Genomic DNA, 122,784 nt, shown 5'->3' with positions numbered 1-122,784 from the left:
TTTTTTTTTTTTTTTTTTTTTTTTAAATGATTGTCTGGCATAGATGTAAATTTGAACTGTGGTTCTGAATGTCTTCCAGAGAATTACATGCTGCCTTCTTGTAATTCACTGTTTCATACTGGCTGTTTTTTCTGCTGAACAAAACTATTGTATCATCTTTCCTGAGAGAGTGAGCTTTGCTTAAGTAAAGCTGATGTGCTATGAAGTGGATGGTATTCACTTATCAGCTGTCTCATGGGACTGAGACATTCTAGTTTGGAATGCAGTAGAGTACAGAAACTATATTTCAGCAGAAAAAGTCCCTTTTTTCTCTCTAGCAGGGGCTGCTTCCACAGTTTTGTGAACGCTGGGGATTGAGCGTAATAGCCTCAATATTGATCCATGCAATTTGCCAGTTCCCCCGCTGTTCATGAGCAGAGTGGTGTGGGCAAACCAGCCCCCAGAATTCAGGAGCCAAATAACACACTGAACGAGTTGGGAGAAGCATCCAGGCAAGGGATGCTGTATCCTGCTGTGCAGACATATCGGGAGGATGTCTGAGCCCATGTCAGCCAGTTAAATTGGATGGTCAGAACTTGGGTTCAGTTTTCATGGTCTGAGCATTCCTGCGGTGAAGCTGGACCCTTTTTTGTCCTGATTTTATTCTGAAGTTTGCAAATTTAGTCTGGAGGCAGGCTTCACGATTCTTTGTGCAGATACGCTGTAGTTTTTCTGCTGAGGAACCTGTCAGTCTTTGCAGAGGAATAATGAAAAGGCATTACAAGGCTATCAGCACTCAAGTGTTTTTGCCTGAATATGCCTTGAGACACAGGTGGATTGAAACTGAGACTATAACTGAGCTCAGGTCTAGCCCTCTCTGCCAACACTCAGTCTGTACTTAAAGCACTTTGCTGCCAGGCTGGATGGCTTTCTGAGTTTAGAAAGAAAAGAAAAAGAGAGAGAGAGGGTTTTGGTTAAACCTTGCGTAAGAGCTTGGCTTGACTGTGCAGTATGGATGCTGCCACAGTGGATGCATTTTGTTTCATGCTTTGGAGGAAGAGGAGGAAATTTGGAGCCCTTGAACCTGCCTTCTTCCAGGCCTTTTTGCAGAGGTCTTGTGCTGCTCTTGAGCACAGGCATTACTTGGTTATGGCCAGCCCTGTGCAAAAAAGTTGTTTCACAGCCACTCCAAAACCAGTGCTGAGCATCCCTTTTTGAGCGCATTTGAGAGCACTTCTGACTTCTAAAAACTGCTGTTGGAAAGTTCATCTTGTGCCAGAATTTTATTTGATGGTTCTTTTGTAAGGACTAAATTTCAAGCTGAAAATCATCCCTCAGACTTGCAAGTCACCTTCAGTAATGCATAGCCTGCTGCGATCCAGCTTCTTTGCCAATGGGTTGACATTTGAATACTGTTGTCCTAATAACCTTGGCAAGTGGCAGCACATGTTAGCCAGCAAGAGCACAGTCTGACAATCACACATTGGAGAAGGGTATGAGACGTGTTTGCAGAAAGCATCTGGGATGTGTGGTTGTCTTGCTCCATGCTGAACTGAGACAGACCCTGAAGATGTGCTAATTATGCCATGTAGAGAAAGCCAGCAGGGACTATGTGTTTGCTGTTAAAACCAACATTAAAACTGGTGGGTCTGATTTTTCACAATAAGACAGCTAAAAATCAAGCCCCTTAGAGCTTTTGAGGAAAGCTGTGAAGGACTTTTTCTCTGTTGCCCTGCAGACTGTACTGTCATTGGTGGCTATGCAGCAGAAATGTATACTGCTGTCACTTCAAAATGTTGCATAAAAAAATTGTCATGAATATGTTTCTATCAGTGATATTAAATTGACTAAATTTTTTAAAAATAAACCTGCATAAATAAGGCTGAATTTATCTAGGCACTTCTTACATTGCTGCAATCTATAAGACAGAAAAAAGGGTGCTGGATAATGATGAAAGAGAAGGGAATTCATATATGGCTTCAAAGTAAAAATTCTCCCCAAATGCTGTTTTTCTTTTTAACTAAAATAGGAAAAATTCTAATATTTATTCAGAAGAACAGAAGGAGGAGTCTGGGAAAGTCACTGAAATGCATCATGATAAGTTTTATTTCAAAATGTTTTTTATATGTTGAGAAATAGTCTCCAAGCATGAATTTTACTGGTTTTAAAATTGCATGGACTGAAATGAAAGATGATTTCATGTTGAGCTATGCTGAATATATATCTGTGTTTAGATCACAAAGCATTGTAGTAGTCAGAAATGTACGTCCAGGGCCAGAGTTCAGCTGTTCCACCTGAGTTACTATGCAATATGGGACAAGTCATTTAACCTCTTGGAGACTCAGCTTTTCCCCACTGTGATTTGAGGGCATGAATTCTTCTACAGGATACTTTGGGATTTCCCTTCATATCTTTTCAGTTTTCCAAAGAATGACCAGGTTGCTTGTTCTTACTAAGCATATGGCAGTAGGACTGTGGTTCACTAGAAAATCAGCCACTGTCTATTGTGATTTACTGGTTGATTTGTCCCCGCCAGGCTTTGTATGGGCACACTCAGACAGTGACCTGCCTTGCTGCGTCTGTGACCTACAGCATCATTGTGAGTGGATCTGATGACAAAACATGCATCATTTGGGACCTGAACCAGCTGACATACATAACCCAGCTTCCTGCCCATGGGGCAAGTCTCTCTGCAGTTGCCATCAATGATTCAATGGTAAGATCTTCATTTATCATCTTTCTTCTGATGCATCCATGAACATTTCATGATAATTTAATGGGTGCTCTTCCCAACATAAAAACATCCTGAGAGGCTGATGCATTGATTTTTTTTTTTCTTTCTACAGAGATTGCTAATAGTGTTCTTAATGATGAGAGGGGGAGCACTAAAAGCAGCATCTTAGACTGAGTAGCTAAGTAGAAGCATTTTCGGATAGGTAGATAGCAGGATTAAACCTCTTTATTTAATTTAAGAATCATGAAGTATTGCTCTGGTAGCTCCTGGATTTGGCTTACCCATAACCTTATTGTTTCCATTAACTTCTCCTGACATTCATGCAGCAGAGCCATGTCAGCTGAGATGTGTTAGACCTCAGTCTGCCACCTCAGCTGGCAACTTGCTTGTACCCTTGCAGTGTCAATGCTGTTGTTTTGCTTTCTCTTCTAATCTCAGCTGAGAGGGGGCTCTTAATAGCAGTGTTTGGGGCTTCATTTACCAACAGTGGAAATGAAAAATCTGTTGTGGTCTGTCCTGGCCGTAATGGCATTCATATTGATAGGAAAATACCCTGTATTAGATTTAACTGTAAACACTCTGGTTATGAATTTTCCCAACCTTCTGTCTCCTGAGAATGTTGCTCATACATTCGTATCTTCTGTCTCTTGTTTATACACAAGACCTGGATTCTAGCTTTTCGCACAGTTTGAGGCTGGATCCACTACTGGAGCTGAGAGAGGCAATACTGAGTTCATAGCAGTAAGAAACCAGGCAGACGTTCTGTACTTAGTATGTGCCAAAATAGCTGTCTCGTACAGGAGTTTTACAACCATATGGCCTGATCTCTAGTAACTGGGAGTGGGAATTCAATGGTCTGTTCAGTGCCAGCTCATCATGCGGTTGCAGGGATCCTGGTTAGTGTAAAATGGCCAATGACTTCAGCAGGCCATTGCAGACTGCCCCAATGGTCCTTTAGAAAGTCAGCTGAGGCAGTGCCAAGCATTCAGAAATGAATGAGAGGGCTGATGCAGAGTGTGGGCACCAGAGCCCAAGAGGATGGAGTCCTCTCCTTTTTACACACCAGCCCACCTTTGTCAGTAGCCTGTTCAGCTGGTTGCTCTTCTTCTGGGACTGTCCAAAAATGAGATGGTCTGTGCCAAGAACAGGCTGTTGATTGATCCATGAGCAATCTTGCATTTTACTGGATTGCAGATGCTTGAAGTGATTGGACAGTATTCTACTAAAAGGTTCATTTAAAAAAAAAAATCCATGGGAAAGTATGATTGAAACTTTCCTTTTCAAGGAAAAAAAGAGGAAGGGTCCATATGTTGTGGGTGAAAAAAATGTTTTTGACCTTAGCAGAATAGGATGTTTCAGAGTTTCATAGTGAAATGTATTTTTGTTTAATATATACATTATAACATTAAGATAGAAACAAAATGGTTCCATTGTGCTTAGTTAAATATTTTGATTGACACACAATGACATTTTTGGCAACATGTTTTGTTTTCCCGGAAAATTCAGAATGTTTGGACTTTGTTTTGGATTAAAGCAAAGTTTTTGAAGGAAATGAATTTCTGAACCATGTACTTTCTGGGGAAATAAGAGTCTTATGCAGCTCTTTGCTATGTGATTATTGGTTTTTATATTTGCTTTAGCATCTAGAAGCTCCATTTATAGATCCCAACCTCATGGGGTTTGTATCATATAGACACAGATTAAAAATACTATCCCAAAGAGTTTACAAGCTAAGTGGGATTGTAAAAGCTTGCTGTAACTAATGATTTCAGTTACTTTTATATCCCTGATCTAAATCTGAAAAACAATGTAGACTCTTACCAAATGCCTGGGCATCATGTGCTCTCATGCGGATAAGGTAGCTGAAGCTTTGTCTCTTTAATTATTGGCAACTGTGTTTCAAATGTGCTGTCCTTGTTTATCTTCGGAATTCTGCCCCTTGGTGTGAAGAGCGCTCACCCCAAATCAGGCAGGGGTGAAGTGTAGTGATAGTTAGCTTAAACCAGATGCACATGGCTGATTTAAGGGCACAGTGGCCTTTGCCAGAAGCAGATGACTGCTGATGCTCTTCTATTTGCCTGTTTTTTAGTTTGCAACAAGGGTGGAAAGTTTGGATGGAATTTCAGTTAGGAACTTGATCAAAGTGCATTTTTGATAAGATCACTTAAAACTACAGTGTCAGCTCTTGGTTCTGAGATCTGTGCGTTCCCTGCCCCCAAGGATTGCCTGTGTAGCTGCTCCTTATGTGCAATCCCTAGTAAGACTGTGCACCTGCACTGAAGGGAGAGGGAAGATTCAGTTGCAAAGGATGTTTTCTTCTTCGGGAGCACAGCTCATGTTGAATGGAGAGCTGATCATTGGACAGTGCAAAACACTATCTAAAAATGCGATGACATTAAGCTCCCTGTGAGGGGCAGAGGAGGATTGTGAATTCACCAAAGGTTTAGCATCAAAGCAGGTGAACACCATGTCGTGATTTAAGAGAATGTTTATTTGTATGTCAGCAAGACTTGCAAATGCTGGGCCTGGCTCAGAACCTGTGCCGGGTGTTGATTCTGCACAGTCCCTATTCTTAACAGTACCTCGGGGTCGGAGTTGTTTTGACGCTCCCCTTTCTCCTGGTAAATCAGTAGGTGTTCTCCCGGGGTATGCACTGACTGAAAGCTAAGGGCAAAGCAGAACAGTTAACCTTTCTGTCCTCATTTCTGTGTTTGCATTTTCTCTGTGCCTCTTCTTTGAATCCTTTGCTGTGCTTAAGGATTGGCTTGCTTGGAGGGCAAAAATGGGAGTTTTTTTGATTGCTTGTCTTAAATTCACTGAAGCTAACAGCTTGTTACATCAGGATGCAGCCTAGTATGTTGTGATCCTGGTCTCTCTACAGGCTGCCTGGCTGTAGTGTGTGCCTAGGACTGCAGAACAAGATTGAGAGCCTCCCTTGGTCCCCCCCTTCATCAGCTGTAGAAAATGGATGTCAAGGCTGTATTTGCAGTTGGCATGAGTCAGGATGTTGGTTTTGCCCATCTTTCAACACAGCTGCAGGCTGCCTGCATCTGACCTGTCTCCAGATTGTTCCTACCAGTTCAAATCAGTCTTGTTTTGGCAGGGCTAGAGCACATAAACCAAAAGCAGGTGTTGAGGCTCACTTCCTTGCAAGCAGGTGGAGTAAAGAGGTGCTGGGATATTTTGAACAAAATATATTAAGAAAAGTAATTAGATGCCAGCAAGACCAGCAAGACTGCTGGGGGAAGGGTGGGCATGAAAGCACAATGTTCTGCCGATGTTTGTAGACCTGAAGTATTTAGCAAGAGAAAGTGTCTTTTAAAATGTCATCCTGCTTCTTTTGTTTTATGAATGGTCACTATCTAGTGAGATTTACTGAGTAATTTCAACAAAATGCATGAAATCCTCCACATACTGGACCAAAAGTTCTCTTGCTGATTTGGCTCCATTACAAAACTCCATTATCTCTCCTCATCTTTCTTCCCTTGCTTCCATTGTCCACTTCCATGTCAGTGTTGGGTGTTTTCATAGAGTTGAAGACAAAAGGGTATGCTGGGATCAGGGTACGCTGGGATCACCTAATTTGGTTGGTCTGCCCTCCTGTATGACAAAGCTTTGGTAGTTAACACTAAAGCACCTTTGCTGAGTGTGTACTTCCTATATCCATCCTGAGAAGATCCCTTTAAGAAAAAGCATCTTCCTGGGGATATTGGGAAACTAGATTTCATGTGAGAAGCCAGGGTATCACCTTTCTGGCTCCCTTCAGAAACTGCCTCCTGGTACTGGAAAAAAGCACAGAGTAGTCCTGGTATGTAGATGCTTCTACCACTGTACTAAAGCGGACACGTCTGCGGTTTGATCTGATAGAATTGGATGAACATAGACAGAACTTGTTCAGCCAGATTTGGATTTCTTTTCCCTGCTGAGGCATTGCTTAGCTCTTCTTTGGTAAGTCAGTTATAAAATGAAAAAAAATATAAAAGTAAAATTCAGGCAATCAACTTGTATTGATTGTGGGATCTAAATATTGGAATCTGTTGCTGGCGTGCGTATATGTTTGAATGGTCATACCTTGTTGTACTTAAATAATTGATATTTTACGAAGTTTGAAAATAGGATTTAATTTTGAAGTCAGTGAGCTAAACAATTGTCACCCAAAACCAAGATCATTATCTTTCCAAGATGGAAACCTTATCTATTGCCTAAGCAGTACCTGACAGCCTTAGGTTTCTGATCAGATACTGGGGTGTTTTTTAATTATAATTCTTATTATTTGACTTGCCCTGATGCATAAAGTTTTTCTGTATGTGTTAGTCCATCTCATTTAAGACTCTCAAGAGCAGAATACAATAAAAGAGCAGATTGAATACAAAAATTCCTTGGATGTTTCAAATACTTTAATTCAATTATTTTTAATGAATTTTTTTACAACCACTTTTTACATGACCTATTTACCACAACATTTCTGGGGTTTGTTAAATGAAAAAAAAAATTAAATAATATCATAAAAAGTCTTTGAAAGCTGCTCTGGATTTTTTTGAAAATGGAAAGAAAACATTGAAATAAATATTTTCACTAACAAACGGCACAGAAAGCTTTGTAGAAACCCAAAACAACTGTCTCAGATTTAGCAAAATAATGCAGTAACAATGTCAAAATGTCAGAATTCCTCATGAGAAAAAAATGTCATTTTTTTTTACCATCTCTGGCATTAATTTTCTGCTGAGAAGCAAAACAAAGGTAAGAATTTAAGCCTAGGCAACACTGTAATTTACAATCAGTGCAGGAGGGTAAGTGCAGGATCTTGAAATATTACCTTCTCCTGTGTTACAGGGTGATATTGTCTCTTGTGCTGGATCCTCCTTATGCCTGTGGACAGTCAATGGCCAGCCTCTTGTAAGCATTAACACTGCCTGCAACCCCGAAAGCCGGATTGTTTGCTGCTGCTTTGCTGAAGTGATGGACTGGGACACACGCAGCATCATCATCACAGGAAGCACAGATGGAGTGGTGAGGGTAGGTGTTTTTCATGGAGGGGAGAGAGGGAAGGGAATCCTTTTTCCGAATTCAGTGTAGACCAGAGGCAGAACTTTGCGTACTGAGTGGAGTGGAAAGTGCTTTTAGTAGCACCATCCCTTTCTCAACAAGGCAGCACAGAGCAAAAGCTGAAAACTGGAGGAAAAGGTTTTGTTTCCTACCAACTTTCATCTTCCTGAATGGAGGAGTTTTAAGCAGTCATCTCTGCCACTCAGGACCAGTTTTGAAAATACGCTTTTCATTCTGCTCTATTTTGAAAGCAAAAATTGTGTTGCCCATCAGAAATATGTTTAAGCTCCCGTGAGGAACAATTTAATGTGGGAAAAGGAGCATCTGGCTGTTTTGTACCACTTCTAGTTAGTGGACCTCAGTGCATTGCCTAAAGAATTCGGTGTCCATTACCTCTGCTTTATAAATGGAGACACTGAGGTGGTAGTGGTGAGGAAGCCACTTACATAGATTCACTTTTGCATAGATTGGTAGCAGAACCCTGCAGAATCCATGACTCTGTTTATTAAGCTGTACTTTCTCAGGAGCTGGAATTCACTCCTGGTTCTGCCCTCAGTCTGGCAGGAGAGCTTGCTGAGCTCCTGATTAACACATCACTGCTTTGTCAGCCCAAGACCCCACCAGCTCCCTGCATACAGGTCTCCAGCGTGACACCCTGTGGCACAGCGGCGCAGGGAGAGCAAAACTGCCAGGTCCTGCTCTGACAATGCAACATCCAATTTCCAACCCTTTTTGGGTAGCAGACAGCCAGGTCTCTCTCATGCTGCTGTGTTATAATCCATGCTTTTTACCCATTTTGCCTCCTTGCTGGCACAGCTGTGGAAGACTCAATACACCAATGCTCCAGGCCAGGCTGCTGGACTGAAATCACAGAGAGGCACGATGGAAGCACCAGGCAGCACAGGTATGGCCACGGGGCGGGCAGTGAACTGAAGTGTGGCTATGTGGTGCAGACCTTGTTCTTTTGTGAGGCAGAGGGTGTGTGAGCACAGTGATATGAAGGGGAGATGGTACAGCATGACTGGTACAGTATTACTGTAACAGCTGGAGTAACATGGTAGCCACCACTCTACCTTGGAGACAAGGAGCTGCTCGAGCCACTGGTCTTCAGGGTACATCCTGCCTGGATGAAGCTGAAAGCTTCTTTACAGGCTCTGTCAAGCTTGATAGACCACCATGCTGCATAAACCTGTGAAACAAATGAACTATTCTGGTTCCAGAAAGCTTTTCCCTTAGCACCTCTGCTGGTGGCCTGTAATAAAGTATCTTGGCCTGATATCGGAGTGGGCAGTACCAGATCCTATCCTGGGTGGGGACAGGGAATTTTGTTGTCTTTGCCACCTTGAATGAGATTGGAGGCCTTCCGCACTGGTGGGAGTGCAGCAGCAGGCCCTGTTGCATGGAGTTGTTCATTGGAAGCTGTGCAGAGCTGAAGCTGATGCCCTGGAGTTCTTGCAGAGCTGAGGTGGACAAGATGATGTGGCTACAGGGCTGACTGGTAGTAAAACAACTTGAGCTCACTTCTCTGATCTAACAAATAAGCAGCTGAAACCTGCCAGGGAGCTTTAAAGGCATGTCCTAATAACACAGCTTGCTTCTGTTCACAGCACATTTTATAAAAGAAAGGAATTATGTTGTTAGTATGTATAATTTATACCACTTATTTGTTGTGATCCTCATTACAAACATTGTCTATTGCTTCAATTTTAGGCACACGATTTGCATAAAGATAGAGCTATAGATGTAACATCTGCATAAAAAGATATTATACAATAATTGGGCATAACCAGTGAGATCTTCAGAAGTGCTGTTCATGGAACTTGGCATCTACGTTGCTTAGATTGTTATGTGAAAATATTTATATGTACAGAGGCATATTGGAAATGCCAGACCAGATGCCCATCCTACCCTCTGTCATAGAGCCGACTGCTTCTAGGGAAGGTGCAAGAATATCATAGATGCCAGATGTGAGACAATCTAGCAGTGGTAACTACATACTTAGTTTCATTCTGGTCTCTTAATCAGTGATTGCTCTAAGCCCAAGATTGGGCATTTCTTCCAAAATCATGTAGCATTGTGTAGTCATTTTGTAGATTCTTTTTACATGTACAAATGTCCAATTTGTTTAAGAGTTTTCCTGAATTTCTGTCCTTAACAACTTCCTGTGGCAAAGATTTCCATGTCCTAACTACCTGCATATAATTGTGTAGCAATGTCTTTGAGCAAATGGAGATTTTAGCTATTTTTAAAAATTAAGTCTTCCTAAACAGTTTCCCAAACTAGGGCTTAAAAGCTGACCATGGGAGTACAGCTGAATAAAACTCCTGTTTGTGCTTTTTTCAGAGAAGGTCATAAAGGAAGACATGTATTGACCATGTATCCATTGATGTATACAAACACATACATCTGTTCTTGCACAGGAGCATAAGGATGCATGTTCTCACAGACAGATACAGGGCAATATCATTTTTTCTTAAAAAGAAGAGAGGTGTAATCATCAGAGCAGTGACCTGCTCTCCTAAACTGCTCAGATGACTTCAGAATTATTTTCAATGGCCAGATATTCCCACATCTCATTCTACATATTAAAGAAAATAAAATTAATACAAAACACAGTCATTAAAAAGACTGAAGTGACTATGATTGGGTTATGTTATTAGGGGGGTGTGTGTGTGCACTTGTGTATGTATGTGAAATGTTCTCACCATTTAATTATTGGTTCTGTTATGAGCAGATTTAGATAAGTTGATAATACCAGGGCTTTATGTAATTTCTTTTTACTAGGCAATTATGGGCTGTATTATATCCTGGCAGCAAGGTATTGTGGGGCATCTTATTAAGCGTAGAGCCAGTGAAAACTGATGAACAATTTTGCTGAACTAGGCATGCAATTTAGAAAGCAATAATACACAAATCCAATTTAGCACACAATTGATACAGCCGCACGTCAGCACATGTAACTATCATAGCCACAAATTAAATTGGGATGGGCCTATTTTGCAACAGCACAGGCTGAGATTAAATATATTTGTTCTCAACTTAACAACTTGCTGACCGTAAATAATAACAATCCCTTCTATGCTGCCCCCAGACACTTTCTAAATATTTATTTTTAAACCACACAACAGGTAACAAGTGTGGAAAACATCTTGTTCTCTGTCGGGAACTGAATCCCAGCCTTGCCTTGACTGGAAAACCAAGTAAGAACAGCCCAGCAGTAACAGCGCTTGCTGTATCCAGGTACTGTCCTTTCCTTTGCATTGTAGCCTATGTCCAGCAGAGGGCACCAGATCAGCCTCAGTGTCTCCATGGGTCTGTTCTAAATCATCAGATTATTTTTTTTTATTCTGAAGTTTATATTTCTATTGTTTCTTAAAATCTCACTGGAATTGCTATGTCTTAGCCAAATGCAGCCACTCTGGAACCTGGCCTGGCCAGCTATATTAAGTGAAGGGTTTGGGCATAGTCAGCAGTTGGATAGGAGACACTGCAAGAGAAATAACAGCTTTGGGGGGGAATAGTTTCAGAAATGAGTAGCTACTACCCTGTTTCTGCATCATAGTAAAACCACTATCCTAGGAGTTGCTGGAGATGCCAGCTCCTTAATGAAATGTAAACAAGATGTTTTTGGTCAAAAGAGGACTTTGCTGTTAAGCTGCTTTCGGTTTGCACAGCCAGCAACATTTTAGTTTACTAAATCCCACTCCAGAAGTTTCATCTGGCTGTCGTAGTTGTCTTCATCTTCTACCCCCAGGGCACTGTGCTGTTAAACAGTTACTGTCTTGCTCTTCAGAAGTGTTGGCATTTTGATAGTTGCTAAAATGATTCCCATGTTCTGCATGCTCGGATTTAGAGCACTTGCAGATGCTTATATGCATGGAGAGTGAAAGTTTGAGGGGTTTAGTTTCACTGTGTTGATGGCATTGCATGCAACAGAGATTTAGGTGTCTGAAGCCCTGAGATTTTGTCAACAAGTCTGAATTCTGAATCTGGACAGCAGATTTAATTAACACGGTAGATGCTCAGTGTCAGTGAAGGGTCAGAGCTCCAGATCTGGCAAGGTTGTCCACAGCTGACCTGTTGAACTCTGGGAAAGTTTGGATCTGATTCCAAGTTCAGACTTTGCAGTATGAATCCTTGTCTGGTCGAGACCATTCTTCTTCAGAATTAACTCTAAAGATAACCTGCTCCCTTGATTGTTGTGTCATCCTAATTCCTGCACAGGCAAGAGAAAGCCCTGATCATATTTACATCTTAAACATTGTTCTCTTTTTTTTTTTTTTTTTTTCCCCCTTTTCTGCCTTTCTTTCTCAAGAAATTCCTCCAAGCTCCTAGTTGGTGATGACTGGGGAAGAATCTGCTGTTGGTCTGTGGATGGGTAGGAAGAAATAATCGGGAACTCTTGTTCTCAGCCTTTTGAATGGAGAGAAAATTGCCCTTCAGAACACACAAGATTCAGAGGGACCTGGAAGCTTATGGAGAGGAATGAATCTCAAAGGAGTTGTTGGACTGACCCTGCAATCAGATCTGACTGAAATCAGAGAATGGACTCCAAAGTTATGGGAAGATACTGACAGACAATGCACACATACTATAAGAATTTGCAGTATTTGTCCTGAGAAAACTTTTATATTTTAAAGATTATTTTAAATACTGAATTTGGCATAACATTTTGTGTTTCACATCGCAGTTAAAACTGGCAAATAAAACTGTCTTGATGATGCGAAGGAGCAACATAGCTTAATAAATTTAACATATTCTAGTTTTAGAGATCAGAAAATACTGAGGCTTCAAACTGATATGAAGTGCATTTGTTGCAGTGTTTTTGTTCTTGCTAGCATACAAGTATGTTAGTATCTTCGCTCTTGCCCCTCTTCTTTCCCTGAACCTGGGATATTGCGTGAAAAACTTATGTGTTCCTTTAGAAAAGTTATTTAGATCACAAAGTGAGGGTAGGAGATACTCAATCACAGGTTGATGGTGGTGCCTTCATCCAGCTGCATTGTGAACATCTGTTACAGCACAGTCTTAGGTTACTTAATCTCTGACTTGTTTTTTTCACAGTGAGCAAGGCAGGCAAGATGCATGGAAGGGGTGAGGATGAGGCTCTGGCACAGCTGGTAAACGTATTCTTTTATTCTCCTCCTACACTGCCTTCTTTTCTAGCCTTGCCCTGATGCTCTCTGGAATATCAGCATATCACATGTGCTTCAGGATATACCTTCACAATTACCCTGCATGGTCAAAGTGGGGAATATGAAGTATATGAAAGCTGAGACCATAGTCTAACAAATTTGTGTGTCATTTGGGTCCCCAACTGAGATGCAGCTGATGTGGAAAAATCAAGCTCCTCTACATTTTCTGAGAATTTGAAAGAACTATCCTGATGATAACTTAACTCCTCCCTTGACCTGGTAAGGAAATAAAGTATCTTATCTTACAAACAGAAGGTCTGAGAAGCCACTGCACCATCAGCTTTCTTCTTCCTATAGGGCCCCGTTTTGCTCATGACTCTTCTTTTGAATTATGTTGCTGAATGAACAAGGCTTCCTATGGCAAACAGCTTCCTTCTTTACAGAGTGCTGAGACATGCCCCTCCTCAAGCTCAGTCTAACCACCACAGTGAATGCAGTAATTGCCTCTGGAAAATGTAGTGGTTAGAGGCGATCTTATGATACAGAAGTACAAGGAGGCTGCATTGTGTCTACACAGATGACCTGGTTGGTTATCCTTCCTAACCGATGCAGTTGGCATTACAGCATCGCTCCTCACACTCAGAGGAGCCCCTCCCCACCCAGTGTGTGAACTGCTGTGTGGGGCAGTCCTGGGGTCATCTGTCTGCACCAGCCCCCATTCCGATATTGTCCAGAACATTCCCTTGTCTGAAGAATCACTTGTCTCTGCAAGCATAAAGATTGCAAGCGATGCTCATAGATTGCACAGCCTGGTAATAGTTGGCAGAGGCATGTTCGGAGTCCATCTACTTTGACTGACCCCAGTGGACCCAGCAAATGTAACTGTGGCCTCAGAAGTATGAAGGAAAATAGCACCTGGGCATGTTCTGCTGTGCTGCTCCACCCTACAGACATTTAGTCTTTGCTGAAAAACTCTGAATTTTAAAGCATTTGGTCAGGACCATAATCTCGCAAGGCTGTTGGAGTCTTCCAGTTTATTGAGGAACTCTTGGTTTATTCTTTTTCTTTGAGTCATAAGTTATGGGAAGAAGCACATACAGTGAGTATTGAAAGTACCACTCCTTGCTTGGCAGAGTTAAGGCACAAATGTAAGCATGTCACAGTCATAAGATTTTGCAGACCAGATGTAGCCAGTGTATGTGATCTGGTGCAGTGGAGAGAGGAGATCCTGGGGGACAATGGTAGAATACCACCTCATCATCATCTTGCAGGCAAGTGCCTGTGACATGAAGTAATTGCTAGAAGTTTCTAAAATATGGTTGAACAATTAGGAGCAGACCAACCTTCTTGCAAGCACCTACTTTTATATTTTTGCTGATCTCTTGTGTATTTGGTAACGGATGAACGTCAGTGAAATTCTGTCAGCTCTAGATGTGGAGGCAGCTTCTGCTGAGACATTCAGGGCCTGGTGCTAGCCAGCTGCCAGGCTTCAGGAGCAGTAATGGTGCCTACTCAGTGAGCATCCTGATGTGATACTGATTCTCTAATGGCCACATGGAACACAGGGATGGCAGATCTAGAATATGCTCAAAAATTAAGCAAGCAGAGCAATTCCACAGCAATACAGTAAAGATGGAGTTATGCTGAAAGTAAGTGGCTCAGTAAAAATATCACCAGAGTGTTATAATTATCTCAGAAACCACTTTTGCAAGGGGTAAGTAGCTCAGGGTGAGAATTACCATTAAATTCAATCGCATTAGGATAAGAAATGCAGAATTAAGGCACAGTCTTTAACTCTGCCCTGTAGGGAACCAAGAGGAGAAATACGGAACAGCACAACCTTTATGTGACTTTAAATATCAGTTTAATCGGGGACCGTAAACCCTAAAATGCCTTAATCACACTTATTTGGTTATTGCACAGACCATCTTGCTTCCTTGTTTGGCAGTAGGGCTCTTGTAAATGTTACAGTGAACATTAAATACTGTCTCATTTCTGTAGTTTTCTATTGGCTAATAAAGGCTAGTGAAGCAATATTTGCAGAGCTGCCTGTGCACTGCAGGGCCATTGTATCCTCATTAAAAAAGAATTTGCTCAAGCCTTCTTTGAAAAATCCATGCAAACAGATCTGTAACTCCCACAGGAAAGTTCCCTTGTGATTGTTACTATGACTGCTCCTAAGCCCTTTTTGTACATGGATCTCAAAGCTTGTTACAAGGAGGAATTGGTAACCAGATCATCTCATTCAGGATTTTAAGTTGCTGTCATGAGGGAAGTATCCGAAGGCCTTGTCAGCTAAAACCATTAGCAGGGATGTGCTCCCTTCTGCATGAAAATGCAGCCTGTCTTACCTGTCTCTCATTTCTGGTGAGGGATGCCCCAAGAGAGTTCAGAAAGAAGCCCAGAAAAGCTATGGACTTGATCCTGGCCCTCTTGTCTCCTCTTGCTTGGTAGTTAGTCACAGGAAGAGCCAGGTTTTCAGGAGTGTTGATCCAGTCTGCTCTTCACAAACTGACTTTGCTATTTAGGCTCTTCAGAGGGGACTTGAGAAACTGGTGAAACACAGGGACCTTGAGGACCTCAAAGAAATAGGTAGTGTCATTCTAATCCCAACCTCTTGGAGCTGTCTGGCAGCAGGAAGATCATCCAGGGCATGGTGGGGAGAAATGGACAGTGCTACAAAGTCCTGGCTGTCTCCCTGATCCTGCAAGATATTCTTTGCCTTTTGGGTCAGTTGCTTATACAAGCTCATTCCTTTTGGAAAACAATGAGGTAGGAAAGCCTAGAACCTTATCTCCAGTCTTGGGCATTTTTTTGTCTGGAAGCTCTGAATGCCATCACTGAGAAGGTTACAAGTGTTGGATGGTGGGTGGCACCTGTACCAACCATAGCTGTTGCTCAGTGCTCTTGGGAGACAGGGCTGCCACAGCTCTCTCATCCGCCTGAAAGCAGCCCTGAGCCAGATAACTGGAGTGATTTGTTTGCATACACTCAGACACACATCATGCAGGGCTCAGACTAATTGCTGCCTTATCATTGTCAGTCTTCAGGCGTGTGCGCACCATAATTACTGTCATTGAAGTCAGCCAGGCTGATGGGGAGGTGTGAAAGGGGACAGGGCTGATGGAGGACTGACAACTTTCCCTGTGCTTTTTGCCTTAAATGACAGGTCATCAGAGCTCTTCCCAAGCTTCAGGATGCTCCTAGAAATTTGCTACATTAAGTTTTTAAAAAGGAACCTCCTCATACCCTACACCATACTTAAATGCTTTGGAACCAGGCAGGCTTCAGCAATACGTCAGGGTCTTGGGGACTATGAGTAATACTTGCTGCAATGAACACTGAGTTCAAGTGTGGGCCTCGTGATGGGGAAAGCTGGGCCTGTGTTCAGTGGTCACTCAGTATGTTTCATATCTAAACATCACGCTGGCCCTCTGCATGTGGAGGATTGTTGGTGAAGGGTAGTCATTTGAGGGGCCAAGGGTGAGCTGTGTGCTGGCTGGATGGGTGGAGCTGAGGATGCCAGATGAGTCTCTGCTGTGAGGAGAACATCGTGAGCTCCTAACTGTGGTGTACAAAGTGGAAGAGAAGCAGTCTCTGTGTGGGTGACTGCCAGAGGGGCATGGGAACTTTCCCTGTTCCAGGTCAGAAGTTGTCTCCTTGTTTCGTTTGTTTGGGCAGGAGGCTCTAAGGACTGCACTTCTCCCTCATGCATTTGTCCCATGAGCGGAAGGAACAAGGAGGAGTCATGCACCCTCAGCAAGTTTGCCAATGATACAAAACTGGGAGGAGTGGCCAATACACCAGAGGGCTGTGCTGCCATTCAGAGAGACCTGGACAGGCTGGAGAGGTGGGCGGAGAGGAACCTCATGAAGTTCAACAAAGGCAAGTGCAGGGTCCTGCACCTGGGGAGGAATAACCCCATGCAGCAGTAGAGGTTGGGGGTTGACCTGCTGGAAAGCAGCTCTGYDGAGAAGGMCCTGGGAGTGCTGGTGGACACCAAGTTRAGCATGAGGCAGCARTGTGSCCTTGTGGCCAAGAAGGCCAATGGTATCCTGGGSTGCATCAGGAAGAGTGTTGCCAGCAGGTCGAGGGAGGTGATYCTCCCCCTCTACTCAGCCCTGGTGAGGCCACATCTGGAGTACTGCGTCCAGTTCTGGGCTCCCCAGGACAAGAGGGATGTGGCACTACTGGAGCAAGTCCAGCGAAGGGCTACAAAGATGATTAGGGGACTGGAGCATCTCTCTTATGAGGAACGACTGAGAGAGCTGGGCCTGTTTAGCCTAGAGAAGAGAAGGCTGAGAGGAGATCTTATCAACGTGTACAAGTATCTGAAGGGAGGGTGTCAAGAGGATGGGACCAGACTCTTTTCAGTGGTGCCCAGCAACAGGACGCAAGGCAACAGGCACAAACTGAAACACAGACAGTTCTATCTGAACATGAGGAAAAACTTTTTCACTGTGAGGGTGACAGAGTCCTGGAACAGGTTGCCCAGAGAGGTAGTGGAGTCTTCTTCTCTGGAGATATTCAAAACCCGCCTGGACACGATCCTGTGCAACGTACTCTAGGTGTCCCTGCTTGAGCAGGGGGCTTGGACTAGATGATCTCCAGAGGTCCCTTCCAACCTCAACCATTCTGTGATTCTGTGATACCATAGTTACTTCAGTTTTGTTGGGATGCTCAGACCCTGTGGTGGAGCATGTGCGTTAAGGTGCTGGCAGTCACCATGTCTAGTATCTCCTACGTGAAATGACTGGGAGAAAAATGATGCAGTAGAAAATGGTTTCCCTCTCTCCCATACCTGCAGTTCAGCCCTCTCCTGCTCCTTAGGGCACAGGCAGTACTATTTGGTGGAGAGGGAAAGCTGCAGGATCAGCTACCCTCTCCTGTCCCCCCGTGTACAAATCCCCTTTGCCCACAAGCAGGGAAGAGAATTTGGGGCCTTCTGCAGAGGCCCTTTCAAAACAGCTATGGGGATTCAGCTGGCTTGCTAAGGAAAGCTGAAAAAACAGATCCAACCCAGTCATCCTAGTGAGGCAGGGGTTTGCACTGCTGGGAAGCTTCCGCATTTCAGCTCCGATGGTGGGAAAGCTCATCAAAACCTTCTGGTATGAGCACCATGTACATGCCTTGCAGACACTGTTCTGCTATCTTTGTCCATGCTGAGTGCTATGGAAAGTGCTTGCACCAAAACCCTGAGAGCCCTGGGAAAACATCAAACCACAGCTGTGTCCAACTTGGCAACATCAGCATAGGTCATCCCTGAACCACAGCCACATCAGTGAGGACAGTAATATATCGTGCCTTGCCAGGGGGCAGGACTGGGATTTTCCAGCATTTTGGGGGTAGTCAGGAGTGCCTACCACTACAAATAATTTGGCTATTACAAATACCCTGGTACTAAAGAACTTTCAGTCTTTCAAATATAAAACAGAAGAGAAGCTAGTGGGAACTGAAGCTAGACAAACTCCATCTGGAAATAAAGCAGAACTCTCTGGCGGGGAGGATAAGCAATCATTCCAGCAGCTTATACAGAGCCAACTTGGATCTCTGTCTTTGGCATTTGTGAGTTCAGATATGGGCCTTTCTGGAAGGGGTGCTCTAGTTCACTGGAAGTGATGGGATCAGTGCAGGAAAACTTTCCTGGCTTTTGTTAGTCCAGAGTGAATGACCAGAACAGTCCCCTCTGGGCTGTAGACCTGTATTATCTCTCAAATACTCTGAGGGGGAAATGGATGCATTCTCTGTCACTGCTGTAGCAAGGCACCATTTAGCATGGAAAAGTGACTCTGAAAAATGGCAGTTCAGGTGTCTTGGCTTTTGTCTGATCTGTGTTCACATTGCAGCAAAAAGCTTTCCTTTCATCAGGTGCCTGCCCAGCAAACTCATTCTGGACACTAAAGGCCAGACTGGGCTATTTCTTTTTCCTCCACCCACCAGCAGTGAAGGCTCTAAGGACTGTTTGGACCAGTCTTGCCGATGTACAAGCAGGAAGATGCACTCTCAGGGCATGCACAGATGATTGCAACAGCAGCAATAGCTAAAAAATAGTCCTGTAATGGAGCTTACAGTTGCCTCCCTTCTTCCTTCACCCCAAAAAGCCACTGAAACAAATAGTGAGAGTGCTCCTTGGCCACTCGTGTGCACAGTCCATTCCCCAGGGTCTCCTGGACATGACATCTCCAGTGGAGGGATGGTAATGGGTTAAATCTCCTCAGCCAGTTCCTAGGTCTTTATACCCCCCCCTTATTTTACTAGCACTGACAGACTAACTGAAATAAAATGCAGTCCAGATGTAGGTATTGAAGTTGCCAGCTTTGAGTATCACACTCACAGAGCAGCAGATCTGGTATGTAAGGAACAGTCATGTCTTTATTGTGACATTGGGCCTGTGTCACGTTACAAGGGATTTCAGTGGTGCTATTGAAATCACCAGAGTTGCTACCCAGGCCGCGGGTAATTTAGTGGGGAAGGTGAAATCCTGATTTGCTCCAGAGCTTTTGTCAGCACTGTTTGTCTGCTTAGCACACTGGCCTGTGCCCATAACCTGGTATTTGCTGACCTGAGTGGTTTAAGGACTCAGTTGCAGCCTTGCTGGATGTAACAGTGTGGTGTTTATTGTGGGTGTCTGATTGAAGCTCTGGGTAGCTCTCAGATCTCCAGTGCCCGATTACGAGCAGAATATATACTCCATATTTGGGCTGTATATTTACAGGCCCTTCTCTGAGGCAGTGCTGGGACTGTGATAAGTGGGAGGAGGCCCGCTAGAAATCTGCTCAAGCAGGTCTAATTGTACCAAATGGAACGGCTCAGTAGAGTGGAAAATAGTCCTCATATATCTACCCGAAGAAGATAATGACCTTTTAAATAACAGAAGCAATTTTATTTCAATACCCCAATTACTCTGAACTCTCAAATGTCAAAGTGCCGGGCACTTTCAAAATAACTTAATTTAGACATTTATAGCACTTAGACACTGCTAGTTTCTTATCTAACCTAATTATGGGTTGTACAGGAAATTGCAAAGCATCCCAATTAATGTTATTTTTTATAGTGATACATAGAAGTGGCCTTTGCCATTTGCTGTCATCGTGTGCACAGTGATTTACTCATTCTGGCTTTTGAGTTAGTTCCCTGACAGAACAGAGCTCTTCTATTCTCTGACTGCTCTTAGAGAGTAAGCAAGGAAGAACTGGAGGTAGAGGTGAGTGTAGCTATATCCGTGTGAGGGATTTGAAGAACACGTGTTGCAGTGAGAGCAGAGCCCTACTGCAAAGGCAAGACCGTTTGTGTCATAAAGGTGCCATATAGGATAAGCATGGTTGACTGTCAGCCCTGTTGATCATCTCTCATCCAAGAACTTAGTCCAGGATTCTCTAGTCGCCTCTCTCTCCCAGGACTAGTGCGGTGGATAAGGGTTGTAAAGCTGCTTAGCTGACTGGGTAAAAACTCCTTTCACAGATGGTGCTGTACGATATCCCTTCTAGTTCCTATTCATAGCAGGAAGAACTGGAGCTGGGGGAAGTGGTGTAGAACCACTGAACAGCATCCAGCAGCATCCTCGTCTGCTTGTATGGCATGGGGAGGATGTGTGTCTGATTGCCTTGTTGGAATATGACAACCCTTGCCAATCCCCACGTTTGCTTGCCCTGTATATTTATGTGATGCCCTGTTCTGTGCTGTGTCTCCCCACTGGTATCAGAAGAGACGTGTTAGCAGCCATAGAAGTTACTGGAGGCCTCCTCTTTCCTGCGGATAACTCAATAGGATCAATAGCTAATTTCTCAAGGGAAAATGTAAGGCTGTTATGTGATACTGTAGGTACCTAGCTACTGTACCTGCTCTGAGTTGTGCCCAAGACCATGCTGGCCCAGAAGAGAAAGGCAAAAGCCTCCAAAGGTGGTCCTGTCCTGCAGGATTCTCAGTGTACGGAACCATAAAGCATTGTTGGGTTCTTAGCTCTCATTCCCTTACTTAGGGTAAAATATTTCTGTAGACAAGATAGATAGGATTTTAACTTGTTTTAACTGAAGTCCAAGAGGGAGGGTCCAAGTTTCACTTAACTGCTTGTGTTCAAGAAGGGCACAGGGAACAGAAGCACAGAGAGATATGAAGTGACTTTACCAAAGCTTTTCCTTAGCCAGGAGCAGAAACCATGTGAGCTTACCTAATGCTCTCTCTGCACAACTGCCTGCTTCCCTTTTGTTAGGAGCAGGAGAGTCCCAGGTTCTGCACAACAAGGAGAACTGTGGTTGCAGTGACTAGTTGTGTTATATATTAAAAGGAAAGCCTGAGCAGGGCTAAGCTGAAAACTTGACAAGGGCTTCCAGAGCATTTCTGACTGAGGCGGTCAAAGACTGAAAAGTCTCTTAGGGGTTCAAACAACCCAGCAATGCTAGTGAGGAACAGGAGGGACTTAAGATAATATTGTGGCAGGACAGACAGGATTCTTGGCCAGTCTATTGCTTTGCAGTCATTATAGCCCATTGCTTCAGCATTTAGCTGCTGAGCAGAAATGTTGGAATACACAACAGCTGCCAGATTGGCTGACAGAGCTGGGGCAGACAGGGAGGAGATGTTTGAGAGCCAGAAGTTGGAGCCATAACATGTTTTGTGCAGGTGTTTCAGTAGAATTTTCCCCCTGTGGATTGGGCTCCAGATGGGATCTGGGAAACCATCTACCACCCTTCCCATTCTCTGAATTCCCATGGTCCAGTGTGTAGGGATCCATTTTCTGTGGATTAACTTGTAAATCTTTCCCAAGGAAGTATTTTCAGCAATTGTTTGATCTTTACAAGAGGAAAGACTGACAGAATTGAGGTTAATTCTCTCTTCAACCTTCCCCTCACTAGATTTAACAGTTTTCAGATATGGAAAAGGCTGTTAAGAGGAAAGGGAAATGTCCTTTGACATTTTGAATAATGAGGTCTGTGGAAATAGATCATGGGGAGAGTATGGAACCCTATCACTGCAGGTTTCTAAGAACAGGTTAGACCAATCTCTGCCAGACTGAGTCATGTTAAGTCAGGCTGAGTCAGTCCAACCTTGAGATGGGGTGATGGACTAGCTAACATCTCAGAATCCCTTCCATCTCCATTTTTATTTTTTCTGAGAGGAGTAATACAAACTGCAAGTCTTCTATTGACATGCAGTCATCACTCTAGCTCCCAACCAAGCTGATGAAATGGAATTGTAGAAGGTGGTGAAACAAAACACACCAGGTGAGTATGCTTCAGGTTAGTGCAAGAAACACAGGAGAACGATTGTTATGATGTCACTCACTGGAAGTGTTTCAGAGGAGTCCTCAAGAAAGCAGAATTTGACCTACAAATCGTACATCAAATGAGACCTCATCTGGTCTGAGTCCTGCTATGCCAGAACTTGGCCAAACGCTAGCTAAAAACACAAGTTGTTTGAACTTCTTAATGAAGAGAACCCCACAATTATGTTACAGTTATCCTAAAACAAATAATCTGCTTGTAAGTACAGAGATAATGACATTCCAACCACACCTACAATTAGAAAGTTGTAATAAAGAGTAATAAAACACCCCTTCCTTGGGCTGCAGAATCAACCCCCGCACAGCTCACAACACTAATGTGATTTACTCCTATTTGCTGATGGAGAATTCTGGTAATAAAATTTAATGTGCAGGAACAAGGTGCATCTAACCAAAGCTGTAAACATCTCTAACTCTATTTAAAGCTATAGAGTGTAGTATATTAACATTTAACAATCTGACACTAAATTGGTGTGAAGCTAATAGGGCTGTATTTGTTAAAGTTTCAGCACTAGGCCATGATTTACCAATGACAACAGGAGGAGTAACCAAAATAACATGACTCTGCAGACTCCAAGTGCTGCTTAATAACATACTAAGAGTCTTCATGGGAGCTTCTGTCATATAAGAGAACAGCGGGCCATGTTCAGCTCTGTTGCTCTTCTGCTGAAGCCAGAGGGAGTTAGGACAGAGATGAATTTGGTGTTTCCTATTAAAAGGCATTAAACCCAAAATATTCTGCCTTCTCCCATCAAAGCACATTATATTCAATGAAATTTTCTTCTCTGTAGTCTTTCCAGTGAGTTGCTTTGGTATTTAAAGATGTACAGTTCATTGAAAAGGAAAGCATGGTGTTTTTCTTCCTCCAGTAATACGATCTGAAATTATTAAATCTGGGTGGACACTGCATGAGAAAAGGCTCAGGAAATATCTGCTCAGGAAGATGTAGTGTTCTTCTAAGTAGTAGTTCTGGCCTCCTTTCACTCGGCTGGTCTCTTGCCTTTCAGGATTATGCTGTTGCCTGAGGTCAATCACAAATGGAAAACATTTTAAAATCGTGAAATTTTCTGCAGAATGGAAAACTCAGTTCCCACCTATTTGGATTGTTTAAGTGCTTAGTATGAGATTAACACATATCCTCATATAATTCTCTAGCAAGCAATAAATCCTGCACAGACTGAGAGGACTTTTCTCACCAAAAAGGTAATTTATTTAGCTCTATTAACTATTATTTTGGGGAATTAGATATCAAACATAAACAAGAATACATAGTCTATTAATACACAAAGAAGGGTATTCATTAAAATGCTGGGCATAAACATACAGTAGAGGATTTTTCTAAATGATGGACACTGCCCAATTATATGTAAGAGGAATGATTATATACCAAACTTCAGAAAGTTCTCACAACTAAGTGACCAGTTCAATGTAGTAGTGACCTACTTAATGTATTAGGGTTGTATTTTTGTTTTGGAAGAATTAACTATTATATTTTATACCTTTCCACGTCCTTCATTACAGCTGTCTGCATAAGAGGGGATGTTGTCTTCTCTGTGAATATTCAAACTCTGGCTGTTCCAAAACTGATCCCTGAATGTTTGACAACTCTCATCAGCAGTTTCTTTTTGGTCAAAGAATTGATTGCTCTTACAGTTGAAAGCCATCACCTCATCAGAAAACAAGGAAAAATATCATGACATTTCGATGGATGATTAAACTCCTGGGATAATGAGAACGTGAAACAAACTTTCTTGATAGCTCACAAATCCAAGCATTATTAATGCAAATAATTTCTAGCAACAAGCCTGTTGATAGAAACTGGGCCCAGTTTGAAAACAATTACTTTGAAGAGGGACAGCAGTAGGAATTAGTATTGTACACAACAGTCAGCCTGCCAAACTTTTCTTAAATTCTTTTTTTTATACAACAATGGAACTTTATACAAGCATGGAAATAGGCAGCTGCATTTTACATTTACACAACATGGTTACAAGATAACGGTTTATGTATGCTAGGTAATCTCTACCCCCATTCAAGAAAAAGTAAAAGGTGAGTTTGTACAAACTAACACATTCCAGTGAAACCCTCAAAAGGGCAGTGGTGTGCTCTCTCCCTTTGTGGCTTGTCTTTGTGCTGTCGCCACTGCCCTTCTCTCCTCCACTGTCATTCAGTACTGGGGATAAGGACACTAGGTATTCCTGTGACGGTTCCCAGCTGTGAACTGAGCCCTGCCACCCTTTTGCCATATCCCTAAAACATTCCAACCATCCAAGGAGGAAGCAACTTGGGTCACCTTCGTTCAGACTTTCAAAGCCCCAGGCCTACAAGCGCTACTCCAAAATCCACATTAACTCCTGCCCAGTGACTGACCTGACTTCTAAATAGATTGAATTGCCCAGGGGCTCCGTCCAAAACCAAAAAAATGACCTGGAGAGGACTTGGCACTTGCCAAACATCAGGGCCTGATAGTGAACTAAAGAGCCTATGCTTTTACGTCCCCATCAGCGATGTAGTCACTCAAGGCCTAAAGCTTTCCAAGGGCTGAAAGGAGTCAGGTGCCCAACTCTCCCTGACCCTTCGTGGGCTTGGACATTGGAAGTTTTGGAGCTTGGAAGCACCAGTCCAGCTGTCCTTCCCAAGGGACATGAGCAGGACACCAGAGAAAAGCCCATTTTCACAAACTTGTCACAGGAAAAGGAAGAATCCCTTCTCGAAGATCAAGAGGGGAAGAAAGAGGAAGGAGTATTTTCTGCTTTCACAGTAGGCTCAGTTCTCTGTCTCCCAAGCCCTGGTCTTTCCAAAGAAATAACTCCAAAGCAAGAGAGCAGGACGTTATGGAGGAGGAAGCTTTTGCAGGTTTGGGAGCCCCAATCTCGAGCAAGGCCAAAACCAGTGTCTTTGTTCTGTGGAAGTTTTTTACTCACTATCAATTTTTTCCTATTCCTAATCAGATTTTTTTTTTTTTAAATCAAATGCTGGAAAATGTTCCAAAGCTTTAAATATTGTTCCTGCAATCCATTTGGTTTAACTTGGAATGTTTCCTTTGGATTATTTTAAAATGTTTGATTTCAAGCACTTAAAAGCAGTTTTATTAAAAGTAACTTAAGTTTTTAAATATATAATTTAGAAAGGGAAGTTTGGAATGAAAATATGAAAACCAAACTTTGATAACTATTTCTGAAAAAAAATGCAGAAAAAGTAATTTTAGTTTCTCCTTTGCTGTGAAAAATTCTCAGCTTTACTGAATTAATATTTTCTGATAGGGAAAACAACAGTAATTTGATCAGTCCTGGCCAGGTGGAACTTCAGTCCCTTAAGAAGGGAGACCAAACACTACAGAGGATGTCTCTGGGATGTCACTTGTAGACCAGTTGCTTTTTCTATGATTACTTTCAATGGCATTTTGTTTAAAAGTCTCATAAAAATATAGAAGCGCATGAGTGGAAGTAAAAAAATAAGGACATTTGTATGATTTTTATAAATAAACAGCACAGAAAGAATTAAATAGAACACTGACAAAGGACATTTATACAGGCATGAACTATTACAGCTTGTTCTCCTCGAAGAGTATCTGTGCATAGACTGTTGTACTGGGAATGCCTTTGGCTTCCTGAATTGGCTTCATAAGTTCAAGTTCAGCATATGTTAAGTTCTCCTCTGCAATTTTCGGCTAGGAAACAGAACCAACAAATTACAGTTATAAAGTTGTTATGGCTGAATGTAAAAGACACCTTACATATTCTATAGAATAGGCTTTATTTTTTCTCTCATACATAATAATTCTACTCTGGTATTAATCAGTTTATTCTGTATTAGAGTTGGTTCATAGAAGATGAAAGAAAAAAAGAAAAACAATAGTAGGATTTTTAGCTTCACTTCCAATTTTTCTCTGTTTTTCAAAATTATGCATTGAAAGTTTTAATTTGACAATTCACATATTACAATTTTGAAAGAAGTATATTAGCAAAATGTTCAGTTCCTCTAATTTAATCCTAAATTTCCCAATTTAATTTTAGTTATTGCAGATCTCACAATTTCAAACATTTATGACAGATTTGCTTCTCAGATGTAAACCTTGGAAAAGTTACATCTTTAATCACACCCACTCACAGTACCTCCCTTTATGTTTCTTAGCAGCATCAAAAAGTGTGTTAAGGGTCTGCAGAACAAGGCAGAAACGGGAGGAGTTGAGTTACTATCACCTCAATGGGATTTCATCACTTTTGCTACAATGTAGATCAGTTGAGTTCAGAACAAGGGCCATACCATCAGCACCATCTGATGTATTACACTGGTTGAGTTTTAGAATGAAAACTATACCTAACTAACAGAGACATTACCAAGAGGTTTTACTGAAGAAATTTCATGTGGGTCAGGGAACAGGTGCCAAGTGTTGCAAGCTACTGCTATTTGGGACCTCATCCAGACTCAGACTAGTGGCTTAGAGGAGGAGAGTCCTGTCTTAAGTTTCTCTGTGGGTGCTGGCTTATCAGCTGGAGTCAGTTGTTAGTGTCAAACCCACCTCAGAAAACCTAGCAACAGAGTTGCTTTGGGATTGTATGTGGGGCCCTAGTACTTGAAATGGATTTCCGTTCATCTGCAGAAGGTTAAACTCTGTGCTCCCTGGAGAAGGGTGAAGTAATAAGGCTCTGTGCAGGTGAAGAACTGGGAAATTTGTTCTCTTATCTTCTTGGGTGCCATGTTCTACCTGAATATAACTTGTGTCCTCAGATTTAAGCCTAAAAAGGACACACTTAAAAAAAAAGATTTCAGCCATATAATTTGTTGCAGTCAAAAGACTATACCTTACCAAAAAGGTTGTGTTTCTGACACCAAGCTCTTAATGCTCGAGAAAGACTTTGCCAATCATGAATTGAAAACTGACTCAAAGTTTGTAAACATCAAAGATTTCTATAAGGTACTTAAGTGTTATAATGAAGAAAATGACAATATTTTCTAACACCAAGAGTTTTCTTTATGTAATTTTGTTTTATTTACTGCTATTTATTCCTTTCTGATTTAACATAAATGATTCCTGTTTCCTTGAAATGTGTTTGAATAATTATTACATTGTCTTCTGGCTAAAAACATAAACATCTAATATCGTCTGAAATCGGTCCCTGGCCCCTGCTTCCTGTCTTTTGCACTGTTCTGGAATCCCTTCATTTTGCCTTCACAGTTGCTCATAGTCTGCATTTCAGATTGTTTCCCTCTGGGTGGATCAGTTTACACTTTTCAAGCATGAATTTAATCGTATTTCTCCTCTGTAGATCTGATCCTGAAAGACTTTTTGCAGCTGCTGATGCAAGTGGTATTGATGAAGTCACTAGATCTGTACATGTGAGTAAAGGCCATTTTCAGGGCTAGGTGTCTGCAAAATTGTAATCTTTGGTTTTGATCATTCACATGCTCTTCCCCCCTTGCATGGGTAAGCCCATTTGATTTCAGCTTCTGGTCCTCATTCACTATCAAATTCTCCAATGTTGACTAGACAAAAATTTTCCTGTTTTCAAGGAATTCTCTGGCCTTATGATGTAAAAGAACTTGCTGTGGATCACACAACCTGATCTCATCTGTAACACAGAAAGAAGATCACACGTATTTCTTTTCTTTGTATGTTCAGATTGAACTAAAATACAATGTTCAGAAAGACATCTGTCCCATCTCAGCTTTGGATTAAGGAGTTAGAAAAAACTCTTGGTTAACTGCTCTGATGCTTAATTAAGCTTTCCCCTCTTCTTTCTAGCCTGAACGTGTCTACCCTCAGTTTCTAGGCTTTTAACTTGTTTTGCCTTTTTTGATTTGTTAAAGACTCCTTTTGAGATTTCATAACTATCTGTGCCCATCTATCTAGTAGGTAGTACAAAGCGTAAATAGAGGAGCTAAGCTGAGGCTGAACACAATAATACCTGAAAAAATTCAGGATTTTATTCATAATATATAATAGCAAATCTATTCTCTATTTGAAGCTATTGGGAATTTTGCTGGTAACTTCAGTGGGAGTCAACTCAGACCCTGAAAACAGAATGATATATGTGAAAAGCCTACTAAGAACAAATCTTATGAAACTTTACAAACAAGCTGTTGGTCACTACCAGAGTAAAACTCTACATTTCCTAAAACTAGGCCAGTACATCTTTTGAAGTGGAAATATTTTCATTGCTTTGTAGAAATCAGTTGCTCAGGGCAAACTAAATCTGTGTATGCTTTCCCCTTTGCTGTTTAATTGCATTTTGTGTTATGTTTCCATTTAGAAAATGCTGCATGTCCTAAAATAGCCGCCCCAACGCCCAGCTCATGTAAATTTTAGAACTAAGATTTATGAAATCATATTGTCCAGGTGTTTTATTATATTATCTCAAAATTGCATTGTTTTCCAGTGTAGATTATCTCTTTATTCTTACTTTATTCTATTATGTTTGGATATGAAAAATAACACTAGATTCCCCAAAACAGGTCATTGGGCAGTAGTGGCTGATGTGTTGCTTTCATACATTTTTATGATGTTCCTATAGTAAACATAATTTAATAAAGCCAAAACACACTAAATAAATAATTGCATCTAGAAAAGCAATAAAACCAAATAAAATTAGTACTTTCATAAGTGGAAAAGGTACTTCAATTACTGCTACAAGCAACAGCACACCATAAAATGTGTAGAATAATTTCCCTTATGCATATTTCTAGTATGTAATAATTTGATTGAAAATATGAGGAAACACACAGGAGGTTCAAAATTGTGAAGGGTATACGGTTTTCAGCAAAGGATGTGTAATAACAGTGCATGGAAGCCAACACTACTTTAAAGTACCTATGGTAGCCAGGTTTTTTTTCCAGCTGCTCTTCTGTACTTCATTTATCAGCCATATGTTTAATTTAATTTTGATAGTTTGTTTGTCCAAAAACAATTTTTTGAACAGGCAGGGAAAGAAAACTAATTCCGCGATTTCATTTCTCATTTGGTTTGGATAGCATTTTGGCAATGTAAACCTGGAATCCTGCCACCACCTCCTTTTTGGAACAATAGCATGACTTTAATAACTAATGTTATAGGTGGGACAGATACTAGGACTAGGACAGCGAGTGACTGGCTGTTCACCTCTCTCTTCCCATCCTGACTATCCACCTAGGAGTTCATTCCGATTCCTATGGCTACAACATCCTTTTTGAAAAATTAGATCATTGTCCCAAAATGGTATTGAATGATTTCTTCAAATACAGTTCTGACACTTCTAGATGCACTCTTTGTCTTGTACATCTATTTTCTTCTTGTTTTGGGATCATATACTTTGCAGAAACATAAATTAGGAAGAATCATCATTTTCCAGTGTGTCTCCTGGCCATTAAAAACATCATTCATCTTCCAGGTCTCCTCCAGTTTAATTTTACTTTGTTCCAGTGACAGGGCTTCCCATGGGCAACTATTCGAAAGAGTTCACTAATAGCAACATTTTCTCAATAAACAGTCTGCAAAATCTATCATATGAATATTAAAAAGAAACTGTGTTATACATAGTTTTGTTTTAATTGGCTTTGTCTCATATATAAGTGCTAGAAAAGACCTGTAAGGGTTGTATTTTAATGAAAATGACTCTGATCTTTGTGTCAAAATTACCAGGAATGTCAATTATGCTCTTCCCAGTATTAGCTGGGTAATTTCTAGGAGGCCTTAAGGATGTTTACTATGAGCACTGCCAGACTGAAAGTTCATAAAGTTTTAACTAAGGCCACTTTTATCCAAATTCATAATTTGGATTATAATAATAAACTAAAAAGGCAAATAATAACCTCAGAATTTCAACTTGTCTGGAAAAGTACCTGATGCCAACTTTCACTTATGGATTGTTGCACACTCACTGTTTCATGATCTCATCAGTTATCATAAAGATGACAAAATGAATGTGAATTTTTAAATTTAGGGGAAAAAAAAGTATTTTCCCCCTGATTCTAGTTTACCAAGAAAAAGAAGGTCAATTCTCAGTTCAGTTTAATCTCAATGTTTTAGCAACTCTTGCTGCGGACATTTGCCATGAAATTCAGCATATACATGATCACATGTGAGAGAAGTTGCTTGGGATATGATGCAGAATGAATTTAACAAGGGACCAAGGCTAGAAAATTTTTTATAGACCAAATTGCATTGTCACCTCTGAATTTTCTGGATTTAAGAGATACATGTTCCAAGAAAGTTCCAGTCAGAGCTTTATAATATTTTTATTAACTCATATTTCCTGCAGAAGCACTTAAAAACTGAAACTGTACCCTCACTGGCAGGCACATGCTTGTGGGTGAATGTATTAGATCAGCAAGAGTAAAACTGTGCCTATTATGCATATATTTCCTGGCCTGATTGCCAATACATGGGGTTTGGTCACCTATAGGAGGACCACACTGTGCTGCTGGGTGCAAACTGTGGAGCCAGGGGGATGCTCTAGGAAATGCTAATTGGAAAGGTACAGAGACAAGAGGTGGTGGTGATATTTGTTTGGTCCAGCCACTAGGAATTGCACTTCTCTCCAGGTTATTCCACAGCACAAAGCACGCAACCATGACTCAATGCCACAAGGTAGCTCTCTTTGGCAGGCGCTTGCCAGAACTATCACTTTTTCTCTCCCTTTCTCTTGCACAGGCCAAACAGATCTTGGGCCTTTTCCACTTCATATTTGAGAAACATCCTGTTTTGTACTCACGCTCTGTAAAGAGCTCCACAGGAAAAGTGCCGATACTGTCCAGATGGCATGGCTCAGGAGCATCCTATGTCACTGCCTGAGCACTCACAGAAGCAAAAAGTGTCTAGACAGGACTCTCCAGGCCAACTGGATGGGCTTTGGCCAAAGGGACAGACCATTGCTTCCCTCTGCATGAATGCACAGATGGGAATAAACTGCATAGTGTGTGCAGTCCAAGGGAAAGGGGCTATCTCATCTTTTCCTCTGCATATCTCTTTTCACAAGCATCATTTTTTGGAATCTGCGGGAGGGGGCAGAGTCAGAGGCTTCCAGCTTGGCCGACGCTGGGGGGTCAGCTACAGAGATGAAGGCAAGAGTGTATTGAAATGAAGGCTCAGCATATTTGGTGCACGGGCTGCAACAGATTCACCTTCCTGCCAGCAAGGCCTGGAGAAGGGACATGTGTCCAGGAACCCAATGTTGTTAGCTCATGCCTCAGCTCCTGCTCACCTGTGGCACTGCAATTACAGGAGCACCTGTATCTTTGAAAGGACGTCAATAGGGAAAGGATACTTGACAGGCCTTTCTGTACCGGTAGCGGGAAATAAGGAGCTGCACTGAGTCCCTCAGGATGGGATAGCTGGAGGGAAGTGGTGCAGCCACTCTTGGTCTCCTGCTGGATGCCCTTCCCAAGGAAGGGGCAGGAGCATGATCTAATGAGATCTCAGCTCTCGACCAGCCCTGTGGTGAGCATAGCCACCCTTGAGAGAAATGCTTGGCTGACCTTTGCCCTGGTCTAAAGCTTTATATAGCAGGTGGGAAGCATTGGGGAACAGAGAACATTTTGATGGTGTCCGGATGGTGAGAAACGTCTGGTGCTGCTTGGTGCCCACCTGGTTCCCAAACACCTGGGCCCAATACAGAAACCTATATGACAAAACAAAAGCACTTTTCTCCATCTGTGGCTCCTGCCTTGTCTCTGGAACTCATTTTAGATAATTATATGGGCTTAAATCAGCCCTAGGGAGTCTAACGTGAGTACCGGGAAGTCTGTTTATTGACCTTTATGTTTGCCAAGTAGGATCAAAGGATTTGCTTTCTTCTCTAATAGAGGTCAATGGTGACATGTCAGAGGTGTTGCCCAAAAGCATGGTGGGCAGGCAGGGGTCTGTAAGATCAAAGACTGGAGGAGACTGTACCATTTCCCCCTCACCTGTGCAAGCCACAGAACAACTTGCCATGTGGAAGGACAGCTAACGAGGCAGAAAGTTGGAGATTCCCCTGCAAGAGAGGGACTTCAAAAGTGACTTCTGCAGACCTTCATGAAAAAATGAAGCTAGATTGTGCAAGATGAATTAGCCCTTAGAAATGAAGAGCAAAATGCAACTCCTGGCCAGTGAGAGCTCTGAAATATCAAGGGAGCCATTGTGTTCTGTCTGCCAAGGCTGAGAAATATGACATTGGAAAATTCTTGGAGTAGGAAGTGCGATTGTTGGTGGCACTATCAATAAAAAAGGCCAGTTTCTTTCCACTAAGATGTCTATTTTTTACTCTATAGGAAAGCCTTCATCACTGGGAACAATGTCTATAATGATTTATAAAGCCTCTCTCAGGCTAAATTTTGCTATGGAATCCCATGGAAGTTATGACAATGAGGTCAGGGGCAAAGATGATTCACTGAGTCCCATTGAATCATTTTGTTTTAAAGAAAGAAACTGAATCCCAGAAATAATAGGGCTGGTAGTGACTATAAAGAGTGATCTAATACATCTTTCTTCATTAACAGAATTAAATATAGCTGGCAGATGTTTGTCCAGCCTGCTTTGACAGCTTTTGGGGAAAAATATCCTCACCTTTTCTACTGCTTTATTCCTCCTACAGTTGGAGAGTTATTTCTAGATTCTAAACTAAACCAACATTGCTGGAAATCAGGCTGATTTCTTTGTATCCTTCAAAAAAGGCCCAAGGAAGCAAACAAAGTTTTTCAGTTTTCTGGTGACACTTCTGTTACTCCAAACGTGACATTACACATAAATCATCTGCTGTGCATTTTTGTAAATACACAAGTCTCAGCACAATTCCAGCAAGAGACTCTCTGTGTTTACACAAACTATTCCTCCTTGGGGGTAAAGATTGTGATCTGTGATCTGAATGTGAAAGCAGACAGAACTCAGCAGGAGTTTAATGTGTTGTGTTCTGAGTTTCAACCTGAATGTGGAAATGATATTCATAAAGAAGTATTCCTATGGACATCTCACATCCTAAGAAAAGACTGCAAAAAAGGATTATTTGTCTGGGCAGAGAGATAATTTGTGTGGACTGGATGGAAATAGTCAGAAATCACAGGGAGTCCAGGAAAAAATGTTCAATTCTTATTTGTATATCATACGTACAATGTTACTTGAAGTTTGTGGAGATCAATAATGCCTCGAGAAATTGGGAACTTAAATCACAGATTGTTACATATTTTGGAGGAAACAGGTCTTTTAACAGAGACTGGCATAGCTTTTAATTTAATATCATCCATGAGGAAGGGAGACCTGAGTGTTCCTGGACCCAGAACCCACAAATTACTAGATGGATGTATTTTGCTTTCTTTCTCTTTTTTAAGGAAAGGGCTAGTGTCCCCTACATGTTCAGAATAATCGGAAATTCTACTAATCATGCATAAAACTGACTGGCCTACCTTTTCTAGCTAGGTTAGTGATGAGTATGATATAAGACTGTCTTGAATGATATAGTGCTTAATTATAAGACTAAAAAAGAGGACAGGAAAAAAATCACCTCAGAAGTACGATCTTGCAATGGGTAAATTTGCTCCCATGTTCATGTGAGGCTGAATATACAGGACAACAGGCAAGGCCATAGTTTAGAACGCACAAACTCCCCAGCAAACAAAAATCAATAGCAGCTCCTTTGCATTTCACAACTCTCTGAAGCAGTAATCGGACTGCAGATAATTCACTCACACTTCTAAACTCTCTTCCCAAAAGGACTCCAAGGTCACTGGTTCTGTCATGCAGTGGATCTGGTTGGCTTATTGAATGATAGGAAGTGCGCTCCTGAAAGCTAAAAGTTGGAAGAATTTTTCAAGTGAGGGAAACCTAAGCTCCTGGGAAGATTTAGGAGCTTCTGCCTTCATTACTTTGTTCAGGAATATGAATTCAGGACTATTCTGCTCATGTAGGATATTGAGCTAAATGTGTAATGCTTAAAGCTTAATTTTGCTGAAATACATGTAGAAAATAATGAGACCTTCTCAGATACTTCCACAGGTGTCAAACACATGTTAGGTGCCTGCTCAAAGCAACACACTTCTGCCTTGCAAACATGGCAGGAGCAGGTAGGCTGTCCTTTGAATGAATGGTTGCAAACTGCAGACTTTCAGACACGTTATTCATTACAGAACATGCACTTTCAGTGCAGGGACTGTGTTGACAGGCACTGTCTGGCACTCGGCACATTAGCAGCACTTAGCCCATAATGATAGTTAAGGATGGGATTTTCAAAGCTGTAAAAGAAGTTTGGGCTTCCCATTTCCGTTACGTCTGTGAGAACTAGGAAACCAGATCTCTGAGCCGGCTTTGCAAATCTCAGCCTAAAATATGTAAGTGGGGCCTGAAAGAGGCATGCAGGCAGAATGAGCCTGAAAGATCATGAACTCACTCAAACTTTGCCAAAAAGGCTTCCAAAAATTTTCCTCAGTCTTGGATAGCTGTAAGCCCTTCCTCTTTCTCAAGCAGCTTTTATATCATTAGCATCATCAAAGGAAAATCTCTGGAATTATGTGGCTCCAGGCCCAGTGATCCATGTGGAGATGAACACTGCTGTCTATGCTGTGTGAGGTGTAGGGAGTGGGATGTTCCTCATAAATAGACCAGCTATGGTCACTGAAACCACGCTGCTTCAGAAATCACACAGGTCTAGTAAGTATTCTGCAATGGGTAACAAGAGAAGCCTTGAAAAGACACTGAAACCTTTTTATTTAGAAGATGTTCTAAGGCTGAAACTCTTGGGCCACCCCAGCTAATCTGTAGGAGGCAATGAAAGGCTTACCAGAAAATTTGCTTGAGGAAGTATAAGTTTTGTTTCTACCAGCTAAACTAAGCACTTATGACTGTAGCAGAACAGCCCTTAGAGAGCAGAATTTGTGGGCCCCTAGAATTTTTGTCTTCTTAATGACTCTTTGTGCTTCTTGTATGCCATAAAAAACATCCCTTTTTGCATTTCAGCATCTCTATTTCCTTTGATCTGTACACATTTTTCATTGATGCTAATAGAGAATGACACTGATGGGGAATATTTTTGCAACAAGGGGAGCATAGAATTGTTATTCTGGCTAAAGCAAAAGCAATATGACTTGAGCAGAGTTTTTAAAAGGCTTTACTCAAAGCTGCGGATTTGAACATGATATTAGGCTTTCTCTCTCTTTTTTTTTTTAATTTTCATTGAGATTGTGTCCATATTTTATCCAGGTTATTGTATTCTTGTAAAATTATACTGCAACCCACTCCAGCACGTTAACAACAAAAGAAATTCTCTAGCTTATTATAAACATCTTTCAAGAAACCAGAAGCACATGTCCTCTGGAAATAATTTTGCTGGTATTTAGGTTATTACAAAAATTTTCCCCAAACACCCAAATTATTTTGTAATGTTCCCTTAAACTCTAGTTTGTTTGCTTAGGTCTTCTAGAATATTCTCCTTGTGCCATGGTGTGGTACCATCCTTGGGTTGCCCTTGGGTGGTAGACTGTGTTCAGAAACTCAACAATCCAAGTCTGTCTCTCCAGTGACTACTATCTAGTAACTATGCACCACCAGTGAAAAAAAGACCAGCTGTATAATAATCACAGTTGGAAGGAATAAGTTCTTTTTATCCTGCAGAAATTTGGCAGGATGATGTTACATGTATTTCCTCCAAACAGACTGAAAATTTAAAACCTGAGAAATTTTTGACCGTTAAAAAAATGGGGAGGCAAGTTTACTTAAAATCAATTGAATGTTTCATTTAGATGAATTTGATAAGTCTTTTTTTCTGTAGTTGTTACCATTTTGTATCACTGCTGAAACTTCTTTTACTTCAGCTAGTTTAGGTTCTCACTGAAAGGTCATTTAAAAGCAGAGAAATGGGATTTTTTTCTGAGAATGGCTAGAAGAACACAAATGACAAACAGCTCTGGGAATTGTCCTGCCCGGCTCCTGAATGTGCCTTACTGACTGCTTTGGGTTTAGTTTACTTTGTCCTTTTAAGTACTGCTAGGCGAGTCTGGGGAAAATCCTTTGGATCATATTTGATGGGTGATTTTCTGACTAAAAACTAACACACATCTGTAGATAATGTGTTTTCTGCAGGCTACGATGTCTCTTCAGGTGCACTCTGAGGTGAAACATGAAAGGGAAAAGAGTGAGCTAGGGAAACAGCTGCCAGACTAGAGTCCAACAGCAAGGCATTAAAACTGAGTCTGTTGTCTGCACACAACGTGGGGATTATCGTTGCATTAGGAAACAAAGCAGATTTCATTGTTTCAAAAGGCTTTTTTCCTGCTCCCCTCCAAAGAGTTTGAACCCTGCCTGAGGTTGCATAGCAGGAAGGGAAAAGCAAATAGCTATTTGTGGCCACATCCCTGGATTTACTCCAGAGAGAAAAAAGCATCTGGAAACAAATTTGTTTCAAGTTCAGCATGTGTTGATGTGCTTTACTAACCTGCAGGCAGAGTCTGAATGCTTTAACTGATGAGAGGGCTGAAGACTAAATGATTTCTAGTGTAGCAACATGCCTGGGCATGGCACTTAATGCTGTGTACACCCAGCAAAGGGTGACTGTCACCTCCTGACTGTGAGTGCTCTAATCTCAGCATAGCTGTTGTCTGACACAGTTACCTATGTGGATATAGGTTCTTTTCATGGACTTTTAATACTTTGCCTCTTTCTCTAGTGAGACCTGACCTATGTGAGGAGAGACTGGCCAAGGCGCAATCCCTGCATGACCAGGGGAGGAGAGGTGAGCTCTGTACCCACGCAGCCGTATTGCATAAGATTTTAAGCTGAGCTGTTCCCAAGTCACCTGGCATTGTGCCTGGGTATCCTGGTTTATACCCTGGCCATACTTAAAAGGGCAGAGAATATTTATGGACTATTGGTGGGCAGGTTCCCAATTCTAATCCTCATCTGCAATGAAGCCATCACAGAGGCACGTGGGGTATTCACACAGCCTAACTTTAGGCACCCACCTTCACTCAGGTGCCTAAGTTAGGAAGTTAGTCAGCCTGGGCTCTCTCTGTGCCAGTGAGGGGAAAAGGGGTCCCCAAAGGCAATTTAGAGCTTTTGCTCTGGCTCCTGCTCTGACTCACCTCTCTCTCTATTGGCTATATAGGGAGCTTAGCAGCCCATCCTCTTTATATAGGTAGCTAAAGTTAGTTGGTATGAAACTGTCTCTATTCCCCCTGGATGTCTTGGCCAAGTGCTGATTTGTTACTAAGGCATAAAAAGGTCTGTCCATTTATTTGATTTGTCCGGCAAAAATCCCAAGATTTCTTCAAACAGAAACTCATATCCAACAGAAACTGTCGTACCAGTTCTTCTTTTCCTTATATGAGCTATACACATGCCTATTTTGCCTGCAGCTTCAGTTATTGTTGACTTACACCACCGTAGGGCAGAATCAGGTCCCATAGTTCTGGCTTGAAAAATCTCAAAAGGAGTGTGACCAATACAGTTGTGATTCTGTCAGTAACTGATACTTTTCCCAAAGCACCACATCCCAGAAGCATGTGAGAATCAGTGGCAGGTTTCGTTTAAGAAAAGACTAAATTCGTAGACACAGTGACTGCAAGAAAGCTGGCAAACGTAATCCAGTGTAACCTAATGCTCAAAATTAAAAGGACCAAGACAATCCATCACATTAAAAGGAATTACTTAAAAAGAAGATTTGTGTGATTTTTAAGCCAACTTATAGTTTCTGAATCTAGAATTCTGGCAACATTAAAGAAATTATATTGAGAGAAAATATGGAGAAAATAATGTCATAGAAAACTACTTACCAGGATCAATTTTCTCTGAGGTTTCAACAGCTTGGGCTTAGGAAAATTATTGGCTATCGGAGCTATGAAAATAAATATTAAGGGATCATTTCATATTATCATAATTCACTGTTACTTTTAGTATATGCATTAGCAATTTATAAATTACAGATTAAGAGCAGATTAAGAGCAAATAAATACATGTATTTATCCCAGAGTTTAACTGTATTCCAGATAACATTTTTTTTTTACAATGAAGTATAGGGCTTATGAATTAGAAGTCATAAGACTAAGGAATCTGATCTGCAAAACGTGGCTGTTTGTGTGCAGAAGCCGGTGCAAATACATCTCTTAAGAACTGATCACTTGTGATCTAATGCACAGTACTTTAGTTCCTTTCCTTCCCCTCTCCCATTGGGCAGCCCTGGCAGTAGCGCTCAGAAAGCATACTCAAGAGTTTGTGTGATTGTCCTGAAGGCAATTGCAAATCCTCTTTGAAAATGAGGTCCTCAAAAGCTTGATCTTTAGCTGCTCAACTTGCACAACCTCTGCAAGTGCACCTGCACTTTTTAAGGGTGCAATGTGCTGACCTCCCCCATCAATCTATCCTCAACATGAAATTTCATCTTGCTTAATTTTAATCTTCTCTTTGGGTGGGGTAAATATTGTCCCGGAGGTTCCTCTATCTCTCTCCACTGATTTTAGTGGGAGCTGAGACCTCTTGTTTGGACTAGGTGACTAACCTTTGAATACCTGAAGTTAATGGGAGGCAAGAGCCTGGTCCCAGCAATAGACGCTGGCCGTTTCTTCCCCCACAAGAGCGACTGCAGGGTGCTGCATGGGCAGAGTCAGTGACAGTGCAGGAGACCTGACATCCCATGGTTTGCTGTCCCTGCACAGCTGTGCTCTGGATTTGAAATACTTCTGCACCTCTGTTTTCATACCTTTTGCTGGGATGGCTGGTGGTTGCTCCACTTTTTCCTTCTCTTTCTTTTTCTTTACTTTCTTGGGCTGTAGAGGGGACATGCTTGTCACACTGGTAACTGTCTCCCCTGAACTGGAAAGCAGAGATCCATGTGTGAGCAAAAAGTGAAGGCAATGATAGGAAAGAGAGTTTGTCCCTGAGAGTTCACACAAACATATCACCCTCCCCTTGTGAGAGTCCCTGGCCAGTGACTTGGTTTTTGACCCTGAGATATACTGAAATCCTCTTACATATATATACTGAAAAGCCTCTTACAGGGGCTTGGAAATGTTCTAGGCCTTGCATTTTTTCAACAATACAGCGTGGCTGAGAAACTCAAAAGTCTGATCTGTCCTGGCACAGAAAAGGCAAAATGTCTTTATAGGTTTAAATAGGACTCATTTCAGAGCACCTACTCCTTAGAAACATGTACGACTCTATTGCTGCATGCAGAATGATGTTGTACCCTTCCTTTCTTGAGGGCCAGAGGCACACACAGTTTAAGTGACTTGCATAAGCTCACCCAGGAAGCAGATGGCAAAGCAAAATCTTCAACACAGTTTCTGGGCTAAGACTGGCCAAATGGTCAGCAGGACAGGAGAGTGTGCAGCATGCCTTGAGTGAGATGCAGTCCTTCAGATAGCTTGCAAATCTGTAGTTGAAAAAGCTGGCCTTTTAGAAAGATGCCAGTGTGTTCAGTGCATATAAAATGAAGAAACAGTGTCCCAGTTTCTTAACTGTTGTATTTCACATTCTCCAGGACATCTGTGCTAAAAAGCACTAATAGGTATGAGAAAAGAGTACAGCAGTTTTACATTATAAACCCACTCCTATCCAAGAGGGCTTCTGTGTTTGGATTATTATAGTTAATTGTCCTCTAAGTATGACAGTTTTCTTATCCTTAGCATCTCCCAAAGTCTAAGGTAGTATATCCTGCTTTGAGTATTTAAGGGCTTGGATATGCAGTCAAGTTGCAGTGATTTGATTTAGTGACCATTTGTCAGCTGAGCTGTGGTAACTGATTGTGTAGGTGCTCTTAGCTTGCAACTAATGTGAGGTAAAATTGTATTGGCTTAAGTGGTAATGAAAGAAATCTTAACTTACAGCTCAGGTGGGAGGAGAGTGTATAGTGGTCAGTTATGATAACTCAAATGATGGAGGTGGCTTTGTAAGCAGTTGTTGCTCAGATGCATCTGACTATGGGCTCTTCCCAAGAAAGATGAATGCAATACGGGCTTGGAGACCTTTCTGTTCTGTGCTGGTGAGTTACATCATACAATGGGATCCCACCAGGGTCTCTATCGTAGTAATACTGACAACTGAATTCTGTGAATTTTAAATCATTTGTCCCAGGATGTTGTTTTTCTCCAGGTTCCTTCAGATAGTGAAACACTCTTTTTACCTTAGTAGAACAAAGTAGTGGGACAAAGTCTTAATGAAAGTTAAGATGTCTCAGCTATTGCCCACACAAGAATGACAAAATAACAGTCATTATCATTTTACACAGCTTTATGTCAAAATGAATGTCACTGCCATTGGTGAAATCACTCTGGATTTACACTTGCATAGATTAGAAAAGACGGCAGTTTGCTGATTTTACTTAGTTCTGTTCCATGTATTCTGTCAAAAACATAAGTTGGCTGCCAAATTTTTTTAAGTGTTTGAAAGGTAAAATGTTTTCATGATTTATAGATAAATCATGTCAATTATGTAAACTATGTTGTGTTGCACAGAAATAATTTCAAAGTCTGCCTGAACTGTTGTGAACCTATCCCACAACAACCATTTGTTACTATAAAAAATCAGAAAGTGAAATTGTTTAAAACCAGCAGGAAATGAAACTGTCCTGCCTAGTTCCATTGCCCAAACACAGCAGACTGCAAAGAACAAAAAATACCAAAAAGGGGATGAGAATGATTTTTTAATGTTTTTAGTTTTAATAATCCAAAGTCATTAAGGCAGACGTGTGGCTTAAAGATATTATTATTCTGACATTGCTTCTTTAAGCACAGTATATGAAAGGGCTTAGTGTCAATTCACCGCATTAGTTATTATTCCTGCTTTGTCACTGAGAAAGAGAAACTACAGAGAAATGTATTTGTGGCTTACGCTTTTCTTTTAAATACCAGGGCTATACAGGGTTAACTGACACTGGGAGATACAATAACTACACTTGCAGTCTCAGAAGTGAGTTCCTCAATCCAAACAAGGAGGCTCAGAAAAGACTCCTTGGCTCTGACACACTGTGTCTTTGTGAGCTTGTCTTGTTCTATGATTAAAAGGAAAGTCAATTTTTTATCTCAAGCTCCTCCTCCAGCCTCCTGGCTTGTATTTGAACAGTGTCACATTGTGCATTTCTTGAAGTATCTGATGTGCTTTTAGAGAGCAAGAAAAAGGCAGGAATTTGGGGAAAAAAAACACCTGTGGAAGGTGGCTAACAGCAGTTTCCCTGGAGGTAGCGACTGGTGTTTCTGGGACATGTCCCAAGAGCTGTCAAACTACTGTAATTTGGGGCTTTAATACCCTTATTAGGGTCAAGGATGCAGCACTTTTCCTGTGGTTGGCTAGGTCAGTTATTCCCTTTCCTCAAGGGTCTGTAGGGGGATAACAGAAAATTCACCCAAGTTATGAGAACTGCATTGATATCTCCCAAATGGGGGAGCTGTGTAAAGGAGCCAAGGGAGGGCTGGGTATTTGTGTCTGTCTCAGTCTGGCAGAATCTGCTTATATGATGTTAGATGACTACTGTGGAAACAAGACATTGAGACGGACAGCTTTCTGAGGGGAATGGTTTTTTCGCCTCAAATTGTTTTTCTCCAGAAAAGCAGCTGCTGAATGACCAAAGAGTTCAGGCCAAAACAAATAAATAAAAGACAGAAAAAAAGTCCCATTTTCAAAGATACACCTTTTGGGGGTTTTTGGTTCTGAAAACTGACAGAATGATCTAATAACAAGGGAGGTAATAACAAGGAGGATATTTAAGGAAAAAAAAATACCAGAAAATACAATTAAATGGTTTGGAAAACCCAAAATAACTGTATTTTTTATTTAGGTATTTATTTTTAAAATGTGGGAAAGAAATGGGTTTCAGCTGACTTATTTTTTCCTTTAATTTGTTATTGGTCAAGTAGCAAACCAAAACTCAACCATTTGCTTTGTTCTACTGAAGAAATTTGGATTTAATTTTCTTTTCTACCAAGGCCATGCTGTGAGACCTGGGGCAAATCACTTAGCACTTTGTGTCTTAGATTCCAGTTAAGTAAAAACACCATCATGATGTCAAGACATGAAATATTTTAAGATGGCTAGGTATTACTGCAGTGGGAGCACAGACATTTCTTAGACACGGGGCTATTAATGTAATTTTGAAACTGGATTCTGCTCTGATTTTGAAATGTCACTAAGGGAGTTGGAGCTGAGCCTCTCTAATCAAGGTTGAGTTTTGCACAGCATGGTCATTTTGAGTTGCAGGAATCTCCTACAAACTAGTTCGTCAGTTTGACCTAATGGACTTTAGACCCTGGCTTTTGCATCTGAATGTGCTGAAGGTCTATGACAAACTAACAAATATTTTTGTAAGAACAGGCAGGTGAAGAGAAGCTAGCTTGAAATGCATCCCCCATTTGGCCAAGTGCATAAATGAGATCTGATGAAACTTTCTGAGATTCTGGGTCGATCTGGGGACACTGATAGGATTTTTCATGTTTTGCTATGCAGGTGAATGAACTCATCTTATGCCTTTCATATCCTCTGATGCTTCAGACTGCCACTGAACTTCTAAATGTTGTCATTGCCTGACCATGGCACTGCTGAGGCACTGCTGACACTCGGCTGGGACTGATGCCACAGTCCTGTGCGGTGTTATGGCTGCAGAGAAGAGCAAATTCACGTGGGCTATATCCTGCACCCATACAAGTGGCACCACCTCACACAACTGCATCTCCTTCCCTTCAGTGGGATTACTCATAGCAGTCACACATCTGGTTGAGCCAGAATATATGATTTACTTGTCATTCAGGGTCTGTTTTCGTGATGCCTTGAAGTACATCCTTGGCTAGGAATGAATAGAAAAAAATGCTTTGCTTCAACTGTGGATCATAATATAGATCATATAATATATCTAAGATCAAATGTGCTTACACTGCATTAGGGCATCAGCAAGGTACTTAGGCATATGCTTAACTTTAAGTATGGGAACAATCCTAAAAAGTTCAAAGGACTTAATGGTTCATGTTTTGAGCAGAGGATGGAAAATAAAAGGTACCGACTGTGAAACATAACTAAAAATCTTGATACTGCTAATGCGTTGAGAGGCATTTAATTTTAAAGCCCTGAAATAAATGCACTTCAGACATGCATTTGTAGGATCAGGGCTTTCATTAGCACATTTTGCCACACTGAAATCCATTAAATCTTATTTTTATCCATATAGGGTCATGCATTACTTTTGCTTCCTGAGATTCCATTTTACAGTGAAGAAACCATGTTGGGTTGTTTTCCTCCTTCTATTCAGCCTACTGTGTTTAGTGTTTGCAGTAGTATCGCTATCACAACATGTATTCCCAGAGAGGCAAATTCTGTGATATAACGAGTCCTTTTATCTGACTGCCACTCTCCATTTTTTCACTGTTTTGACAGTCATCTTTTCAATTGGTTTCATTTTTCTCTTCTTGTGTTCTCTATCAATCTACTTTGATTTCCTTCCCCCTGCCCCTTCCTCTTTTGTTTTCTAATACCAGCTTTGTCCCAGGAGCTAATAAAGAAGGAGAAAAAAACAACATTCAGGGGAAAATGAAAATTGCTGAGCTGTCTCTGTAAATTTGTGGTGTGGTGCAATGGCTGGTCAGGGTCACAGAACAAAGATCTTCCAATGAATAACATCAAAGTTTCAGTTTGTACTGGCCTCTCCTGAACTCTCTATTGCTTTATTGTGACTTCACTTACTCCCTAGTGTCAGTTAGAATGAATACAGCGATTTTCCCATGAGAATGCACTAAAAATTACATTAGTTCAGGATTCAGGACATGCTATACTTGGCTTAGAATCTGTGCTAAGAAGATACTATGAGAAATAGTATCTGTGATACCTAGCGATACTGGATTTAAACTACAAGACTAGAAACACATGTTTTATGTCACTGCAAACTGGGAAACAGCTGTTATTTTGCATTATTATGAGACATCCCTCTTTAATCATTTTTGCTTGTAAAATACTCTGTCATCTTTCTTTTATTGCAGTTCCAGCACAGTTTGTATCTCAAGAAGCTCGTAAGTTAGAAACCAGTTAAATACCACCACACAAATCAAACCTTTTGGCCATCAGTAGAAACAGAAATAATGATTAATGACTGCAACAAAAGTAGTATCTTTCCCATCACTTAGAATCTTCAGCTGGGAACAGACCTAGAAAAAATCTGCTTTCTAGCCCCACTCCCAGTTCCTGGGTGCAGGAATTACTCAGTAACAATATGGTTTATTCTATGTAGGAGGATGATTTAGGTCACTCATTACCATCTGGTGAGGTGTTGGAAAACCTTAGGAAGTCACACAGAATGAAAGCAGGCTTCTCCAAAAAGCAATTCAGAGCATCAAGGCAAGGTTTGTCACTGACCCATCTGCAGGACCTACAGCTAGATAGTCTGAGTGGATCCTCCTTATCACGCACAGAAGGTGTAGGCTAAGGTGTTGGCTTTCAGGCGTGAGTAATGAACCTGGGACTCTATGTAGGCATTTTGGAAAACTTCACTCATCTTTTTCATTGTACATAGCAAAACCAAAACGGAACTGGTGCCTTGGGTTAGAATAAAGAGAAGTGTAATCTCCTACCTGTTCTGGGGGCATTTCACCAGGTAATGCTTCACTGTTAAAGAAAAAAAAAAAACAGAAAATGTGGCTTTACACCGACAGAGTTTATGAGTTACAAATGGACACTGCTCTCAGGACCTGTGCTCCTGAGACTGTGGAGATGCCAGCTTGTTACAGTAGGAGAGCTTTTAATCCTAACTGTATATTATGTTGTGAATTAAAGTCGAACTCAAAGAGATAGTTAAGCTTGGGAATGGTGGATGTACCAAACAACACCAAAAATCTGCTGTGGAAGTGCTGGGCGACTCACATTCCAGTGGTCAGGCCAGCCAAAAGACAGCTTGCTAAGGAAAAGCACAGCAGGCTAGTAATTTAAAGACTTTTGTTTTCCTTGTAGTGCCTCTGTTTATTTCCAGAAGCCTGAAATAAACCATTCATCCACAGGAGCCACTGCTGTTCCTAATGTAGACTAGGCTGTGGCCTCAGGCATATAGGAATTGCCTCCCAGGATCAGATCAGAGGTCCACTCAGGCCAGTGTCCTGTCTCTCAGTGTGAGCTGTATAAATCCTTCATGCTGCTTTGAATCAGTAGCCCTGAGCAAGGACAGCTTCCCCCCTGCAGCCTTGTAGGAGCCAGGGTTATTATGATACTCTTGTTGTGGCTTAGTGTCTTCTGTGTTCAGCCCAAGCCCTGCTGTGTGGCGAGTTTGGAGAAATGCAGGGAGGAGGAGAGGCTCTGACTCTTCTTATCAACCTACTGCCAACTTATTTCTCAGAAGGAAACCTGGCTGCATCCCTGGGCCATGATGTAAAGTCTAGTGCAACATAGACCCCCTCTCTTAATTTTCTCTGTTCCTTAAAAGACCACAAAAAACAGACAACACTGCACTTGCGTAATTGTGCCCATCCGTACAAAAAAATGTTCTCATCTGGTCTTACATAAGTTCTCCCATTCTAAGGAAATTCTAAGGCTCCTCAAAGGCTGGATTTTAGTCCTAACTGAAAAAGGGAGTAGAAAACACTAAGAACTGAGGCTAATACACCATGGCCAGGTCTCCATATCTAAGCTGGCCAAGGCAGGATTTCCATCTCTCTGTCTGGGTGGTTTCTTTACACATGTACCAACTATTGGCTTGGAGTTTATGGCAACTGGAGACTACTCCAGCCGAGGTGGTTAACATCTTAAAATCCTGGAGAAATGGGCAATGTCCTCAAGTTCAGCAAGAAAAAATCTGGATGAGAAGAGAAGACATTCCCGTGAAACTTCAAATAACAGAAATCTCAAGCCTAAGTGAATAATTATCAAAAGTTGTTGTTTATATTTTATATCATGTAATCAGAGCTCTCTGGGCACAAAATTCTCATTGCTTTTAATGGCAAAATATTAGGAGTTGAAATATTTCAGCTAAAATCAGAACTGCCTTTGTTCAAAGTGGCACCACAGTACTTTAGGAGTAGTCATTCCATTGCTCCATCCTTTCTCTTCTTTAAGCCAGGCTCTTTGTCCAGATGTATTCTCTACAGCATACTGCTTTCTTCTGGTAGTAGCCCTGGATACTTTCTTGGGGGAATACAATCAGCTGCAATATCCTGTCCCATTGACAATGGAGACTTAAGGCACGGGTGCTTTGGCTCCCATTTTGATTTTAATCCAAAAGACTTCAATCTTGCATTGAACTTCAGTTTTCAGGCTTTTAGTTTTTCAGCAAAAGATTGTCATTTTTCATGCAAAGGAAATGCTCATGAACAATGTTGGAATACCTTTGACTATCTCTAGGTATGTATTATGTGGCCCTGCCCTAGAGAGGATTCCTCAAGCCTTTGAACCAGGGATTGTGAAGAGCAACCTCTCCTGTAACAAAAGCATGGGCACAAGCTTCTACCAAAACCACAGAGGGTTTACTAGCTGCAACCATTGTTGCTTTCTAGTGTCCCATAGCTGCCCTATGCTATGGGCCATCTCCAGCTACAGTGCAGTTCCACTCAAACCAAAGGAGTTTCATCAGCAAGGAAATGGACCATTTCACCCTTTTCACATTAGAGCCCTGAGTTAGCCAGGTTTGGTCAGATATGCTCCAGAGGGATCATCTCCATCTTATTTACTGCAAATCCCAACCTTTAGTTTCATGTACAAGTTGTGTTTTCTCCCAGGCTGGGCTACCCTTGTAGATGGTTGGGCAGAGATCTCCTTCCCTCTTCCCCTGTGCTTATTTGGGTGTTTGCCTCTCTTCCCTATGTGTAAGGTGGGTTGTTACAGGTGATCCTCCTTGTGGCGGTAGGGCTGAGGAATGGGGGAGGAAGCTGAGGGCTGATGAGACTGAGCAGAGAACAGGAAGAAGCTTGAGAGGTGGTGATGTAAGGCTGGTGGGTGCTGAAGTGGTGGGGGCAGAGAGTAGAAGCTGTTGGTGTCACTTTGCTTTGTTCCAGATGCGTTCCTATGACAGGGATTTGAGTGGCAGGAGAGGTTCAGGAAGAAGCTTTGATAGAAATTTGTCCAGCAAGGAGATATTTTTGGTTGCCTTTGGTTCCTGACCTGCTCTCCAGGGGAACAGCAATGCCAGGCTTCTCTTGGAGGCCCTCTAAGGAAGATGGTATGATAATCACCTGATCTGAAAGTGGAAGACGACTGGACCTGGAGTCTGGCTGAAGGCCCAGAGTGAGGCTGAGGGATGATTGCTTTGCTGTGCTTTTTCTTTGCTCCCCTCCTCAAGGAAGGATGGGCTTTGTGATTTCACTGGAGACTCTTTTAATATGAAGTACTAGGATCTATCTATTGCAGCCCAGGATGGAGATACGGAGTGCCAAGGACAGACAGAAGGTAAGATAACACTTGCATGAAAGTACTGTTTTGGGGAGCAATGCCTTAATCTAACAATATCAATGAGAGAGTGCTGCTGTTGGCTGGCAGGCCAGGTATCTTGAGACTCTAATCCTTGGATGGTGCTTTGGAGAGGGTTAGAGAAGTGCTGAGGAGTGAGGGGGCACATTGTGCTCTGAGCCTGTATCACTGAGTGGGGACAGTAGCTCCCAGGGACTGCTGCTGCCTAAGGTAGAGCTTCAGGGCTGAGCCTCCTGCCTTGGCCCAGCAGCTGTGGGGAGAACCAGCTGCAGAGGGCTGATGGAGACTGCACCCATCACTGAGGCTGCTTCCTGGACTGCTCCAGGAATATTTAATTCCCTGCTGCTTAACTGAATGCTGAACCAACTAACGTGGGCTCAGAAAAGTACTTTGATTAGGTGGTCCTAACTGAATGTCTTTCCCTAAAATCTAATCAGTTGCATGCTGAGTGATTCTTGGCTAAGCTTTTCTCTGTTATTTTTCCATTGAATTCGTAAGTTTTGTGTTGCCAGTGTTTACTGGATGATGTTCAAAATCTAAATAAAAATGTGGTTAAGCCTGCAATTAATCAGATGTTAGGGCTGTGAAGAAAGGATTTAGCAACTCAGAAGAAAATACTTTTTCTATATTGTATATGCATATTCCATATTGTATTCTGTATTATTTCTATATTCAACTTGTGTTAATTCAACCTAAAGAGAGTTTTTCTCCAAGCTGCTCATTCACTTACACCAGTGAACATAGCCAGATGCAAAATCTAGCCCAATGTCTGCTAAAGAACAACTAGAATAAATCAGCATGGCTAGTGCTTGTGGCTTCAGGGTGACTCACCATGACCAACATACTTAAATGTGGGTACTCTCCTGGCACAAAACCTTTGTCATCACTTAACAGGGTAGGAAGAGTAACACTGATTTTGTTTCTTCCTCTTGGCAAGCACAGTTGTTGGGTTAAATTAGAAGGAGAGTTACTCTACTGAGCGTGCTACCAGGAAAATGGAGTCTGAATTATGGTTGTGGTCAGGCACAAACTTCTGTATAAATCTGTGTTTTGTCTTACATGCCTTCTCCCTTGTGTATGAGAGTCACACATTCCTTCATGGCACACGTGTTAGCAATGAAGAGGTAACAAAGCCATGATTCTCTCCTGTCATTAATATGACAAATCACTAAGCAAACTCTTTTTCAAACCTTCTGTTAGGAGAAAATGTAAGTACCATCTCTGTAAGAACCATCTTGGAACAAGCTGGCTGCTACGCATGCTGATAGCTTATCCTCACAGTGTTTAATTACATGTGATGTCTTCACATGAACCACTCTTAAACTGAAATGAAAGTAGGGTTTGTGCTGGTTACTTCATGGGTCTGAAATAACACTTTTGATTAGAACAGGGCTGCTTCCATGCAGTTTGAGCCTCTTTGAAAAACCCTCTCTGAGGAAGAGAAGATTGAAATGGTAATCCTTGATCTTGAAATATTATTATGAAAATGCACATCTGAATCATGAGATGATACTTTAGGCCCAAAGAATGCCATAAATGAGAGAGGTAATAGCTCCCTCCCTCCCCCCCAACTTCCCCCAGAATATTGACAGCTATTCAAGAAGGAGTAAGAAAACATAATAGAAGCAAACCTCTTTGAAGCCCCTCTAAACATGTCTGCAGAATATATGACACTCATGCAAAATGTTAACTATATCTGGTCAGAATTCAATTTAATGATACATCACCTGTCTTTGAAAAATGTTCCAGCAATCTTGGGTTTACGTTTATGAAAAGCTGAAAGGTTTTGAAAATGAAATAGCTATTCAAAAGAAGCAAAGTGCTTTGTTTAATTATTCTGTGGAGGAAAAAATCCATTTTCCTGGCAGAAATTAAATGATCTTTCCTACCAATAATTTTGTTGCTTTTATTTAAAATCGAGGCAAGGAGATATTTTTCCTTCCTGCATTTGCTGCGTTCTCCTTTTCCCCTTCTCCCTCTCTGGCAAGAGTCCCACAGTCAGCAAGAATTACATTTCACTTACCTGCGGATCTCCTCTTGTTTAGAAGTGATTGACAGAGAATGACAAGTGTAAAAAGGAGGACGCTGATGATTCCTATTGAACACACAAACACTGCATACACATACAGATCTGAAAGCCAAGCACAGATTAGACTCAATGTTGTGGCTGTATGCTTCATGCTTACAGGACAGGAAAAAGTTTTGTGTGCAGGACCTAAATAGACCTCTGCCCAAAAGATTTAGGGTAACATTTCAAAAGTCATTTAACCCTCTTGAAACTTTCATATGCTGTCCTGCTCAGTTTAAAATTTGGGTAAAGTCTTCAAAAATGCTAATAGGTGTAGTTCCAGGGGAGCTTGGTGGGGAGGGGAGAGCTGATCTTTGTTTTTTTGGTGGGGCTATCAAAAAAGCAAAAGAGCTTCAGCTGGATCATTTCCCCAGTTCAAACAGCTGTGCTGTTTTATAAAAAATAAAAAGGGAGGGCGGGGGGAAGATCTGGAAGTGCTGAGTGGCTGGGGAAGGAGAAAGGAAGGCTGTGACTGCTTCTTCTGGCAGTAGCACTGGCTTGAATTTTTTTTCCTTTTCCTTTTTTTTCTTCCCTTTTTCAACCTACAGCCTCAGTATCCTCCTTTTATGGCTTTCAATCAGGAGCCTAACACATTACCCCTGAAGCTGACAGCAGTTTCACCACTGCAGATCAAGAGAGAATATTTTATACAGAAGGAGAAGAAATTTTTAATGACTTATTTCTGTCTTTTCTAGAACTCTAAATAGAGTACTCTGTTTAAGGATGCTCTACCCATTAATGTCTTGAAATATCCTTAGGGAGGTATACTGGCTTCTTCCCTGCTTTACGAAGAAGAAACTAAGCCTCAGAGGTCAAGTGGTGTTGTAGAAAACAGCAATGCTGGAACTAGACCCCTGACCTACAGTTCTGTGTTTTATTTACAACCTCTCTCTCTTTACGACAGTAAAACAATATAGTTTGTAAACTGTGGTCTAAACAGCCAGGCTTCCCACAGAGTCAAGGCAAGCCTACAAGTGAATTCTCCCACCTGGCAAGCAGGGCAGTGGGGTGACTGCAACCAGCTGTGCTGGCACTTCAGATTGGGGCAGGGGGAGGAGGGAATCCCATCTGAGGGCAGGTTCTGCATTTCAGTCTCCTGTAACAGATGTTCACTAATCTAAAAATACTGCTTGCCTTGAAACTCAAGGGAGCTTAAAGATGCTCTTGCAGTGCTGATTGTGTTCAGTGAGCAGTTTCTAAGGCTACTGGGAGCACGGAGTGCTTCAGACGTGCTCAGCACCTTTGTGGATAAGGGTCTGCATTGCACTATTAGCCAGACAAGGGTTATTTCCCCATTGACCTTAATGCATGTATGAGAAACTGCAGCGGAAGCCTTATATTCTTTTTTCTCCAACACTCTTTGTACTTTGTCAAATGCTTTCTGAGGCAAGGCCTGAGTTTGTACAGGAACTAGCAAAACTGGGCCTGATTGGGACACTTTAGTTGTACTGTAGTTTTGGACTGAACTAACATTTGTCTTGTGTGCAACCAGTAATGCTAGGTGGATCTTTACATCTTTACCTTCAAAAAACTTCCAAGCTTCATGGTTTTTCTTGAAAGTGGGATCATCTGAAGCTCTTGGTGAAATCACTGGGAAAAAGAAAAAACAAGGAAGACATGATGACAGAAAATACATGGCATAAAATGTTGGGACCTCTTGAAGTAAATGGTAGCTCTGCCTTGGACTTCAGTGCACCAAGATCTTACTTTATCTCATGGGTAATTACCTTTCGGCAAAACGCTTTGATTATAAAATGTCATTATAGAAGTGTCTGCCAGCAAATCTCATCTGGTTTGGCCAGGAGTGCCATATAGCTCACAAGACTGCATTTCTGTTGGCATCTTATTCTGGGAAGATGCAGTGTGTGACTCTTCAATCTTGGAAAGTTAAATGCAGTGAAATACAAAAAGAGGATAGAAACACACTTTAAAAGAGTAAAGGCTTTAGAGTAGGGTGCCTGTGTGATTTTCAGGTCTATAACAGCTTTGTGGGGAAAGTCTGAGCATCACAGGGAAGAAGCTGCCATTAATGCTGTATGTTACTGTTTTTATTCTGACTCTCTGTTCTCAGTTACCCAGAACTTCTGGCTCTGTGGCTGTAATTTGCATCCCTATCACAAAATGGACTACTTTTGAGAGAATGGCTGAACAGCTCTTGCTCAAGAGAACGGGAATTTATTTTTCCCTGTAATTACACATATTAAAGAGGCTTTTTAGCACTGTAATCTATTTCTCTAAAACTCTTAGGGGGTGAGAAAAAAAGTGGAAGAGCAGTAACCCGACTGAAGGCTTCCTGAGAACTGACTTGGAGCCAACCACATTAGGCACAGGTTTTTTTAAAAGTGAAGTCATTCTAGCTATGCTTGGCACTAAAGTAGTCCCTGCAATCATGATAGTGTTTCCCCAACTTCAGGACTGATTCTGTAGGCCCCTAATTTTGTCCAGCTTATCTTCCTTTCAAAGCTCTCGTGGATGGCCCTTGACAGGTTGAACTGAACTGTAGTTCCCGCAGTAGTATCCATATAATACATCGAAGTGAGAGTTCTGCTCCTGAGTTTTTTTGTTGTTGTTTCTTCCCTCAAAAGCTGGCTTATATGTTCTGCCCTTTCATGTCACTCCTTTTAAAGATGTGTGGATGTGATACCTGCCTATCTGCAAGAAAAATATGGCTTGTCAAAAATGCTTCAGGAAGCGCATATTCAAGCTGGGAAACAGAACACATCTACTTAAGCTCAGTGTCCTTGGTTAAGACCTAGGATCTAAACAGGCCAGGCTGAACATCTTGACTAATGTCAACTGCTCTGTCACTGCTGCATCAATGGCCATTGACTGTTGTGTGCTATATAGCTTAAGTTCTCAGCTGGAGTAATTCCTCTTGCTATGACTTTTTTTTTTCCCCTAATGTATTAGAAGAAAGACTGCATAACCTCAAGTACTACCAGCTCAACTTTATAGCTGAGAAGAATGGCTGACTGAATGACTGCATTCTCATTCAAAGACAGAAAATAGCTGCAGTTTTTTGCACAGGGTCGCCCTCTCTGTTTTACATAGTGGAGCAGATGACAGAGCTATAGGCAAATGGATGAATGTCAATGTCATAACAGTTTTGCAACCTAGAATTGGGATCCAAATGCTGTGACTGCCAGATCACTGTTCAAAACCCTCTCTGCTTTTCCCAGTCAGATTGTTTATGCCTGCTGACCTTGTTTGATGACATCAGATTAGACTTATGCTTACCCACTGACTTTTTCTCTTTTTTTGCTAGCAATCATTGCAGTGGAATAGGAGTCTGGCGATGTTCTCCAGCTTGCCAATGAGGTCTGAACCTCCAAGAGATGTTCACATGGCAAACCACTAAAGAACCAGTGTCTTACTGGAAGGGGAAATAATTAAGGAGGGTCCTGAAGGGATGTGATGTATGGACTTAACACAGGGGATATAGAACTACTTTCAGGAATAATGAAATCAGCTATTTAGTAGTGAAGGGAAGTTCACCCTGAATATTTTAACAAATCTACTTGTTTGTTACAAAAAAACATCGCACGAAGATTTTTGTCAAGCATTTTGGAATACCTTCCCTCAAAAAAAAGGCATTTGTTCATTTTGAAAAAAAACTTGCATTCCTGTAGTTTGCAACTTTTTTACCATTGGAGATTGTCACATGCTACTAATATTTCATGGAATTCAGAATTTGTTCTACAGGAAAACTCTTGACGCTTAAACTTCCCAATAAACAGATTGTTGCGATCATCTCTACTTATTTATAGATAGACATATAGGAGTTGTGGAAAAAAATTATATATGTTGCAAAAAATGCATTTGCAACTTCTTCATGGCCCACACAAATTCACACCAACAAACTTGCTAGCAAATAACAAAAGCTGGATATAAGCTAATAGCGGTAAATAGCAGAAACCCAGCCATAATTTAGCAAGTTCTTTTGCTTGGAATAGTGCTATGCTTTGTGGTTGGCAAAGGCTACATACTGACCTGCGCCAGTTTTTTCTCTTTCCCATGCAAGTACTCAGATTTTGAAGAGGCAGAATGACACTTCCTTCTCCATTCCCTCTGGAATTTTCTAACTTACAGTGATCTCCTCCTCCTGTGTGAACCAAAAAAGGGACCTAAATGCTACTTCTGCACCCACTTGATGTGCAAACTTGTAAGAAATTCGTTTGGTGCTTTAGCATAAAGATACCATCTTGGTTTTGGATGTAACTTCAGACATATTAATTGAAACAAAATGCTAGATAAGACAGCATCTGTGTTGTTTTAGAACACTGTTACCTTATTTGATAAAGCAGAAGTATATAATTTAAGTATCCACATGCTTCAGGCAAGTCATATTACACCTTTTTTTTAATCCTGGATCTAACTGTAATGTAACTAAATTCCTTTGCAATAAAGAGTGCAATAATCATAATGTAAAATACAGAATGTGGAGGAAATTTTCCTTGAAAAGCCCAAGTATTACCATTGAGGAAACTGTTGACTTTACCACAACTGTGAAAAGAGTTGCCTTCCCTCCCATGCATAGTAAGTCCTTTATACTTATAGTGCATTAACTTACTGCTAGCTAAGGCAGTTCTTTGTTTCCAATAGAGTGCCTTTTAGCAGTAAAAAAGTTGCTTTGGCCTTTAAATATATGTAATTTTTCAGATGTCTTCTAGCATCTTTATTCTAATTCTAAATCCAGGTGAAATACCCCTTCTTACGAAGGTCTGCCTCAGATCGCCACAGGGTGTTGTGTCAGTATGTTTAGTCTACAGGTGGTCCTGCCTTCCTCTCTTATCTCAAGTTTCCTGCTCGGCTTTGGGTTACGTTTGAAGCAGAGGAAAGCAATGCAGCTGTCCAGACACTTTCAGAAAGGCAAATTTATGAGTCTCAAGTCCCCACCCTGATTCTGTATTCATGAATAGCATTAAAAATCAGGAAAACAAGAAATAATTAAGTATTTAAGGGCTGAACTGTCGACTTACCATTTTTCTTCTTTGCAATAACCATTGATTTGAAACCCCCCCCCTCCCCCCCCCCCCAGCTATCAACCTGTGCAGCTATGAATGATGCAGTGACTTTTTGCAATGGAGGGAAGGAGGAAAGGAATTTTAGATCGCCTTTTATTCTGCTGCCACTTACCTGGAACATGTCATTCCTTTTCCAAGCACTCTAGATAAATCCATATGTTTCACTACAGGCATTTAGGAAATTCTGTTGTTCAGTGTATGAAAAAAAACTCTTTAAATTGCTCATCTGGCTTATGAAATGAGCAGGAAAAAAAATAAAACACAAAATTGGCTGAATAAAGAATAAAATGTGACCCTGCTTCTGATTTGCTCTCTTTTTTTCTTTTTTCCCCTGGAGCCTGCTACTTGTTCTGCACTCCTTCAGTGTATCTATCAGTCTATTTTGCAAATCCTCATGCAAGAAATGTGCTAGTTATCCACTCTATCTTTTGGTGTGCTACTTTTGGAGATGGCTACCTGGTTTGCTGCAGAGGATATGAGGGGAAATGTCAATAAGTGTAAGCCCCTAGATGAAGCAGTCCTTTCCTTCTTCACTGCTTCTCTCTGTCTCCTAGCACCAGATCTGGCCCTCTCTCGGCTCCCTTTCCTCAAGTTATCTTCAGAATTTCTTTCCCCAAACTGGTACTTAAATCTCACTTCTCTGTGCTCTTTGTCTATTTTCCTGACATCTTACAGTGGCATCCAGCCTTCTCTTTTGTTGGGTAGTTGCAGCGGTGAGCCTGGCTTTCCAATGGGAATTCTGTTGCTTCAGGTAAAACAGGCAGTTGCCTAGAGCCAGCAGTGTGTGAAGGGAGGACAGAAGCTAGGACTGCATCCTCTGGAGGGGACAGAAGCGAGTGTCGAGTGTGCTTCAACATGGGAAGTAGAAGCCCTGGGTCTTGGAAGAAGAGAGGAGGTCAGTGCTTGGAGCAAGGTGCTCTCTGAGGTGATAGCCTGGGATGGAGGTGAATGTGTAGTCCACCACTGAGGAGACTTTGGGATTGTATGGTGGCCTTCTAGTCCTGCTGGTAGGCCTGCAAGCTTCAGTGCGCCAAGCGCTTAACCCTGCTCACCCGTTCCAGATGTCGTAGGAAGTAACAACACCTCTTAGGCTCAGCCTCTCTTCCCCTTTTCCCTCCAGCATAGCATTTGCACCACTAGTTCTTTGGGGATTGAGACTACAGCCCCAGCTTCCCTCCCCTTCATCAGCTGCCATTTTGCCCCTTCCCAAAGATGTGAAGCTGAGGCAGATGGACTGATCAGTCCTCCTTCTTCCCAGTTCCTTCCTGACTTTCCTGTATCTCTCCAGTTGGCCAAATGCAGAGAGGAGAAAGGGAAAGAGATAGGGAGAGGAGCCAGTTCCTGGCTAAGAGCATGAACAGCAGGGAAGAACTTCTGCTGAGCATCAAGCAGGCTAATGCCCAAAGTCTGCAGGTCTAAATCATGTGTACAATAAAGTTTCATTTCATATCCCTATGTGGTTAAGAGACTAACCACAGTGTCTTGGCTCCAGCCACCCAACATGGGGTCAGTGCTTGTAAAACTTAATGCTCTCCAGAGATGGAAAATGGCTGAGTTCAGGAGATATTGAGCTCTAGTGCTCTTACTCCTCCCCCTTTAAAAACAAGAGTGAAAACAACAACAAAAATCTAACCAGAAATTGTTCTTTGAAATGTGAAGCTAATGAATACTGTGTCCCATATCCTAGTGACTTCCCCCCTCCGCAGTAACCTTAGTACTGGCCTTCTCCTCTTGTGACATGTCAAGGAGCCCTAAGTACTGACTGTGACATGGGAGGTCACCTGTCACATGGCAGATCAAGAACAACAGTTACCTGCTTTGCTCACAGCTTTCCCCCAGTGAGGGAGTTAATGGGAATCTTATCTCCCTTTCCCTCCCCCATGAGCCAATTTCACATGACTTGTACAAATTTAGCATCTTTAAGACCTTTATGCTTCTGTCACATCTGCTTAAAATCGGCCCATGGATTCAGAAGGGTGGGGACTAATTGGTAGTGTGATCAGGTAGGCTTTAGTTTTTTAGGATACCAGGTTATGGATTATTGATGAGATTCTACTGCCCGATTACATTTCTGATCCATGGTACTGAATGCTCCGGTGATTTGTATTTAGGAGTCTAATGAAATTTGATGAAGTTTTCAGTAAAGTCCCACTTCCCTGATCTTCTGTGCAAAGAAGCGTAGCTGATACAGAGCTGTTGTCTGGGTGCCAGAGGGATGGACTCTTTTCTGGGGGAGGCAGGCAGGGGGGGACAGAGCTTTATTGCATAATTTCTGGCTGTCTGCAAACAGGAAGCAGAGGAAATCCTGTTTGAATGTCTCAGAGGCTTCCCAGACAAGTTTTGCAGACACAATAAAATCAAATAGTTTAGATTAGGATTTTTTGTTGTTGTTGTTTATAGCTGATCCATGCTCTTTGCTACTAATCCAAACTGAACTTCAGCTCTCTATTATTAGTATCTTTCATCATCACTACTAATAAGCAGCTAATTACATTATGTTAATGCCATGATTTATCAAGGCAGTTTTAAACATTGCTGGTCAAAATGAAGCTGCTATTTATCTTTTGTTATATTCTGTTTTTCATATACTCCTGCATCTCTGACAGATCAAAGCAAAAGCTTGTGACATCTGAGAGCTATCCAGAGTAGATCATTCATTCTCAAAGGTCATCTTTTACAGTAACCTGTGTCTCCCTGATGTGTATATAATCCAAAAGGGATACAAAAACCCTAATGACACCAGTGAAGTTAGCACTTGAGGGAATGTGCTTTGATTTTAGACTGCATAAATATGTGTCTGAATTTATCTTGAAAAGGCCTGCAGTCAGTGGAGCTAGGGCCATTTACCCCAAAACATAAGTTAGATAAACAGGATCTTCCAGCATTTGGAATAACCTTTGTGTTCTAAACTCAGCAATAAATTTAGCATCAAAACCAATGGAGGAAACTTCATGAAGTGAAGTACAGTTTCCTCCCACAAGTTTTTCTGTGATTGCTGGATGAACCTCTGAATATTTGAATTTCAATTTGAATGACCTCTGAATTTCCAGATCCACAGACCAAGCGGTCACACTTGCTTTCCTGCATTATCTTTAGAGTAGGCCCTGTGGGAAACCAACTCTTCTGTTTATAAAATCACAAGCAGAAGGCTTGTTTGCCAGCTAGTGCTAACAGTACAGATGCTGAGCACAGCTATCTCTTCAAAGGAGTCTGTTCTCTAAAATCCAGTTTTAGCTATCTCTGAACGTGTGGATGTGGTAGCATTAGATTTGAGCTGACCCATCTCAAAGAGAAGGCACATTTCCAAGTTGGGATTTATGGTTTAGAAGCCCTCATTCTTCTCTGGTCATTTGTTTATCTAAAGTTCAAAACAAACAGGCTGGTGACTGCTTTTCCAGCTCTGCTTTCTGACTACAGTGGTACAAACAAAAGTACAGAAGTGATACTAGGAATGCTACTCACAAATTACTTCTAGACTAGAAGTAAAAGCAATGAGCATACTGAGAGGCAAAACATAGATCTAAAATATAAAGCTTCTATTTCTGGATGACCCACTGCATATTCTTTGGAAAATAAGTTAATTTCTCTCTGCTTCTGTTGCTTTGTATTTAAATAGTAATGACATTTGTTTATTACATAGATTCACAGAATCACAGAATGGTTGAGGTTGGAAGGGACCTCTGGAGATCATCTAGGCCAACCCCCCTGCTCAAGCAGGGTCACCTAGAGCACATTGCACAGGATTGCATCCAGGCGGGTTTTGAATATCTCCAGAGAAGGAGACTCCACAACCTCTCTGGGCAACCTGTTCCAGTGCTCTGTCACCCTCACAGTGAAGAAGTTTTTACTCATATTCCCACTAGCATCATTCTGGAGACCTGTAGTTGAATATAAGAGTACTAATTACTGCCTTTCTGGTAAAAGGCAAGAGAAATAGGCTATCTTCTAGAAATCTACTAGTCTTGTCACTTCTTTACTTTTTATTAGGGACTGAATAATGTTTAAATTGTAATGTGTATAAAGAAGCTGAGTATTTGATTTTCTTCTCAGATTCACAGATAACAGTTAAAAATAACCTGACTTCAAGTGTCTTATGGGTGAACTTGACACAGAGGGAAAAAAAGAGGTCATGGGAAAAGAAAAATTTTGAATTGAAATCAGTGATTTCTCACCTTTTATTTCGGTAGCTGCTGTGCCGTTTGACCATGCTGTCCACTTATTCCTGTGCTTGCCAATTTCCTGGACTTTGCATATGTAATGTCCTTGATCTGTTTGCTGAAGGCTTAGAATAAGAAATTTGTACATAGTTCCATGTTTTTCTTTAAGAAGACGAAGTCTTTGCTTGTGAAAATGGTGGCTGTAATTTCCATAATACTGGACAGACCCAAACTTAGTCATTTTGATCATCAGGTACTCCTGGGTAGGTGATACAGCGAAGACCCACCGCACAGCCAGCAAATTGTCTGTCTTTCTCTTCTGAGAAATGTGACAGTAAAGGGTAGCATTATCTCCCTCAGCATATCGCACTGTTGGTCCTGGAGAGACCGTCACATTTAAAGCCTCACAAATATCTGCAAAGGAAAGAATAGGGATCATGAGAATCCTCCATGCCAGCACAAAAGCATGGTAATCTGTCCCAGCATGTAAGTCCACGGCAGATAAACTGGCCGCATCAGTGCGTTGCGTGACAATTTAATAAGCTGTTAGAACCTGACACCTTTTGCCCCTCTGTGAATGGTAAGGATTGTGTAAGGCCTTTCTTCAAGGAGTCTGCTCTGCTATCCTTTCTCTAATTATTAAGATAGGACTGAAATGAACATGTCCCTGCTGTCATAGACCTGACATCACATAATCTTTCCTCAGTCTGAACAAGCTTCGTCTAAAACTAGCTTGGAGTAACAGAGCCCAGAATGGCTTTTGGAAGGTTCTTCTGTGATCCGACTCTGCTAGTGACTTGAATCTTTGTAATAATTTCCTGTCTGAATTGTTTTAATAGCCAGTTTATGCCCATTTGTTCCTGTGCCAACTTTATCCTTTAAGTTTAAATAGTGTTTTTCTCTTTGGCACTTGCTTCCTGACTCCATATAGAAAAAAATCATCTGGTCTCTCAGCCTTCATTTTGCTGAGTTAAAGAAGCCAAGCTCTGTTAGTCTCCTGCAGTAAATTAGGCTCTCCACTTCCCCACTCTTCTTAATAGGCCTTTTCTGCATTGGTTCCAGGTTGAGTTTTGTTTGTTTATTTATTTATTTTAATGTGGGTGGCAGGAATTACAGACAGAAATAAGCTCTTCAGTGTCCTGTGAAATGGACATGATACTTCCTAGATTTGACTAGAAATACCTTGCCTGATATATCCCAGAGTTAAGTTTTCCTTTTCATGATTTTTTCGTATGGAATTGCATGTCAGTTTATAATTAAATAATATACTTGGGTGTTTTTCCTCCTTTGTCATTTATGGTTCAGTTCCTGGTTTATCAAAGAAATTCTTACTAATCCCCCAGGTGCATGACTTAGCCTTACTAAGTTCCTTTCCACTTTTGTTACTTGGTCCTCAGTTTTTCCTACATGCTATTCCAATTTTAGGGTGACCTGATAAGGTCACCTACCTTCAGTGTGCATGCTCATGTTTATTTTCATTAGTGCAAACCTTAAATGATACTGTTCCCCAGATGGATCCCTGAAGGATGGTTTTCTCTACTAACCTCCCTATCTCTCCCAAATCAACTCCTTACTTTACAGTTCCCTGTTTCATCTGTTTCAAGTAATATTCTCCTTGTTATAATCAAAGGATTATCTGAAGCCTGGATTAAATCTGTCAGATTAGTCCTTCTGACTACAAATTCAATTTAATCTGACATTGTGCACCTGACAAAATATGACATGAGATTATATCGGACTAAATGGTTATCCCATTTTTCCATTCATTTCTGACTTTTTTTTCTGTTCTGCATCATGAAGCTATCTTAGATCAGTTGTTTGTCTCTCTGCTATATTTCTAACAATAGCCAGTATAGATGAAGGCTGAAAGAAGTCTATATCTGTGTGTTACAGAAAGATTTTTCTTTCCTGACCTAGCTGATTTATGCTTGACTGATTTTCTGAGGTATGAGAATCAACACTCTTTTATTTCCTACCTAATGTACATTAAGAGTGTTCTTATTAGTCATATCAAAGACTGATCTATTTTTGACCAATGGTATATTGTGGCAATGTGTTCCCTAAATTGCTTGTAATGTGTAATCTACGGTCTGCTGGCATGCACTAGAGAGAACCGTATTTCAACAGTGACCAAGGGCTCCCCACAATACACTCTGCAAAGCATGAAATGCCCTCTAAAATGTGAATATTAAGCTTCCTGTTATGTGAGTACACTGTGCTCAAATACTAATGAGAATTACAAATCTGGGAGAACAGATTTTTCATTTCTGAATGCTTTTCCAGTACATCAGCTAGGAACATGTTAACAAAGGGGATGAGCATTTTGGCAGAAACTCTTGTCTGACGTCAGCTCCTGAAACACAAACATATACTTATCTTCAAAATAAGCAAGTAAAATATTTCCATGCATTTCTGAAGGAGTATTGGAGGCAGAGGTGCTGGTTTTATGGCTCCAGTGAAGCTGTGCAATGGAGTGATAAATTGCATCACTTTACTTAAAGTAAGTGCACTAAATTAAAGAAGTTACATTGCAGTTCTTTGAGAGAAGAACCCTCTAAAAATTAATACTATAGTAATTATTTTGGGTCACTTCAATAGAAAACTCTACTCATTGGTGTACTTTTTCCAAGTAATCACTATTTTTTCTTTATGAAGGAAAAAATGAAATATGTTGTATGAGGAATGGTTTTCTTTTTAAAATTTCCTCAAGAAAACACTGGTAGGAATGGTCTAGATTATTGATGTAATTATCTGTGCATGGTGTGTGTTTCTGTGTACAATTCATGTGAGTCCCAAAGCAGAAGATTATTTTGGATTGTAGAAAGCACACAAGTAGAACAGGATGTTGAAATTAAAAGTTAAGGCTGAATATCACCAAAAGCTTCCCAGCCCTGAGACTTCAGTTATTACTTGCTGGAGTTACATGACCTTGATGCTTTACAGGCAGATGTGAAGATAAGGTGGCTGCCTCTGCCATCAAAATAAGATTGAATTTTGAAGCTGTACTGGTCAGAAAATAAGAAATAAGTTTCATTTAGGATTTTAAAACTTTGGGGATTCTCATGATTTTTTTGTTATAAATGTTTAATAAATCTTTTATAAAAATGTGGTTTGAGTAAATGAAAAACACAAGTTTTTCTACTGAAATTCTGAACATGTCATGAAAACTTTCAAGAAAAACAATTATGTCATTTTCTTGACATGCAAACTTCTTGTTTGAAAAAGCTGGCTAGGACTGATAGTGGAACAGTATCCCAAAATAAAAGACAAAAGCACCATTGCTTAATTCAAACCTAGGCAGAACATTTTGCCAAAAAGTACCCAAGAGAACATACAGAGGAGTTCAGACACATTGATGATGGAAGCTTCTGCAAGACGATAGAGAAGCATGGTTTGTGGAGTATCTGATCCCTTTGGCATTGTTTACACTCATATAAACATTGCTATCTTATACCTAGGACTTCTACTTTTCTTCCAGGGATGTGCCTTTTTGTAAGAAAATACCAAATTCTGCATCCTTCATGTAGGGAAACCCATTTATTCCAGAGGGCCAGTTGCTTGAAGGTCTGTCTCATCAGGAGAAATGCATGTGCTGTCTTCCTTCTGTGGTCCCCATCAGTGCAGCTGTATGAGTGCAGCTTTGGATATTTCCTGATGCTTTTACCACTATCTCATCCCATCTTATGCTGAGCAGGGTCGGGTGATGCTTTGTATAAAACAGAAAAACGGTGTCCGTTTGACTCTATCCTCCCACTACTGCCTTTGGACAGTAACAGTGGTGGAGGAACAGGTCTTCTACCTCTTATGTGGAAAGGAAGAGCCTCAGTGAGGGTTCCTGGACACTAGTGGAAATGTTTCTTCTGTCTTTAGCTGCCTTTGGCTCAGCCCCAACATGAGGTTTAATCATGTAATGGGCTTCTTGCCAAGACAGGAGACTCCTCCACAACTTGAGAACAGGCTTATGTGCCAACACAGCACTGAATTTCTAGACTTCAGACTGCTGCCTCAAGCAAGGAATCACTGTTTTTATTCTCCTGCCTTCCCAGGATAGCATGGATGACGTTGCAGTTCAGGTGGAGCTCACCACAAGAGTTTAGTCTCGCTTCTGCTTGAAAAGGGAAGCTATTTATAGAAAAGGGGAGGAGAGTGAGTCAAAGACTTGAGGATTCCTTTGCAGTGTGCTTAATCATCAAACATGCGTCTCTCTCATATTTGCAACCAACTCATTTAATTGTCTTCATCCCAGGGTTTTAGCTGTTTGTTTCTGTGGTACCTGCCATGCTGTTGGAAGTTAGGGAAGGGTATCAGAGGAAGTGCTAAAACTAAACCCTGTTTTGAAAAATCCTATTGTGAAAATAGTCAACTTCTGCTTATACTGGTTCAATTTCATATATTAGCTAGGTCTGGACCCTGTTGTCTGCCATATTACATTGCAAAACTGTTTCACTGCAACTGTCAGGAGTTAAAGCCTTCCATTTTCCGCAGCCAGAAACCTGTCTGCACCAGGGCTATCCCCACTGTCTGTGCTGGAACAGCAGCAGTTACCCAACAGTTATTGCTGGGTCCTTAGGTTCGACTGGAAGTTTTGGGGTCGCTGTGTTCATGTGCATGAACCACAGCTATTTCAGTGGGGATACACACATGAGGAGAGTTGCTCTTGTGCCCTACTGCTTGCAATCTGGGTTCAGGCTTATAGGCCCCTCTTCCTCCATGGAGACTGCCAGGCAGGGTCTTCAAGCCAGCTTTTGAGTTGCAGAGAGGACTTTTATTCTCAGCCCCTGCTGTGATAGCTAAGGGATGGGAGAGACATGCCATCAGTGTAGTTATCTTCTAATCTTGGATTTGCATGACCAGAAGCATATGGGGGGTGGCTTTTATCTGTGTGTAGTTTGTTCTGTGGAACAATGTTACTGTCAAGGCCTGCTTTATTATGACTTTCCAGCAGTTAAAAAGTAAGAAGAGCAGATGAGCCAGGAAGAAGCAAAACTCTTTGTTTAAATGAAAATAATTAGGAGCTGGCTAGAAAGATCACCAAAAGCAGCCAGCTGTTTTCAGCTGAATGGATGTGTCTGCAACTTTCACAGTCATAGGCTCCTTCTCTGAGAAAGCTTCTCCGTTCACTGAAGATGGGCTTGAACCAGACCTCTGCCTCCACCACCTCCTGCCCCTTTGATGGAGAGAGCCAGATCCAATTCTTCTATTAACCATGAATGAACAGGCACCCCCTCACACACACCCCAACCCTCACTGTGCCTTGATGTTCAGATCTGGACTCTGTGTCCGTTTTGAAGCTGCAGAACACAACACTGGCCAATGGGCCTTTGATATTTTGGAAACATAAAGGTCTTAGTGTGTGTGGGGGGGGATTTGCAGGTGACCTAGGCATCCACGAGATGCCTATGGGATCTAGGCACCCGTGAAGAAATTATGCCCAATCCCCCTTTGCCTCAACTTCGCTAGCAGTTGCACGGAGCAGCTAAGCATTGTCCCGCGGGGTGAAGGAGGGACGTGGAGGAAAGGTTTCCCCCGGCTCCTGAAGGGAAGGGTGTGTTGCAAGCGCTGCCGACACGGCCCGGGGGCCGGCGGGGCGGGAGCGGCTGGTCGCGGCGCGGGCGCGGCGGAGCCCCGCAGTCCCGGCTCGCCGCCAGCGCGGAGCCCTGCGGAGTCCCCCCGCCCGCCCTGCGCGGCCGCGGAGCGAAGGCGGCGAGCAGCCCCGAGCCTGCTCCGAGGCGAGGCGAGGCGCGGGGCGGCGGGCTGCAGCACACCGCGGGGCCCGGGGAGCCGGCAGCCAAAGCGGCGCGGTGCAAGGCGCAGGGGACGGGGAAGGGGAAGGGGAAGGGGAAGGGGGGCCGCCCGGCGGCCGGGACGGGGCTGCCCGCGGCGCCGCTTACCTGGGGCCGGGGCCGTGGCCAGGAGGGCGGCCAGCGTCGCGGCCAGGAGGCGCATGGCCCGGGGGGTCCCGTCCCGTCCCGTCCCGTCCCGTCCCTCTGCCGAGCTGCCTCCGTCCTCTCCTCCCCCGGCCTCTCTCCTCCTCCCGCCCGATCCTCCCTTCTCCCCTCGCCTTTCATCTCCTCCCCTTTCTCCTCCTTTTTTTTTCTGCTTTCTTCCTTCCCTCCCTGCTCTTCCCACCGTCCTGCCCCCTATTCCACTCTCCTCCTCTTTTTCTCGCCTTCTTCCCCTTTTTTTTCTCCCCACTGTGCTCAGGCCTGTGGCCCCCTCCCCGCAGAGGGCCCGGGTGGCCAGGGTGGTGCCAGGGCTGGGGATTGCTCTGTCTGTAGCTGCTCTAACTCCCCCTGTGCACCGCTCACGCTGCCCAAAGGACACCGGTCTGTGAGGATCGTAAGAGGATGCTTCCCTCTCTAGGCGTGGAAAGTGCCTTTATGGGTGGCAGAGAGGCCTGCAGCCAGGGCTGTCTGGTCGTGGTGGTGGGATGGGAAGGCTGTGTCATGCTTCCGTCCCCTTTCCTGGAGATGTTTGAAATTCTTCATGTGCCCATGCCTGTTCCCCTCGTCCCACTCCTTAACTGGAGCAGGATTGCCATTTCCATGCAGTTCTTGTTAATGGCCATCTCTGTTTCCGTGGGCTCTTCCGGAGGCAGCCTGGGGACAAGGAGACAGGAGTGACCCCTCGGTGGTTGTAGGGATGGATGCTGCAGGCTATTCAGGCACCTGTGCTGGGACGTTACATGCAGTGCTCTGGTTTTGGGAGGATTTTGCCCTCTGTACTGTGACTTCACAACTACTGGCCACCGACAGTCACCCTCACCATAATCACCACTTTACTAACCCTCCTAATCCAGAACCATCATCCCGTGGGGTTTCTGAACACTGCCTCTCCACAGCATAAGGGGTTCGGCTAAAATTTCTCATGGGGAAGGGGGATCATCCTACCTGGGAGCCTACTGCTGCCCTTCCCCTTTGCTCCTCCTGGAGTTTATCATTTGAAACCCACCAATCTCCAGAGACATGGGCTTAATGCTTTTACTAACAATTATGTGGGATTATGCTTGATTTTAGTGCTCATCTTGCCTGAAGTATGGATGATACAAACTCATTGGCATTCTTGCTTCCCTGGATAGGGCAATTAGTACTGATCTAGCTGCTCCACGCCTCTCCCAGTAATCCCTGAGGCAGGATAATACATGTCTGTTTTTATATGTCACAGAAAATTTATCATATCCTTAGTCTGAACCTTATGAAACTGAGCACTGCCATTGATAGACAGGGACGGGAACAAAGGTGCTCGGAACAGGACCTCATGGCTGCATGGTTTGTTTGGGCCATTGTGCTATTCTTTTACGTCAGGGACAGACTTTTGTGTCAGTAGAGCAAACAAACATTCCTCGTAAGAGAATTATGGGTCCGTATTATGCATAGAACATGCATGGTGGAAGTTCTAGGTCAAGAAATCCTTGTGCTGCCTGAGAGGTAAACCAAGGATGACTGTTTTTGCATGGATGGACTTCTTAGCCCTTCTTACATAATTCTGTTAGGTCCAGTCATGCCTCACCTCATGTCTTTCTTATGAATTCCTTCAGTCTACTAATCTTTTAATGGTATGCACAAAATACTGATGTAAAGGTATCAGTAAGGACTGCCTAATCTCTTGGGTGAGTGCCTGCGCCCTATAGAGCTTAAAGATGTACCATGAGAAACAGAATTAATATTTGTGTCTTTGTAGCCACTCTAGTTACCAGTGACATTAACAGTTCCTTTAATTGCATTGGCAATCCCAAGGAGTTTAGGGACAGAGCTTGATCAACTGATGGGGAGGCTTAATATGATGTTTTTGCCTGTGATAGGAGACTACAGTCAGTGGCCCAGGTGGACTCCTCCAGTTGTATGTGCCTAACAATTCACTGAGAAAGTATTCTTCCCGTTTTGCAGCTTGTGATCTCTGCACCTTTGACAGTTTCCTGTGTGCTGTGGGCTCTCTGTTTCCTATAAAATTATTTAGCTGGTTTCTATCCTGATGAGAAGACCTTTATTAACATAATGCAATAGTGTTCCTAATTTTTAAAGGGACATTTCTTTTAAATTTCAAGAAGTGGTTTTAAAAGTGCTTTAGGCTGAAATTCTTTTAGATTTGTCACTAAATAAACATGCTCAGGTGACACTGCCCTTTTAGATTTTTTTCTGTGCACAGCTAGGAGCAGACCCTGTGAACTTCTGTGCACAGGCCTCTCCCTTGCCACTGACCTCCACTGCCAGCTGCATTCACTATGCAACACAGCACCTAAATTATCTGAATAATTCTGTATTTTGCCAATGTTTTGGGAAATACTCATGGACCAGACAGCACTAGTCAGGCTAGTGAGCTGTGGCGAAACACATACTGCTGACCTCCCAGATTTGCTGCTGAGTTGTTGGATGATTTTATGCAAATCGGTTCCAAGCTCTGTGCTGCAGCTGGGTCATCCATAAACTTCCTTTGTGCCTGGATTGGCAGGGTTTGCTAATGGGACTGGAAATACTTCAGCAACCTGGATGAATTATATGTTTTTCATTATTTCACTGTGAAAATTGTTCCCTCCTTCATTTGTAGCAGTGGAGGCTTTTTTGCTTTTTTTAAATGTTTATCCCACTTCGTCTGTGCCTCTTACCTGAGATGGTCACAGTTTGTCCATGCATCAAAAATCTCAGAGATCCAAATGGGTGTGCAGTACAGTTTCTTTTTCTCTTTCCCCCACACGCCAGTCGCATGAGTCTGTAAGGCAGTGCAGCTCCCTTAGCTGATGCACGCTAGCTGAGTGTCTGACCCACAGGATATGGCTTTCGCAGCTTTGGCAGCACCTACGTGGCCCCATTTCCTGTCAGAACGGGTCTGCTCTGATGTGGAAAGTGCCTACTCAGCATTCCCCGGTACAGCTGACACAGCTCAGACGGCCTTTTCGCGCAGAGTTTGGAGCCCCTTGCTCCTGTTACTGAAATGCCTCAGACACTCCAGGTGAGGCCCCATGGGCAAATCCCTTTTGCCTCCTTACAAGGTCACATCTGTGGAGAGAGGTAACCACAGCCTCTTAGTGGTCACATCCTCCCTCCCTGGCTGTTATTCTTAACCTGTCTTCTGTTGGGAGATCCTATTAACACCCCCAAATCTGTCTCCAAAAACTTCTGAATTATTGATGTGAGCAGAATTGCCCTTATAACAAAATTGCAGTACAGTGGGAGCACAGAGTAGCTTCCGCTACAGCTCACATGGGGTGTTTTGGCTGCACTGTAGCACCAGGAGAAATGGCTCTGTGAGGCTGCAGCTCTCACCGAGTGTAAGGCTGGGTAAGACGACTGATTGCTCTTTTTTTATGTGCGATACATTGCTATGGAGAGCTGTGCTTGTTCACAGTGATGAGTGGGAGATTGCTAACCATCTGCAGCAATAAGCTGTCTCTCTCTGAACTTCTGTTCTTCACCTGGACAGATTGGGGCAGCTACAGCTTGTCCCCACACCTCATTGGGGCAGAGTGCAGAGATGCCACTTGCCTACCTGAACCTTGTCGTGGAGACAAGTATGGCCAGATTTTCTTAAGAATCCAGCAGCTGATAGCTCCCCTGGCCAAGGAAATCCTAATTATAAACCAATGTTTAGTGATTAGAGATGGCTAAAATCCCAACTGAAACAGTGTTGCCAAGCATGGAAGGAGTTTGGATCTGTATCCAAATTTTCCTGTACCTTGAATGGGCCAAATTAACTTGAACTATAACAGTCTAGAACTTCTGAATAATATGGCTTGGAATAAACAGTTACCCAGTTTTTTTTCCCTGGACACTTTGTGGACTGGTGTGTGGGAAATACTGTTTTGTTAATCCAGCCTTGCATCAACAAAACAGGCTATACGAGAGCTTCCAAAGTGTCAGCATCATGCTCTTCAGGTCTCTGAAGGTTTGTACAAGGCTTTTCACTGTATTTGGGGCTTTGATGCTGATTTACTTGTTACCATTTATTTCTGATTGATTGGCAAGTTGCTAGACAGTCTGATGTTGTTACTGAAGTTTTCCTTTCTCCCAGTGTTGTGTCCTTCCTCCTCTCTCTCTCTCTTTTCCTTTCAGAGTTATGAATGATATTGATGTATCTGGGTAGGATCTGGTGTTTTGTATGGCACAACTGTATTCCCTGGAGAGGTGAAATCCTTAAAATTAATGCTGTAACATGTATTTTTCCATTTTCTCTTTCTTCAAATGAGAGCACATTTTTAGTCCAGGGAACTTGCTTTTGTTACCACTTTTATGATTATATCAGGGACTGCATAAAAGGACAGGGAATTTATTTTGTTTTTCTTAGCCCTTGCTTCAAGTTTGGTGGTTCCAGTTTGTAGGACACTGTTAATCCTGAAAAAGGAGATTTTAAGATGTTTTGCAAGACTATTTAGAGCCTCAGTCATGTGATACATCCTCTGTACTTTCTACATACTTTGATGTGTACAGGATGTTGAAACCTGATGAAGTCTTACTGTATGTGGCATTGTCATGCACAAAGTCATAGTCTTAGTTTCCTATAATGGTACATAGTAATGTCATTTGAGGCCCATTAAAAAGTCCATTGCAGTTCCAGTTCTGCTCTCTGAAGATACTAAAATGTGGCTTTTAGCTGTCCTCATGTCTGGCAGTAGGTGAGCAAATGTCACGCTAAGGTGGATTTCAAAGCCTGTTCAGTGCATTATGTCCTGGCTATGCATTCTCATTAGGCGCACTTCCCAGTTGAAATATTGCTGACAATACTTTGCTCTGAGCTACTCCACTGTAAGCCTGCTGATCCCACTACGCTCGGCTAGAAAGGGTATTGACTCTGGGATCACATGGTCAGTGCGAGCTGCCCTGACACTGCATTGTGCTATCCCCTGTTTTAGCTTATCTGCCATCCCCAAATAAGTGTTGCAGCCAAATTTGGAGTGGGGGAGGGGAACCTTCTCTCTTGAAGTCTGCAGAGACATGGTTTATCTGTGAAGTCTCCTGCCTTGTGGCATTGAGCCCGTGCTTTCTGCAAACCCTGTGTTGGCAGCATATTTGAAACTTGGAGTCCATTAGTTTGTCTCCAGATCTTCAGTCTTCCTTCCCTGCCCCCTGTATTTCTGATCTGACCTTACCCAGCCACACAGATTGAGCAGAAAGATGGAGACGGTGTCTGAGCAGGAAGATGAATGGTTGTGGAATTCAGGTTTTGAATGAAGATTAAGGTAAAAAGGTGAATAAGATATGATCCAAAACTGCTCAGGTATTGCTTCTAACTGGTATAATTTACTTCTTCCTATGCATTAGTTATCATTCCTCCTAGCTACAGAGCTATGATACGTTTAGTTTCTGCCTTTTCAAGAAAGTCTGTCTGGAAAACTGACTGTGAAACTCATACTAATTCTGTTATCTAACAAGTGGGCCTGAATTCCTATTTGGGTTTTGGAAGTTGCTAATTCATCTTTGAAAGAGCTGAACTTCACAGTTGGGACACATGTGCTAGCCATATTGGGAAAAAAAACACACATCATACCAGGATATAGAACTGGCAGCATCTCTGGAAGATGAGTGAAGTGATATTTTGCTCCACTCAAGACAATTGTGATTATAATTATATACACATTATATGTGTAATTGCCGGATTGACATCCAGCAGAGTAGAGTTCTGAGCATCTCAAAACTTGAAAAAAACACATGGACCAACTGAAGAAAGGCAGAGAAGAGCCCAACAAGGATGATCAGAGCTCTAGAAAACATAGTCTATGAGGAAACAAAGGAAAGCTGGGATTTCTCAGTCAAGATAGGGAGGCAAAATAAATCTTCAAGTATTATAAGACTCTTGCAAAAGAGGGAATAAACAACTAGCCATGTCCACTGACAGTAGAATGAGAAGCTGTGGATCTAAACTGCAGGAAGCAAGATTTAGATATTAGGAAATGTTTTCAAACCATGAGGGTAGTTAAGGGCTTGAATAGGGAGGTTTTTAAGAATAGATAGGACAAGCATCTGTTAGGAATGGATTTAAGTATAGTTGATCAACTTTTCAGAAGGATGTTGGACTAAATGAGATCTGAAGAGCCCTTCTAGCCTTATTTTCTGTGATATTTTATGCTATCTCTATGCTGTCTCCCTTAGTAGAATTACTAAATCCTTGAACACATCATAGGAAAGACATTTAAGCTCTTCACATCCCAAGGAATAACATTTTGTTTCTGACCTACTTTGTCCCATTCAGACATAGAAAACATCTTGCTCCCCATCTCCATTTTCTACCATCTCCCCCAAGACCTTTTGCTCTTCCTGCTGTTCTTAAGTTTGGATAAAAAATCCTACATCTCTGTGTTTTGCATTTTTTAGAACATTCCAGACTGGAAACAAAGTACCCGCACAGTGTGCAGCACAGAATTTGTTGTCAGAAAAGGAGGGAATCCTTCCCTAACCTCAGGAATGTCCCTGGAAGAGCATTTGCTCTGTTGTCAGCAAGGAATGGTACTGCTACACTTCAGCAGCCATTAACTTTAAAACAGATCCTTAAAACTCTAAAACAGAAGTAAAAACCTGCTGGTTCTTAAAAAATTCTTACAGTAAAGATCTTTACCAGAGACAGCTTAATCAGCAAGCTCCAGTCAAATTTTGCATGCTATATTGGATTCAGAAGGGGTAGAAGTTGGACCTCTGAGCTTCGGGAAGAGTTATGGATGAGACAAATGGTTATGTTTCCTGTTGAACAGTGAAGTAATGAACTAATATCATACACAGTGTTAGCAGATATGCCTTGTTTTTGTATCAGATTTTAAATGTTGACTGTTTATGATCATAAAAATTCATATGTTAATTTCTTTAAGACCAAGGCCTTTAACAGCATACTACTGAGATAATTATATTCTTTTTACAACTCCTGAAACTTATTCTGCAAAGGTGTCCTTAGGTAACAGTGCACAGAAAGATTGCTCAGTGCTTAGTAATGCAGCCAATGTATAGCATGTTGCTCTACCCGACTGGCTGCAACTTGGCAGTAGGTGATAAAATCCCTGCTTGTCCTTTACCCACCTCCTAGGCTGGTTTGTTATGAAGCCAATTGGTTAGTGCTAATAAAATATTTTGAGGTCTGCAGCAGTGGAGTGAAACCATTTTTATTGGTTAATTAAAAATAAATGGCACAGGCGCTAAGGAATTTTCTACTTCAGATGTATGTTGTGCATGTTGTATGAATTTTCACAGTGTATATTCATTTGTGTGGGTTATACTTTGGATGAGTACAATGTTCTGACCTTTTCAGCTGAAGACTGCAGAGCTGTCGAGCATGGAGGCTACTAGCTCCTTGTGATTGCAAGCACATGGTTTAAATGGTCTGCTCTGCTCATACTTCTGGATTCCTCACTGATGCTGCTCTCTTCCACAACAGCTTCTACAGTAATGCTGTCATAGGTCTTTGGTTGGCTAGGAGATCTCAAACAAGGTACTTAGACTTCACTCAATTCAACTTAGTGGTGACTAGTGTTGGTCAAGTCCCAACTTCAAAATTAATTTAAGGGTATTTGGAAGGGAATGGAAGGGAAGGTAATTTTTCTTTGGTTCAGTTTATCACTTGAGGTTAAAATCTTTTTATTAATCTAAGAAAATCCTCTCTCTCCTTTATTCTTCCTTCTTGCTCAGTCCTTCTTCGTATGGCTATGCTATCAGTTAAATGTGAATCTGAGTCCACTCTTAAAATTAAATCCACCCACCATCTACATGGTAAACTCTCAAATCTGCGTTCTGTAGAACATGGGAGCCCAGGCAGGCTTGGTGCCATAGTGCAGGACCCCGTGGTCTGGATGGGTCTGGAGGAAGAAGCAGCAGCAGCAGATATGCCAGTCCCTGACCTCCTTAAAAAGTTACTTCTCTTCTGTTTCTAAGATAATCTCTCTGAAGAATTTTTGGCACAGCTTTGAATAAACAAAATATTTGACTTTCATGTCATTCATAATTCATGATTATTTTAGGATGTATTCTGTAGCATGTTGTAGATGAGGATGTGTAAGTACCTGCCTTTCAGAGAAAAATAGGCTGATAGTGTAGCAAGTTAAAGGCATCTCCTTAAGACGACTACTGGGTGCAGAATATTGTGTGTGTTTTTTCATACCTTTAAAGGTAAAAATAAGGAAAAAAAGAAACATTTTATCTGTTTTATTTTTTAAAGAACAGAAGTTCAGGTGCTATTTGTTAAATGATTCTTTGCAGAGAGTATGAGAAGCCACATTTTGCATACTGTACATACCGTATGCTTGGATACAGCCTGTAACCAAACATAGACATTTTTCTTAGCAGTGTTTTTTTGGCTACATAAATGAGATGTAGGGTTTCCATATCACAAAACTAGGTTGTATTTCTTCTGTCTCAAAAGTAACCTTGTATAAACTCTCAAATTCACACTACATATTTAAAAAAATAACCAGTCTGATCTTTTTTTCCTGCATTCCACTGCTCATATGACAAGGCAATAGACAAAGTTGCTCGCGTATCTCCTAGAGCAGGGAGAGTGTGACTGCTTCAACAGGAGACCTTGGAAGTGTGCAGAATTGTTTACACAGTTTGGTGGAAGAGGGGAGATCCTGACCTATTAAATATAGTGACTTTGATATAAAGCAACAGCATGATCCATTCTGCCTGTGTCTCGTCTAATTTGCTGGCTCCATGACTACTTGGAACAATAGTATGTGCAGGCAGTCGGGACGTGAGCAGAATTACAAATAAGCATCCCTGAAACTCCTTTCTGCAAGTACAAAAAAGTGTTTTTTTTTCTCTGTATTTTCTAAATGACAGAAAACCTGTATGAATGATTCTCTAGGACTGCACAAGACAACTTTGAACTCCCTGGAAACATGGCAAGTGATCTTTCCCGCCTATGAAGACACTAAAAGTCTAATGTTTTGATTTTAAGTCTTTTGCTGGCAAAACTCCCTGTTTTTCAAACAGCTGACTAATATTTGCTCAGCCTTTAAAAAAATAAATAACTCCTGGTGGAGAGCCCATTTCTACTCCTGTGATTAAAGTCTGTAAAAGATAATTAGTAATAGGAGTGAAAGGTTATGATGGGGAATGGTTAGGCAATGGCTGAGAGCAATGGCAGAGGTGATGTGGCAATGTGAGCATGACTCTAAAAAAGGTTAATTTTGAAGAACTTTGGGGAGATTGCCAGCAAAGGTTACGACAGCAATGCTGAGAGCAGCAGCAGTGTTGACACTAGCCAGCTTATACTGTTGAGCTGGTTATCCCTGGCTTCATGTCTCTGCTGACTGTTGATAATTGCAGCAGGACAGGGATTTCTCCTGCCACGTTGTGATTTGCTGGGCAGCAGTTGAGAAAGAAGGTTGTCATGTTCCGATTTACCACCGCAGTGATTTACTGCAGCCTTGAGAAGATGGTCCACAGAAGTTCTTCATCTACTTTTTATTTCATCAATATGGCAGGAGAAAAGGGAAAGGGGGGATGTCAGAGGGTGAAACTTGTAATCGCCAGTTCATTACAGCACTTTTAGGTGAAGCATTTCATGCCCTCTGAAACAATCCTCCTTTGGTGAGGAGAAGAATCACTCTGTAGGCATTTGGCCTTTCTGTTGTGTTTTATGGATCTGTGGGATTATGTTTAGAAAAGCAATGCTGTTACTGGAAGTAACGATTATATCAAAATGTATGCATCCAGAGTAGGTGCTGAGTGAAAGCCTTCCAGCTGGGAGGGTTGTTGGTGCCGGGTGTGAGCTAGGTGTCCCACTCTGGGGTTGGACTTCACCAATGGAGGGGCTCAGATGTTTGTGTGCATCTCCGTGCGTGCACAGATGCACAAATGGAAAGGGGGAGAACTTGGCTCCTTCTCTAGGATTCGCAATACACATGCTGATCTTTTAGGAAAGTCTGTTACTGAAACTGTATGAGCCTAGGGAACCTCAAACATTAAGCAGATTAGGTGGAGGAAAGCATCTAAATTCTGCCTGAATGTCACCTTAGGTATGTCAGTGGCTTGTTCAATGTCTGCCAGTCATTCAGCTCTTGTAGCTTCATGTTTTTTTATACAAATTCCTCTCTGACTGTCAGTGCAAAGGCAGTCGACAATTTGACTGAAAAGGAAAGCAAACCATACTGTAAAATGACCACTACTAAATAACCATAATACAAGCTGCGGCATATGCAAGACATTTTCAAGAAGAAGTGTATTTGAACACTGTTCTAAAGAAAAAAGATTGTAGAGAAAAAAGGGAGAGCAAGAAGCTATCTTTTAAAAGTAATAGCACATAGTGCAGGCTCCAAAATATTCCATAATTATATGTGGTATAGCCCAAGGGCAAGGAAATACTATCATTCAGAAGGAGCAATTTGAGTAAAGATGGAGATCATAACATTCCACTTGCCAGCAGCAAATGCCTACCATCAAAACACATGTTTCTGATAATACATGTAGACTTTCTCTGTTTCTTTTGATCTATTCGCATGTAACAACTATACTTTCCTTCTCCAATGTTAAACTTAGGAAAGTAAATAAAATCAAAACCATACTTAAAGCACTGACTCACAGAAAACATTATGCTTTTATGTATGTCTGAGGCATATGTTCTATTAGTCATTATAATTAAAATAATACACACATCTGTTTTATGATGAAATGTGAGTAAAGTGCCACTAATTGCTAACATCTGTAGTTCTTTCCAGCTATGCTATTTCCATTTTTAAATGCTGCGCATTCTGTGGCTTAATAAAATGTGTGAAGGTACTTAAAAGTGATAATACCCTGAGCCATATTATGATTTCACATATATCAGTGTGCACTGTCAGGAGCTTTCTATAAGTTCTGTCTCTTTTCCCCCTGTACATGGGTATTCACCAGCTGGACTGGTTCTTCCACTTGCTCTCTGTTCCCAGGGAAATTGGCCTAAGCTAGCCTCTCCTTTAGAGCAAGGATGGCTTTCCTGGGAGCCTGTATCTTGGAATAATTGTGTCCTGCTCTGTTGAGCACTTTTGAGAGCTTCCTTATTTCCTGAAAGGTGTCCTCAAAGCTTCCTCAGGTTTTTTGGTCAATCCTTTTCTGATGGGTGCTCTGTCTTCAGCAGACTTGCCATATTAAGATCAGCAATAAATTTTTCCTTCTTCCCCAAGTCTTAGAAAATTGTCTTGTTTCCAGTTTGTTAACTGTCCACACATCTAATTCATACAGTTCTTCAATGGGCCTTGCCTTTGGCCTATTTTGTCCTCAATGTAGTGGTAATATAACTGTTTCTGGCATTACATTGACTTGTGCCTCAGAGACAAAATTAGTAAGCATCCCACAGCTGGCAGCCAAAACATGTTTTGTAGCCATGCTGTCCAGACTTCTGCAGAAGTTGTAGTGTTTCTGTTACCATCATTGAACTTGCCAGGCCTTAACTGCAAACTTGTGAAGAATTGTGGCTCTCACGTCTTTTTAAACTCTGGGCATGGTTTTGGCTTGTGTGCCGGGTCACGTACTGATGTTTTGGACTCTGAGCAGCACATCCTGATTTCAGTTGCAGTATTTTTTATTTCCCATCATGGCCACAGTATCAGAGCAGTCCTGCACTCTGTAAGCTTCAGCCTAGTCTGCCTGGCTTCCTTTGCTTGGCAGATTCCAGATGTTTTGCCAAAGTTTATTTCTGAGTCTTCCATTAGTCTGTCTCTGATGTGTGTATGTGCATGCACACACACGTGTGTGTGTGTATGTCTTAGATGCCAGCGGAGAACTGTTCTCTTATCAGGGACTTGATTAGTCCACTCCCATCCTTCCGAACTCCCTTTCTGCTGCCTCCAAAAAAAAGTGTCTTACTTTCAAGTCCTAAATCAGTTGCAAATTCTTTAGTATTTTAATCTTCTTATTCCCTCTGCATTAAAAAATCTTGTTCATACATTCCATTTTTGCATGGAACAGTATTCCTTGGGTTTCTGCAATCCATTTTCATAGTTAGGCTCTTGGCTGGGTTAATTGAAAACAATTAAAAACCTGAAGTGTTTCAGATCCAACTTTTATCAGAAATAAATTGACTTTCTGCCTAATATCCTTCTGATAGCATGCATTATTTGTAGCTGTAGAGTGAAGCACTGTGTAGATCTAAGTCTTTTCACTAGTGGGGAGTTGACCCGCTTCATTCTTCATTCTTTCAGAATAATTTTCTGATTTGATTCCCTCCCGATACCATATTTTGTTCTCAGGTCACGCCAAATCTGGGAGTCTCTACTTGTGACATCCAGACTCGCCAGCATTACTCTGCATGGAGCTGTTGAACTGAACATTTTGTTCTACGTGCCTTGTACCAGAACTTTTTAAAGGCACAGCTCCATACATGCTGTGAACACTCCTTTTTGCCCAAGACATTTACCTTTCCATCCCCCTTTCCTATGCCCCACATTGGGATGGATGAGAAAAATGCAGAGAGCTTACTCTATCCCATAGCCCAAGGGTACAGTATTCCTCCAGGTGCCTGCAGAGTGTTAATGGACACTGTACAGACCACGAAGGGACAGAGGGAATCTGTCCCAGTAGTTTTTAAAGCTTCACTTCTATAGCTAATGATACCCTGGAGAGTTAATTAAAGAGTTTTTAGAGATGGGTCTTCGCTCTGCTAATAATGCTCATGAGTGTGAGCATATGAGTAGTCTTGCTTACTTCAATAGGAAGTTTATTCAGGCAAAATTCCCACTGAGGTCAGCTGGGCTTTCTCCAGGGCAATCCTTGCCTAATAGATTCTTTAATGGTAATAATTATTGAGTTTGTGTTTCTAGTTAAATATAAGAATATTTTAAATTAAAAAATAAATAGGCTGTATTATCTTCCTATCTGCATCACGTTTTCCTGCAGTAATTCCACCAGGTTACTCCTAGTCTTTGCTGGTATAGCTGAATGCAGAATCATCCCTTCTGTTACTGCTTGAAAAAACTCATGAAAAAGTCTCCATTTTATACAATTTACTTCAAATAGAAATTTATGGCTTAAACTAGTGAACAGCATGGCATCTAATGACTCCTGGAGTATCTGAACCATAAAATAAAATTAAGGAAACTTTTTTTTCCCTAAATGAGGATGTGATGGCAGAGTGGTTACAACACTTGGCTTTTCACCAGAGGTGTGAGTTCCCTTGATGAGTGTTTTCAACCTAGGTACAGAATCAGATCTTGCTTCTTCAAGGCTTTTCTTAGTCAACCCAGCCGTAAATGGATACCAGTCATTCCAGCTGGGGGGTCAGAAAAGCAGCTGCATGTGATAAAAATCTTTACATTTTCTTAGATGTGGTTTACCACAGAATTGGCATATATTGGCTGCACCAGTCTGATGGGCTGTACTTGCTTGTCTTAAACTGTGGCTGCTTTACTACTACATATGCTAGGAGATGTGTGTTTTAAACGTAAACAAATATGTCTTGTGAGCAGCAGAACTGCTGGTCCCAACCAATTTGCATCATGTGCTTGATTGACTTTTTAGCTAAGTAAGGCTGCAGCTAGGTATCAGATAATATGTAAGTGAGAGAGGTTAGGAGAATGCCCCAGCCTTGGGAAAAGCCTCAAATGGAATTTTAGTCTTTCTTAGACACCAGGATCCACGCTGTAGGGTGGTCCGGCTGAGAGGTGGGCTCCCCAGTGTCTAAGAGCGGTCAGCACCTGGCTGAAGTGCCTCCTGCAAGTTCTTTAGGATCTCCTGTTTGGATACACTGTTGTCTAATATGGTGATGCTCACAATATTCTTTCAACCAGTGATGGCACTAATATGGTCTTTTTCTAGCTGTCTGTCTTCATGAAACTTAGTGGAGCATAACTGTCTTGGAGGCTTCTGCCGTTCTGTCAAATCCTGACTGAAACTGGCCAATCTATTTGAAAGTTGGTGGGAGGAGGCTGCCTTGGCCTGAGCTCCAAAATTCCCTGTAAGAAGAGATTCCAAAAAGCTCCAGCACTTTATGGTGGCTCCCTGCTTTCATTCAGGAAGTGTAGAATGATCTGCCATAGGCAGATTACTGCCTAGCGTACCAGGAAATATCCTGAGTTCAGCTGTTCCAAAGAACAACGAAGATGCTCTGAATCCAAGCTATAGTGGGGCTGCAGCCAGCAACATGTATGGAAAGCACATGAAGTCATAGGGATTATTCTGCTCAAGTCTACCCTTCACTTTCAGTGTAGTGTGTCCTCATGCCTTTTAACATCCACACAACTCAGTTGGCTTAATTTGCTCTTGATTTTCCTCAGCATGAAAGAGGCTAATTTTTACCCTCAGTGTAAAGTTGTATTGATTTCATTATTGCCATTACATTAGTATCAATTGGCACTGTCCTAAAGGACTAAAAGGCATAATCCCTTTTTAGGTTTTCCTCCAGAATGAAACAGAGAAGGGATTCTCAGCTGATAGGTCACAATCAGGTGTTATTGTTAGGTACTAGGATTTTCCTTGGGAACTGCAGTATGGAAAATAGGAAGGCTGAGAACTCTGAGAAGAGGTAAACCCATCTCTACAACACAATACTGTAGAATGTAGAAATTCTGCATACAAATATGTGCATATTTCTATTTCTGACTGAATTCTTCAAGTTCTTACCCAAGTCAGAAAAAGTATCCTACTTTGCAGAGTCTTTAAGCATGTGCTTAACTCAAGAAAGAAGGGATTTTAAGGAAAGTTTCTCTAGAGTCCTGAGTACTTCCTATCAGCTGCTTCCATGCGGGAATCAGGCCATTTATGTGTACAGTTCCTGACTCTGGGGCAATTAAGATCACAGCCATAATATTATATTAACACAGAATTTGGTGTGCCTAATGACATATTAAATCTTCCTAAATTATAGCTAAATTACAAAATGGACTAATTTACCAAAACCAGTTAATAAATGTTTAGAAAAGGAAGATAATTGAATTATCCCTTGTTTGTCAGAGACAGATAATCTCCTTGTGAGAAATCTCATTTTTTCTGAAGCATGATTAATTGGCCTGACGAGTCAGAGATTATGACAAATTACACAGGAGGAGATAATAAATAAGTCAGTAGGAAGGCCGGGGAGCAGAGATCTAGCAGCTGTTGTTTGCTCTGAGGCCTGGTACTGCTTCTGGACTCACCCTGACCTGTGTGTGGTTCCCTGATCCTACTGTGGTTAAGACATCCAGCAGCAGCAGCCCACCATTAGGTTCTTTCCCCTCTACTCCCTGAGCCTCTATCTGTTTCAGAGCAATAGCATCACTTCCCCAGGAAAGATGCCTGAAAAGGCCACGTGCCTCTAGGCCAATGACTGTTTTTCAGTTACTGAATAATCAAGGACATGAGATTAATTTTTGATTTCTCCTTAGTCATAGGAAGGCATTTATGGCTCACACAGAAGGTCCAGTCATGGCTTGATCTTGTTTTCAATTAAACTCAATGGAAAAATTAAAATCAGTTGTAGCCATGCCTGGCTCTGAACGCGAAGCCTGTCTAACCTCTGCAACATAGCGTCGCTAAAGGGCTTCTGGGGACTGTTGCGTGAGGAATAGGCACAAACCTCTCTCACCTCCTCTGAGCTGTGGACACAGTGTGGACATAGCCTTCAATGTATGGGTGTCTCAACAGCTGCTGCTTGGGTGCCAGTCTCTAAAGGGACTTAGAGACTGCAGGCATTGTGTCTTAGTTTGTGACAGACAAATACATGTTTAGATACTGAGGGCATGGGTTCTTCACAAGCGTTTTTACAGTAGGAGCAAGAAGCAGCTCATCCCAGTTGGGAAACTTGATCATTTATAGGGTGTTATAAGCAGGGGTGGGTTCTTCAGTGCAAAATGTTCTATTCCTCATTTAGATCTGGATTTAAAGCCTTTCCCCAAAGTTTGTATCTGAGCTGTCCATCTTTCAGTTTGATCCATGACAAGCATAGGGCCCAAGTTTAAAATTTTGGTCTTAATGTTCGAGCTCTGTGTATAATGTTACCTGCTTTCATCATCTTGCTTCAAAAGCCTGGTAGGTGGTCAAAATGAATTAAAACACACTAATTTATTGGCTTTGTCAATGTTATATCATTTGGGTTTCAGAAAATTTTTCCATTTGCATCCCCTTATATGTATAGATCATGCAGGATTCTGTGTTAACAGGAACTTGATTTCAGTTATTGTCCCATTAACAGTATTTGGAAAATGTTTTGAATTTGATCTATATTATTTATTCATATGCTGCATTGGATGACAGTGATAGTACTCAGGGAAACCCAACACAGAAATCATTTCTGTAAGAGGATGCAGGATTGAGGCAATGATCTTGTCGGGTAAGTTTAAGACAGGTCTCAGAATATAGGGGGGGGATAAGGGAAAGGGAATGGACAAACTCATTACTATTGGCACCATCTCATATTTGGATATATACCTGACATTTGCATTTAAAAGTCAGTGTATACTTTTCACTTACCGTACACCCCTAACTCACCTCTGCCAGTCTCTAATGAAGATCATTTGCGCGTGAATCCCCACCAGTATACAACAGTGCTGGCAGTGGGGTTTTCTTGACCTACGTCTTGGAGTGATTTTGAGAGGAGATGCGGGGCTAGATCTGTGCCCTTTGAAAGATGGTAACTGCTTGGGCCCGGTGTCAGTCACGGCAAAGGCACTGCCTCTCCAGGAGTAGGCAGATATGGTCCTATTGTTTACTGAGCTTGTGCTTGTAATATTGGCATTCAAAATCCATAAGCAGACCCAAAATAATCCTGACATTTTAAAGTGTTTCTTTTTCAATTATTGTTATTGACTTCCTGGTTCCTGAGCCTTTATGATGTGGCAGAGACAGAGCTTCTAACTATTCTCTACAGTCTCGAGGACAAGCAGTATTTTAAATTACAATGAGGGTTCCACAGCTACATGATTTGAAGACCTAGTGTCTCAAGTAAAGTATCAATTAGTACAAAACTTCAGATTAAATAATGATTATTGGCAGCACTCTGCTTTCTCTATTTTTCCAGGCTCAGCTAAAGCACTGATTTGAGGAGACTAAGCTCACATATCCTGTCTTTTCCCATGCAATCACCTTTTCCCCCTTCCCAGCATCAGTTAGTTCTCTTGTATATTTAGTTCTCCTTTATATCATTAGTTTGCTTGTTTGAAAACGCAGTTCCCCCAGCATCCCCAAGCCAAGTCCCTTGTCCCCTCTGCATACCTGCTGCTACCCCAAGCACCGTACCAAACATGTAAAATCGGTTTCTTATTCCAGGACCCCTTAAGGCACCGCAAAGTTGCTCCAGCTGCGCTTTAGGCCCGCTGGCAGGAGAGGGGCAGTGACCTCCTGCAGGGACAGCCCCCAGGGAAACTGCTGGAAACCCGTAACCTTAGAGACTTGAGGTCTGGGGCTCTCCCGCGGTATAAAAGATGCCAGTTATCTCCCAGAGAGAGGCCTGGGCAGGTAGCAAGGTCCCAGTGGTGGCGAGCTGTCAGAGGTACGTGCTGTGTGGGAGGGCCAAGTTGGCCAAGCAGCCTGCCCAGCTGTGGGCCACCAGTTTGGTTGGTTGCTGTTGGTGCTTCTCGCCCTGCCAGCATGCAGCAGCCTGTCCTTGAAGCAGTGATTTCGTGTTTTATATCTATTTCAAGGAGGCAGTTCTTTTGAGGGGGTTCCCATATGAGCCCTTGTATGTTCTCCACAGGTTTCCATTTGTTCCCTTGCAATACTCTAATGAGTTTAAAAATTGAGCAGCTTAAAAAATACCAGGGTTGTTCCCAAATGAGGTGAACACTCAATGTTTTATATTCATTCGCACATCTGATCCAGTTTTAATCACAACAGAATATGTTCACATCTAGTCCCAGTCCTGTGAGTCTTCTCTCAGTATTGTGGAGTAATTGAAGAATATGGTTAAAGATAATTATTTTAATTGCCCATTGACTCAGGAAGATTTCTGACAGCAATGAGTAGAATCTAATCTGTAAAGTGAAAGGCCTTGTGGATTTCCTGAATCAGGACAGACCCCAGGCAGCTGTGGTGTGAGGGATACAAATGAAACATCACCAGCCTCCTATGAGTGCTGTGTGACTTGTAGGAGGGAATGTATTTTTTAATTGAATGCAGAGGACAGAATCTGTGCATGGTGCCCACTTGCCTGTGAAGGGTTTGGGAGTGTTATTATTCCACAGAGTGGTCAACCCCAGTGTGATGTCGTGGACTTAGCTGGGACTCCTGTTTGATCTAGTTGTGAGCAAAAGTACAGGGTTCGTTCAGGGTTTAAAAGCTGAAATACGAGAATAAAGAGCACATATATTCAATAGGGTGAAATACAGAACACCTAACCATTTCAAAGCAGCATTATTTTTGGAGGTAGCATTAAAGAAGAATGATGGTCTAAAAATAATAATAAAGTCACCCACGCTGGAATTGGAAAACATTGTCTGTATTCTCTGCTCTGCCGAAGATTTCCTGTATGGCCTTTGACACAGCCCTTTGGCTGCTCCATATCTCATTTCCCCTCTCTATAAATTTTGGAAAAACCTTTTCTACCACTCAGGAGTATGTGAATTGTTCTCATACTGTGGCAGTAGAGAAGAAGTATGTGAATTGCTCTCATGCTGTGTCAGTAGGGACTGTGCAAATTCATAGTGCCAGCAAGGTTAGTGGTGCTAGGCAAAAGTCTGCTGGAGGCCAGTAGGATCTTCTGGGCACGTATCAGCATGTGCTTGCAATGTTCCTGGATTTCCTCTAGACATTTGTTATTAGCTGCTGTTGCAAAATGGCTATTGGGGCAGATAGACTTCTGGTCTGTCCTAGCTTGGCTATTCTATGTCCACTGTATGTATGCGTGTAATGAATGCAATTTTCAAAAGTCTGGCGCCTCCGTAGGTCCTGTTTGTTCCTTTCGCAATTACAGGCACTCTGTAGTTCCAGCCTGGTGTTACGCCATCATACAGTGTTATACTCATTTGTCCTTTGTTTATTTCACTCTCTATTTATATTTCTCTTTGTAGGTGAGTACAAATATCCTTTTGTTACCAGGTTTGTTAGGTGTATGTTCTCCTTTGCTTCTGTTTTCCCATCTTTGGTTGGTGGGTGAAAGCATTTTATGGTCTTTTTCTCTTGCATATGATTAAGAGTAGTTGTAAGAAAATGAAAAATAATACTCTTGATTAAAGTGATCTGATTCTTCACTTACAGACAAGAGAGAAGCCAGGAAAGATTCAGGCTGAGAATGTTTTGACTGTTACGAGATTTGCCATCCTTTCTGTTAGGGAGAAGCCAAACCAGACTCTTGTGTCACTCACACCTCTCTCAGAGCAGATGTACATCAGTGAGGTCTGATTTGCAGGACATGCTCGTCGCCCCACAGACACTGCTTTTCTACACATGCAGTTCCACGGAGGTCAGTGGGCTTTTGCCCAATTTATCCCCGTGTGAGTGAGTGCTGAACAAAGCTGTGTGATTCCAGCAGTTAGTCGTGATTTGCTGAGGGTCCCCAGTGCTGCTGGGAAGCCAGGCAGAGGTAGCCCACGTTGGACAGGCAGGCAGGGTGAGCGCAGAGCTGTCCTGGATGCTCGCTGTGGAGCGCCCAGGCTATATCCTCCATAAGGACTTAGTGGAGCCCTCCAACAATGTCTTTTTGTCTTTTGACTGAATGCCTCCAAAATGCTCCCCTTTTATCTAGTTTTCCTTCACTGATTATTTCCAAAGGGTGCTGTGGGGCTTGGCCCAAAGCCAAGAGCTGCTGATGCTGCGAGTGGTACTAATAAAGCCAGTTGTAGGGGCAGGCAAAACTGGCACTTCTGTGAGGTGGCAGAATGGCTGAGGTATGTTTTGGCTGTGCAGAGCCAGGCTGGCTGCTACAGTTGTGCAGTCATGGGTTAAGCTTTATGGGGCACTAATTGCTGCTGGCACGGCAGCCCCTTGCAGCACTGGCAATTGCCAAGCGTGCCCAAACCGCTCAGTGGCTGCAGAAGCAGCAGCACGGATGCTCCAGGCCCCCTGCCCCCAGCTCTGTGCCTCATCTCTGCCCGTCCTTTTCCCATACCCGTGGAGCCACAGCACACAGAGAAAGGTTTTGGGAACTCATAATCTCTTCCCCAGCCTACTGTATTTGCCTGATCAATATTATTAACCTTAATTCTCCAGTTCTTGCCCTTCCACTGCTTGTAACTTACCATTTTTTATTTATTTCCATCTTTATTTCCTGTAGTATACTGAAATGATGTGAAAGAAACATTTGTTCACACAAATAAGTGAAGGTAATAGCTTCCCTCCCTGACCACATGCTGTCTTCTGTTCCAAGTCTTAATTAAAATGGTACTAAAGGAAGCAAATCAATTAACAGATACCTTACAAGATGGTTTATTCACTTACACATGTACACATACACAATTACTTACAAGTATCACATTACAGCTTTAGTTTATCTGTTAGCAAATGCTGCTAATGAACTGCAGTGTTACTGAACTGGGTAACAGACACCTAGGGAATACAGGCAAATTATTCCAATATATCACTTTTCTGTGAAATAAACTTTACATTTTGTTATCTAGAATATGGGGGAAAATTACAATCCAAATAAATACTATACCTTCCTTTTCACATTTGGAAAATTACCTGGTTTGCTAAGCTCAGAAAAAAAAAAATCCTTTCAGTTATAATAACAAGTTAGTACAGTAGCTTATACTTCATAGAAACAAAATCCTGAGATATCTGCTGTTACGATCTGACAGTGCGCTGACCCTAAGCCCTGGCTCAGCACATCAGCTCTGCCTCTAGCATGCGGGGCTAACTGCAGCTGTTCACAGTCTGAAAGTTGATTACTGGATGGGGGCCCGGGTTTCCACATTTATTTCAAGTCATATTTCTTCATAACACACACAACTTCCAGGTTGGACTTCAGTTTAACATTCACTTTTTTTTTTTTAAGTTGAATAACTTCTGCCATATTATGGTGGCAAAGAACTGGAAAAAATTTATTTTGATTTTAGACTAGTGTAACTGAGAGCAGAAACTGACTCACAAGTTAACTTTAGGAATGGATACTAGATGACAGATTAAAAAATCCACATGCCCACAGACATCAACTTGAGCTAAAAGTTTAGATTTATTTACAGTTTGTGGTCTTCAGATCTGGCTAGAAATTCAATAAAATAGCATGTCCCCTTTGAAGTCATGGAAGCATTTATGTGAATTGCTGAACTTTTGAAAAAAGTGTCTTAGAACAAACAGAATAGGAAGAATCTGCATCTACAGAGTTATTTTCTTAATTGAGACTAAACCATAGCCTTTTTGTAAAAGTTGGGGTGTGTTTACAAAATAACGTGGGTTTAATCAATTTAAAGTTATTTAAACTATTTAAGATGTTCTGAGACAAAGCTCTCATTTTTCTTCTTGTTACTCGTCCTGTAAGAGGCTTGTAACTGGAACTGGGCAAAGCAATTTTGATGAATACAGACTCAACAGAATATACAAAGCTAAAACAAGAATGGAGGGGTGGGAGACTGGATTTAGTCACAAATTCTGATTGAATTTAGTGAATTGTTTTATATTAAAAATAAGGATAGGGGGATTTTGGAAATGTCAGCTTAGCTTGTTTGTAGAATGTTGAGATGAAATGTTTCATTTCAGATGTCCAGAAACTTTTTATTTTGGGTATAAAAAACTGTTTTGATTTCAAGGTTCTAAAACCAAAACATTAAAACTTTATTTCAAAGTGGTATTTTTTATTTTAAATGACCCCAGTTCACTTAAAATTACTGAAATTAGCATCACGGCCTAAAGTTAAACAAAAGAAGCCAATCCTAAAGTTAAAAAGAGATATTACTTCAGCATAAACGAAATATTTTTAGATCAACACAAAATATTTTTCCTGAAAAACTTGAGAAATCTTGTTTTGCTTGACGTCAGATGACTGCTTTTCTGAGTCACTTCATTCATTATTTGCCTTACTGGAAGTACAAGTGTGGTTATGAATTCTGCTGCTGAAATGTATTGCTAGCTTTTTGATTACTCTGGATTTAACTGATTTTAGAAATCAATCATATACTTATACCAGGCTAAACAGGGCCTATTAATGAGAAGACCTCATCTTTTCTATTTTCCTCATACATTTTGTTCATATCCATGGTATTTGGGATTGCAGGCTTTTTGTGTGCAGATGATTGAAGTTAGCATACACTGTAAACTCTTCCTGTAATCAATCAGTCAGTCTTTCAGTTACAGAACAAGCAAAGGAATTATTATTGGTGAGATTCCTGCCTGTGGACAAGAGGTTTCCATTGATCCTCAGACCAGGTAACTGTCGATTGCAAAAGGATTATTGATCGTTTGTACTTTTTTGCCCTGATATGTTGACGTCTTCTCTGTAAAGAAAAAAACATTGCAAGCTAACAGCAACTTCTGACTTTTCTTTTTTTTTTTTTTTTTTGCCTGGAATGATCTATAACACTGTTGTAAAAGTAGAATTGGGAGACAGAGAGATAAAATTCACAGAAAATCTACAAAATTGTTATTGGAGCCATTGTAGTTACATTCATGAAATTCCTTCCATTTAACTTTTTTTCCTATGTGTTTCTTTGTATCTTTGGAGTATTTGCTTTTCCTAAGTGAACTAACAGAACAAAAGTATAATTCTGGCTATGGTGGTGACTTCCAGCTGCCCTCTTCACTATCACATAGGAGTCCACCTGCAGCAAGCAATGCATTTTAAGGCAGCATCCTGCTCAGAGGACTGCTCATACTGCGGAGGGAGAAAATGGGAAGTCATGTAGCCTGACTGCCTCTTTGAAGCTTCCTCCATGTGTGGCTTTGCTGTGTGGTTTCGCCTCTGGGTTTCCATTTCTCCAGCAGCCAGCAGCTGACAGTAGTAGCTGATCTACTTTCCTCTGAAGGTTGTGAAGGTTAGTTAACATTTGTACAATGCTTTAGAAATACGAAGGGATTTGCTTCATCGAACTTCGGCTGTCTAAAATGTAGGTGCCTAGATTTTATCTAGGACTCCTCAGTAATCAGTGGAGAGAAGCACCTCTAGAGGGCTCCTTGTATCCTACAGCAGTGTTACAGACTCAGGATGCATCACCATTTCCCCTGCTCCCCTGGTACTGCCCTGTCACGCAGGAAGGGAGCAGCTCAGCAGCTCCTGGATCCATCCCGTGGCTGCATCTCTGCAAGAGGTTACTCCTTGGAGCAGCTGCTAATGTGGGGGTAGCGGCATTGCAGCACAGCCATGCCATAAAGCAGAGAGCCTTGCAATACGCCTGGGCCTTACGTTATGGTATTCCAGGTTTACAGCTGGGAAGCTGGAGAACAAGGTCCCTAAATGACTTGCCTCAGGCCGTGTGGAGTGTCTGTGGTATAGCTGCAGGCAGATCGGGGTGCTCTGGGCACCTGTAGGAACTCAGGTAACCCCACAGCCCTTATTGCTGGCTGAATTTTCTCTGTTTGTCTCTCTATGTTATCCTGGTCAATGTGGCTTTGCAAATACTCTCCGACTCTGTGTGTCTGCCTAACACTGTCACTCCACCCTTCCTGCCCATCAGACTCACCCTTTCTCTGGAACATACCTGTTCTGACTTGATCCCATATTTGACCTGCAAAGTATAGAGAGTGAGACATTAATTATGACTTTAGGAGCAGTAATCAAAAATGAACATTCAGAACATCACTAGGTTAGAAGCTGGCAAAATACAGGAACTTTTCTTCTTTTCTTTTCTTCACTGCTCTTGAATCTTTTATTCAGCTTTACTCCATCTAGTGTCAGTGCCTGGAAGTAAGACCTTTCTGTGCCTTACAGCCCTCAACTTGTTTATATCCTTAGATCTCGTGACTCAACTGGGAATTTGTATTCATCGTAATTCCCTTCCTTCAATACTACTAAAGCGTTTTCTGATGACTTTGCTAAAAAGGGAATTCTTAGGAGATTTGGCAAGCAGGGACAAGTTTCTTGTAATTTGCCTCAATCTGATTTCCTTCTCTGAGAGAAACTTTGTCACATGTTTTTTTGAAAGCTATACTGAAATTTTCTGTTAATGCGAAATTCACTGCACCAACCATTAGTGTCCTTAAGAAACAGTTAAGACCTGATTCTTACTTTTCTAGTTTAAACTGGACATGCAGCCAGTCCACTGCTGAATGAGTTTGGAAGAAAGAACTAGCCCAGTGCAAGCTGATCTGAGCTAGCTAGAGTGAATCGGCAATGAAGCAGGTTCAAGGATGCTCACTTGACACCTTCCCCTGCCTATGCTGGGGCAGGAGAAAGTGGCAGAGATCTGCTGTCTCTCAGTGTTGCTGCCCTTCCAAGCGCCTGTGTGCCTCTGGCCTGATCTTAAGTAACTCTAATTCTGTGCGTACAAAGGAGTAAAAATAGAGTATTTTGGAAGCTGATGCTCTCTTCCATGAAGCCCAATGTAATCATGTAAGTCACTTAAAGACAATGGCTTTCTTGCTCATATTGTCAGGCTGCCGTTCCACAATTTACAGTGATGTCAGCCGCTGCAGAAAAGGATGGTTCAGCCTTCCCTGCCACATTGGCTGTAAAATGTCACCACTTCCCTTGTGCTGGCTGCTCTCAAATAGCCTGATTTCTCTAAAAATCATCTTTATTTATGCCATGTAGAGTTTCAGCAGGGCCATTTCCCAAGGCCATTGAGCTGTGTGGCTGCCTGATGAGAACATGCGGCTGGGCTGGGAGGGAGGGGAAAGCTCCAGGTGGGACAGGACAGAGCAGGACTGGCTCTGGGGGTGGCACCATCCTTGGGAACGTTCACACTTAGCTCTGCTGCAGGTAGGGGTGAAAGCTCACCCAAAGGCGCTAGTTTACAGACACTTTAAAAGCAGCATTGCCACCTAAAGAAGTAGTTATACTCCTCCTCTTGTTTCCAGCTCCCACCCCCCTCCTCCTCCTTTCCTGTGACAGCACAAGCATTTCTATGACTGCAGTAAATCAGATTTGGCAGCGTGTCAAGGTTTTTTTTTTTAAGGACAAAAAAAAAAAAACAACTTGCTACTTTTCAGCCAGGGATTTTCAGTCTTTTTCTTTTTACATGTCCTTACAAATCTTTCATTTAAACTGTGGGGCTCTGTGAAGTGGCTTTAAACTCAATTTACATCCATATTGAGAGCTTTTAAACTCATTAACTTCTATAAACCCTTAGAAATAGTTCAGGGATCCCCAAGCTTTTGCAGCCCGCAGAGTAAAGGTCAGCATCACTTTCTGTGATACTTGCTCGTTTCTTTCAGCTTGCCATTTGCTCTAGTAAATTAGCTTTGCTGATACCTAGTACAGGTCCTTCAGAGCATAAACCTTGGAAGTAAGAGACCATAGAATTGAAAGAAAATGATCTGACAGACTATATATATGAGCTTAAAAGAGGGTTTATAAATAATCCTCCTTTCTGAGAAGTCACTGGAAAAAGCTTCAGAATGAATCTGAAATTAAAGATTCCCTTTTTCATTTGTTTAGTGTGAACTTACCCAGAAACTCAAATGGGACGCAGGAAATTCTGTGAGCTGGACTATGCAGGAGCTCTGATTTGATGGCGCTTTTTTCTAGTCAAGACCTGTGGCACTCTTAGTCTTTTGCTTCAGGAGGCCTTGTTTTGTTTTATTTTTAAAGATATTTATCTTATAGAGATGATAGCACTTTCATTCCTAGCTAACCCCATGTTGTCACCTCTCCTTTCTCCTGACCAGCCCAAGTCAGCATGAAGCTGCTCTGTCTGAATGGCAAAGTGGCACTCCTTGGGAGCGGGAGGCTACCTGCTCAGTGGCATCTGGTATCGGTGTTACCCTGTGTGTCTCTTGGCAGGAGTGAAGAGGGTAGGTAGTCTTTCAGAAGCATTTCTGTTTTGCAGTAGCTCCAGGGAAAGGTAGAGTTACTCAGTTATTGCTGGAATCAGTGGCACCAGCATGCTGGCCAGCAGAGACCAGGATGGCTCTGGAAGGAATTGCCTCCAACAGGTGTCTGGATATTGCCACGAATGCATTCTCCTGACTCAGCAGCTTGGGACCAACTCTCACAATCAAATGATTTAGAGCTATTCAAGTCTAGCCTCAAACAGTTGTGCAGAGGAGTAGGAAGGAATAAAGATTCCTCTCCATTTGGCAGCTGTGAAAAGGTCAACCGCAAAGGCAGCCCCAGCTCTCCAGAGAGCAGAGGAATCCTGGGCCAGATGCTTTCCCAGAGCATGTGGAGAGTGGCCAGGCAGGAGCAAAAATAGCTAGAAGCGTGGCTCTGCCCTTCAGGCTGGTAGCTAGCATGAGTGAAGTATGCTGTATCCTGGAAAGGGTATAATGAATTACTTTCACCCTAGCAGTCTGGCCAATATATATGTATGTATATAAAACTGCCTGTGTGTGTGTGTGTGTGTGTGTGTGTGTGTGTGTGTGTGTGAAGTTTTCCCTCCATGCGGGAATGGTGCTAAGAGAAACCAAGGCCCAGAGGTGCCCACAGATTGTCTTAGTGCTGTTCTTTAAAGCCTTTTGTTCCTAGCGTGGTGCAAAGCTTTAGTGTCTTTGTTTCTGAGTATGGGATATAAAGATTAATTTCATTTTACAAAAAGGGTAACCTGAGACAAAGTAACATGTCAAAGGTTGGTCAGAAGAACGAGTTCTGCTAGACAGGACAGTGACAGAACCAGGTAGAAAAGCCAGTTTACTGCTCTGTCCACAGGTGGTTATTGCCTCAACACAGAATGGATGTTTACACTTTGTTTTTGCAAATGTATCTGTGCAAGGAGTTGAGACAGCCATTTCTGAGGGCATTTGCTCATTTCTTTACATTTACACAAATGCATGTGGAGTCCTTTAGGCCATTGCTGACTGTTCATACATACGTTTACTTGCAATGACATGTATTAGCATGGCATTTAGGTAGCTTTTAAAGATTTTTGACTGAACTCAGTTCCCAGGATGCATCCTGAGAAAACCTGTATTACCAAATCATGGCTGCAGTGAATAGAGCCTGTGGTCTGTCAGCCACCCACCAATGCCTACATTGTTCAGCGAGGAATCAGGCTTGCTCCAGTGTATTGTCAGGGCTGGAGTCATCTCATGCAGGCGGTACCTGCTCCTTACTGAAGTACAAACTCTGGGGCTTCTACCTAAGTGTTCTGCAGCTCTCCAAGTTATCTTGCACTTCCACTCTCCAAATAGCTGTTTGTTTGTGATGTTTGGTCATGGTGACAAGGAGAGAGGGAGTTTTGTTGTCAAAGCCAGCCACAGAGAAACCATTTTTGATTGGTTTGGCAAAGCAGAAGCCTTCTCTGCAGTGGTTATTTAGAGTGTAGAAGCTAAGTGCTTTTGCTGGCTTTGCTTTCCCTTTCTTGTAAACCTGCAATAAGTTAGGAAAAGTGTATGTTGATCTGTTGATTGGGGTGTTTGTGTAATATATTAGTTGGAGAATGAAAGACCTTGTGAAAGGTTGCTGGGAAAAAAATGAGTGGCAAGTAAAAGAAAAGCTCATGATAAATCATTCAGGATATAGCTGAGGGATGTTAAGGGAAAACATTAAAATCTTTGACTCCAGATGTATCAAAGATTCTGATGAATCTAATGATTGATTTTCTCCAGATCCCAGAAAAAGTCACTGACCATCATGTTTTTTTAAAAAGAGTAGTCCTGGGAGAGGAGAAAAAGAAAAGTTCGTTTTAGGAAAACAAAGGCAGATGCACTCAGTGGCCCTCAGGAAGCTGGCCTGCCTGGATTGCTGTGGATTGCTAAAATTTTAGAGAGAACAGGCATGCATGTAGGTTACTGCTAATCCTTTCCGCTTTGATGCTTCACTTCTGTTGTTATCAGATGCTTTAAGAAAGTGTGTGAGAAGGCTACTTTGGACTGGTCGCAGCTCCTGCTGGGAGGAACTGCAGCACTGAAACTCAGTTTGGCCTGCTGCATGAGTCTGGAAGAGCGTGGGTTAGAGCAACCAATACCACTCATGGTTTCCTAGTCTTTTTGTATAAAAATTTTCTCTGGAGAATAAATCTTAGTTACTCTGATTAGGAATTGATAAAAAGTGATTTCGTTTGCAGATGTATTTTTGGCATCCTGATATTTCAAGTACTTTTGCCTGTGAACTTGCCTATAGTACAGCGGCGGTATGTGTTTGCATCTTAAGCAGATATGATTTCAATGGAGAGTAGAGTGTCTGAGACAGTCTCCCTCACTGGGTAGAGAGGGAACATTTAATGTTACATGTGAATAGTTTATGCACTGAGTCAATGCAATGCATTTCAAAGCCCTGTGTCCTGCATAGACTGTGTTGTAAATCCTGATCCTTTTTCCTTGTGCACTGTTCTACCTGTGACACATTCAGCTAAGGGAAAGGTCTCTTTTATTTAAATGAGTATTTGCTTATGGATTTGAATTCATGAATATTGGCCCTGGTTTCCAAAGGACTCCCACTTGTGACTCTCTCAGGTACCCTTGTATCAAAACTAGGTCTCCACTTAAATTTATTTGTGAGTTCAAACTCCAGTGATTAGAAAAGCTATACCTCTCATTTGCAGCTAATAATATCAGTGATATGACTTATGTCTACTTGATTGGCTTGCTCTTTGGCAGCTGGTGCCTTCTGCGAACCACAGTATTATACACCAGTTTGGGTTATGTAGATCAAAACAAAACTAAGAACTGCTTTCCTCTCCAAAATAGGAAGATATTCTTTCTGTCTCATTCTAAACTTGCTTGAAGGTGCTGAGATTGTTAGATCAGATCCTGTTATGTTCATTATCTCTACCTGTCAGTGCAGCTGGGTATAGGCCCAGGCATGGCCAAATGCTAGGAAAAAGGTTCTTGCCTCAGATACGTAGGCTGAGACAGCTCTGCTACTTGGAAGAAACTGTAGCTCAACATTTAAACTTGTGCTTGTTTGTCCAAACCTAGTCTTTGCAGTGTCATCCATCACTGATGCTTATATTTTCCAAGTGGATGATTTCACCTCCTATTTAATCCATAGTGCTATTTTTAGAGTTAGACAATGTGGAGACTGGAGGCTTTCAGGATGGGATGACTGTTTCTCCTTGGCTTCTGAGGGGGAGGTTAGGTGGAAGAAATGAGCCATGACTTTGAACTCTGTCTTAGCCTCAAAGGTTATCATTTCACATGGGTTTCCAGGCTTAGTTCAACTGAAGGCCCTTTGCAGTTTGCTGGTAGCCTGAGAGTCCCACTCAATTTGTGCAGAATGGTTCTTGCACTCTGCAATTGTCATTCACTTTTGTTAAACAGGGAGGCTCAGTGGGAGAGAATGACAGGCCCATCATTGCATGCGCCATCCGCTGAAGTGGCCAGGCTAAAATGTGCCATCTGCTGAACTGAGCTGGCTAAAAGGAAGGGTGCCGTTCTGGACCTGATCTCCCAGGGAAATATCTCTATGCTGGAGATGCAAGTGGTTGTGGGCAGCACACCAGAACTCACTGCATGTTCTTGGGAGCTGCGGTGAACCCTCACGCACATGGGAATTCACAATGTCATCGTGTGCAGCATTATATTATCTGTTGCTGGTGAATGATCTCTTGTGTCTGTTTCATGGGGGCATAGGGAGAAAGGAGACTTGCCTTCCATGGAAGCCGCTTTCAATTATAATAATTTAAGAAGTATGTTACAGGCTAGAACTTACTCACTGGCATTACCCTTGGTTACAAAACTTTGGTATTACAAGATCAGTGCATTGCTCATGCCTGGAATGCATAGATATTCCGTGATCAGAATGAGGAAAAAAGAGGTCTTTTCCTTTCAAAAGGCACAGCCTACTCCAACCCAAGGGAAGTTCTCCATTAATTGAGAACGGTGCAAGGACTGTGACATGCAGTTGAGCAGTTGTGATTCCATGCAGAAAACAGCATAAAAGATGCACTTAGCTTAGTTCCAAGCCCTCCTCTGTTTGTCTAAAGAAGCTCTGACTCACAAGAGTACCCTGTGTTTCACCAGCATAGTCTAGCAAAAGAAAGAGAAGTCAGTCCCTTGGAAGAAGTCTAGTGGGAAAACACAAAAGAATATCTAGATGCTATGGGTAGCAAAGGAAAATCATTGATATTCTTGGCACCTGGGCTATGCAGCTCCCAAGCTCCTTCTCGCCTCCCTCAAATATCAAAATGACTTGTGTATTGTACTTAAAACCTGATCTCATGCCGAGTGTTTTACATGGGTGACTGGGGAACCCAGCAAGCTGCATGGGCAATTTTGGTATTTGTTGTTGCTCAAGATGCTTTCAGGCAACAGATTCTTTTTTGCTATTGCAGCAGGTTTAAAATATGTACCTTTTCCTTTTTAGGAAACTTCTATGTCCCTGTCTCTCCATACTTCTCCCTGTCTCTGTATGCCTCTTTCTTTGTCTCCTTCTGTCAAAATAAATCTGGCTGCCATGCACTGTAGTTAACTCAAAATATTGCTAACATTAAATGTGCCCAGACATTTTTATTAATACATTAAACTTGCATGAAATTTAGGCATTATAATTTACCAAGCTTACACCAAGATGGCATTTGAGACTGACATGAGCTATTAATTAAAAAAAAAGGACATTAAATAATTGTCAGTTGACATCTAAATTACTGTTTTGTTAGCTGACAGTAGCCTGCCTCAAACCTCTTACTCTTCTCAAGTATTAGTAAATACCCCATTGAGTTTAAGGGCATCCCATTATGAATTGATTGTTTAAATCATAATGTTATATACCTGAGTAAATAAAGTGGTAAATGCTGTTAATTACTTCACAGTGAGCTGCCAATGTCATGTAGGGCTAGAAACACTTCTCTTTTAAATATTTTGGAAACCATCAAGGTGGCGACTGATCAGAATGTTTCCTGATTTAAGTGTAAACATGATCTTACCATATGCTGGTTAGGTTCAATATCAGCTAATCAGGATTCTAACACAAGTGAAGATTGTCTGCATCGAGGCCTTTCACTGGTATGAGTCTGTGTGACTCCACTGACTGTGATGGTGCTGTGCTGGGTGACACCCACTCAGCATACGTCTCAGCTAGGGAGAGAAATTATTGGGAGGCTTGAGACACTTGTGGGAATTATGGGGTGGAATTTAAAGCAAAATTTGGCTGAACATGAATTCAGTGAGTGCTTTATCAGTTGGATTAAGCTTTTCTTCTGAACAAACACTAATAACTATCACTAGTTGAGCAGAAAACTGTCTGCAGATGATATGCTAGTTCTGCTCTTCAGTCCTAAAGGGGTGATATCTTGATTATTAGATATCACTGAAGGATTCAGGTATTCATTTACCTGTATGATTGGCTGGTGTAAGTCTAAGACTGGGTAATTTCAGATGGTGGACTTTGCTTCATCAAAGGATTTCCAGAACTAGCCACTGGCCTAAAATTGCTATGAATTAGAATCTCCAGAGAATTGAAGCAAGTAGTTAAAATCGGTTTAGACCTAATTATCACTTGTCTCTCCAGTGTCCTCAATAAATGGGAAACTATTCCCCTGGCCTATGGGGAAGAATAAATCAGACAAAAATGAACGCACAGCTTGGATGTTCTTGAGGAGACTCCTCAGTACTTGTAATACTGCAGCAATTGTAATGCTCAGTACAATTAATACTTCAATGCTGTTTCCAGAGAATCAGTGGGTTTGGTTTGGGGATTTTTTTGTTTGTTTGTTATTTTAAGAAGAATGGCTACTTCCCATCTCTCCTTTGAGAGATGTACAAACATCCTCAACAAGTTAGATTAAGACTGTTAGTACCCAAAACATAGCATATATGACCATATCTTTGTGTCAAATTTGGTCCTACAAAGACAAGATGCTGACATCGTTGAGAGTCCCGTGGAAAGTTATCACATACTCCAGCTATTACCTGTACTCTAAAGGTCCAGTTCCTACCTTTAAGATATTCCAATCAGGTATAGGCCAGTATAATGGCAACACAAATTTTACCATATGGAAAGGTCCTGCTCTGAGGAGGGCTAGGAGAAAAGATGAAATACTACATGGGGTCCTGCATGCTTTATCTCCCCTTCATTTTCTGTGAGTAGATTGCTTGGGTTGCAGAACAGACGAATGATGATGCAAAAACAACGAAGCTCGTTCTGCATCAGCTATCTGAGATGTGAAACAGTATTGCTTTGTTTATAAAACAGTACACCATATGTACTTCCATGCTAAAACTGATGCTATCTCAAGGATATCTGCACTTCATGGTCAGTATTATCATTAACCTTCCCGATTATACCCTCTTTGTAAGTTCTTAGATCCTAATTAATGTGTTTGCATCATCTGTGGTGTTGCTTTATCAGGGTTAAACCACCCCATTATTATAGCAGATAAACAAGAATTGACTGTGTATTTTTTGGTTACTGAAGATTAGATCACACATTCACTTCTTTTTTTTACTACAAACCAACCTGCTATGGATTAAGATATAGCCACATTTTTTTAATTCATTTTCTATGGGCCTGGTAACATTTCTACTGTCAGCGTCAGTTTTCCTCAAAATCAGTAGAAGGCTGTATTGTTTCCTCAGATTAGCATCTGTACTACAGAATCCCTTAATGATTCACCAAGGAGTAATACATAGATGTCTTGAGGTAAACAAGAACAAAGATTTGTCAGTAAACTACTCACTGTCACAGTAGAATTGAAAAGTACAACTGATTAAAGAAGAGGTGTTGGATTTCGAATTGTCTTCCACTTAGAAAAAAAAAATAGCATACATAGTTTTGCCCCAAAACATTGTGGGATTGCAGTTTCTCTCCTTTGCCTGTGGTGGTGGTTCTGAGTGAAAGAGTTTGTGTGTGTTGTGTTGTGTTGGTGATATGACAGATACTCAGAATGTCTGTAATGGAAAATATCACACGTAATAAACAGCATGGGGGGTAGAAAAGCAAAGTCCAATCTGGGACAGTTTCATAGATCATAGCAGGAAGCCTGGATGAAATACAGATGGTAAATCCACTTTCTTCTATGTCTCTTCTTGTCTTTGTCCCTCTATTCCCTTTATGACCTTTTCCCTCTGGACTCTAATCTCTGAGTTTTCTGTTTTAGTCTTTTTTGTTGTTGTTTTTGTTCCTTTCTGTGTTTATATGCTCCTTAATACATCAGAAATAGCTTACTGGGCATTGTATAAATATGTCTTTTCTTTCTTCTGGCCACATGAAAGTCCTAATTTATTGTAGGTTGATACACAGAAAACTTGAGTGTTTTGTAAGAGAACAGACTGAACGCAATGTGTTACTAAAAGAAAACATTTTGTGAGAGTTAGCTGTGTTAGGCTGTGGAACAGTCTCCCTGGGAAAATGACAGATGCTCCATGGCTGGGGCCCTTCTCTGTTAGGCAAAACACTGAAGTACTTGCTGTAAAGAGAGCTCTTGTTTTGATCTTCAGCTGAGTGTTTACGTATGTTGTTTAGCCTCTATGGAGAATGACCCTGATGGGAACAAGCCTATTAGTGCTTCTGTCCACCTCCCCCAGAGAGGCCAAGAGCCTTTTTTCAGGTCATTGAGTACAGCTGTTGCCTTCAGTTCATGAGAATGCTGATTAATTCCTTACTTTTTTACTCATTTATAAAATATCCTACAGGGAAGCAGAACATATCTATACATGTGAATTACCATGATCCAAAGGACAACTTGCAGACCCCTCTGTACATCTCCACCCTACTGCCTGCTCCTCAGAGGAGATGAGGAGCAGCAATTGTCTAGGCAGTCTAGCACTGCCTCTTGTGCCTGTGGAGGGGGATCTCACCATGCCTGGGTAGGAGGGAGGAAGGTGAAGGGCAAAAATGCATCCCTTCCAGCAGGAATGACCGCTGCATGGCCTTGCTCTATAAGGTCAGTTAAAGGCAGTTCCCAGAACTGAGATCTAGTCACAGTGTTTGGGAAAATTTTGGTGAAGCCATTTGATCTGAATTACACATTTTTGTTGAAATCTAAAGTGTCAATATAGTCAAATGTGTCAATATAGTCAAAACTTTGTTTCGAAGAAAATGTTGAAAAGTTCTAGCAATATCAAAGAAGGTCCAGCTTCAGCACCTTTGAAACAAGGCCTTTGGCTTGCAGCCCTCAAAAATGTTTTTTGTGAGCTTGCTATTATAATATTTAGCACAAACTAAAACATCAAAATCAAAAGTGTTCAAGGGATTTTCTTTTTATAAAGAATCTCAGCCTGCTGAGATTTCTTTCCTAATTCTGAAATGTCAAAATCCTCTGTTATATGGAACTTGCTTTTTCCATGCAGCTCCAGTAGCTACACTAGGTATCATGGTTCTCCAGAATCTTGCGTATATGTTATATACCATGGAAATCACAGTTGTGGGTAAGCATTATGCATAAAGAGAGAGAGCAATTAAACATTGCAGTTTGTATGTTCCACTACACCTCAGAAAACACCAGGAGCAAGGAGTCTTACCTTCTATCCATTTTGCCATCTGACTCTAAAGAGAGAATAGGAAAATGTGGTTAGTTAAGACACCAGGAACAGATCGGTGATAAGCCTGTTCAGAAGTTGTGAGGATGAAACCAGGAGAACTTAGTTACAATAAGTAAAGTGGGTAAAGATCCAGCCACCCTTTATGAGGTCAAACTCTTTGATATTAGTGGTGCCATGCAACCTTCCTAAAGCCCTTCTTAATTCTTCCCACTGGAATATCTGATATCAATTTTTTCAAGACTGTAACTTTGTTAATATTTTGGCTATTTTGAGTTTGAGTGTGGTACATCCCCAGAGTGTCATGAGGAAAAACTATGAGGACAGATGCTTAATGAGAATTAGGAGGAAGCAGACTCCCATTAGCACCACAGTGCAGTGACAATAAAGCAAGCATCAGCCACTTGTCCTACAGAAAGCGCCATTACATCGTCATTGGTGTCCTCATGAAGTACTTGAGGAGTTCAAGTTGCAAAATTATCCTTTAAAAGACCTGCATTCCAGTACTGGACCAGGTGAGCTCAGGCAGTCTAGTTCACACCAAGCTTAATGGTTAAGACCACTCTACTCTCCTTTTTACTGCGCAAAAGTCTGTGACTGCTGTTGAAGCTGTGTGTCATGGTGCTTTGCTGACTTAGTAGGGTTAGACAGTTCTGGCATGCTGGGAAATCACCTGTCGTTTGTCACATGAAGATTAATGCAGATCTAGTCACAGAAGCAAATGTGTCTGGATACAGTGGATGGCCAGACAGTTCCTAATCCTATGCTGTCGCATCCTGTCTGCATGGTTCCCTCCCAGCATTTTCCTTGTTTAATTTCTATCGCATTTTTTGTGCTAGAAACTGGCTACATTTATGAGAATTCCTTTGTTTTCTAAAGGCAGACTGCACAGAATTGGCACTTTGCATGCAACTGGAGCTGAAAAGCAGCTTTTTCAAATTCACCATGGAAATGCCATACAGAGAGTAATGCTTTTGGTCCTCTAACTCTCTCCTCTATTATAGTCCCTTTTCTTTCAGTAGGGATAATTTCCCCTCATATTTCATTATACTGCCTTGCTGCTCCATTTTGTTCTATTATTTCCTTCAGATCCAAATTTTCATGTGTTACCAGAAGTACAGACCTCTCAAAAAGCAAAACCTAGGTTGCAGGGATTTGATTTTAGTAAAGGTCCCAGGACTCTTCTTGCAAAAAGGAACAGTTTATTCTGATGTTCTGGTCAAACCTCAGTTAGGGTTTGTACTCTGTTTCCTCATTTACCCCTATCTGTTGCTATTGTATTTGGCATGCTTTTTATTTCTAGCTCTTGACTGCAGTTGAGTGTTACTGTGTTACCTCATTCCACAGAGAACAGTTGTATTTCAGCAGTGGAAGAAACCGTCACAGTATTTGCTTTAAAGTGTTTTGTGAGGTGCATTGGAGTCCTGCCAGATGGGAGAAGTTCTGTGCAGAGGATGTAGGACCATTGAATAATGCTGCCTCTGCGGAGGTCCCTGGGACAAATTCTGCCTCTCACTAACTCCTGTACACTGAAATGAAGGACATTTTTCAGTTTCACTTTAAGATTTGGGGTTTGAATCTAGAACTGTTGGTTGTAAACCCGTGGTCCAGAGGCAAAGGGAGGTGTTGCTTCCACCAGTTATGATGCTAGATCAAAGAGCTTTCGTCTGTTTTAAATAAAAAACATGTTTTCCTCTGGCAACCTGAGAACCTAATCACAACTAGCAAGTTACAGAGAGTTTCACTGTGTACTCTGATGGAAACTTCATTAAGTACCATATCCTGAAGTCAGACAGTCATATTAGAAGGGAAAGATCAAAATCAGGGAAAGAAATAGTAATTTGGCCATGAAGTGTGAGCAAACCCCTTACCCATCCTGCAAGTACAATAGAATCTTTAACTTATGTTGAATAAATAGAATTTTGTTTTAAAAAAGAACTATTCAAAAGGATACCCAGACAGTAAGCTGAAGTGAATTCTATTTCTCTTGTAAGGCTGAAGAGCTGAGCTGATTATATTAATACTTGAATCTGCAGTTCTAGGGACTCCAGCACCTCAGATGCTTTTAAAACAGTTCTCCATATGAAAACTGGAGTTGCAGAACGTACAAATTTCCTAGCAGTGAAGCTCAGATCTGCTGTTTCAGAACACAAGGAGGTCTAGATCTCTGGACCAGAAATCAGGAGAATGTTTTTCTTACCTCCAAAGACATTGTCAAGCATTTGTTTTCTGATCATACAGATTATTACTGCTACAAAAGCAATTGCTAGAAAGGCTCCCAGAGTAACTCCTATGATAACATACGTGAAATCTGAAAAAATTGAAAACAAACTAGTGAATATACACCATTAAATAGTAAATACAGCTGTTTGTATTCCAGGTGTGATAAGACCAAGATTCCAAAGTTCAAATGGATCCCCCCTTCTTTTTTTAAAAGAAAGGTCACATCTATTCTTCAGAAGGTGCTGTTAACACAGAGCCAGACTGGGTAACTGAGAAGACTCACACACCACCCCAGTCACTCAACCCCCTGCACACCGTGAAACTGCCACATGAACTGGTGGCTGTGGGGCTCAATGCAGTTTGAAATTAATAAGCAGGTTTAGCCCTTGGTGCATACAGGCCTCAGCTGAGTTTCAGAGCAAGGGCTCTACATATTCCCCAAAGTGAATTGCTCCATCCCCACTCCTTTGCCACTCTCTATCCTCCCAAACTGTGTTTCCTGCTTCCCGGACCCACACGTGCACAACTTTATCTTCACAGCCCACTCCTCAGCATCCTGCTCTGCCTGATTAGTCTGCCCTTAAGTCTTTGCTAGGAGAAAGCAGGAGAATTTTTAAGTGTAGCTTATAAACCATATTGTGTTTCTGCATCACTGTGTGCAACCCAGGGTCCACTTTCAGCTGTCAGACCGAAGGGTGCCTCTGTTCAAGATCTGTGCGGTTCCAGCCTCTGCCATCCCTATGCTCATTATATTTACTCAAAAGTCATTTAAAGGCCCTACTTAAGGGCCTACAGGGAAGGACTCTGCTGTGCTAGGCAAAGTAAAAACACACAATGGGCAAATGATCTTCTATACATAAAAGTATATTCTAAGTACATTCACTTTTGTTATATTTTCTTTGCACCTAATGTCTCTTCCTATCTAGAAGCGAATATCTCACCATGAACTCACCTATTTCCTCCTCTGAATTTCCAGAGGCATAGACATTTGCTGTCCAAAAATCTGAAATGGAAATGTTGCAGTCAGTTAGGATATCACATAGAATGCCCTGTTTTTACCTGGTCTAAAACTGAGTGTGTTGTATCAGGCTATTCCAAGGTGAATGGTTGATCCTGGTAAAGCTTAAAAAAGATCTGTGGCTCCCTAGAGTAGTGAATGTTTTCAGTATAGTTAATGAGGAAATCCTAGGAATGTGGAAGAGTGCACTGCATGCCAATTTTTGGACAATTGTGAAAAACATAATTTTATGTTGTGATAGCAGTGTTTTCGTTCTAGAGTTTCCTTACTGCAAGCCTGTGAGCTGCACAGAAGGGACCTGAAGCTGAAAAGTTGCTACAAACCAAGAAAAAAATTATAGATGCAGTAAAGCTAGTAAAATATGCTGAGAGGATGTGGCACACCCTAGCACCCCTCTCCAGAAAACATGAACCCTAATCCTGCCTGTACTGTAGCTGCAGTCTTCAAAAAGTAGTTTATTGCTGGCAGAGTCTTTTCCTCTTGCAGGCAAGAAGAAGTTATGGGCTGAAAGAGACCTTTTCAGAGACTCCCATGCCAAGGTGCCAGTTCACCAGAAGGCCACCCTCCCAGCCCTTCCCTTTCCCACAAAGCCATTGAGCAGTGCTGCCCTCTGCTTGGAGTGGGCAGACCCTCATATTGGAGTGGCTTTGAAAGAAAAAATTAATGCTCACACACTTTTTGAAGGAAACCAATTCAAAATTTTCCACACAAAAAAAGCAGTCAAAAAAGATAGGAAATTCAAGTTTAAGTTTAGAGCTACTTATTGTAGGAAACTGCTGAAAATGTACGCTCAAATGTTTTTCAGTGATGGGCATGGACATTTTTATCAGTCTTTTCAGTTAGCTTCATATGATGTAACTTGTGTTGCTGCATGAGGTGCCTGGAGAATGAGACGGCTTCAAATGCAGATATGGGCCCTGCTTTTTAAAACAGCATGCTACAAAATTGCTGTCTCCTGCATATGCTTCAGGCAGAATGTGAAGTTCTTTCCCACACCGATTGCTGGGCTGACAGCAAAGAAATAATTTCCACATCCAAGTCTGTGTCATATTGACACTGGTGGAATTTGTCCCTCCACACTAGGGCTCTTGTTGCCCTAGTGTGGAGAAAGGCCCATGCTGCGCTTTTGCAGTGCAAGAGCCTAATAAACCTATCTTGGCTGGAGCTGGGTGATCTGCTCCTGTGCTGCTGTGCCAGCTCTGCACCTGTCCGTCCCTGAGGAGTGTTCTGCAGACAACGTGATCTTTTCATATGCTTTTTACTCTCTGGTGGGGAACTATGAAGGAGTATTATCTGTTTAAAGCTCAGGTGGGATTTTAAAGCCTTAAATGCATCCGTTTTTCCCAATGCTAGCCTGTCAGACATCGTAAGTCAAATTTTGTCCCTCTTAGCTCCCCTCTTCTGTCTCTCCTTCACTTCTTTCTGAGAAGTAATTCTGTCTTCTTAAGGCTTTGGGGGGGCTATGTTTTCACTTGTTTTACCATTAATATGAATGCTAGAAACATGATCGTTTTCAAATCTAAAGCATAACTGTTTCAATCCTAAAAGCTACAAAATAGCCTTTTTGGGGTACCCTTTCAGAAATCCATCTTGAGTCTGATTTTCAGATTGCTGAAAATCTCTCTTAAACTGAGTGTGGGCTCTAAGCCTTCTGCCATTACGTCAGAAAAGTTTGACATATTGGGTGGCTCAGAAGAGACTTCTTTTTATTTCCTGGCCTTAGTCACATTTCTAATCATGAGTTTTAAACCAAATGTATTTTGGGATCTATAATTCTGAGCTAAAAGTCTTTTTTTCCCAAACTTTCTTCATAATCAAAATACCTGGAAATGTATTTTATACAAGCAGAAATGTATTCCATCACATGACACTCAGAGATGGGAATCTGGAGCATGAGGGAGGGGAATCCAATCACAGATATGATCCCAAGAGCTGACTACTCTACAGGATCAAAATCAAAGTTACAAGAAAAGGAAATAATAAAAAAGTCTAAGACTACACAGTGGGTGTGGAAGCATAGCTCCGGATTTTCCAGATTAAAAAACGGTTTCTTAGCTATTGCCTATGAATTTATTTCATTATAAATTTTAAAAAATACTCTTTCTTCCATCCCCTTAATTATTCTTTGTGCTCATATGAAGAATGTTTTAAATTCAAACATAATAAAAGTGATATTGTATTACTTTTATTATCCTAATGATCATAATACATAGACCTTAATGTATGCTTTCTAATGGAATTAAACCAGTGACAGATTATGTGTTTTATGGCAGAAATAATATTTTACATGGAATATTTTATGTAGGTCAGTTTAATATATTGGGATTTAATCATTAGTTTCTTTTTAAAAAGGAAGGGAGGAAAATCTCTGGAAGCCCACAAGAGTAGAGAGAATGTTTTCAATTCATAGTTTCAATATGGTTTTAATTAAGGTTTAATACCATATACTGCATGCTGCTTAAATACCAATTGCTTCTGAGGACTGAGTGTTGAATAGCCAGCTTCTGTTTGTTTTGTTTTCTCCTTAGGTGGAAAGAAGAGGATGGACGTGGTCAGAGATAGGACACACATGTCACTGTTTAATCTAGACCACATCTTCAGTTTAGATCTCTTGGGGAGATATACAAGCATCACAGCACAGGGCCATTACAAATGATGGCTAATATCCTTAGCACTCCTACCCCTGTTCCAGCTTTCTGACTGGCTCTTTTCTCTGTATACTGGGTTTAGACTAAATCCTACCTCCTAAATAAACTCTCTGAATTTGGAGAATATTTGCTTCTGGGTCAAAGAATTTTGCAGATGAATTCGATATTGGTATTTGAGTGACTTGTGGATTATTTTTGAACAGTCCCGAGGCAACTGATGGTGCTTTCTCACCTCTCCAGTATGCCTGACTCACGCGTAACACACAGTTTGCACAGTAGCGCAAAGGGATGGCGTTGTCCTTGCTGTGTGTATTGGGGATTAACAAGGAGCCTTGGTACGTATCTGAACCGGGCTGCCTGGTGAAGACAGGGCCGAGAGCGGTGACGGCACCCTGGCGCGTCCGGCTGGCATTGCAGGGCTTCGGGCCCTCCACCCGTGGGGTGAGTTTTTCTGTGAATTTGTCAGGGCCCGAAGGCACTAATAGGATTTGGTGGCCCTGGCCCCATCTCAGGCCAGCCTGGGGCCATCAGTCCCTGCCCCAGGTAGGGAGACCCCAGGTGAGGCCAGTCAGGGCGCTTAAGGGCTGTCAGTGCCAGGGTGTGCCTCCACCTGGCCTGGGAAATGTTTTCCATGCGCGTCACTGGCAGAGAGATGAGCTGCCAGGTCTCACATTAGAGTCAGCAAGAGAACAGGGAAAGAGTAAATGTAAATTTTCCATGACAGCATGCCTGAGGAATCAGGCTTTGTCAGGTGTATTGGATCCAAGTGTGCAGCTGAGGAAGCGTTTGCTCCTCTGGGCCCACCGCAATCCTCTGCCAGTGTGGGTACCTCCCCCAAGGCAGGAGCAGCTGAGCGGATGATCAGCAGGTATGTAAATACGTTAGGCTGTGACTAGACTGAGAGTACTTGGTCTGTAGTTTTTGTGAATCCCTGAGCAGCCCTAGTCCGCCTCAGGCCCTCTGTGTACAGAGAAGGGTTATATGGAAAATAGCTTCTGAGCTAAGTATCCTGCACCAGGAACTGCTGCACTGAGGAGTGTCCTGCTCTGCTTGCGCCTCGTGCTGTGTAAGTGTGTTAATGCGGGGCCCTGTCCTTGGGTCAAGACAATGAGAAATGTGGTATGGAGTACATCTTAGGTATAGGCTCAGCTCTGCAGGGAGCAGGAATAGCTCACTTTCCCCGTCTTATTTAAAAAGCGTTGTGAACAATTCCTAGCCCTGACCTGCAGAGATAAAGCGACATGCGTACCTTGTGTTTGTCAGTGCTCAGCACTTACCTTAGTCCCTTTTCTTCTGCCTTCTCTCTGGTACATATATACATATAAAATATGTACATTTATATGTATAAAAATATATTTTTTCCCCCTTCATTTTCTCAGATTTCTCCCTCTGCCCTCTCATTACAGCAGACAGTGGCAGGTCTTGTGGCATTGCAGTAGCCAGGGGTTCTGTGCCATTTGTCTTGGGGGCAGTAGATGGGGAAAGAAGCAAATATCTGGGAAGCCCAGAGGCAAGGTGGAAAAAGGAGATGGCTGACAGTGAGTATTTGGGCAACTCAAGAGTCAAATATGGAGTGCCAATGATAATAAAGAGGTTACAGGAAATGATTCTGTTGGAAACCATTCCTGAAAGTCGTCATTAGAAAAAGGAAAGGTTTTTTGGTCAGTATTTAGTGCAGCAAAATCCTCAGCTACTCATAAGTTTTTTGTAAGATAGGCAGTGTTAGCATTCAGGTAAATGGGGTCCTTTTTAAGTCATCAAATTAAAGGCAAAATCCTTCTCTGTAGTAATATATGAGGATAGGAGTCACTCCCACATGGAGACAGGAATTTGTTGAGCTCTGTTGATTGCCAGGCTCTCCTTCATCAAAAGTCCACAGATTTGGCATTGCTTGAACCTTTTGATGTGACACTTACAGGCTATGTTAGTGCAGTTTGCTTGTTTTCTTTGCAAATGCCTTTGCTGTAGAACATGTCTTGCTGCTCTTCAGTTTGCATCCATCTGTTTGCTCTGGGCAAATGCTATTGCATTAATGGGACTTGTGCTATTCATTCCCTATGCAATAACAAGAATCAGGACCTAGCGTGCAATTGTTGCTGACTTTCTCTTCGCATCTGTAATAACTGGAGCTGGTTACCCATGTCCCTGTCCTGTGTGGGGAACAGTCTCCACTCCTCTGGACTGTTGGAAGTGCCTATGGAAAGGTGCAGAGGTCTTGACATACCAAGAGAAGGAGAGAGAGAGGGACAAATAAATTTCCATGTATACTTTGTGAGGGGGAAGACAAGGACCTGTTAGGGTCCTTTTGTCCTTCTCAAAGACAGCAGGGTAAAGAGGATAGAGCACTGCTGTAGACCTACAGAGAGCTTGGCTTTCAGAAGCCAAGACAGGAGCAAATATCCAGTAGATGCAAGCTGGAACAGCTGGTCTACCTGCCTCAGGTGGGGCAAACTGCCCTTGTGCAATTCCCTAAAAATAAACAAGGATTTTCTATGAATTTTTGCATGAAATAGGGCGGTGTGGGAGCTGTCCATTTGGTAAAAATTAGGTTCTTACCACCAGAGGGTGCCCCCATTACCTAACCTCTCAGAGACCACAGTAACGGATGTAAAACTCCTGTGTTTGCATCTACTGCCACGTCTGTTCTCTCCTTCAGTCCCCATGTTAATATGACTCCTGCTGGCCCTTGCTGTCTGTGTGTCCCACTCATTCCCTGCGTGAACTGGAGGTGAGTAACCGTGAAGTAAGAGGCAAGTTGTGCAGATGAGAAAGCCCTGCTTTGGGCTGACAGGAAGCATTAAAAGCAGCTTGAGTCAAGAGCATCTAGGTGAGAGTCACGGAAACCAAAAGTGACATGCAGACCAACATTTTCCTTATGCTGTACCAAAGTAGTATTTCCCACACAGTGCCAAAGAGGATGCTCAGCAGCCTTTGCCATCTCACCAGTAAAGATGCAGATATTTAACTTCATGGTGTCTTTTGGACTGCACAGAGCTGGTCTTTTAGCACTAAAGCTAAGAAATACTGGCTAGAAAGCTCAGCAGAATACCCCACTGTCTCAACAAATGTTCCTTCTCCAAGGAACGGTGTTCAAAATAAAGTTTAAAACAACATACATGCAATCTGACTGAGAAATAAATAATTTCACCAACTTCAGGAGATCAAAAAAGTAAGTCCTCTAAATAGATGGAAAGCAATAAAATGGAAAAGCAATAAAATAGATCACTTACGTAAGAAAAGAAGAAATGTTGTTAGGACTGATATCCAGCTTGTTAGTGAGATCATTTTGAGGTTTTGGCAATGGAGTGATTTCACTGAAGTTCTCTGGATTTAGCTCTTTTGCAGTGTCTTTTAAAAAAAAAAAAAAAAAAAAAAGCCAGGTCACGTGGCTATATTAGGAAACAACAGTCACATCCTGAGTAGTTGCTCTGCAAACAGCAGTTCCCTTTTTTGGGTTTAAGTTAAGTTCAATGTAGAAATAAACTCCGTGCTCAAAAGTGTTCTGTGGAGATGGACAGCCAACAGTCAGCTATTTAGCTATTTTTTATAGATATAACTTTAAATGCCAGCGTTTGTTTTTACAAAGTTGAAAAAGCCCTACTTTAGTGAATTGGTCTCTGCTGAAGTCTCCTGTATCTAGAGAGATACGAGTGGCATTTCTCAATTACAAGAAGGAGTACTTGGCTAAACACTTCCTTATCACAACTAGTCCTTTCAGGAGGACATTGAAAGAAACTCGCCATGGACTGCCAAACCATTGCAAGCCAGTCCCTGGAAAAGAAAGCCACGTTTTCCAACTTCTACCTTAGAGAAATGTCCAGACTTAGTAGGAGGTTTTTTAAAAAGCAGGACCTTACTGGCAAATGATGGCTCTAATAAGAGTCAGGCTCATTGTTTGGACCAGAGCGAAAAACAGATTTTTCTGTTCTTCAGGAAAATTCACTTTCAAACAGGTTCACCTGTTTTAAAATTAAATGACAGCAAAACATATAAGTAAATATTAATGCTTCTCCCTAAATGAATCCCTCCCTCCCAAATCATTTCAGGTCCATCCATCAGGGACGGTAAACTTGAGAATGTGAGCCCCATTTATGCAGTAGAGGCCTCTGGAGGGTCCCTGTTTCACATTTACTTGTTGGCTCTTGATGTGCCTTCCACCTTTAAAGAGCCCTTTGCTGCTCGGTATCTTCATCTCATGTAGATGCTTATATATTCCAGTCAAAATAATCTTACACACATTCCAAATGAGAAGTTTTATGAGAAAAAACTCTTGTGTACTTCTTTCTCCTCCTGTTGGCAAGGGCATGTATGAGCAATCTGGTCTCCAAAGAATCTTGCATCTTAAGGCTGGATGAAACATGTCTTGTTGAGTAAATTATAGCTGTAAAGTCATCCTTCCAGAAGCCTATTTTAAATGGGACCATTGTAGACCTTAAAGGTTGTTGGTGACTGCATGTGTATGGCCATCTTGACTGAAAAATGGCTACTGACGAGCAAGCTGTTCACAAAAGTTTAGTTGCTCTGACAAGCTGTGAGTGAAAACTTTTTTTTTTTTTTTTTTTTTTTTTTTTTTTTTTTGAGGAATAAGCAAAATAGGGTGTTATCCTGCAAGTAAGGCTCTTGGAGCAATAAAATACAAATAAAGACCTATCAACCCTCCAAGGTGACCTTAATTTCAGGGTCATTTTGCTATATGGAGCACAGGTAGAACTGATGGAATGTGATAGATGTGACAAAGTATTTGTTAATGCTTTGACCCATTATATATATATAATATGTATAATTTGTTGCTTCTCTTTCACTGTTCCAATGTCAGAATTGAAAATGCCAAAAAAAAAAAATCTCTGGACCAGCTGGGGGGAAAAGATATTAGGCTTCCTGTAAGAAACCCCAGTGCTTTCATATCTCATGTGATTCATAGGCAAATGAATCCATGCTCCAAGGTTCCTGAGAACCTGTGTTGGAAGCAATAACATGAATGTCAACTCTTTTTTTTTTTTTTTTTTTTTTTCCCTGTCTCAACTCTGTGGTCTCAGGGGGTTCTCGTGCTTCAGAGAAGCAACTAAGCATTTAAATATCTGAGTATTTGGCTGAACTCTCTAAAGCTGCTTGGTTTATTCTGTTACTATTTCTTCCCAAAATGCTTGAGGCGGCTCAGCTAGCTGACTGTGCACTGTTGACTATGGATCTTCACTATGCTCATTCACAGCATACCATCACTGAGGAAGAGCAGTGATCAGAATAAGCCAGGCTTCATAAACTCCTACTTTGTAGGAGGTTTTATTCTGATTCTTGACCAAACTGGGAAATGTAGCTTCATGCATAGTCATCATTATCAGCCTTCCCTCCATTACCCACTCCCCACCATCTGGCCACTGGGCAGGATATATATGTTTAATTAATTCTGCTTTTACCTTCGACCTGTAAATAGTGGGAGTAGTGTCAGATTTATATGTTATATGAATAACAAGGATTTCTCTGGAGACCATATCCTGGTGATAGGGGCTAACTGTAATTTTCAGCTGTGAGTAATTGTATATAATATAATCCTAAATGATTTTTCTTCTGTAATTTCATTAGAGTTTAGAAATTTAATTAGATTTTGAATCACTCTGAAATAAAGTAGCAAAACACCCAGAGACTAAGAGCAGTGGTTATTTTGTCCTCCGAGACCAAAATTCTTGGTCTCAAATTGGCATGTGTTCATTAGGAGGAAGTTTGCAGAAGTTCTTGATATATTATTGTCTTTCAGAATGGACTCTGAATAGGTCTTTGGAGAGCATTAGAAGAACACACAATTATTATACAGACTCTTTTTGAGGTTTAAGATCATCTGCCTTGCATATACTTAATAAAAATATGCCTCTAAAGTTGTTTAAGAAACTGTGGAGATAGGAAAGATGCTCCTCCGGTGCCTCAGTGCTCTTCCTGGTTTATTAGCAACTCCAGTACCTGTGTATGATGATACAGAGAGGAGTTGTTTGCCTTACTGTAATGATTAGGTAGGTTTATGGTTATTTTTATCGCTGCACATATGAACTGTCATGGTGGCTGTAATTAGAGGCACACTAAAGCGCCACTTCTTCCTGTCCATCTGAGGTTCGAAAGAAATCTGTCCTTCTGGCAAACTTTGTTTCTCTGTGGAATTTGTCCCTCTATGCAAAAAATGGAGTCAATCTGCACAGAATGGGACAAAGTAAAGACTGGTGCAACAGCTTATATTTGTGTGAGGTTCTGGGGTAGTTGGAGCAGGTTCAGAAATGGGATCCTCTTAAAAGATTTGGAAAGACAGGATGTACAAGTGCTTGTTCCCCTTTTATTTTAATTGTTGTAACATGGTTCATGTCTGTGGAGATGCCCTGATTTATACTGCTTAACTCTAAAAGGTATTATGCCTTTAGGACCATATCCTCCAAAGCTTTACCTGTATAGCAGTGCCTGTTTTCTTGCTGGGATTAGTTGCTTGAATGAGGACTATCTGCTTAATATTGTGAGACTGGGTCCTTTAAAGAGCTAAATTACTAGCATGGACTTAGGCCATGAGATAGTAACAAACTGAAGAGTTAGAGGAGAGGAAATACAAATACTCTTTCAGCATAGAGGCAATATAAGGAACCATAGCAGAGCCATAGACAACATGAATAAAAGAGAGAATATGTGTAGACTGAAAGGGGAGAGGTAGCAAGTGCTGTGAAATGAAGAATTTCAGCAAGACAAACCAGCCAAAAAAATGCTCTTTAAATAATGGAAGTCCAACCCAGTTGAAGAGAACACCAGAGGAAACTCCCATGCAATGGGATGTGTGTCAATCCCAACGTGAAAAGTCAAAAAGAAACTTCCAGGCTGGTCAGAGGATTCTGTGATTGACCGCTCCAGGTAACCATTGATAGCATCCTCTGGAGAAGCTTGTGTTGGCCACTGCAGGCAGAAAATGGGGTGAGATGGTTCATTGATCTGATGCAAAGGGCCATTTCCTGAGTCCATTAGCAGCTGTCAGCGAGCGCTCAGCATCTCACCGATCCGGGCCTCAGGCTGAAAGCCTGCTGTCAGAGTGTGGCCAAGTGAGGCTTGGAGTCACTGTAGGAAGAAAAAGATGAAATACTTGTGCACTCAGTTTGATGGATATTAATGCAGCTTAGGCAATCTCAGGGTGATTTGGTGTGTGTGGATGTGCTGCCTTCCATTAATCTGTCACGTCACATCACAGAACAAATTGAAGAAAACATGTTCAGGCTGGTTACTGCCAAAAATCAAGGTTCTTTTGCTATGGGCATCCGGAACAAATTGCAACTATGTTTGAAAACTCACAGCTGCTCTTCCTTTGCTATTTTCTCAATCTCCTCCTCTGTCAGAGATTCTGAGCTGCTGGGACAACTGGGAGAGAGACCATGTTTTAGCAGGGCAACAGAATCACAGGTGTCGGGTGTGTTGACAAAGGGAAACACACCCATCCCAGCTATTTAGTGCTTTCTTCCCTTGACATTGAGGAATACTATGGGAAATCATTCAACATCTTAGTCTTACTCATTTCTTCTTTTCTCCATCTCTGTTTCCTTTTCAATATGAAGGAACATGCTATGTTACAGAGATGTTTGTTCATTTAAAAAAAATGCATTTTCTTGATTTTTACTTGAGGGACGCTATAGCTCACTGCTATCACCAAACCAGAGAGGTGCAAGGAGACAAAGAAAAAAGCCTTGGGACACAGATATTCAAGTCCCTTTCATGCAACATCAGGAAAAAAATGCCAAAGCAGTGCATGTCTCAGCTGAGCAGTCTTTTCAATTGGCAGAGGTCCCACCCCAGATCTTTCTCTGGTCTCACAAGATTTATCAAATTTTGTGGGGTCCCTCACAGAAGCTATAACTTACTGAGATTTGGTACATCTCTTAATTTCTTCCATACCAGGTGGATTTGGGTTATACATTCATTTGGTCTACATCTATGTGCCATTATTCCTTCTTCCCCAGTGAAGAGAAAGCTTTTTTTGCATTTCTAAACCAGACTGATTCTGTGTTATGTTGCTTCAGGAAAAAGGAATAATAACAGAAAGCGATTTATTCAATGGTGAAGGAAAGTGTCTGCTCATCATTTTGGGAAGCTGTATGTCTTTGAGATTATCACACAGCAACTAGCACATTACGTGCTGGGATGAGGCACAGGTAGGTATGCAAATTTGATATGAAAAATGAAGCTTTTTTGTAGGAAACCACATGGCTAATGTTTCTGGTTGAAAGGTGTATATCTCTCTTTTGCACGAAAACTGTCAAATTCACTCTAGGATGTGTTTCAGACTCGTGCTGCTGTGCCATAGGCATGCTTTGAGATCCTGGGGACCTGCTGGTGTTGTTCCCTGCAGATGCAGTTCTGCAGCTCAGGACTGGGTGCAGAGGACAGGAGTGCTCATGGTGCCTCTTCTCCCTTATGCTTTCCCATGCTGTGATGCCCTTCAGCTGGATGAGAAAGATTTTCTAAAGAGCTTTGGCATCTACCCATAATGTAGCAGGGCTTTCAGTGAGGGGATCCGGTGGTCAGGGAGGTAGCTTTTTTTTTTTTTTTTTCTTCTCTTCCTGTGTGAAGAAAAAGATCTGTTTTGGGCTAGCTGTGTTACTAGCATTTGAAAACCTCTCTCCCATCTGAACCTTGTGGTATACAGCCATTGCAGCAAGAGGCCCTGGCATTTTTCTTGCGTCACCCCCCCTAGTGTCTCATCGTCGTTTCCTACAGGGCTGGGATTCCAGCTGGAATGGCAGCGAATACTGCCATTGATGGCAGTGATTTTTCCCATCTCCCACTGTCCAGCTTCTGCTTTAGAGCAGAGGATTTCAATTCCTTTCTGGTTTTGAAGAACTAAAAATTTTCTGGGGGAGGTATCAACCTCTGGATAGTACACTTAAGCCTATAGGCATGTTCTTAGGATTACCTTTGCTGACCCTTAAATATAGTACATAGCCTCGTAAGTATTTGTTGCCTGCAGGTCAAAGAAATAGTTTTACAGAAACTTGTAGTCTTACTTATCTCTAGACAGAAGTAGTCCGATCTGTAGCCTCTTGTATAAAAAGTTTATAAAAGCTGGAGACAAAGTGTCCAGTATCAAGTAGTTTATTTAGGTTAAAAGATTAAGAATATCGAGTCTTCCAGGCTTCTCATAAAGCCACCAGCTGGCCTGTTGGTTAGCTGCGCAAGCCTAGAAGAAGGAGGATGTGTTCATGCTTGAGATGACTGGGAAGTATTTTAGTTAGCTAAGGAGAAAGGAAAGGGGTCAGGATCCTGCCTTAGATATAGGGTCCATGGGTCACTGGGAAGGATTAGTTTGGGAATACACGGAGCACAAATTTACCAAATTGGAGGAACAGATGAGACCAGGAATTAGACTTGTGTTTTTCTAACAGCAAGGTTGCGAATAATAGTCAATGAGGCTGCAGTTTGTCTTGCCTATTCTTTTCTGATCTGTTTTTGTAGCTTGATCTTGTTTTGTTTTCAGTAGAACCAGTAGCAGCCTGGGGCCATCTGATCTGACTTGCTTTTTCTGCCGAAAGAATTATTACTCCTATATTTAATACCTTTCAGAGGGCCAGGGGATGGGAAGTTTCTTATAAAAAATCAGTCACAAATAAATGGAAAAATAATGAGGGCTAATACAAAACTATACCAACTGGAAAAAATCTTACCCCTCTCTCAAATTTAGTTGAAATTGTTCAGTGAGTTCAGATACTTTAGGAAGGACTGAGAAATGGATGCATACACAGAAACACCACAATCATCTGAGCCTCGTCACTGTAGGGAAATATGCTATAAAGAACCTCTGTCCCTGCCACTCACCCACACTGTCTCTTGGAAATATCATGCAGTACTTTTGGCTTGGTCATTCTGAGGAATATGTCTACTCCCGTGCTGATAACCTATTAGATTCTTTTTGACTGTCTGTCCTTCTCTACTGCCTGGACAGATTTCTTGTGTTGAGTAGAAGATATCAATTACAGTATGGAAAATTCAATAGTCCAGTGCTGTTGTTACCTGAATAAATGCTGTTACAAAGGCAAAGAAGCAGATCTGGATTTTTTTGCCATTATTAAAAACCAAAAATAACCCAGGAAACTCTAACAAAAATAAAATTAGAAGAACTCTGTATTACAAAGATAAGCTTCCTGTAAATGCTGTTTTGTGCTATCATGTGAAATTTCAGATATAAGATGTCTTAATTCAACCTCGTGTGTATATCCATGACAGCACAGACCTTAGTAATGTGGTCTCATGGTATACAGTCCTCTGTGTCCCCTCTTCCCTGTCCCTTTCCTGCCTGTCTTCTACAGCAAATCCTCACCTCCTCTGATACACGTGACAAATGGAGGAGAGAAAGGAGGCAGTTGTTCAACATATTCCTTTATCCCTATCATTCAGTATGGAGCCCATGCCTTATTTATCATCTAACCCCTGTGCTGAACACGGAACAAGCTTGTACTAATCCCAGCAAAGCCGCACCTTGCATAGGCAGGTGCTTTGGCAGGCAAGGACCAGCAAGTGCAGGCAGCACCCTCTGCGGGTGAGCCCGCAGCAGGGAGCAGGGCTGGAGGGACCCTTCTGCGTCACTGAGCCCAGTCCCCTGCTGTCACAGGCCAGCGCCTTTCACCAGCTGGTCCAACTCCATCAGAAAACTAGGTTTGGTCATGGAAGTGGGGGGTGTCTGTACGTTTTCACTGGTGAGCTTTGGCTGACAGCTTATCCCTGTACAAGGGAGCTCCAGGCTAGAGTTAAGAGTCAGTGCTCAGGGGAGAAGGGACCCTCTTCGGGGACCACATGCGTTTCCATACATTCAGCATCCTGTAGGAAAACCTCTTTATACTGCATTTGTCTCATTGCTCGGACCTATCTGGTGGAGGAGGTTGCTCTGTGTGCTATATATTCTTTGAAGCACTACAACTCACAGTAAAGATGCTGTAGCATTTGGAAATGGAGCTACAGGAGCTGGGAGGATGCAGGAAGGAGCAACAGTTGCACAGAGCTGTGCAGCCCCTCCAAATGAAAGTTGTTCTTGGAGAGCTCGGCTGTTTGCTCTGAGCAGTGAGTTTAGGGTTGGGTGACCCTAAATAAAGGCTGCAGTACTCGCTGGGCGATGTTGTCTGCTCCTCTGATTTTCAAGTGTCTTTCCATCTCTGGAGGGCTCTGTATTGATAAGTTCCTTTACTGAGGCAGCATTACTGGAATTTTTCCTATGCAGATTTTCATATGACACGAACAAAACATCCCAGGCAGCCTGGCTTTGTCATTGTTGCACATTCTGATACACCCAGCTGTGTCTTAAAATACCTTTGAAGTATACGATGATAACTTCCTAAGCAGCCTCCAAAAATGGCTGGGTGTTCACTCTTTGCAGGTGGCATGTGTGGTGGTGGGGCAAAATGCACTGCTCAGGAAAATTCAGAGCAGGAGACAGAAAGGATAAAGTATGACCAATTCCCATTCAGTATTCTTGTGTCTCCTGCCCACCTGTATTCTGTATAACTTAAGATAATGGAGCATGATCTTTAGCTAGCAATTACAATATAAACATAAATAGCTGTGTTAATGGTAAAGCTAAGGGTGTCTAGGAAAGAAATGAGAAAGTTAAATAATATGAAAGTAATGGTACTGTGGGACAGTACCAAAACAGTTGTTCTGTTACTGTTTTTCTAAACCACTTGTGTTTTAGTACATTAGCACTTACCTTATTTAAAGGAGGATATGAAAAGAGCAAGATAGGTCACCCAATGTAGATGGAATTCCTGTGAACTGTGGAAAAAAAGCTATGCCTTTTCTTGATGTGGTTGACTTTTAATTGTGCAGCTTCTTAATGTTTAGGGAATAGTTACAGTTTTTAGAGGATCCTGTAGAGCATCCTTTTTCTTAAAAGTGAACAATGAGAGGATAAGAAAAATATATTGCCCACCTATAACAATGTTTATTTTTAATATATCAATTGGACATTGAAGGGAAGAATCCAGGGATGTGAATGGGAGCAGAAGGGGGCAGAGCTGACTGATTTGCTCTTGCTGTTGATTGCCGTAGCAGAAGCGATTTGATGCTTTGCTCTAGTCTGCACAGAAGTGTTGTCCTATTTTAATGATGCTGGTGTGAAAATGAAGTAGGTCCTCTGAGCCCTGCCTATGGCAGGGTGCAGTTTTGGAGATGGTGGGAGAACTGGGATGCAGGAGAGGGTGTGCACAACTCATGGCCAGAGTCGCATTGTATGCAGTGAGCGCTGTGTTTGATCATGTGGCAGGCCTTTTAGTGACTGGCAGATCAAAGAGTCGGAGAGAAGAGGGGCACGTGAACGTTGCCAGTGACAGTGTAGGGAAGCAAGAAACGGAAGCTCCTGGGCTGGCTATATCCCCCTCTTACCCTCGAAAATCTGCAGCTGTCCTACTGATACAGGATAAATGTGCTTATAAACATATATCTTATACCTTTGAAGCAGAAGAAAGAGGCTTTATGGGTATCAAGCATTTTTACACTGATAGAACTGTTTTCATAATGAAGTGACTTGTGTAACTGTAGTGACAGAAAGCTGCCTTTGTTACAGCATTTTTAAATCAGGACAAAATCTGAGTGTAGGTTCTGTGGTGATAAACCCAGCCTTAGTTTAATCACTTTTGCTAATCAAGACACAGCCAGAGAGACCATTTCTTCCCCTGCAGCAGCTGCTGCCTAGGGAGGCACTTGAATGAACGGCCTCGTTGTTTCGGAGGGGAGGGCAGGAGGCGAGGATTTCCTGTTTGGCTTCTCCCCATGTTGATCAGAGGGAATCTGCATTCACTGGCCTCTGCAGGTGGCAGAAAGGTCATCTGCTGTGCTGGTTGTTGAACATGGGGGAAGCAACTCTGTGGTGTGGTGATTAAATGGTTAATTACCATTTCAAGCATAATGGTGGCAAAGGCACGGCATCAGAAGATTTATCTGGCATCTGGCTCTGAAGGCAGAGGGTTTTGTAAGTGAATATGTCCTTCAATGAGAGACTATCGATTTCTCTCATAAAAATTGTGCTTACAGCAGTTCTCCTTAATACTGATGTACCTATAAGAGAGCAAAGCTGCCCATATACCTCTCTAGCTTACTAGGAAGAAAACTGTCTGTTGTTTGTCTGACTACCTCATCTTCAACCCAGAACTTCACTAAGGTAAGAATAAGTGTAAGTCATCATGGCTGACATGACCACTTGGCAACCTATAACCAGTGATGGACTAGGAAATTCAGGGCCATAACTAAATATAAAAGTGACAGATGCATTCAGTAATATGTTCTTTCAGGAAATAAGATCATAGCACACTGCTCATAGCTAGTACCTGCTGCTACGTGTATGTAGCACTATAGGTATATGATGCTCTTCCAAAGTCACTTTGTAGCTTTAGTGGCTAGGCAATGTATGGAGGTTTGAGTCTACTGTTGCTTTTGGTCTGGACAGAAGTTAATCTCTTTATGTCCAAAGATCTACAGGTCACTTTTCCCAAGCGACCTGCCAGGGAATATGGGTATTGGTCTGAATGAAACTTTTCTGTCTCTACTGCTCTTTGACATAAATAGGGTTTTCAATATAATAAATTTTTCTACAAAACATGTCCAAAACATGGAAAGGCTGAGGTTTTTTCAGAAATGAATGCCTGAAAAACACCAGCCGTTTCTTTCTGGGAATGTAGATGCAGTGCCTCATAGGACTTGTAATTCAGGTAGTTCATATCCCTGTTATCCTCTCTTGGCTGGTTCACCAGCTGAATTGCATTCTCATGATGCACTGTAATCAGAGGATAGTATGATGCATTGCACTGGCACAACAAAAGTTTGATGCATCCTTGGATATGTTTTTCTAACTAGTGAGTTAGGGAGGTGGACATGAAGCATCTGATGAAACTTCCGCAAGGAAGCATGGTAAGTTTCTGAGTAGAAATGTTCAGCTTGGAATTTTTCCCCCTTTTTTATTATAAAAATAATAATAAAAAAATCTTGAGCAGCTTTGGTTGTGTATCAAAGAATAAGGGAATTATTTGATGTCAGACTGCTGGTCAAGGGCAGCCATTCTTAGCAGACAGCAGAGAAACTAGCTCCTACAAACCAACCAACATGCTTATATTGTTTCTGAAAAGTATAAATACTTTGCACTTTCCTCTTAAAATCCTGTTAAAGGGGAAATTTTGAATGCACATAAAACAGAGCCACTTGAACAAACAATGCAGTTCTGCCTCAAAGTAATTGCCACTTATTTTGTTTATAATTTGAGCCATGCTGGTGACATCACATTAGACTTAACTGCATCCTGTTTTGATGCTAACTAATATTTGCCCTAACTCTAAGCATAAATAAGCTGGGGCTTCTCTTGAGACGAAGCAGATATTGCATCTTTAATGGGATTTAATAGGCATAAACAAGCCAATTGCCCTGCTTTGGGATTAGAATTATGTGATTTTTCTCCTTTTACGAACACTGAAAAGCACTAGAAGTCATTAGGCAATCTTCATAAACACCAAGTTAAAATAAAACAATCATTTATCATTCATTTCCACGCAGGTTTCCCCAATACTCTGCCTGCGGAGACAGTCATTTTGCTCACAGGCATAGTGCTGGGGAATGCTGAAGGCTTTAAGCCCCTGCCAGAGGCTCCTCAAAAATCTGTGTCTCTTTGCATGGTGGTGCCATGCCTGCCTCACCCTGGCATGCCATGCAGGGTGAGTGGAGGAATGTTCATGGACAGATGAGAAAGGAGGGCACCAAAATCCAAGTCTGGGTGACCAAAGTGAGAGAGACAAACATGCTTCTACTGACCTCTCTGCTTTCGTTCAGCATTTATGTTGGTTTATGTAGGTAAACGTATATTTTAATTTCTTCAGCAGGAATTTAAGCACCTATATTAGGGTTTAGATACTTAAAATAGATTTCAAAATCTAACCAGTGCTGTTTCTTTCTGAATGATTGAGCCTGAGGTCTTTCCAAAGGAGGCAGTGTTAATGATGGGCAATTAGTAGAAGCAGCATCTCAGTGCATAGTCAGTTTGCTAGTAAAATCATCACTATGCATGACTAAATGACAGCCAAGGTATTCAACTTTGACTACATTACTAACTTCTGCCTGCATGGCAACATAAATTAATTTTGTGAGGGATCTGAGAAGAAATTGCCTTTCCTGTAAAATCCTTGAATCCCCACAAATTCAGGTAGATACCATTTTCCTGCATTGTCCATCTGTATCTAGCCTGCAGAGGGTCCCCAGCTCCCCCACTTCCCCTTATACAGAGCACCTTGTGAAATAAATTAATTTGAAGAAATTGTCCTTAAATGCCTGTATGTGATACACAAGAAATCTCCCATATGACACAAGTTGGCCATTGGTTATCATTTATGTGAAGGTAAATGTGTTCTCTGTTCTTCATTGCTCTGCAGGAAACAAGCCTATGGCCATAACACATTTCTTGTTTTCCTTCCCCTTGTTTGTCACTGTTCTTTTCAATCAAGCCTACATCAGACACACCAGTTCCGAGGCAATATGGGGTCGTTTAAACGTGTTGATGTCTGAGGAGGAAGGAGCAGAACCAGTATGTGAAACATTCAAGGGCTGACTTTGAACTATGTGAATTCATACTATGCAAGCTACTGCAGAAAAGGGAATGTGAGGTTACTGCAGTCACTCACGCTTGGGCAGATATTTGTCATCCCAAAACTATGCTGTTGAGGACTTTGGTTGGCGAAGAGCAGCAGAGAGGGGAAAATGGAAAGTGGAATGTAGGTCCTCGGGTTCCTAACCTATTAAGAGGGAGAAATGCCACCATCACAAACTAACCTATTTCTCACCCAAAGATGAAGTGAAAACAGTAGAGGTAACATTATCTTGGGTCTCTTGGAGTGATTTTTGCAGGGTTCATATAAACCTGGTGCAGTGTAAATCCAAACATCTAAATTTAGATTGGGGCTCCTGTGTCCAAGGGCCATCTGAAGTATACTCTTGCCTCATTTGGGCTCTTACTCCATCTGTGGGCTTGCTGTAACCTGAGCCTGCCTATGGACAGCAAACCTCTCAATGGGTTGGGCAGAGCAAAGAGACTGCAAGACTGAGGAAGAGATCACCTCTGCTTATGTAAGCATTGGCCACAGAAAATCAAAATTATCCCCCTTTGGAGATGAGCATCATAAAATGCCACCATCCACTCCTGGGATGCCAGGGGTAAAGGTCTTCATGGAGGCGCCAATCCTCCAGCCCTGGGGCTATTTTCTGCCCATAGCATACAGCTCTGGGCTCTTCCTGGCAGCCTTTCTGCAAAGCATTTCAACTTGTTTCATTACACAGTACTAAATGTACAGGCGACATCTGTCATCTCCTCAGTGCCTCCATGGAAGTCTCTTTTCCTCATGGCTGCCGGCACAGACTGGGAATGGATTTGACTCTGCAAGGTGTGGAATATCCTTCATTGTCCGACAGCCTGTGTGTGCCTCGCACCGTGAAATGCTGCTGCAGAGGCATTTCTGCAGGTCTGCACTGGTAGAGCTGGATCAGATTGATGTCTATATGTCGTATTTGAAAGCAAATTTTGCATCTCCAGTGACTTTTTTTCCTTCTACAGCATTTTTTCTATATTTTTCTACTCCTTGATTATCTAGGGAAGTCCACACCTTGCTGAACACCTGCCTGGAAATGCAGGCTGGTCTGGAATTGATCTGTTGCAGACTTGCCTGGGTCCATTTTAATCTCTTTGGCTCTTCACTATTAATTGACCATTTTTTCCTTCTCTGAGCTTTTTTCCTGCCAACTCCTTTGGATGTACCATCTTTTGTACCGTACTTCTAGCAGAAGATTTTGTGCAAAATTTACTGAAGCTCAAAGATGGAGGAAATTAATAAAAACCCTGAGTCAGCACCTCCTATAGTGGTGGGAGGGTTCTGACTTGAAAATGGCAGGATTTTCAGTTATCCCCTTGTTCAAATGGTCTGACAGTGAGATTAAGGGAGGTGAGGGTTCATATCTGATCATGTTTCATTGGCTTTTGGTTACCTAACTCTCCAAGGAAAATTATAGTCTAAGTTACACTTGCACAGTTTAGTGTGTCACTGGTTTAGTGTCTTATTTTTTCCTCTATGACCTAAGTATTTTAAAATTTTTCCAGGTCACCAGCAAAAGCCCAACCCAGCATTTAGACAACACTATTACAGTTGTACGTTATCTTTCATTTGTGAGGACCATCCCCACAAAGTCCTTTTTGAATGGCATTAAGAGGTCATCCTTTCACCCTTGTACTCTTTATTGGGCTGAAACACAGCCACTGTTACCAATACTTAGCCAGGATAAGCAACAGTCTTGCTGGGGCTGCAGTAATCCTTTGACGGTTCAAGGCAGATTTAGGGAAGCCCAATCTAATCAGTATCCACTCCCAAGGCAAGTGTCTAAGGAAGAAGCTGGTATAGCCCTGTACTGCTGGACTTCTGTGGGGAGCGGTGAGAAGGGTTTTGGGTGGCCTGGGGTGTTGGGAGGCCAAGGGGGAGGGAAAGGCAGTATTGGAGGTGAGAAGAGCTAAATAGCTGTAGGAGGATGCTGGTGTTCCAGAGCAAAGATGGGGACACCCTCTGTGGCTATAGCAAAAAGCAGCATGATGTGGTATAAAAAAGGAAACATGAAGCTGAGGGTAACACTGAAAGTATGGACCGTGAAGTCCCATGGAAAGGGGGGTCACAACAAGAGCAGGGATATGCTAGTAGTAAATGATATGTAGTAGATGTTTCTTGTGATGCAGCCTTTGGGGCTCTTTGGCTAAGGAAATTTTAGACAAAGTCCCAAGTTTTGAGTGTCAGGTCAGACAAGGGGACAAAGACATAACACTGCAGGAGGCAAGACTGGAGTTGAAGGTGAAAGCAGAGAGCACACTGGTTTTCATCTGAGCAGAGACCCAGTGAAAAGGCTTGTCTCAGTCTAGAGAGCTACAAAACT

At 41.8% G+C, this 122,784-nt stretch overlaps 3 protein-coding genes across 3 annotated transcripts; 1 reads left to right on the top strand and 2 right to left on the bottom strand.

Annotated features, from left to right (window-relative positions):
• Window positions 1-2,515: 2,515 nt before the first annotated feature.
• Window positions 2,516-14,919, top strand: LOC112971447 (WD repeat- and FYVE domain-containing protein 4-like; the record flags this gene model as incomplete). Its single annotated transcript, XM_026076876.1, has 5 exons — window positions 2,516-2,695; window positions 7,547-7,729; window positions 8,576-8,663; window positions 10,888-10,999; window positions 12,075-14,919. Coding segments are annotated over 5 exons (630 nt in total), but the record flags the coding sequence as incomplete, so codon positions are not given.
• A 10,552-nt stretch (window positions 14,920-25,471) lies between these two features.
• Window positions 25,472-64,666, bottom strand: VSTM4 (V-set and transmembrane domain containing 4). Its single transcript, XM_026076872.1, has 8 exons — window positions 64,612-64,666; window positions 58,736-59,134; window positions 51,061-51,129; window positions 49,495-49,602; window positions 44,654-44,687; window positions 38,809-38,921; window positions 37,886-37,947; window positions 25,472-25,844 (listed from the first exon to the last, which is right to left on the bottom strand). The coding sequence occupies exons 1-8, from the start codon at window positions 64,664-64,666 to the stop codon at window positions 25,719-25,721; spliced, it is 966 nt and encodes a 321-aa protein (XP_025932657.1). The 3' UTR covers window positions 25,472-25,718.
• Window positions 64,667-86,267: 21,601 nt separating this feature from the next.
• On the bottom strand, window positions 86,268-108,193 carry TMEM273 (transmembrane protein 273). Its single transcript, XM_026076874.1, has 6 exons — window positions 108,078-108,193; window positions 102,134-102,184; window positions 101,159-101,269; window positions 98,941-98,965; window positions 88,143-88,169; window positions 86,268-86,942 (listed from the first exon to the last, which is right to left on the bottom strand). Exons 1-6 carry the CDS (start codon window positions 108,130-108,132, stop codon window positions 86,897-86,899), a joined length of 315 nt encoding a protein of 104 aa, XP_025932659.1. The 5' UTR covers window positions 108,133-108,193; the 3' UTR covers window positions 86,268-86,896.
• Between the last annotated feature and the right edge of the window lie 14,591 nt (window positions 108,194-122,784).

The sequence above is a fragment of the Apteryx rowi genome, unplaced genomic scaffold (assembly GCF_003343035.1).
Source record: "Apteryx rowi isolate R43461 unplaced genomic scaffold, aptRow1 scaffold_440, whole genome shotgun sequence".
NCBI classification, from domain to species: domain Eukaryota; kingdom Metazoa; phylum Chordata; class Aves; order Apterygiformes; family Apterygidae; genus Apteryx; species Apteryx rowi.
Note: the sequence above shows the minus strand (reverse complement) of the source record. Positions and strands in the feature narration are given on the sequence as shown.

What these genes read in the sequence shown, in the direction of transcription:
- VSTM4 (XM_026076872.1), bottom strand. Translation starts at nt 64,666, where the DNA reads ATGCGCCTCCTGGCCGCGACGCTGGCCGCCCTCCTGGCCACGGCCCCG. An exon ending in AGCTTGGAAGTTTTTTGAAG is followed by an intron (nt 49,603 to 51,060) that starts GTAAAGATGTAA and finishes CTTGGCTTTCAG; the next exon opens with ATCTGTATGTGTATGCAGTG. An exon ending in ACCAGCCATCCCAGCAAAAG is followed by an intron (nt 37,948 to 38,808) that starts GTATGAAAACAG and finishes TTATTTTCATAG; the next exon opens with CTCCGATAGCCAATAATTTT.
- TMEM273 (XM_026076874.1), bottom strand. Translation starts at nt 108,132, where the DNA reads ATGATCTCACTAACAAGCTGGATATCAGTCCTAACAACATTTCTTCTT. An exon ending in GCTTGACAATGTCTTTGGAG is followed by an intron (nt 98,966 to 101,158) that starts GTAAGAAAAACA and finishes TTCTCTCTTTAG; the next exon opens with AGTCAGATGGCAAAATGGAT. An exon ending in GATGGCAAAATGGATAGAAG is followed by an intron (nt 88,170 to 98,940) that starts GTAAGACTCCTT and finishes TATACTTTGCAG; the next exon opens with GTCAAATATGGGATCAAGTC.